At 39.1% G+C, this 140816-nt stretch overlaps 3 protein-coding genes and 3 non-coding genes across 11 annotated transcripts; 3 read left to right on the forward strand and 3 right to left on the reverse strand.

The window, feature by feature from the left end:
• The first annotated feature begins 6469 nt into the window (after positions 1–6469).
• Positions 6470–27041, forward strand: LOC129721348 (uncharacterized). Of its 3 annotated transcripts, none has more exons than XM_055673804.1 (4): positions 6470–6618; positions 13580–13900; positions 21224–21324; positions 25767–27041. In XM_055673804.1, the coding sequence occupies exons 2-4, from the start codon at positions 13711–13713 to the stop codon at positions 25899–25901; spliced, it is 426 nt and encodes a 141-aa protein (XP_055529779.1). In that variant the 5' UTR covers positions 6470–6618; positions 13580–13710; the 3' UTR covers positions 25902–27041. The 3 variants fall into 3 exon arrangements, with proteins under 3 accessions (XP_055529779.1, XP_055529780.1, XP_055529782.1); XM_055673805.1 differs by having other exon boundaries at positions 6494–6516; XM_055673807.1 differs by lacking the exon at positions 6470–6618 and adding an exon at positions 6762–6893.
• On the forward strand, positions 7171–7242 carry Trnap-ugg (transfer RNA proline (anticodon UGG)). The gene has a single exon. It is a non-coding gene; the product is annotated as a tRNA-Pro (tRNA).
• Trnak-cuu (transfer RNA lysine (anticodon CUU)) lies at positions 12885–12957 on the forward strand. Its single transcript has one exon. It is a non-coding gene; the product is annotated as a tRNA-Lys (tRNA).
• Positions 13269–13341, reverse strand: Trnaa-agc (transfer RNA alanine (anticodon AGC)). The gene has a single exon. It is a non-coding gene; the product is annotated as a tRNA-Ala (tRNA).
• A 10248-nt stretch (positions 27042–37289) lies between the features above and the next one.
• On the reverse strand, positions 37290–103641 carry LOC129721349 (PAN2-PAN3 deadenylation complex subunit PAN3). 3 transcript variants are annotated; one of them, XM_055673808.1, is made up of 17 exons: positions 103527–103641; positions 94373–95047; positions 70575–70651; positions 58528–58620; positions 58052–58454; positions 57656–57756; positions 57226–57364; positions 57021–57167; positions 56802–56945; positions 56613–56729; positions 56386–56509; positions 56207–56329; positions 56012–56141; positions 55789–55925; positions 55519–55710; positions 40228–40390; positions 37290–40164 (listed from the first exon to the last, which is right to left on the reverse strand). In XM_055673808.1, exons 3-17 carry the CDS (start codon positions 70638–70640, stop codon positions 40054–40056), a joined length of 2190 nt encoding a protein of 729 aa, XP_055529783.1. In that variant the 5' UTR covers positions 70641–70651; positions 94373–95047; positions 103527–103641; the 3' UTR covers positions 37290–40053. The 3 variants fall into 3 exon arrangements, with proteins under 3 accessions (XP_055529783.1, XP_055529784.1, XP_055529785.1); XM_055673809.1 differs by having other exon boundaries at positions 94373–95042; positions 103527–103631; XM_055673810.1 differs by lacking the exon at positions 103527–103641 and adding an exon at positions 103462–103483.
• A 5771-nt stretch (positions 103642–109412) lies between these two features.
• LOC129721350 (G-protein coupled receptor 52) lies at positions 109413–138416 on the reverse strand. 2 transcript variants are annotated; one of them, XM_055673812.1, is made up of 5 exons: positions 137705–138416; positions 119763–119943; positions 119533–119673; positions 119105–119363; positions 109413–115115 (listed from the first exon to the last, which is right to left on the reverse strand). In XM_055673812.1, the coding sequence occupies exons 2-5, from the start codon at positions 119767–119769 to the stop codon at positions 114539–114541; spliced, it is 984 nt and encodes a 327-aa protein (XP_055529787.1). In that variant the 5' UTR covers positions 119770–119943; positions 137705–138416; the 3' UTR covers positions 109413–114538. The 2 variants fall into 2 exon arrangements, with proteins under 2 accessions (XP_055529787.1, XP_055529786.1); XM_055673811.1 differs by having other exon boundaries at positions 119533–119943.
• Positions 138417–140816: the final 2400 nt, after the last annotated feature.

The raw sequence follows: 140816 nt of genomic DNA on the forward strand, positions 1-140816 counted from the left end.
ATTCAGTTTTTCTGTTTTGGGTGCCCGGACACTGCGGAGTCGAGGGTAATGAACACGCTGACTACCTAGCAAGACAAGGATCAGCTCAGCGGTTCATTGGCCCCGAGCCGTTTCTGAGTACGTCCATTTCCGCTATCAAAAGCGAACTACTAACTTGGGAAGGGCTAGAAATAGTATCCCAATGGCAACAGGCACAGGGTTGTAGACAAGCTAAACAGTTTATCTATCCGAACCCTGGAACCGCCAGAAAGCTACTTAGTCTAAATCGTAGTGACCTACGGATAATCACGGGACTTCTCACCGGATACTGTCCCGCTTTTCATCATTTAAAGAAAATCGGCGTAGTGTTGAACGACACCTGCCGATTCTGCAAATCTGAACCAGAGAGTTCAGAGCATTTGCTTTGCTCTTGCGAAGCTCTTGCTTCCTCTAGGTACAACTCCTTAGGAAGCTACCTTCCAATCCCAAACAGGTAATTAGTTTCATCAACTATGTTGTACCTAATTGGGGTACAGGTTTACAACAAAACAGTTCTACTCCATCAATGAGTACGAGCAATCCGTAACCTGTGCACAGCAATCGGGGCCCGCCACAAAAGACAATCAGCAAGAATGTCGCAGTGGCATTTCAGTATTGTGAGTTTCACTGAAACTTATTCGCCGCGCTATTAACTGAAACTCTGAAACCAAATGCCCTTCTTGGTTGCCGAATCGATTATTTTTTCCTCGGGACACTGTAAGCAACAGCCAGAATTAAATCTACCTGTCTTGGCAACCCTTTCCAAAATCAAAACAAACTTCGATTCTGGCAGCACACTGAAGGCGACGTCAGGGGTGCCAGGTTTACGGATTACTCTAATATAGATTGATATCATAATGCTTAAAACAGAAACCACGAAGTGAGTACATGATTCAATAGATTTTCCTCTGGTGATTAATAATCCTTTTTAGTCTCCACTGTCCCCAGCAGTGATTTCTTCAAAGATTTTCCTGATTCTTTAACAATGAAGGTTGATGCAAATAAGAACAGCATAAATCTGGCAACTCAGCGCGGCCTTTGATTCAAGCGCGGTGTTTGGATTAGACCGCGTTCAGTTTTGGGCAAATCTCTTAATACCCAGTGCCCTTCAGGCATACAGAGAGAAAAAAAAATAGGTTTGAATAGTTCAAACTTAAAAAACTTATTACTAAAAATGCTTCGTTCATCTGGTTCAAATTGACAGCTCATTCTGGTTCATTCTGACACTCCTACACTGAACCTAGTAATCATGTAAAAGTTATTGGAAAACATATATAGTTTTTTTTTCCATGTAGGTTTTCCAATAGCATTTATGTGCATGTCACTTAGAAACTCACATTACGGTTTTAGTTATATTCATTGGAATAATCACATGTCTTGTATGTATTTTACTACGATAAGAATTATTGGTTTCATTTGATACACTTCATGTGCTTGTACATGTAATGTTCGATCTGGTAGTTTGAAGTGTTGCATTTTTCCGAAATTAAAAGATTAAATGTAAGAGATTGGATTTGTCCATTTATTTCAATACCTCAAAGTATATTTCAAATGATAAATAAACATAATTGTAAATAAAACTTACATTACAAATAAAACTTTATTTCATTCAACGTAACTTTGCTCCAAACTGTTCTTGAAGTTGTCCAACGAAAACGTCAGGAGTTCATACAGCTGAATTCCACACTATAAAAAAAAGTTTTAATTTTTTTTTCTAATCTACATTATTTTAATAAACTTATGTAGTAAAACTTCCAAGGAATCCTTGGCAAACCCAAATCTTCCAGCAAACTATCTGCAACATTCGCCATCTTGAATACACGGACGAAAAACAATTTTTTCACATCTGAAATTCTCATAACTGTTATCTGTCCACGCACATGAAGCGTATTCACATAAAAGCCATCAGTTTCTATCCCTGCGTTCTAACAAATTTCATCTGATTTTCACATGAAGTTTATCGTGTACACATAACATGAATTAGATTATGAAATTAGTAAAGTTATGTGACGTTTCCAATAACAAATAAGTGAATACTTGGTTCAGTGTACAGCTTTGTATTCTCCCAAGTGAATATCGTTCAGAGAGGTGAATATAGGTGGGTGAGAAGAAAGAAGAGTGCAAAGGCTGCAATAATTTATCGTAATTATTGTGAAGGCATTCAAAAACTAAACAGAATTAAACTTGATCTTATACTCGAAAAACGAACTCTGTTGTTTGGCCACTTCACTCTGATAATATATATTTAAGAATGCTAACAATGCCTCAAATTTCGGTTGAAGAAAAGTTGGCAGTGTTAATAGAACGAAAGTTTTACAACACAACATAGAAAAATAGGGGTATGGTACGACGCAAAAACCTGTATAAAGAAAACTCCGAAAGCACGGTTGGCGATGAAATTAAATTTGAAGCACAGGTAGAAACAAACCCTAATCCACCTAGCAGCTTTCTCGGATATCATTCAGTCATTCTAAAGTCTAGTTTATCAATGGGGCATACAGATTAGTTTAATTTTCCTAACGGCCTCTATGTATCCTGCGTAAGCATTGAAAGTTTGACGTTTTTTCTCAGATGGAGGAGTAAAAAGAATTATGCTAATGTTTACACAGGTAACGTTGTACACTAAGTATTGTTTTCTTAGTGTTTGAAGCATTTGACGTTTCCAAGAATTAGCAGAGTTCGTACATGAAGAGGTTTCATAACCAGCGGCTATCCTCGAAAGCGTCACACCCACACCGACGAATCCAAAAGGCTGCTGAACTCCGTCGTCCGACAACAGTTGCTTCGGAAGGCTACAAAAAAGCACTTAACGTCAACAGTTCCCCCGGTGAACATAAGCTCGAACCGTTTGCAAATGGTGTGGTTATTTTTCGGTTTACGGTTAGACGCGAGACATTCATTGAAATCGTGCCCCATCAGACTACGGGTGGGTTGAGGTACAACAACAGCAACGTTGCTCCCAGACCGCCCGGTTCGGATACAATCCCTGATTAAAAGATAGCTGTAGTAAGCAAGGGGTGAGCAAAATGCAGAGCTCTTGTTCCGTCTGAGTTAAAGGTGGTGTGGCATCTCTTGAGTTTTCAAGAGTTGTGGTGCCTGGCAGCTGCCGACTGTTGGGAACAATTATTCAAACTGTGCAGACTCTGAATCTGATTACTCGCCGGTAGTAGCGAAGTCGGGAGAGCGTAGCTAAGTGGGTTCATCGCACATACCAGTACATTTTATGTCATCTACTGATAGTATATTTAGCTCACAGGGTATTCTATGCGGCGCTAACAGCAAGCAAGTACGTTACGGTTTATAAAAAAAATAGTTAGTTCACCTGACAGCTAGTGGGAGAGATGAAACTTTTTTAAAATGCCTTTTGTGACTCTAAAAAAATAGTAGATGTAACAAATTAAACTTGTATTGTTAATTCAGGGCCAAAAGATCAAAACTTTGATAAAAACTAGCGTTAACACCAAGGTTAACACTGATCTACCCTTTAGACTTTTTGGTCACTTTGGTCGGTTTTAAAAATAATGCAAAAAAAGGGATATCCATTCTATTCCAGGAACCAATCCAGTAATTCATACGACCACCTAATTACAGCTGGACATCGTCTTGGCATTGTTTCGGCTAGCTTAGCTATCTAACTATGGCGATTTTGTCCTATTCAGTTGCAATTACTTGTCATGATTGCACTATTGGAGGTAACACATACAGGAAGACTTAATTGAGAACTGACGAAACTACCCATCCAGTATCAATCATAGTGATCCATGAGTCAGCAGAAAAAATTGACAGCTCTATCAGTCAAACCCTAACCGTGATGGCGAAAACAGTGATGCTACTCCGTTCAGAAGTGTGCGCGCTCAAAGAACGTTACCTCGCAGTGTCGAAAAAGTATATCGTACGCAAATCGGATGCCGGATACGCTTGTTCCGGTATCTAAAATACCTTCGTACTATTGAACAATAATCAGAGCATCAAAAGAACGCCCAGTTGCGGACGGCCGACGCAGCGGCAGCGGCTGAATAAGATGGTCAAGTCGATTTTTCGACGAATAGCGACATGGTGGTGTAAAATGAAAGGACGACGAGACCTATTTTACTTCCCCCACGTCTTTCGTGGGCTCCGAGCTGAAATTCATTTCACACATCAAGTTCCCCAATAAGGTGCTATTGTGGCTGGCAATCAGCGAGAAAGGGATGTCAAAGCAACTCTTCTGCGCATTCGTACTGGCAGTGAATGGAGAAATTCATAGTACGAAGTGCCCGCCGAAAGTTGCGTCGTTCATCAGGTAGTACCATAAGAACGAAGACACGGTATTCTGGCTGGATCTGGCATCGGGGCACTCGGAACGATCGTTGGAGGTGATGGAGCGGCTGAATGTCGATGTGGTACCCGAGTCGACGAACCCGCCCAACGTCTCCCAGCTGCGTCCAATCAAGAATTTCTGGACAGACCCGAAGCGTAAGATCTACTCCCATAACTTTGTCGTGAAAACCGAGGAGAAATTGATACATAAAACGAAGAAAAAACTCAAATACATGCCTACACGCATGTTTTCGTCCGCCATGGCGCCGCTCGCAAGGGCGTAGAATATTTTTGCAAGTAAGTTGATGTCCTAGTTTTTTTTATCACCATCCCAGAAAAGTAAACGTTATAACGAGAATGTAACTGAAATAAAAGCATCAATATTCAAAGTTTTTAGAAATTTCAGAATAAGTGAAATTAGAATAAATCTGTATATGTAATTTCGTTCAAACGTTCCAAAAAGTTTGAGATTTTTTGTTTACACAAACGATAAGGACGTAGCGGAAACACTTTCATTATCCAGGTTTCAAATTAAATCCAAAAGTGCGCTCATTTCGTACAATACTGATATGGTTTCACACCATCCAACTTTTAATTGTGGGTTTCGGAAATCCAGTATTTGATGATTTTTAATGAATTCAGTTTCTGAACTTCTGATGTATGTAATAACTCGACAACTGTTTAAATATGTAAGTTTGCTAAACCAAATTTACAGATTTCTCAAGTATATTTATGCAAATAAACCCATGTTTCAATGCTCCTTTTTTCCAAAATAAGTTGTTTAAAAAACCGACATATCAGAAAAGTTCAGATCGGGGGTGGGATGCTAGAGATAATTACCCATTAGTCTCCTGTTTTTTCCAGTTTTTATACGAATGAATTTATTTCATTTCATTTAAGATGCTCTAAATAATCTTTTCATTCGAGAATAGAGTTGTTTTGAGAAATGGTAGATGCTGTATGGTCGGATTCCTGGAATCAAGAATCATTACTAGCCCCATTCCGAATATGGAAACTATATGAACAACGCTCTCGCAGCGCAGGTGATCTCTTTCCCAACATGGACAGTCAACCAGCTTCAAGTAGCAAACGCCTTTGGTTATTCTATATGCACAGCAGTGTTTATAACTCACCACTAAACTCATCATCCGTTCCACCAGTATAGTGACCACCACTACCACATGCAAACGGATTCTTTCATTTTTAATTGTCCCGGCTCTGGCACCGCCCAAACTTATCAATTACAGCGCAACAGAATGAACAGGACAATCGGTACGACTCGGGCAAAAATTGCTAAAAGGTCTCATCATTAGAGCTTACCCCCACCTGTCTTTTTACGTTCATTAGCACTAATGATGGTTTCTATTAACCAGTTTGTTGAACGCATGCATTTGTTTTGGATTTGGTGCGTATGAAGTTGTAGTTGCATAAATCATCAAAAACTGAGAAATAAGTCAACTTTTATACAGTTAAAACATTAAAATTGTAGCCGCTTGAGCAGGAAAAATTGATTAGCGAGTGGGTTAGTTTTCCAACCACCAGCGATTCATGATAAAAGTTTGAATTGATCCTAACGTAAGCTAACAACACAGGAACTCAAAACATAAACAGGTATGTCAGACTAACGTACCCCCAAATTTTTCTTTGTCAGTCCGAAAAAGTTTCTTAAGGTGGAATGAGTCGATTCTTAAATATTGTCCAATTGAATTATATCGTCATCACGCGTGCGACGCGCAGAATTCGAAGAAAAAACATTCGTAGCTCCGAGGAACCACCTTTTCCCATTCCCTTTTGCGCTTTTTTGCATCATGTTTACATTTATTTCATTTAGCGAACCTATACATTAGAGAAATGACAAGACACTCACCGTTAAGGCAACTGTCAACATCAAAACGGGCGAGCTGTATAAATTTGCATTGCCGTTATCCGTTTTGATGTTGACAGTTGCCTGAACGGTGAGTGTCTTGTCATTTCTCTAATGTATAGGCTTGCTAATTTCATTAGACGATGGTAGGTGCCCGAGCAGGCATTGTCTGTCCATTTTCCGACCGTGCCCAACGCACACCACATTTCTTTGTTCGTACAGGTTGATGTAGGTGCATGCCGTCCGTTGTTAAGGCGACGACTAGTGTTGGTAGTCATGCACACAAATTGAAAGTGCGTTTCAATCGCCGCAACCAGAGATCTCTCATTGATGGGGTGAGTCAATTCAGTATGTTAACGTTGGTCGCGTAGCGTCTCATTTTTCAACTCTTTCCTATTGTCTGGAGTGATTTAGGCATTTGTTTGTCTTTCTAACGGGTAAGTTAAGCTCAGTTTTCGAACCGCAATCAAGTGATAGTTATTGTGAAGCAGAATTGTGCGTGATTTACTAAACACTAAGAAAAATGAATGATCGTGTATAATTTTGTGCTTCAGATGAACACCACACCCATATTTGAAAATTGAAACAGCGTTAGTGAGATCAAGCCAAAACATGATCGGTTTTGTTTTCTGGAAACATCAATAGCAGCAGTTCAAAAATAACGAAATCTACTTACCACGAAGAAAAACCTAGTTTATAACATTCAATGCAAGTAGGTTACCTGTTTGATAACATGCAAAGGGCGGACACTCCCTTCAGATTTTAAGTGACCTGAACTGTGTGTATGTGTGTGCTCAAGAGCTTGCGTACGTTTCAAAATAAACGAAGTCACCATCAACACCGATATCATACGTACGATCATAAGTTAGCTCAAAGGTAGAGCCCAAAAATGTTTCACGAATCAGTTTCCGGTAGATCCAGTTTGATCCAGTGTGTTAATGTCATACTTTTTGCTACAAATAGTTGAGGTTGCGTCGGTCAGTGTAAGCGGCTCAATGGTCTAGGGGTATGATTCTCGCTTTGGGTGCGAGAGGTCCCGGGTTCAAATCCCGGTTGAGCCCGTATTTTTTTTTCGTTAAAGTTTGTTGACATCCAACTTGAAGTGCATTTTCATCAACGAAAATATTTCTTCCGATTATCATTTTATGGCTTATTGATTTTCTAATGGCTCGAAGTAATTGTGTTGCTTGTAGAGGTGATTGCTTTTTCAAAGAAAACTTTTCTGGTACCGTTTCGGAAGAGACCCGAAATTTTCGGACGTGACCGTAATCCAAAGTAGAGATGTTGGAAATAACAATCATTCGATTTCATCCCACCTAGTTGCTGCTGCGTTGAACAGTTTTGAGAAAACCACAAAAAAATTGCTGCTTCGCATGCATGAGCCACTCGAACGATGGAGAAACAAAAAAGTAGGAGGGTGGTATTCAAGACACGACCGCATGACGTTGACTACCGTATTTTCTTATATTCCATCAAAACAAATAGTAGAGGGAATTGCAACTCCAGTATTTGTTGCAATTTTATCTAACAGTGCATTTCTGAATGCTGAATACTAGAAGAATGGATCTCTCTTATTTAATCGCTGTCATTTCATACATACCGCATGACGTAGGACTCTATATTTTTCATCTAACAGTGCTTTCTTATTTGCTGACATTAGAGCGCTTTGAACAATAATTAATAAATAAAACAGAAAATTCAATTAGCCGCTTCTGTACCAAAATTTCGAGGCACCAAAAGGTGCCAGTTGCCGATTATAGTTTCCGGTTAGTCCGTCCAGAATTCCAGCCATTTAAGTGTTTTGCAGTAGCCATTTACTACTAAAGCCACCAGCATTACGGGTGAAACCGGCACGAGATGACCGGTACTATTTTGTATTTCCTCCTTTCAGCTGCTATCACCTAGCGTCCGCATGTCACTGGTGCGGTTTTGGAATCAGAATGATGGGGCGCCGGCCGCTGTCGTAAAATTAACACCAACAAAAAGATGCATATTTGCAAGGTTTTTTCCGCTAGCAGCAGCATTTTGTAATAAAACAGAAAATTCAATTAGCCGCTTCTGTAACAAAATTTCGAGGCACCAAAAGGGGCCAGGTGCCGAATATATCCATGTTTTTGGTCAGTCCGTTTAGAATTCTTTCAAGATAGCGTCCGTATGTAGCCGGTACGGTTTAGTAATGAAACTGATGGGGTGAAATGTTCGAACGGTACGTTTTATACCAAGGCTTCGTCAGATAAATTAAAAGAGGGATGGGCTACGCAAATTATGGAATGGAAGAGACAAATGTTTCTTGAAAGCTGCGCCGGCCGCTGTCATAATATTAACACCAACACAAACATGCATTTTTGCAAGGTTTTTTCCGCTAGCAGCATCATTTGGTAAAACAGAAAATTCAATTTGCCGCTTCTGTAACAAAATTTAGAGGCACCAAAAGGTGCCAGTTGCCGATTATAGTTTCCTGGTTAGTCCGTCCAGAATTCCAGCCATTTAAGTGTTTTGCAGTAGCCATTTACTACTAAAGCCACCAGCATTACGGGTGAAACCGGCACGGAATGACCGGTACTATATTGTATTTCCTCCTTTCAGCTGCTATCACCTAGCGTCCGCATGTCACTGGTGCGGTTTTGGAATCAGAATGATGGGGCGCCGGCCGCTGTCGTAAAATTAACACCAACAAAAAGATGCATATTTGCAAGGTTTTTTCCGCTAGCAGCAGCATTTTGTAATAAAACAGAAAATTCAATTAGCCGCTTCTGTAACAAAATTTCGAGGCACCAAAAGGGGCCAGGTGCCGAATATATCCATGTTTTTGGTCAGTCCGTTTAGAATTCTTTCAAGATAGCGTCCGTATGTAGCCGGTACGGTTTAGTAATGAAACTGATGGGGTGAAATGTTCGAACGGTACGTTTTATACCAAGGCTTCGTCAGATAAATTAAAAGAGGGATGGGCTACGCAAATTATGGAATGGAAGAGACAAATGTTTCTTGAAAGCTGCGCCGGCCGCTGTCATAATATTAACACCAACACAAACATGCATTTTTGCAAGGTTTTTCCGCTAGCAGCATCATTTGGTAAAACAGAAAATTCAATTAGCCGCTTCTGTACCAAAATTTCGAGGCACCAAAAGGTGCCAGTTGTCGATTATAGTTTCCTGGTTAGTCCGTCCAGAATTCCAGCCATTTAAGTGTTTTGCAGTAGCCATTTACTACTAAAGCCACCAGCATTACGGGTGAAACCGGCACGAGATGACCGGTACTATTTTGTATTTCCTCCTTTCAGCTGCTATCACCTAGCGTCCGCATGTCACTGGTGCGGTTTTGGAATCAGAATGATGGGGCGCCGGCCGCTGTCGTAAAATTAACACCAACAAAAAGATGCATATTTGCAAGGTTTTTTCCGCTAGCAGCAGCATTTTGTAATAAAACAGAAAATTCAATTAGCCGCTTCTGTAACAAAATTTCGAGGCACCAAAAGGGGCCAGGTGCCGAATATATCCATGTTTTTGGTCAGTCCGTTTAGAATTCTTTCAAGATAGCGTCCGTATGTAGCCGGTACGGTTTAGTAATGAAACTGATGGGGTGAAATGTTCGAACGGTACGTTTTATACCAAGGCTTCGTCAGATAAATTAAAAGAGGGATGGGCTACGCAAATTATGGAATGGAAGAGACAAATGTTTCTTGAAAGCTGCGCCGGCCGCTGTCATAATATTAACACCAACACAAACATGCATTTTTGCAAGGTTTTTTCCGCTAGCAGCATCATTTGGTAAAACAGAAAATTCAATTAGCCGCTTCTGTACCAAAATTTCGAGGCACCAAAAGGTGCCAGTTGCCGATTATAGTTTCCTGGTTAGTCCGTCCAGAATTCCAGCCATTTAAGTGTTTTGCAGTAGCCATTTACTACTAAAGCCACCAGCATTACGGGTGAAACCGGCACGAGATGACCGGTACTATTTTGTATTTCCTCCTTTCAGCTGCTATCACCTAGCGTCCGCATGTCACTGGTGCGGTTTTGGAATCAGAATGATGGGGCGCCGGCCGCTGTCGTAAAATTAACACCAACAAAAAGATGCATATTTGCAAGGTTTTTTCCGCTAGCAGCAGCATTTTGTAATAAAACAGAAAATTCAATTAGCCGCTTCTGTAACAAAATTTCGAGGCACCAAAAGGGGCCAGGTGCCGAATATATCCATGTTTTTGGTCAGTCCGTTTAGAATTCTTTCAAGATAGCGTCCGTATGTAGCCGGTACGGTTTAGTAATGAAACTGATGGGGTGAAATGTTCGAACGGTACGTTTTATACCAAGGCTTCGTCAGATAAATTAAAAGAGGGATGGGCTACGCAAATTATGGAATGGAAGAGACAAATGTTTCTTGAAAGCTGCGCCGGCCGCTGTCATAATATTAACACCAACACAAACATGCATTTTTGCAAGGTTTTTTCCGCTAGCAGCATCATTTGGTAAAACAGAAAATTCAATTAGCCGCTTCTGTACCAAAATTTCGAGGCACCAAAAGGTGCCAGTTGCCGATTATAGTTTCCTGGTTAGTCCGTCCAGAATTCCAGCCATTTAAGTGTTTTGCAGTAGCCATTTACTACTAAAGCCACCAGCATTACGGGTGAAACCGGCACGAGATGACCGGTACTATTTTGTATTTCCTCCTTTCAGCTGCTATCACCTAGCGTCCGCATGTCACTGGTGCGGTTTTGGAATCAGAATGATGGGGCGCCGGCCGCTGTCGTAAAATTAACACCAACAAAAAGATGCATATTTGCAAGGTTTTTTCCGCTAGCAGCAGCATTTTGTAATAAAACAGAAAATTCAATTAGCCGCTTCTGTAACAAAATTTCGAGGCACCAAAAGGGGCCAGGTGCCGAATATATCCATGTTTTTGGTCAGTCCGTTTAGAATTCTTTCAAGATAGCGTCCGTATGTAGCCGGTACGGTTTAGTAATGAAACTGATGGGGTGAAATGTTCGAACGGTACGTTTTATACCAAGGCTTCGTCAGATAAATTAAAAGAGGGATGGGCTACGCAAATTATGGAATGGAAGAGACAAATGTTTCTTGAAAGCTGCGCCGGCCGCTGTCATAATATTAACACCAACACAAACATGCATTTTTGCAAGGTTTTTTCCGCTAGCAGCATCATTTGGTAAAACAGAAAATTCAATTTGCCGCTTCTGTAACAAAATTTAGAGGCACCAAAAGGTGCCAGTTGCCGATTATAGTTTCCTGGTTAGTCCGTCCAGAATTCCAGCCATTTAAGTGTTTTGCAGTAGCCATTTACTACTAAAGCCACCAGCATTACGGGTGAAACCGGCACGGAATGACCGGTACTATATTGTATTTCCTCCTTTCAGCTGCTATCACCTAGCGTCCGCATGTCACTGGTGCGGTTTCGGAATCAGAATGATGGGGCGCCGGCCGCTGTCGTAAAATTAACACCAACAAAAAGATGCATATTTGCAAGGTTTTTTCCGCTAGCAGCAGCATTTTGTAATAAAACAGAAAATTCAATTAGCCGCTTCTGTAACAAAATTTCGAGGCACCAAAAGGGGCCAGGTGCCGAATATATCCATGTTTTTGGTCAGTCCGTTTAGAATTCTTTCAAGATAGCGTCCGTATGTAGCCGGTACGGTTTAGTAATGAAACTGATGGGGTGAAATGTTCGAACGGTACGTTTTATACCAAGGCTTCGTCAGATAAATTAAAAGAGGGATGGGCTACGCAAATTATGGAATGGAAGAGACAAATGTTTCTTGAAAGCTGCGCCGGCCGCTGTCATAATATTAACACCAACACAAACATGCATTTTTGCAAGGTTTTTTCCGCTAGCAGCATCATTTGGTAAAACAGAAAATTCAATTTGCCGCTTCTGTAACAAAATTTCGAGGCACCAAAAGGTGCCAGTTGCCGATTATAGTTTCCTGGTTAGTCCGTCCAGAATTCCAGCCATTTAAGTGTTTTGCAGTAGCCATTTACTACTAAAGCCACCAGCATTACGGGTGAAACCGGCACGAGATGACCGGTACTATTTTGTGTTTCCTCCTTTCAGCTGCTATCACCTAGCGTCCGCATGTCACTGGCGCGGTTTTGGAATAAGAATGATGGGGCGCCGGCCGCTGTCGTAAAATTAACACCAACAAAAAGATGCATATTTGCAAGGTTTTTTCCGCTAGCAGCAGCATAAACATCGGAAACAGAAAGTGACAACAACAATAACAACAAAGTCAGATCGATTGTATCCGTTAGTGTCGACTGTGCTTGGGAAGAGAGGTAGTGATTGGCTGCGCGGTATGATTTAGACAATCGATATTAATTACCAATTTTTCAATAGTGTATCTCAAACAATAGTTTGTTTTTGTTACATAAATTTAACCGTAAAAGAATTTCTGATCGATTGATGCCAAAACCTCGAAAACCTGATTATAGATGACTGCAAAATAAGCGCTCAAAACCTGACCACTTTTCTCTGGTTTTCCCTGGTTGAATTACTAGATTTTTAAATTCAGGGGCCTAACTTCGATATAGACGTTAGTCAACGTCAATATAAAATATATTCTTCTTGACACATTGCTGCCGGATTAACTATGCTTGCCATTTGTATGAATATGCAAGTAGATGACTGGGGCATGATAAGGAAGAACATGGTTTGTGGTTGTTGAGTGTCGTGGGGATTTACGGCATTAATTTCCGTCACCCGGCTAGCTCAGTCGGTAGAGCATGAGACTCTTAATCTCAGGGTCGTGGGTTCGAGCCCCACGTTGGGCGAATAAATTTTTTTTTCTTTATACTAATATATTCCTCAGTGTGTACGTTTAATTTATGTAAATTGAAGTGTTTTATATGTCTCTAAATTTTGAAAGACCAGAATAAAATATAAGAAAAAAAAATAACGTACATCTACACCTACAAACAACAAGGACAACACTATTTTTTTTTGCTTTGCCTAGTGTGATTATGATTTTCCTCATTTCACCGTGTTTCAATTTCTATTAGGTACTTATTTTCCTACATTAAAGATTGTGGTGATGAAACAATAGACGTTAGGGGGGCGGCTACGTAATAATAAATATATTTGTTGGAGATGCGGGGCATCGATCCCCGTACCTCTCACATGCTAAGCGAGCGCTCTACCATCTGAGCTACATCCCCGTTATAAATTTCAAAACAATTATGCAGCAATAATTTAATTTTGAATTATGGAAAATTTTATCAAATATATCAGTATCTTTCTTCCTCACGCACGATTATCAGTTATTTAGATTATCTCACTGATTAGAGTTCAATCAAAACTTGATTATAAATCACTGTTATCACTTTATCTAAAATTTGCACAAGTTATATCCTAATTAAATGACTGCATGTTTAATCCGACTTCTATCTCTTCCAGATCAAACCGCTCGCATAACGTTTAGGAACGGTAAATGCACGACCCGTTCACCGGAGTCCTGCTAAAGGTGATTAAACTGGCCAGGATCGGCTGCTAACCGTGCACGGGAAGGGTGCTCCAAATGGTGTACCATGTCAACGATAGACGAACGTGTCGCCTATTTAGATAATCCATACTTCAAAGGTCACATCTACGGTAATTTCAATCCGTTCTACGTAACTATCGCGATCTGTACCGTGCTGGCTGTGTTCATCTTCGTGCTGAACATCGTTTGTGGCTGCTGTTCCAAGCATAAACACTACTGGCAGGACCGTCACACAGGTAGGTGTAAGAGACGGGGGGAGATGATTTGTGGAAATTTACCGCAAATGTAACGAACCACCGGTTTTGTTATATGCATATGTAAAACTGTATGCACTACTCTAATGTAGTACGAGTTGGAAAATGCTATTCCATTTTCGGATAAACTAAAGGATCTCTTTTGGAATACGAATGATGTCTCTGATGTTTTGTTTTATTCGTATACCTAATGTGTCGTTTAGAGACGGCGTGATTTTATTCTGTCAAGTTGTAAAAAATCTGATAATTAAGATGTTACGTTGTTTTATTCGGTGAGAAAAAAATATAATTTGTCGACATTCTGAATGACAAATCCAAAACTACACCTAGCTTTCTATAAATCGATATTCCAATTCTTAACTTTTGTAGAATAAAATTCTTCGCCGCAGTATATTTATTTCCGTGCTTGTGTGTGAGGTTTTACCGTTCCGTTTCCAGCTTCCTGCACTACTACATTGAGCCTTTTTTATCCTATTTCTCTGACCAGATTTGTTCTAAGAGAAATTTATTTTATCAAGAGAAAGTAGACTCATCGAAATCTCGTTTCTCTAACCAATCGCGCCATAATTACAATTCCACTGCTATAGTTTGTCAAGAGACAGGAGTTTCACAAAAACCTCGTTTTTATTAGGGTGATTCATTTACTTTTTAACTAGGGTTGTTCCAAAAACAATCAAAATTAAATTTATTGTTATTGAATATGAAGTAGCAATCATAGTACGAAACTAATGTCATTAACATTGTGTGACTCGCACCATGACTATCAATATTTTTGAAACTACATAGTTTTGTACAAAATATACAAGTGCGTGTATCGGAGGATTAAAAGGTTAGATTTCTCTTTTCCTTTAAATATAAAATTTCATGGTTTTCGTAGTTTCCACCACCCTTACGGAAACTAGTTGGTCAGAAATCCTCAGAGGAACCTGGAACATGAGCCATTTTTGTGGTAAGAAAGCAAAACTTCAAAAGTTTTCCACTTAAACAATGTTCGAATTATTAAAATCGAACAATATTCGCGAAATTACAGCGTTTCAAAATTGAGCAAAGTTTTGCCTATCCTACTTATTTTGACTATCGCCTGTATGTCTCTACCTTTATTCAAGTCCCCTTCTTCTCATCGATCGGCTTATTAACAGTCTGCGAGTACTCTCCAGCTAACGTATGAGGAAAAAAAAATCCGAACAAACTTTCAACTCCAAATTATATTCTTGCGCAACTGATTTTTCTATAGGAACTTGTTTGTTTATTGAAGTAATGTAACTCTTTAACAAACCTCATAGGAAAAACTCAGCTCCACATCGCGCTGATTTCCTGTTCCTCTGGGGTACTTGCTTTATAGCTTCCTGAATTCCGGATGTTTCAATTGTTTTAAGCTCCTTCTTGATTTTTCTATCAAACAATCGACGTTTTTTTCTCTGTAACCTTTATGGTAGACCATTCGCTTCAAATTTGCTCAGGAAGTTTCAATAGACTGCACTGCCGTTCCACGCATAACTGTCCCATGTTCCAAAACGGACAGCTGAGAAAAATGCGATTGAAGATTTGAAAAGTGTTTGTCATCTGAGGCGAAATGGCATATCAAAAAACAATTTTGTGATTGAAATTGCCTCAAAGACCAACATATCCAAAAAAAGGTCCTCCTCGGGCATTGTCTCCGTTTCATGCCCGTAGAGAACAACCGGTCTTATGAGCGTTTTGCACAAGCGACACTTCGTACGGGGCTCAGTCTGTTCGACCGCAATTGCTTGTGGAGCTCATAATTGGCACGACTTCCGCTGATAATACGCCTCCGGATCTCTCGGCTGGTATCATTGTCCTCAGTAACCAGTGAGCCAAGGTAGACAAACTCATCGACTACCTCGAACTCATCTCCGTCGATCGTAAAGCTACTGCCTAGGCGTTGTCGGTCGGCTTCGGTTCCGCCGGCTAGCATATACTTCGTTTTAGGCGTTTTTATCTGCAACCCAATCCTCGCTGCTTCGCGTTTTAGTCTGGTGTACTGTTCTGCCACCGCCGCAGTTCTGCCGACAATGTCCATGTCATCAGCAAAGCCAACGAATTGACTGGATTTGTTGAAAATCGTACCCCGCGTGTTGATGTTTGCTCGATTCATTACACCCTGTTGCGCAATATTGAATAGCAGGCAGGAAAGACCATCACCCTGTCGAAGCCCCCGGCGGGATTCAAATGTACCCGACAATTCACCCGAAATCCGCACGTAGCACTGCGTCCCATCCACCGTAGCCCTTATCAGTCTAATCAGCTTCCCCGGAAAGCCGTTTTCGTCCATGACCTTCCATAGCTCTTTTCGGTTGATAGTGTCATACGCGGCTTTAAAGTTGATGAATAGGTGGTGTGTGGGGGTTCTGTATTCACGGCATTTCTGGAGGATCTGCCGTATGGTGAAGATTTGGTCCGTCGTAGACCGTCCTTCCACGAACCGGTCTGATAACTTCCCACAAATCTGTTGGCTGGGGGTGAGAGGCGGCGGAAAATGATTTGGAAAAGCACTTTGTAGGCGGCATTTAGGACGGCGATCGCACGATAGTTTCCACAGTCCAATTTGTCGCCTTTTTATAGATAGGGCAGATAACCCCATCCTTCCATTCCTCCGGTAGTTGTTCCCAAATTCTTGCAAAAGCCGTTGCAAACAGGTGGACAGCTTCCCCGGGCCCATCCTAATAAGCTCCGCACCGAGGCCATCCTTCCTAGCTGATTTATGGATTTTCAGCTGCTTGATGGCATCCTTAACTTCGCCTATCGTTGGGGCTGGCACGTCTTCTACATTTGTCCCACCGGCGGGATCGCTTTCTCCGCCGCCATGGTCTCCTGCCTGGCCGCCATGGCTCCTGCCTGGGCGCGTCGAAGTGCTGCCTTCACCTTTCGGTCACCTCACGATCGTCCGTCAGAATACTACTCGCAGCAGAAAGCCTTTGCGGGATGCGTGGAGTTTCTGATAGAACTATCGCGTTTCTGAGAAAGATGCAGCTGTTCCAGCTCTGCAAACTCCTCCTCCTCCAGGCGGCGCTTTTTCTCCCGGAAAATTTGGGTTCGCTGCATCTTCTTCTGTCGGTGTCTTTCCACATTCTGACGAGTGGCACTGCGCATCTTAGCCGCCCGCGCAGTATTCTCCTCATCCATCACCCTCCTACATTCGTCGTCGAACCACTCCTTCCGTTGGGTTCGTCCCACATGCCCGATGACGTTCTCCAGCGTAGCGGAGCTGGTGGCTGTTTTAATTGTGTTCCAACAGTCCTCGAGAGGACCTTCCTCAAGCTGGTATTCTTCCGGCAGCGCAGCTTCGAGCGAATGCGCGTAGTTTTCGGCAACGTTAGGTTGCTTCAGTCGCGCGAGATTTAACCGGAGCGGGCGTCGGTACCGAATGTTGTTAACAACGGAGAGTTTTGGGCGCATCTTAACCATCACCAAGTAGTGGACCGAGTCGACGTTAGCGCTTCTATAGGATCTGACGTGGTCGTTTTGTGTTTCCGTCTGATTTGGTGACCTCCAGGTGTACTTGTGTGAGAGGTTGTGTCCGCTGGTGTGCGCTGAACCCTGCAATCACCGGTTTGTACTCTTCCTCCTGGCCGACCTGAGCGTTGAAATCCCCGATAACGATCTTGATATTATATTTTGGACAGTGGTCGTACTCACGCTCCAACTGCGCGTAAGATTCATCCTTGTCGTCTTCGAGGGCTGATTGGCCACCACCCAATCACCCGTTTCCGCATCTCGCCCATCACTATGAAGCTGTCCCCAGCTCATGTGTGTGTGCAGGTCTGGTAGATGGCATGACCATCCCGGAACGTACGTACCATTGAGCCCTTCCAGCACACCTCCTGCAGCGCTACGACGTCGAACTTGCGGGATTTCAATACTTCGGAGAGCACTCGAGTGCTCCCTTGGAAATTGAGATCGGCAGTTTCACGTCCCGAGTTTCCAATCGTTAGTCCCGTTTTCGTCGCATGGGTCTGTGCCGATTGTTTCAGTCCGAATTTCTTTGTTCCTCGTTCATTACTTGTGAGTGTTTTACGGTGGCGGCTTGTAAGGCCTGGGCACCAACCCCCTGTTTCGCCGGAGGACCGTCGTGCACAACATTGTTTAGAGTCCTACGTTGGCACAAGGACGGTAATCGGCCGCCCCTAATCTGGAGTACAGACGCCGTTTTGAGCCGCTCCTAACATGGAGGACAGACACTCGGAAACTCTAAAGAGCCCTCCTTTTCTGTCAGCATACGACCAAGTTCCCACCGGGGTTGGTTACCTGATCTTCCCTTGGTTGCTCGTATCCCAGCTGGCACTTAACCGACCCAACTAAAACCCCTCACAGTCTCTAGCTCTTAGTTCTCCGAAACGATGGTTAAGTATTAGGTCAAAAAGTGACTTTGTGCCTCATGCACATGCACCCCCTTTACTCTTATATCTCATAACTAACCTTCTGGAGACTGGCAGTCAGCTACCACTGGCGTGTTGGTGGTTAACCCGTCACACACGTTGCAGCTCCAGGACTATCTGAGAGGCTGCTGCACAAACCGCACTCCAGATGTCCGGGTCTTCGCACATCTTCCGAACTAAGAGTAGTGTCTGGTCCGCTTACTACCATCATGTCGCTCCTCGCACGCGCAAAATGGGGGCTAGTCCACATCTACGCACTCGGAACACATGGGAGACCCCGCGTGCCCGAATTTGTGGAAATACTGCCTGAAGCCTGAAGAATCTGTGTCAGATAGAAATATACTTCTACATGACGCCGGATATCTCCGGGATAAGTCGGTGCGTCCATCTACCCTTCGCGGAGTTGGACCATTTCCGCTGCTTTGGACCACGCTTGCCCACCATACCTAAGTATGGTAAGAAAACACCCTGGCAAAAAGTTTCCGCTCCGATCGACTCACCGTAGACCTCCAGCGTTATGTCGTCCGCAAAACCGACGATCACAACCCCTACAGGGAACTTAAGCTTCAACAGTCCGTCGTACATGACATTCTTGCGGGGATTGGGATGCACTCCTGACTCTCCTTCGTGTCGTAAACTAGTACTCGATTCGGGAAGTAATTTTTCAAAATCTTGTTCAACGACGCCGGAGCGTGGATGCTTTTGAGCGCGAGTGCCAAGGAGTCTTAGCTGGCGCTTTTCTTTTGTGCTGGACTGCCATGGTGACGGAGAGAACAGCATCCAGCGTGGGCTTGTCCTTCCGGAAGTTGAGCTAGTTACTTTCCAGACCGTTTCCACCCTCTGTGTACTGTGGATAATACTCTCAAGCACATTGCCGGCGGTGTCTAGCAGACAGATGAGTCTGTATGCCGATGAGTCTCCTGGCGGTTTCTCAGCCTTTGGCAACAGGACCGGTGTCTATCGCTTGCACCTTTCCGGAAAGAGGCAGTCATCCAGGCACTTCTGCATGAAACAGTCACAGTCCCGGTGTTTTGCTTACTTTTAAGAGTTGGCGATCACACAGAGTTCCTCATTCGTAACACCTGCCTTTTCCTCAATATCCGGCAGGTTGGTCAACCATCTCTAGTCTGTGTCTGAGATACTGGAACGTTGGACATGAGACTGGACCGCTGGAAGCTAAGAACTCGGCTCGTAGCGTGGAAAAAATTCCTCGATGATACGCTCCAGCATCGCTGGTGATCGCTCTGCAGGCGCAATTATGCGTTTGGTTTTGGTCATTACAATTCTTTAGGCGTTACCACACGCATTAGTAGTGGCACTCGCATATAGCCTATCAAACAAGCCTTTAGTACCGATCTTACAGACCCGTATGCTGCACGGTTCCTAGGCTACTCTAGGTTCCTAGGCTCGCGCGCGTTGCATCCTCCGTCTTGCACAGAGGCACCCGTTGCGGAGGTACAATATCCTGTCCAAACAAATGGTTTCCATTCCTAGGATAGCAGGTCCCAGGTATGGTGGCGTCACACGCCCATCATGGTGCGGCCAGGTCCAGATTGAGCTATATCATAGCTTCCAACAAGATCTGACCCTTCTGGTTGGTACAGCAATTCCCCCATTAAACAGCCTAAGCTTTGAAATCACCCGTCAACACCATGGTTACGAGGTCGATCATCTGAGCGAACCTTACGATAGACCAACGTGGCGGTGTGTAGTAACTGCAGTAGAACACTCCGTTCACCTTGACAATAGTGAATCCTTCGTTTAAGGTTGATAAAATCTGCTCGTCGTACATATGGCCGCCATACTGGACTTATCCGCGACTCAGTTACCGTTTCCGGGAGGTATACGGTAGGGGTGGATGACTATGTCCGACAACGATTGCGTGATATAGCAGCAGGCTGGTTTCTGCATATTGTTTTAGCGCACTTTCCAGATGATCTTCTGGCTTGGAATTTTCTGTCTATATTCGTAGTTGATTCGGTATCTTGTTTCTTTTTCTACTTGAAACTTATAAGCCAGGTGGAAGCATTCGCAGCTTCCATGAATTACAGTGTGGTGCAGCTGCTGCTTTCTTCGGGTTGCTTGAGCCTCATGTTCTGCAATGGTTTGATCGAGGTGCACGTGCACGCCGTGCACTGCACGGAACATCAGTCTCGTCGTCCTTCTCGTCCTCACTTGTACTGCGCCATACTGGCCATACTGTTTCAAATAATTTAAGGTCACGTTTTTTTCACCACCAAACACGATATAATTCTTAAAATATGCACATTAGACAAATTGCACACGGGTTTGTTATGTTTCTTTGTGTTTATAATTGAAAAACTGGCTACTGCGTTAAAAATGCTTGACGAATGGAATTTGGCTGCAAATTTTTCTGTTTGAACTCAACGGCAAGATTCTAGCATATATGAGGGGTGATACCTATACATTACAAAAGTTATCTTGAACGTTCAAAACTTGTACCGACAAAAACATTCAAAATGCTTTTTCCTCGATTTCATATCTATGGCATATTAGACCATTATTCAGTTATGGGCAGTGAAGCTGTTTTAAGGGTTGCCCACCAAAACGTATATTCGAATGTTCGGTTTTAAAATATATAGGTTTAATACCCTTTTGTAGTATGGTCTCTTGCAACTGTTAAAAAGGTAATTCATAGTTTTATTATAGCCATTAAAATTTATCCTACTTAGAGGTAGATTTAATATAACAGACATTACAATAATGTCGGGAGTGCCTCCCAATGTTATTTAAGATTGGCATTTTTTGATCGGTGTGAAAAGCGAAACTTTGACCGCATTGAGCCTTTATTTATCGATAAGTTTGATTAAGCTCAAATTTTTCATCGTTTCTTACATTTCTATCAAAGCTATACCTCATGATATCATTTTGACTTTTTCTGTTCCAGGAAATCGTTGGTTAGTGTCAATCTGGTCGGCTACACCTCACAAGCAACCACCTCTGGATCTGACTGAATTGAAAGACGTACGCTCCTTCCAGCCGGTTAATGTAAGTAATTTTGCATACACATGACAAACATTAGATTTAAAAAACGTGTAGTGCGACCGTGCTGTTATCGTTAAACTTTCTCAATCTAATATAATTTTTGAAGGATAAAATCCCATTCTCGCTTAAAAAACCTAAATTCAACCTAGGAACTTTAGAGTTATTGAAGTAGCAAAACAGTTGCTCCTTATATAAATATTGCCTCGGGGCACTAAATACCAGTTTGTCTGGCGCATAGCATAATTGATTGCCTTTAACAAATATATGTATGCTGCTGTGTACACCCGTGGGACCAGAGAAAACAGTTTCCTCAACTATGCAGCAATATATATTATTATGGCCTGTATTGTGTCTGGTTTTACCTGTCACAAACTATGAGCGTGTATCTCTAATGTTTAATATTGCGGATCACCCGCAGTGCCATCTATTGAAGATGATAATGATAGCAATTGTGATGTTTACAATACAGCAGCTGATTACTGGGAAACATAGCAGTTAGGTAACGAATATTTTATATTTTAATTGACCTCGTTCGAATCGGATATAATTTTCCAACCATCTCCGGGTGTTTAATTTTCCATGCTGTAATATGTGTATACACCAGTATTTCAAAATGTCACCAGTAAAACTCGGTTAGAAGCACTGCGTGCAAAATGTGCTGCTGTAGAAATTTTACCACAAATAGAAGTGTAGTAATTCCACGGGACAGTGGAAAACGTACAAAGTAAATCCCTGGGGAAATCAAATTTGTTTTCCACAGGCTGAGCATTTCCACTCGATTGGTGGTGAAGTTTACTTCGGCGGAAATTGGAAATTGGTCAATACTTCGTGTCATTGATGGGTGGTTCAAGTGTAATGAGTTTTTGTTTTTAATGACCACTTACCGTACATGCGTAAGTCGGAAAATGGGGTTGTTTTCCATTTAGTCCTGTGCGCCGCCGCCGCCGATGATTTGGACTCGGCGCGCCGCCGAGGAAATTTTTACCGCGCCGATAGTGATTGTGTATGCTGGATTTTTTCCTGATTATAGAAATACCGCAAATCACAGCCGATAAGGGAACACTCGTATATTAAGTAACGCGGAATTTGGCAATTCTTTATACCCCTTCACTCCGACGTAACGCAATTTTTGCATGGTGGCCTCACGCAGTGTGCTGGGCATACAGACGCGAGGCTTAATGGATGTGAGGCATACTGCCATATGGCATAACGGACGCAAGGCCGAATGGACGCGAGGCTGAATACGATATTGTATGATCGCATGAGATTCAATTATCATGATCATGTGTTCCGGATTTGCAACATACATTCCGCAGCAGAGTCTATTGAAAAATATGTTTCACCCTCGATAATTGACAAAAAGCGTCATTCAATGAATTCTATATTTAACTCAGATATTTTCTACTCTATGTATGTAGTTTAAGCGTAAATATATTCCTAAAGAGTTTAGGTTGGGCATAATATTTTTTCAAATCATGCGGCGCAGACGCATAATCGAGGGCAAGGAAACGTGGCGGCACTAAGCTGCCGTGGTTTCCACAGTCCGTGCCGGCCGTCGACCCGCCGTCGGAAGCGGCGGCCTCTTGCACAAAAACGACTGATCTAAAGATTTGCTAGGTCTACTCTAACAGAGTTTCTTTCCCTTAGTTAAGTCCGAACGAGCGGTAGTGAGTAAGGACATCATTCGCTCGAACAGCGAGTCGGCCGAAGGCCGCGAGTGTATTGTTTTCTAAATGACACCCTGAAGCAAAATACATTTTATTGAAAGAGGGCTGTGATGATGACGATAATACCGTATTCCGCCTCACTTCCCATCGGCCTTGTGTCTATTCAGACTTGCGTCCATTCGACCTCGCGTCCCTTCGGCTTCGCGTCCATTCGGCCTCGCGTCCATTCGGCCTCGCGCCCATTCGGCCTCGCGTCCATTCGGCCTCGCGTCCATTCGGCCTCGCGTCCATTCGGTCTCGCGTCCATATGCCTCGTGCCCGTATGCCTGCCATCCATTATGCCTAGCGTTCTATGCCCTGCGTCCGTATGCCTTCCGTCTGTATGCTTGACGGGTTGTTATCATTTACGAATGTTCCCTAAGTGTAAATTATTTTAACTTGTGGAAATTTGATATAATATTTGACATTAAATATTTAGACTTTAGTCTTTTTTATCGAAAGATATAAAAAATTTCGAAGTCATTATCAATAATTTGCACGGGGCCAGTTTGCTTCGAGAATATTGTTTCAGTTATTATAACATAAGTTTATATGTTTATTTTTATTTTTAATTCTTATGTAAACGTATGAGCAATCCCGGAATGTTAAAAAAAATTAAGAAAAAATGATAAGTGGTTTTTCATCTATTTTTTGGTAAAGATTTTAGTTTTCTCTAGAATACTAAGTTTTTTAGATCAATATGCGAGAATTCACTGAAAATCGACTATGTTTTTGCGGAATTCTCCTTACTTTGTTGCTTGACGTTAAGGCATCGATCTTTCGCTATTTTCCATTACCATGGTGATATTTGCGGATTTTTCGGTCAGAATGGATCGTTTTCGACCCATCATATTTAAGGGTGATTTTCATAATAATGACATCACATAGTTCATGTGATTTTGTTGCTTTTTTCAACGCTATTTCGAGCAAACAAAAATTTTCCAGATGGCAATGAAGAATCTGTAGAGTTTAACGATGAATTCTATTTGAATGAAAAGAGTATCCCTTTTTTCAGTTTTTCCATATAAATACATGAAAGTTGAAAACGATCCACTAACGTAAGATCTATCTAATTTTCCCAAAGTCGGTCTACGGTTAATCAAAATGCGAGACTCATCGAGACTCATCGAACTCATCGACAAACTATCTATCTTTTTTTTTTTTTAAACTGAATGTCTTTAGAAATAGCAGTGTTCCTTGCATTTTTTTTGGGATTTACACTTGTTTTACTTTCTCTGCTTGGTTTATTATTTTTTACTGGTTGCTCAATTGTTTGTTTACTTGATTTCTTACCATTTTTATTTCTAGTTTTGACATCATGTCAACCCTGACGCAATAATTTTTTTATTAACGTTGAATTAACAAAAAACCGAAAATGAGAGTTCAAAGCACACATTATGCGCAATTATAAGTGGTAATTAGTGTCACGCCGATACACGCCGCCGCCGCCGCCGATATAAGCCAACGGCGTCACGCCGGCGCGCCGGTCGCCGCCGAGGTAAAATGTTTTCTACGCCGCCGCCGCCGATGATATGGTCGGCGCACATGTCTATTTCCATTCTCTTTTATGGAAAATATCGTAAAAGCTTCGACAGTTGAATAATTGAATTTTGTGAAATGCAAAGTTTAAAATATAAAGGTAGAAAAAATGTTTTCCTCCGAATTCCAATTTTAATACTGTTTAATACATTCTTGCATATCCACGACAAGCCGCAGTTAATTCCATACATTGCAGCAATAGTCGTTTGCCTTTCCCCTGAACTGGGAGTAACAGCTCCTGACACATGCACAAGCATGTGTAATCAACATGAATATTCAAACCACACTACAAAGACTCATTGCAGGCTAATCTGTGCTGTACGATACTGTAGCGCGTCATTTGACCTACCGCTCGCGGATGATAGCAAAATGCCCAGGGATCGCAATTGTCCCTCAGGTGCATCTACCTGCAGGTGCCTCGAGCGAAATGAATCAATAACAAAACATCGTATTCGCTTGAGGTCTAGTTAGATTATAATAGACAAGAGACGTCCTATACTTTTTGCAATTAAAAATCAGTTAGATGCATATTCTATTCAAACAATGTTAACTAGGTACAAAGTTTGTTAAATTTTGAACACGAGCTGGCAAAACATCGTTTTGCGGTAAATGTTTCGTCGTGACAATCTGTCAGAGTTTGTTTAAACTTTGTTGTTGGAAAGTTTCCTTAGTGTGTGAAATTTCGCAAAACGCTGCATTACTGTCACAGCGAACAAAATGTAAACTTCCATCAAATATTCGTTCGTCACGAGTCGTCCTTAATTCTACCTCAACGATCCAATATCCTGTGAGCAAAGCATAAATGTGTATTGCATTACATTTCTGCAATTTGATTGCATTTCTTCCGGTTCTTGTTAAAACTATATTTTTCGAGTTGTTAAAGTTGATTAAGTATCACCTTATATTTCTTGTGTCAATGTTTAATATTTTTTTAAAAAACAAAATGACAAATTTTATTCATACTAATTTTATTTTCTGATTACCTATTGATGATATAAGATTATCCGTATATCTCTTTTGTTCATACCTAAGCACTGTTGTAGAGTTGTGAAAAATATTCTGCAGCCAAAAATTTATCCAACATGACGTCTATACTATAATCAACAATAAATGTAGTTCGAAAATATCATTAGATGGTAACGACTAACTTGTCTCATGAAATCTAAAATAATCTAAAATATTTCCCTATCTCACTTGCAGCCGGATATCGAGCGCCCGGTTGAGTACACCGTTTCCCATCACCGTCCTCAACACCAGGTGCCACCGCAGCATTTCGGTCGCAGCGGCTACCCGGAGGAGTACGTGGAGTTGCACAAACGCGAGAGCGACATTTAAAGCAGGTACAAAATGGCCTTCATTGTTGTCTATCCGGCCGTGGCCATGCTGGCTATGTTCATTGTATTAGTCATCATTTTGATCCTACGATGTGGCGGGCGTCTAGGGCTACGTCACCACGCCTTGCCGGATCGGAACGACTTGGAGGAGCATACATACGCCCAGAAGGTTAGTTATGCCTGACGGATTGTGTTCATTGTCCGGAGCCGACGCGGTGTTTGTACGGAGAAGGACGTCAGAAAGCAACCAAATGAATCCAAGTGTAGCTTCCTAGTTTATAGCCACTTTATTCTTACTAATTTGAACCCTCGACAGCTTTCGTACAGCTATCACTAACAGTAATCAGTAGCAAAGGCATCGGTGTCAGATCAGACAGCTAGAAGAATCTCAAACTGATTCACTTTTATGAGAATCTATTTTGATGCCTCTCCAATAAGATTTTCAAACTTTACTCTTCAATGTTACTTTAAACCATACAGACTCTTATTTGCAAAAAATTCCATCCAGTTTTGACTATTTTTTTCAGGTATTACTCTACATTTTAATATTTTCTTTAAATTAAAGTAGATAAGCAATATACTATGACATTCCGTTAACTTTAATTAAAGCTAAAATTGACCATGTCGAGAACATTCGCACATCGTAGCGCAGCAGTATGCAGCGCATAATTTCGCTGCACAACAAACATTAAAGATAACTTTTATTATAATTATCTCATGTGGCATAAATAAACAGCCATTCAAGCAACCCCTAATGAACATACAGGACGTTCCCGAAGAGGGCCATTGTTTTGTTTGTTTACATTCGTCATTGCCATTTTAAGCAACAGCAAAAAAAGCCTCTGGGAATGAGCAATTAAAATTAAATAAAGCGAATACAATGCAAGTATGCAAAAAGTGGGCCTCTACCACACCATTCCACGTCCGATAGCAGAGTAAACGAAATCCGAATACATTACCAATCAGGTTGCCCCGATTTGCGGGCTGTTTAATTAGTGCAAAAAGTTATGTTTAATCTGCATTTTTTGCGTGACTACGACGATCACATTTACACTCGTATATTTTGCTTTAAATATGAAAAAAGAACTGCGCAAAGCCGTGAACTGTTCTGAATAATTAACGTGTATCTATAGATTTTATAGCATGTTTGTTTTATTTGGTCGAAAAAAATCCGAAAGTACAACTTCCTTTTATTGGCCGGGCGATCCGCATTATCACAATACAATGGACAGTAATTGAATGGTTCTGATAACAATATGGAGTGCGAAAATTTGGTCGATGATTTTTGGTCGCTGCTCTTACTACCGGACATGGATATCTCGCTCGAAGCAGACGAGGTGGGGTTGCTAACATGTAACATAAAGAAAAGCACAAAACTGTTCCACAATATTGCTATAGTAATTTACTTAAGCCTCTCGCTACCATAAAACTCTAGAGCACCACGGGTTTGGATGCAAAAAACCTTACGAAATATTTACCAATCATACTCAAAATGAATAAAAATATTCTTGAACAGTCAGTATATTGTTCAAGAATATATTTATTAGGGTGGGGAATCGTCATATGTAAAAATCGAAACTTGATGGCAGAAAGCCGGAACCAATTTTTTTTGTTCTATTTGGAGCCCCAAACAATCCAAAATTTATCGGAAATCGATTGGTTTAGTCTCCGCTTGGAGTATTGCATTTCAAATTTATATTGAGATTTGTATGGAAAACCCAACTTTTTGACGTAGAACTACGTTTTTCTTTAGCCTACCACATAGGGTAAATAGGAAAACTATTAACGGAAAGGGGACGAAATATGTCCCTTTTTAAATGCTTATAAATCGGTTTGTTTTCAACCGATTTCCTTCATTTTTGCAGTAATTGTTTGGAAAATTATACACGCATCCACCCAAATGTAGAAAATTGTTGATTGATTATGCAAACTATTGTACTATTGATAATTGTCAAGCCTTGTTTAAACGAAAATTACGTCCTCTGATTGGTCGTTATATGATTGCTTCCCGAGCACGGTCGACAGAATCATATACCTTGCAATTGAAAACATGCTGTTTGGCCTATATAAGAGCCTGTTTCAGCCGAAGCCGCTCATAATAGTTCTGGACAGCGACAAGTTGTCAACAGCAGTCGTCCTTCCTTAGCAGCAGCACTAGCCTTGTGGTTGGTCACCACGTCTCAGGAGCAGCGCGGTTCTTCTCAGCGTGTGCCGCCAGACTGCCATTATTCCCCCGTGTTAGGGCAGCTTGAAGATCGTCATCACCAAATCCAGTTTTGAACAGCAAAATGTCTTTTTTCAAGGCAAATAAACAAGTCATTGAAAGTTAATAATTTTCGACAACGTAAGCAAGCATTCTGTGCGGATTCCAGCAGTTACATCTGTCGCGGCCGTCTAATTTACAGAAGGTGAAATAGCTTCCACAGTGCATGTTGTTCGTGTATCTTAACTCCCCCACTGTTGGGGCACAAAGGTTGCGATCAGCAACCGATTTTGAACAGCAAAATGCCTTTTTTCAAGGCAAATAAACAAGTAATTAAAGGGTGAAAATTTCCTAGCATCAACACAAGCAAACATTCTTCGCGGGATCCTAGCAATCAAATTCTGTTGTAGTTTATTTAGTTAATATTCCCACTGTTGGGACAGCACAAAGGCTGCGACCAACATAACCGATTTTGAATAACAAACTGCCCTGTTAGAACGCATTCACAAAGGCAGTTAATTCGAATATGCAGTACTGTTATAAAGTCGATTCTATCAATCAGCATGAACAGAAGCGTCGTCTCTCAACTGCTCAGTTACAACATGATGCAACACGCGACAGCGACAAACGAAATCGCTTGCTTGATATTACAAGACGTAATACGATAGGGGTAATATCGTTGCGTGTGCGAGAGCACCATCGGTGTTTACTAGCTGGATACAAAAATCAAACGCGAATTGTGGAATAATTCGTCTAGAGAATATTCGAGAATTAGACAACTGAACTGAAAGGCGTGGCCTACTACGTAGCACCCTTCGGCTATAAAAGAGTGTTTCTGAGAAAACTAGCTACATTCATTATTCGGAAGGCGAGCTGGATGGACCGTCCACAACGTTGACAGTAGTAGAAGCAGATACAGCAGTCAGAAGTAACAGCGAGTTGCGCCTGTGTTTGCCTTCAAATTAAATAAATCACTTGCGTTGTGGTTGGTCATCACGTCTCAGTAGCAGCGCGGTGCTTCTCAGCGTGCCTCGCCAGACTGCCATTATTCCCCCACTGTTGGGGCAGCATAAAGATCGTCATCACCAAATCCAATTTTGAACAGCAAAATGCCTTTTTCCAAGGCAAATAAACAAGTCATTGAAAGTTAATAATTTTTGACAACGTAAGCAAGCATTCTGTGCGGATTCTAGCAGTTACATCTGTCGCGGCCGTCTAATTTACAGAAAATGAAATAGCTTCCACAGTGCATGTTGTCCGTGTATCTTAACTCCCCCACTGTTGGGGCAGCACAAAGGTTGCGATCAGCAACCGATTTTGAACAACAAAATGCCTTTCTGGCGTAGAACTATGTTTTACTTTAGCATACCACACAGGGATGCAAACTGAAAAACTGGGACGAAATTTGTCCCTTTTCAAATACTTATAGCTCGGTTGGTTTTCAACCGATTTTCTTCATTCTTGCAGCAATCGATTGGAAAATTATACACGCATCTGCCCAAATGCAGGAAAATGTTGTCTGAATCTACGAACTACTGCACTATTAAAAATTGTCAAGCCTTGTTGAAATAAAAATAACGTCCTCTGATTGGTCGCTTGCTTGCTGTGTGTATATGATATGGTATCATGCGTGTATGTTTGTATGTGTGTATGATATGGTATGATGTGTGTATGGTATAATGATATGGTATGATGTGTGTGTGTCTATGATATGGTATGATTTGTGTGTGTGTGCTGTGTATGGTTTTTAACTCGGCACGATCTGCTAACTGCTGAAACCGGTTCACGAAATTCACAACCCTTCATTAATAGACATTATAACTCATTACCCAACTAAAAATATTGGTTTTATCAAAGTTTTATAGCGCTCAATACAGCCAAAAATGCGCTATAAAACTTTGATAAAAACAGTTGTGTTTCTAGGGTAATGAAACACTCAATGCATTTGTTAATAGTGTACGTAGTTCTACGTCATTTATGCGGTCGTGTCTTGGATACAACCTCCTACTTTTTGCATTTTCCTTTCTAAAGAGCACACAGTGGCTCAAACCATGACTTCGAATGGTAGGTTTTTGATGCCTAACAACTTGGCCGAAGACATCAAAGAGCTAGGGTGTCCCAAAAAAATACTGGAGTTGTTTAAAGTTGAGTATGTCGAAATTTATGTTGTAAATCATTTTTTCTACTAACACTGCCAGTGTATCGGCGTTAGTCAGATTTCCATCAGAAGTAACCTCTGAAACACGTTGTAGATTCTACCTACGCCTAGAATATTGACCTGAATTTGATTGTTTGATCCAGCTGAGTGTGTAAACTCGTTACGACAGGTTATTTCTGATGGGAATCCTACTGGCGCCGGTACATTGGTAATGTTGGCAGAAAACACGATTTTCTGCATTTAAATCGATATACTCAACTTTGAACAGCTATAGCTCTTCTTAGGGACATCCTAGCTCTTCAGTGCCTTCTGCAAAGTTGTTAGGGATTTAAAATACTATACTTTTACATAATGTAGTGCATTATTAGATCATTATTGAACTCTCTAGAAAGGTAAATGCAAAAAGTAGGTTTCCCATATAAATTTTCATACAAATTTGAAATGCAATGCGTCAAGCGGAGACAAAACCAGTCGACTTCCGGTAAGTTTAGGGTTGTTTGGGGCCCTAAAAGGAACCAAAAAATACTTGATTCTGGAAAACCGATCACTTTTCCCCTCCCTGATATTTATGCATTTTGAGTAGCATTGGTAAATATTTCAAAAAGCTTTTCGCATCCAAACCTGTGTTGCCCTAGAGTAACCATGGTAGAGGGTTAACTCATTTCAGCAATTCTCAACATAGAAACTTTGAGTTTTAGTGACCACTTTTTCAATCGTTTTATGTCTTTAAAATCAATTCTTCCGATGTTTTTTAGTAAAAATTCAGACAATATCCTAAATACCATTATTTTCTCTAACTCTTATTATTCAGTCGGTTTTCAAAAATAACAGAAGATATACTTAACATTTGTTTTTTTTTTCTAGATCGAAGTTTTTTAGCTCTAACGTTTCGGGTTTTTTTCATTGTGCCAGATTCTCAGTTTGATCCGCCGCAGTTTCTATTTCTTATGTGCTGTTTGTTATTTATACAATAAACGGCACGGCACGTCCTAGAACGGATAATTCGTTGCTCATTTTGAAATTTGAAGTATTGCTAATCAAACAGGTACCTTTACAGTTACAACGCTTCACACGCTGGTAACAGAAATTGAAAGATCTCTTCTAGTAGAAGAAATTGCACTATGCTCTTTCTTGGATATCGAAGGTGCTTTCGATAACACGACCTACCGTTCTATGGCGAATGCGATGAAGAAGAGGATGTTTAACCCTCTAGTGCCCAAATTAATTTCTAAACGGACTTCGATAAAATCACTATAAACCATTATAAACACTTTTTAAGTATTTATTGAAGCTTTTCGGAACTTCGACTGAAGCCCGCCAAATGGCGGCATTGGGCACTAGAGGGTTAATACATGCATAGTCAACTGGATTCATACCATGCTTGCACAAGGATAATCTCTTCGGAGTTGGGGGGATCATCCATAATGGAAGAGCTACGAAAGGATGCCCTCAAGGCGGAGTACTTCCACCACTACTGTGGTCTTCAGTTGTGGATGACTTTCTCATAAGCTTAAAAGATAAAGGTTTTGAAGTTGTAGGTTTTGCAGACGACATTATCATTATAATAAGAGGATATGCTTGTCTTTTCTCCTCAGTAAACCTCTAGAGTGCAGGAGAACATCTTGCACTGCGGAGACAACTACCGTCACACTAAAGAGAAAATCAATACGCTCATGCTAGAAGAGAGCGACAAACGATTTTTTCTGTTGAGCTACCTGAACGCACTGCGGTGAAATCTGAAATCTCTCTCTTGCGAGACAATGAACTATGGTGTACTTTCTCACACGTGTGGACTTCACGCACGATAATAACACTGCAGAGCTATCTGCGGTGCGTTTCACAGTTGGTTTCTTGAGCATGGCAGAAGAGGAAAAGAGATTGGGAGAAAAAAAATAGACTGCGTTGCTCGTGCCGGTCGAATTTACTCTGGTGGAATTCGTTCGTAGCTTCACGAGGACTACATTTTTCCCGGTAGGTTTTTTTCACCTTCCGGACTACTCGCCAGAGAACACTGTTGTGCACTTCTGCGTTTTCTCTGTAGAGTGATTCACCCCTCTTGTTTCTATCAGATGTGGGGTGAGCTGGAAGTGTGTTTGTCTCTCTGTGAGCTGGTTGAGACACTTTGGAGTGAGAAAAAAGCAGTGTGGTGGAAGCATTTGCTACACGCAGGCACATACTGGAAGGGAAGTGCGCGGTGACTTTTTTCTCCTCTCCTTTCACATACTGAGGAGAATGACAAGCATGAAGAGGAAAGTTTGAAAATGTAGTCTTGGAAAGAGAGCAACTCGCTTTAAACATAACTCATCTTTGGTGTAAAAATGGGTGTTGTCATGCCTTTCACTTCTCCCGCTGTTTCGCTGACCGCATCATGGATGTGCTTCCACTGCTCGTTCAGGTTCACTCTAGCTGGTTTACCGATCCGTCTATCAACTTTCCGAGTATACTCTGCAGCAACTCCTTCCGCTGATAACCTCTGGATGTCCAGATGTATCTTCCTCGCCGATCTCGATTTAAATACATTGGACAACCGGGCGCGAATCTTGCCTACCACGAGATAGTGATCCGAGTCGATGTTTGGCCCTCGAAAGGACCGCACATCTATGACGTCTGAAAAGTGCCGGCCGTCGATCAGCATGTGGTCGATCTGGGAGCAGGCCTTTCCATTGGGGTGTCTCCAGGTATGCTTCCGAATGTTCAGACGTGCAAAATGGGTACTACAGATGGCCATTCCCCTGGTCGCGGCGAAGTTCACTCACCTCAAGCCATTGTCGTTGGTGGTAGAGTGAAGGCTTTCCCTACCAATAACGGGACGAAAGAACTCCTCTCGTCCGACTTGTGCGTTTGTATCTCCCATGATGTTCTTTATATCGTGTTGTGGGCACTCCCCAGCAAACCAGAAGTCGTATAAGGATGTTAATTCTAAATCACTCAAATGTGCATGTCAAGTTTGAAATTGCATAAGATAACATTAAATTTGTTTATATCGTATAAAATTTAAATCCTATAAATCACAATATTAGGTTATATATGAAGCCATTTAACAAGTCATATACGATTGTAAAATGCGTCATTCATCTGAGTCGTATACAATGCAATTCAAAGTTTAAAATAAGGCAATTTAAGATAGCCTGCGAAGTTATATAAAATCGTTTTTTTACAATGTACGTATATGGCCTCCAGATTTGTACACATAGTCGCATTTTATGCATCCTATATAGTAATTTTTTACTAAATATGGGTTCACTGAACAGAGTTGAGCGCGAGTTATATGAACCAATTAGTTTTCTGGGTCGTTTTCTATACGTTTTCTTACGATACGTTTTCTCCTTTACGTCATCGGTTTTATCGTTTGTCGGCGCGTACACGTCGATAAGGCTGTAATTGAAGAATCTGCACTTGATCCTCAATACGCAGCCTAGCCGGCCATTAACAGGCCTCCACCTAATGACAAGCTTCATCTGGTTTTCGAGTAGCACGAAACCGACGCCCCGTTCCACTCTGTCGCCGCCACTGTAGTAGATGTGAGACTTGAAGGAAGTACCCGCGGTCGGATCAACCGCCCGGAATTCACGTTCTTCGGTTTTAGGCCAACGCACCTCTTGTATGGCCGCTACCTCCACTTCTGCCTCCCGTAGCTCTCTGGCTAAGATGCCCGCGCGTGCCGGTTCGAGCAGAGTCCTAACATTCCAAGTGCCAAGTTTCCAATCGTTGTCCTTTTTCGTTTGCTTAGGTCTATACCGATAACGGCATTGTCAGAGCCGTTATTTTCGAAGGTTATGAAAAAACTTCAAGATGATACATGTCATGATACATGTATGTGGCATGGAAAAAGAAGACTCAGAATATCTGTTATTTCGATGTCCGGCATGTTTTATCAACAGATATAAGTTCTTCGAGAGATGGCTACTGGAACCCTCTGAAATCCGGAGAACAAATCCCAGTACGGTTGTGCGCTTCATACGAGGTGTAATACCGCCCTGAACTAATGCTATTGGTCAGATTATAACGACCACTTCCAATAGTGATACGTTATCCTGACTTAGCAAGATTGAAAAGAGGGGATTAAGTCACGAAATATAAAAAAATTGGTCACGGTGACGAAAATACTCAACACGGAAAAAAATCTTACGGCTACGTGGCTCTTCCGACGCACTTGCTTGAAAAGAGCAACGATTCGTGTGTATCTGAAGAGCATGCTAGAAAGTAAAATGTTACAGCTGACACATAAACGCATTATTGACGTAGGACAACGAGGAGCTATTTTTCATTAAGCTGAAACGGTCCTGAAGCCACAATTTGAATTTTCTCAAGCACAAGACGCGGAAATAGTTAATTCTTCACCCGTGAAAACGCTATTTTATGTTTGCTGTGATGTGAGTCGTTCTTAGTACCCACAGTGCAACAATCAGCCATTGAAGTATTGGCTAGTATTTTTTAGGGTTTGCAGAGCCGAATATTTATCGACTATTTTGAATATGGTGAAAAAGTCAATATTCATATATACTGATTGACAATATTGGATCGATTGGACGTTAAAATCATGGCGAAACGGCCGTATCTGGCTAAGAAAAACTGCTCTTTCTCCAAGACAACGCTCTCGCTCATGCTGTTCGCAACATGACCGATAAGTTGAAGGAATTGCACTACGGACTAGTTTTCCACTTTCCGTATTTGTCATATTTTATCTCCGGCGAAGGTTTCCCGCTTTCATGGTTGAAAATATTGCTCTCTGGCAAGCGATACCAATTGAACCAAGAGGTTGAGTTTGAAACAAACGCTCATTCAAGCACGTTGTTAGCTTATTTTCCAAACTCTTGTGTGAAAAAATTGTAACCTTCGCCCATGAAACTAGCGCCATCGCATCAAACTTTTTCAATTTATTTGAATCCAGAGTAGAAGCCTTGTGTGTGTGTGTGTTTACAATTGACCTCCCACTGGCCGGCAGTGCTTTTATGGAAAAAACCTATCTGCGGATGCAAATATTTTTAGCCCTGGAGATGAAAGGTGACAGCTCTAGTGTTCATCCAACGACCCATTTTAAGAATGCCTGGTAATACACGTACATTTCGAGATCGCCTTCATAAACACTAAGCTCCGCATGAATACGTTGTTATATCTATTGGACATAACATTTTACAGTCAAACCTGTTTTTGTGCGACTCTTTTTTGTGCGACTTACGATTATTTTTTTTGTGCGGTATATAAAAAGGACCACTTCCGACAACATTTTTAGCCATTTAATTTTTCCGACATTACAGAAGCGTTGCGTCCAAAAATTACTATTTGAGTCAGTTTTACGCAAGAAAAGTCACGAATTGCTTGCCTACGAAGGAAAGCGGTTGAAAGGATTAGTATGTTTAAAAAAGTTTCGTTTATCAATCCGATGTTTTAAAATTGTTCTCATAGGTATTCTAAATCAGAATCAACAACTTTCGAGTTGTTTTTAACTAAGAAATTTTTTATGCGTTCCCTATCCATCGCATAAAAAGTTAATAATAATGGCTTGAATAACAATGCTTTGGAAATATTGTTTTGTAGCTGAACGTGAAGTTTCAAATGATTTTTTTATGTGATTTATTTTGTGTGGTCCCTATCCCTCGCACAAAAACAGGTTTGACTGTATTCACACTTCCAAACTAATTTGCATAAATGACCCTTATTTATTATTACTTGATTCTATGAGCTTTGATGTCTCTAATATAATTTAGAACGATCTTACCAACTTCTTCTTATCCCCTCCTCCTGTTAGGCATCCAAACATCTGAATATGGAATAAAGAAATTTTTTGCTATTAGTGTACAGAACTGCCCAACTTTTCCATGGCAACTAATCCGTTTATCCGCCAGCGAACAAAACGAAAACACACCACATGCCTTGATCATCCTCCAGTCCGCGTCCCTCAACACGCCTTCTAAGTGGGCGAGTAAATCCCTAAATTGGCCTCGAAGATGTTCCGAAGCCGATGCTAAATGCTTCGCTTTCAGTATAGCAGAGCCCGGGTTCGAAAGTCTACACCTGATACACAATAACTATAACGATATTCAATGACGTCCAGTAGCAATCACTAGATTTCAACTTCTCTTCATTATTTTATAAGTTCTCTTTTGCACAAATAACATTTTAACCGAGAAAATGCACTAAATTGACTCAATTACATTTCATTCCGATTACGTATACTCCTCAAAATCGTATATTCTGTTTCGAAATATCTCGCGAGTGAAAATATTTCACGTCCGGCCTCAGTCGTGGCTTGCAGCGATCTCTTGAATCCAGAGTAGAACCCTTTTTATTAAATTATTAAATTTAGTATTTCGGAGGCCTGTTAACTGTTCGTTATTAAACCGTAATTCAAACATCACAAACAAGGTTGTTAATCGATAATTTATCGTAAACGCCGATAACGATACCGTCTGTTATCGTTATCGACGATGACGCTTACGTCTTCAGACATTATCGTCATTGTCAATGACGATAGCTACTGGACGGTATCGAATCAATAACGTTTGTTTATTACCATCCACTGCAATACCATCTTTTGCTTTATTAGATATATCATTTAGATGCATTTTAAATGCAAACATGACAATGCTACCTACCTTACTATTCCAATTTGTGCTTTAAAAAGCGCCTCATAAGCTAAAACAATCAAAACTGATAAATTTATTTCCCTGATGAGAAGCGAAACATAAACAAATAAGGAAAAGTTTCTTCCTGTTGCCTAGTGATGTTACGTCTCCAATCCTCCGAAGTGAAAAAACGTTTCCTCATCCCGTGCCTGCTTTTCGATCAAGTCGTACACCATTCGCTACCACAGCAGACAAAACTGGCATAAGGCGTTAGTGAGCTGATAACGTCTAGTGACTATCGTTATCGCCGATATCGTTAATGTTTGAAGACGGTATCGTCATCGTCAATAACGATACCATACGTTATCGGTAACGGCGATGACGATTATCGACGATAATCTATTGTATTAACAACCTTGATCACAAACAACCTGGTTCGGATTACAAAAGCTACGCGTTACATTTTATGAAACATATTTTTTTCTTTTATTGTTTTTTGTTTAAGCGCAATAAAGTGCTCTCAATTTTATATTTTTATTATTTTTTTCTCGCATGATTTTTTTGTCTTTATTTTTTACTCAATTATATCTCGATCATCCACTTCTGCTGTTTTGTTGATTTGTGTTTTTTTTGCCTGGTATGATATAAATAAAAGGAAACCGATTTTGGTCTGCAGACGGAAGATTTTATTGATAATAATTGATGAGATCAGATAATGTGTTTATTTCACACGAATTGTAGATTTACCGGTGAGGAAACAGATTCAGTAATTTAGGAAATAAAGCCAATTGCGCTTCGTGAGAGAAAAATGGTTATTCTAACTGTTAAATTGAACGAGGAATGGGTCCAACAGAACGCAAACCAACAAAACATAGTGCAACCTCTGTTGACTCGGATGTTACTTTCGTTTCTTTTTTTGTGCTTTTGTTTTCTGTTTTATTACAAATATATTTCCATTCTATGTAATTTGCTGTTTATCTGTATTTTCTGTTTACTTTAGTTTCTCCTTTGTTACTCTTTTTATTTAAATATTATTTGTCACAGTAAAAAGTCTTTCACTATAATTCTCAATTTTATGCTTACTCTCTCTCTCGCTCTTTTTTCTGTTTTTTCGCTGCTTCTCAGTTGCTCCAGGAAGAATATGAATTTGTTTTCTGTTAGCTTTTCGAGACGAATCATATCTCGGCTTTATGTATTTTTTCTTCTTTGACTTGTATAGAAAGATAAACCAGTTGCCTCCCTGTGTCTCATTATGCATCAATATCAATATCAGCTAATATCTATTGGTTTCAGTTTTGTTCTAGTTGTGAAGTTAAATTCTCTTTCTCTTTTTCTTTTCAATCCAAAAATCTCATAGCCTATGCTGTCTCTACCTGTTTTATTTTTTACGATTAAAAACAACTATCGTGTCTCGATACTCTGTCGCTATGAATAAAAACGCTTTCGTTATTTAGGTGTTTAGCTCAAGAACCGAAAAAAAAAATTAAACCAAGTGGATGCCGCTGGTCTATCGGTTGGAAAGAATAATAGTACGGAAATTTTTATTTGATTTGATGATTCTAAAAAAAAGCGAAACAGTTATTTCCTGGATAATGTTGAGCGCGAAAGAGAGAACAAACCATACTTTTTGTTTTGTTTAAGATAAATCGAGGTAAGTTCTTTTCTTCGTTTTGTCACACATTCTGTATCGCTTTTTTGTTACTTTTTAAATTGAGAACGTAAATAGTACACTAGCAAAAACAATAGTAATAATTATTTTATGTGTAATTAGGAAATAAAGACGCACAAAAAGGACTCTAAAAATAAATGTATAGTAATAAAAAATAACATCACAAACGTTTTGCTCAGTTTAAATTAATTAGAGAAAATATAGAACGATATTCTTTCGGTTTCGTTTCACAATCCAACTCACTCACTCGCTGTCACATACAAGTTTGTATCGTATCCTAAAGTAATAAGAACTCTAAACTCCATTTGCCAGTGTTTGAATTTAAACAAAAAAAAAACCGTCACCAGCAGACGGGCGATCGTTGGCTGTATCGATATCACGGAAACGCATAACATATGCTGCAGCTGCCTTGGTGAGAGTACAGCAAGAAAACAGGGGTCATTAGTTACGTTTACCATACTATAATGCTATTAATAATTAGCGCAATTGCGAGCGCTCAGGTGGAACAGAGTTAATAAATGGATTTTTACATCCAGCGGTAATCTGATTTCACTGTACCGAAGAGCTGAGCAGTTTAGATTAGTGTAACAGAAATAAGTTTATAGCCATCGCTAGAAAAACGTCAAGAAAGGTGACGTTAGCTGCAAAACAAACAACAAAGAAAGCAATGTTCTGAAATGTTCAATACATACTCTCAAACGTCCGCTGAATACAATTTGTAACTCGAAAGTAATGCTTCCAAGTAATGTTCCATAACGAAAGTTGTATTTTCTCCACACATTTTCGCTTGGCTTATCACCAGCAACTTTTGCAACCTCTTGACGCTTATTCTGCAATGTCTGTCCATTAAAACGAGACATTTTCTTTCGTATCGATAAACATTGCCATTGTTGGTATTAAAAAAGAACCCTAAAAACATTGAACTTAACTTTCACTTTACACTTTGCACCTGCACGATCGTTCTCAGTTTAGCTGCTCGCAATCTGTGGTTTGTGGCGCTACATAGTTGAGTAATTTCACCCGCGCACTCGCTCACGCACGTACCCATACTGTGCTCTCTAATCTCGGTCAACGATTATTTCTTGCTTTGTATTGTGTAAATATTTATGTTTAAGATGATGTCTCTCTTTCTATCTTTGTAGTTTTTTCTCTGCACCCTTCGCTACAATGATTTTCTTTTAGGGTTGTGTGTTTGTGTATGTGTATAAAAAATAAGATCATGATCATATCTTTACAAATTGCATTCTTTCACTTTCTCTCTCCACTTTTAACCTGCTGTATTTATGCATGCTTGTGTGTATGTGTATGTATGAGTGTTTATCTCTGTGTACTTTTACTCCTTCCTATTAACACCTCAATGCTGCTGCCGCCGACAGTTGTCTGCACTATAACCTCTAATTAGAAAATATTACACCTCTCGAGCCTCATTAAAGCTCTGCCTTGAAATAGTAACAGACACTCAAAGTGTGAGTGTGTGTGTGCATGTATGTATATACGCAATTGATACGCGGCTACTACTGCTATCACTTTTTAGTACTTTTGCTGCTGCTTTCGTTATTACACGGTGGCCGCGGTTACCAGTTCGGAAAAAGCTTGCTCTAAACAGTGTTTCAGTTCAGCATAAGTTACTACTAATACTGATTGTTCGTCACGTGACATCAGCTGCACCTGTTGGGGATGGAGAAATTAGGCGGTGTTAAGCGGATGTAACACAAAAGAAGGGGTACTAACCTTTTCCATGGTACCAGCATCCAGCTTGTTAAGACACTGCACAATGTGCGACTGGTTGAGCCATGGACGGCCGTCCTCAGTGACGGTGTGAAAGAGGTAGTCACGGAACAGTTTCAGCATATAGCGGTCGCCCGTTTCCGACCACGTCACGTCTAAGTTAAGTCTATCGAGGAAAGAAAGGACAACAACGTGATTAGTGCGGTAGCCATCACCATCATCTTTGCGTAATTGCGTCGCCTCGTAGCTGCCTACTGCTGCATCAGACGATTTGGTTTTCGAGTTCTGTGCGTTCCGGTGGATGTACGCTTCAACATAAAACAGGAAAGGTGATGTATACTTCTTGTCTCTTGTGCTGCTGCACTAGTTTTAGCGCGATAGATCTAGATCCCTCACCTCCCGCACCTTCATTTCAATCCTTTCAACCCTGTAATAGCAAGGTGACTGAAATTTTAAAGGTCAGACCAAACAAGCCTTGTCTCGTGGTCAATGACCTGAATCAGGCCAACGATATAGCTTGTTCTGAGTTCTTCACTCGAAAATATCGCGTATACGTTCGCGCGAGACGCGGAAATCAGTGTTGTGACCGATCCGAGCCTGTCCATCCAAGGTTAAAATACTGGACTGCAAGCAATTGAGTTCAGTATCACTCGTAAGAGGGAGGAACCTGATAGACTCGCAAGGAGTCATATTCACCGCATCTGCATTGCTTACATACGCCTCGTTCGCCTGTGCGCCTATACATGTACCCCCTGTACAGAATTGCACCCATTGCAAGTCGTTAGGCCACATAGCCGCTAAATGATAGTACAACTGAAAAGAAAACGGCTGCGGAGAAATGGAAGCAAACTCCTCCATGCACATTCAAAGTCTCAGAAGGAGTACCCAGCACAAATTGTCAAACTTTGTCAAAACGCAAAATTCGACCTCTGATTGGAAGTTATATGATTGCTTCCCAAGCACGGTCGACAGAATTACAGACCTAGTAATTTAAAAAGCGCTATTTGGCCTAGATAAGAGCCAGTTTCAGCCGAAACCGCTCATATTAGTTCTAGACAGCGACAACAGCAGTCCTCCCTTAGCAGCACACAGTGGTTCGCCCATAGAACAAAATAATTTTTTTTTGCGTTTCCTGGTTATTATCGATTTAATGCATTGATAATTAATCCGAGCATGCAGAAAAACTGTTTTGTTAGCCTATTTTGTGAATAGTTTACATTTAAGCACGAGATAAGTGAAGGTGTTTGACACTTGCATAATCAGCTTGAGCAGTGCGTGTTTTTTTACATTGTGTATATATCCGCTGTAGAACAAATCTAATTGCTTTATTTGCTTATTTTCATCATGAACCTTCAGAAAACAGGTATGTTTTGCTCTTACGGTAGTGTTTAGATAGGTTTGTGCTAAACTGTAATCACATTTAGTCGTAGGAGTGAACATAGTTTAAAAGCCAAAGTGCGCCACTCATACTAAAGTTCATGTAAACATTTAAATGTGTTCCGCGCAAGATACCATCACGCAACTACCACCAAACGATAGATTCAGGTCTTAACAAAGATTTGTTGAAGGTTTCAGCTGCATGTTTTTGCACCTAAGTTGGTGGCAAGCGATTAAAGATACCTAGTTATTCTTTAGTTTGAAAAATATGCCTTTTACATAGTTTCATAGAAGAGTTCTGGAATTTTCAGGTCCAACACACACATTTGTTTTCAAAAGTTTATCAATATTGCAAATATGATCTTCCAAAGCTGGAAGTGCAATGGAGAAGAGGTGCCACGTGTTTGAGTCCTGCAAAGCAGTTATTGCACAAGCTGAACATAACCTGAAATTTAAGACGGATGTTTTGAAGACACGCATTGATTATATCTGTAACAAATTATCTGTTCTTTGGAAAAAGTCTCATAGATGTCGGCGAGAAGTTGTTGCCAAAAACGAGTGTTGGTTAAACAAAGAAGATCAGGTGGAACTTGAAGTATCTGTAACATGTTCCAAAGTATCGTGCCGCGAGGGCGGCCTAGGAAAGAATACATCACGTGTAGCCCGCGTTCAAAACGCCGGAGAATTGCCGAATTGTCTGCAACAAACTCTTCTGCTTGTCGATTTTCGCGTCATGCTTCTCATTCGAGTAAATCGATCGGTTCAGTAAATATTAACCCTGATGAAGCAGTTTCTTTGATAGTTGAAACAAAATTGACGAAGCATCAATACTTGACGATAAAACAATTTGTAAACAATAAATTTGCGATGTTTTACCGTCTTATTATAGCGTGTTAAAAGCAAAAAAAGATGCTATCCTGAAAAACGTGCAGTCTCTGAGACAGTTTCAGAGCCTGTCGGATCATCACGAATTTTTCGATCGATACCAAAATATTTCAACGAAAGTGTCTTCAGATAAAAAGATAGGAGCCATTTTAATCGGAAAATGGGGTTTTGATGGGTCAAGTGGACAGAGCGAATATAAACAATCTTTTTCTGATCCCACTTCTGAAGATAGCAATCTCTTTGTTACTTCGTATGTCCCGCTTCGTCTTTTGGTGGATGATAAAATGATATGGAAAAATGCTACTCCTTCAAGTAGGGGTAAGCGGGGTAAGACCGCCCCCTTAAGCAATTCTGTTTATAGAAAAAAAAGTTGCGGCTGCAATTTCATTTTTTCTTCGCTAAGAGATTCTTCTATTCAATACCCGCATTTAAAAAATAAGAACTGAAATATTTTTGTTTATTTTCCAGCTTTTTTTAATTTTTAGAAATTCATTGAAAATGTGCAGATCTTTTTCATGCGGGGTAAGCCCGCCCACCAGCGGGGTAAGATCGCCCACCATTTTTTGAGGATAAACAATATTTTTAGGGCCGAAACGGTTGATTTTATCGGTATAGTGTCTCTGACAAAGTTGTAGATGGTATTTTTTTTCTTTTTAAATAAAATATACACTGTGAAAAATCTGAAAAATTTTTTTTTTTTCGGAAGTAAAAAACTACTATTTTCAATTCTTCCGGAGACGTCATACGAATCAAACAAACCGTCCTGGCTCTAAAATTATTTTGGCTCATTAACACCATTTTCACACAGGTTAACTTTTTTCAAAAGTAAGTCTTGCTAAAATATATTACTAGAAAAGCTTCAACCAAATCGAAAATGGTCGATTAACATCGATGTCTTATGTGGCTTGAAGTTGCTTCATTGATCCTGTAAATATTCCCTTTGTAGTGTCGAGACATTTGGGTCTTGAAGTAAAACAACAAGCAGTTGGATATGTGGCGGTTTTACCCCTTGTATAGTGGGCGACTTTACCCCCAGTGGAACATTTTCATATTCGACCGAAAAAGTAGTCAAAATTACAAGATTACTCACGGCCTTCGATATTTACGAAAGAAGATAGATTCAGGCAAGCGATTAAACGTATATTCACGAACAAAACAATAGATTTTTAGACTGAAAAACCTTAAGTCCCGTTGCCGCAAAACAATAGCGCATTGACTGGTTGCCAGCTGAAAGGTTGTTTTTGATTTTTTCTGCGACCGTTCGCGCACTATCAAAACAGAAAAACGTGCAAAATGTTATGTAGTTATACTGTAATAGACACGTTAAAGAAATTTTTCAATTATTTTATAACTTGGTAGTAAAACTACAGTGGGCGGTCTTACCCCGCAGGGCGGTCTTACCCTGTTTACCCCTACCTACCAGATTCTGCCGTCCTATTCGATTAGAATTTGCGAAAGAGACTAAGGAGCTAACAATTCAAGAAAAACGATATATCCAGAACCAAATTGAAACTCTGATTCCATCAACAGTGGCGTATTCCAAATTGAACATAAACTACAGTTAACGATGGTTGACGGAAAATGTTGCAGTGCGCTTTGCGAGAGTTCCTCATGCAGGTACTCTTCATTAATTTCTGATCATCATTTCAAGAAGTAACCATGTATGTATATGTTTATTAGATGCTATCTATGTGGAGTGAAGCCAACGGAAATGAATAACATCGAAGAGAGCTTGCAAAAACCTGTAAACAACATAGGCTTCGAGTTTGGTTTATCACCACTTCATTCCTGGATCAGAAGTTTCAGAAAAAGCAGCAGAATCAAATAAGAAAAATAATAAAAATTTCGGCTTGAATCACACTCGTAAAATATCGCGAATAACCACTAACACAGACCTACTGCAAAGATTATTGTTTAATTCAGATCCCTTTATTTCAAGCTTGAGACAATCATCGAAATCCAACAAACCAAAGCTGCCACATGAAGTTTTGAGCTTGTTAAGTGTTTAAAAACGATAATTTGTTTACCTAATTTGTTTGAAAAAGATAAAAAGCGGCCACAGCTATGGCATGGCAACGGATAGCGCAGCAGTTGCAGCGGGTCTCTGTTTCAGCATCGATAGTAGCAGGGCCAGTAGATGCAGGGGCAGGGATGCAGGGGCAGGGATGCAGCGGCAGCAGATAGCGGCCGCAGCTGTGACAACGGATAGCGCAGCAGTTGCTGCGGGTACATCATCGATAGTAGTAGGGCCAGCTGATGCAGATTCCTTTAGTGAAATGCTGTCTGTGCGATAGCGGGCAGTAGTGAATGCATCCAATAAAAAGTTCCTTCATTTTGATAACATACCAACGTTCTGGGAAGCTGGCGTTAGAAATACATGAGCCGTCTAGTTTTGGGTGAAACAGCTTTTCACTGTGTTATCTATCACAAGGAATACCTTATTCGCACTGTCAGTGATAACGCGAAGAAGTGATCGCCATCTTATCCGATATTGAATTAAACAGCAAATTGTCCTTTTCACAGTGGCGTCGGGTCCACCTGTGCAACATGTGCACTGCACAGGTACCCTATTTCCTAATATTCGAGCATATGCAATTATCGAAATATTATAACCTATAAAAACAAGTAACGAACCCCTTCAATTTAAAGCATCAAACACTTTGGTATGATTTTCTTATTTTATTGAAGGAAAATAAACTTGAATAAATGCTTGGTGCACATGTGACAAAATCAGCCACGCGACGCCACTGCCTTTTCAGGATAAAATAAATACCAAATTGAAGAGTTAATGTTTTCTCTTCAATTAATTTACACCTTCACCTTCGCCTGCGGACTGCGTTCTTGTAGAATTTACATGTTTCCAGAAAACGAGAGTCGTCTTCGTTTTCAGCCATTACGTCGATTCGCCTCGACGAACCCAATAGCAAAATCCGCTGCGCTGTTAATGGTTGCTTCAACATTAATTCAGCGGTCCTCTAGATCAGCTTCGATGAGCTCTACTTCATACAGCAAGTACAGTTTTGTACAGTTTTGAGCCGCACCATCTTGGTGAGCAGACGCTTGGGTTGACGAAGCATTACCTCTACCGCCGAAATATGTTTTCGTTTTCCTGTTGGGGGGTTTTTGGACCACTGCGTCCATTTATTTGAACTATTGTGGTATGCCCCGGTTTGCTGTACTGCGCTTCAGGCTTGTCTACCACTTATTTATCCCATTTCTTCAGCTCAACCTTCAGGACACAGTCTGAGATACCACAAAACGGTTCTGGACCAATGAAAGTTGATTGGGAACCAAATCTGGCGAGTTTATCTGCAACTTCATTGCCCTCTTTTCCGCAGTGACCAGGAATCCAGTGAAGATGTACAGAATTTAACTGGCTTATCTGTTGTAGAAGGCAAATGCAGTCACAGAATATTGTAGACATGCACTTGTAGGTTTTCAGGGCCTTGAGTGCCGCTTGACTGTCCGAAAAAATGCAGATGTTGGCGTGTCTATACTCCCTTTTCAGGCAGATATTTGCACATTCTATAATGGCGGCTATTTCAGCCTGAAAGACAGTTGGCCAGTTTCCCATAGCTACTGATATTTTTGTTCTAGGCAGGGGCGACTCGTCCATAGGTGCAACCTGTGCAATGCACATGGGGACGTCAGGTAAAAAATGAATCTTAAATCCAAATTCATGCTCTTATTTTCTTATTTTTTAGTTTTATTTTTGAATAGTAACAAAGGGAATTACTTGCATTTATTCGCGGTTAAAATTGTAATTACTTCCCCAAACTCTGATTTTCAGAAATTCTAGTTGAACAGGTAGGTTCAACAGCCACGAGTCGCCCCTCTAGGACCGTACCCTCCCGCTCCTGTTACGATCCCCATTTTTAAACCGTCAGTATAGAACTTGATCTATCCATTACGAATGCTAGGTCCTCCCGTTATTGTTCAGCAGGTAGGAGATTCAAGATCTTCAAGTGACCTATCTTATCCCCGTCTAGTATCATCTTTTGTCGTTTCAGCTAATATGCACTTTTCTTGGCCTCTAGTTGAACGTTCGGATTCAAAGAAAGTAGATGGAGGATAGCTTGCTTTTTTTTTTTTTTTTTTTTAAGGGGGGATTTGTTAGTAGCTTAAGTATTTATGATAAATATTAGTAAATAATGAGTATGTGTGTCCAATCACAAATGGTGACTTCTCAACACTGTTAGAAATTTGTAATTTTAATTGTTAGGATTTGTTTGCTTTCGCAATTAGGACTTATCATTCGTAGGGATTTAAACCTACTTGTCAGAAAAGGGGAAGTAAACTTACAACTAACTTAATTGCTAACTTATTGGCTATAAAGAGAGCTTATCGTAGCAATTGAGGATTGCAACGATTTTTGTCGAAAATTGTTAATAATTTTATTTGACATAGCTTCTAATGGTTCAACACCAGTAAGTCTATGTAATTCGAGTGTACCAAACCAAGGAGGACGCTTCAAAATCATTTTAAGAATTTTATTCTGAATCCTTTGGAGCATTTTCTTCCTTGTTGAACAGCAACTTGACCAGATCGGTACAGCATAAAGCATTGCTGGTCTAAAAATTTGTTTGTAAATCAAAAGTTTGTTCTTTAAACAAAGTTTAGAATTCCTGTTAATGAGAGGATATAAACATCTCGTATATTTGATGCACTTGGCTTGTATACTCTCAATGTGCTCTTTGAAAATAAGTTTTTTATCATAAATTAGTCCCAAGTACTTAACCTTGTCGGACCAACTTAAAATAACCCCATTCATCTTGACAACGTGATTATTGTTTGGCTTGAGGAAAGAAGCCCTAGGCTTATGCGGAAAAATTATCATTTGAGTTTTAGAAGCATTGGGAGAGATTTTCCACTTTTGCAAGTAGGAAGAAAAAATATCTAAACTTTTCTGCAATCGACTGCATATGACACGAAGACTTTTTCCTTTTACGGAAATGCTTGTGTCATCGCAGAACAATGACTTTGTGCATCCTGGAGGCAAATCAGGAAGATCTGAAGTGAATATGTTGTACAGGACTGGACCCAAGACTGAACCTTGAGGCACACCTGCTCTGACAGGAAATCTATCAGATTTTGAATTCTGATAGACAACCTGCAGAGTTCGATCAGTAAGATAATTTTTTAAAATTTTGATTAGGAAAATTGGAAAATTAAAAGTTTGCAATTTCGCAATCAAACCTTTATGCCAAACACTGTCGAATGCTTTTTCTATGTCTAAAAGAGCAGCTCCAGTGGAATAACCTTCAGATTTGTTAGCTCGTATCATATTAGTAACTCTGAGCAATTGATGAGTTGTGGAATGCCCATGGCGAAATCCAAACTGTTCATCTGCAAAAATTGAACTTTCGTTGATGTGTGACATCATTCTGTTAAGAATAACTCTCTCAAACAGTTTACTTATTGAAGAAAGCAAACTGATTGGTCGATAACTTGAAACTTCAGCTGGGTTCTTATCCGGTTTTAAAATGGGAGTAATTTTTGCATTTTTCCATAATTTGGGAAAATATGCAATTTTGAAGCAGCAATTGAAAATTTTCACTAAAAAATCCATTGTGCTCTCAGGGAGATGTTTGATTAGTATATTAAAGATTCCATCGTCACCAGGTGCTTTCATATTTTTGAAATTTTTAATAATTGATTTAATCTCATTCAAGTTAGTTTCAATTATTTCTGCAGGTAAAAAATTCTGGGAAGAAATTAAATCAAATTGACGTGTGACTTCATTTCCAATGGACTCACAAAATTCAAATTTGAGTTATGAACACTCTCAAACTGCTGAGCAAGTCTTTGAGCCTTTTGTTCATTGGATACAAGAAAACGTTCACCATCTTTTAAAACTGGAATAGGCTTTGAAGGTTTCTTAAGAATCTTCGACAGCTTCCAAAATGGTTTTGAATATGGTTTCAATTTTTCAACTTTAGTCTCAAAATTTTGATTTCTCAGAAGAGTAAATCTATGTTTAATCTCTTTCTGTAAATCTTTATAAATAGTTTTAAAAACAGGGTCACGAGAACGTTGATATTGACGTCTGCGGACATTTTTCAAACGAATTAGAAGTTGAAGATTTTCGTCAATTATTGGTGAATCAAATTTCACTTGAGCCTTTGGAACAGAATAATTCCTGGCATCAACAATTGCACATTTTAATGCTTCCAAAGCGGAATCAATATTCACTTCGTTTTGCAAATCAAGCTCATTATTGAAATTTCTCTCAATATAATTTTTGTATCTTTCCCAATTAGCTTTGTTATAATTAAAAACAGAGCTCATAGGGTTTAAAACTGATTCATGTGATAAAGAAAAAGTTATTGGAAGATGGTCAGAATCAAAGTCAGCATGTGTGATCAAATCACTACATACATGACTTTGATCTGTCAGCACCAAATCAATTGTTGAAGGGTTTCTTACAGAAGAAAAGCATGTAGGACTATTCGGAGACAAAATAGAATAGTATCCTGAAGAACAATCATTGAATAAAATTTTGCCATTGGAATTACTTTGAGAATTATTCCATGAACGATGTTTAGCGTTAAAATCGCCGATTATGAAAAATTTCGAACGATTTCTGGTGAGTTTTTGTAAATCACCTTTAAAATAATTTTTGAGCTCGCGTGTGCATTGAAATGGTAAATATGCTGCGGCAATAAATAAAATCCCAAGTTCAGTTTGAACTTCAATTCCCAAAGTTTCAATAACTTTCGTCTCAAGATGGGGAAAAGCACGATGTTTGATTCGGCGATGAATAACAATTGCAACTCCACCGCCGGAACCCTGAATCCTATCATATCTATGAACCACGTAATTGGGATCATATTTTAATTTTATGTTAGGTTTCAAAAATGTTTCAGTAATAATTGCAATATGCACATTATTTACTGTTAAAAAATTAAAAAGCTCATTCTCATTGGCCTTCAATGAGCGAGCATTCCAATTTAATATTTTAATTGTTTTATTTAAAATCATTGCTAAATTTTAAATTAGAAACAATTTTAATAGTAAAATTTGTGCCTATTTGAATGGCTTCAAACATTGATTTTGCCTGCAACATGGCGTTCATAAGATCGAACATTGCCTGTTGCAAAAAAGAAAGTTTACCTGCCGTAATAGGCCCCAGGCAGTTGACATTGGAAAAAATATTTTCGGCAGCAATATTAGCTGGAGTAATAGGTGTACAATTATTTTCTAGCGTGTTTTGCTTACCCATATTAACGGTCATTTTCGAACTACCAACACTAGGCGGTATAATGTTCGAACTACCTGTAACCTGTGCATAAGTTAAGCGGGTATGCAAAGGAGTAGGTAAACTATGCGTCACTGGTACGCTTGGAGAATTTTGTTTTGAAGTTGGTTTTAATTGAGAAATTGAATTTTGTTTACCTTGCCTTGCCTTAACAATTGCTAAACGGACTGGGCATTGATGAAAATTTGACATATGGTTGCCGTTACAATTCGCACAGCGAAAATTTTTACTCTCTTTCACAGGACATGTGTCCTTTTTGTGAGAAGAGTCTCCACAATTAAGACATTTTTGGTCCATGTTACAGAATTTGGAACCATGGCCATAACGTTGGCAAGTACGGCATTGGGTGATATGCTTTTCACCTCCGCCATACTTCCTATAAGTTTCCCACTTTACACGCACATTATACAAAGCATGTGCTTTTTCAAAAAATTTTAAGTTATTAACCTCATTGCGGTTAAAATGAATTAAATAATTAACAAGGGAAATTCCAGTTCTCTGACTGTTTTCGCCTCGTGATTTTTGTTTCATTAGAATTACTTGGGTAGGGGCTATGCCAAGTAATTCTGTTAAAGTAAGTTTGATCTCATCAACGGTTTGATCGTTGGTGAGACCTTTCAAGACAACCTTGAACGGCTTGGCGTTCTTGGTGTCATATGTAAAAAATTTGTACATCTTGTCAGTTAAATACTGAACAAGACGATCACGACCCTTTACTGAGTCGGCTAATAAGCGGCATTCACCTCTACGGCCAATTTGATAGGTAACTTTAACGTCAGAAACAAACGTTGAAAGTTCCTTTTTGAATATATTAAATTCAGAAGAAATAGTTACCACAATAGGTGGAACTTTCTCCTTTTTTAAAGATTTTATATTTTGTATAGTTTCATTATTGGTAACTTCCATTTCACCAGCTTCTTGCTCAGGCAAAATATCAAAAGGATTGTCACTACAAACACTCGATGTGTCAGAAAGAGATGCCTCTCTTTTCCTCCCCGCAGCGATGCGAGGTTTCTTTTTCCGTCCAGCCATTTCAGGTGATACGAAAAAAGTTAAAACAAATGTTAAATTCAAAAGTAGGTAGTCTTGAGAAAGACTGATGGGAAATAACTTTCAGGTAGTCTTTAAAAGACACACTGACAAAACACAAACTTTGAAGCTATAGGCAGTCAAAGACCAGTCCACAAGCAACCGAAAAAACGTCTGATCTGTAGGACAGTTCAAGACGCACTCGAGGATAGCTTGCTTTAGAATGCTTTAGAAGGTGTATTCCGCATTGCTCCAGTAGTGGCAATACCAGTTAGCCGCTGAAGTTTATCTAGCTTCCTCGTTGTCGGGATATATGGTTAACGCGTTAATGATCGCATCGCACCCTCTCGCTTATCTGTTGCCGAATTGACAACATTGCTTAGACTACACCAAGTAACGCAACTCAACACGAGTAACGTGACCAAGAAATCTCTTTGTTAAAGAGGAAAAAGAAATTGATGTATTTTCATTAATATTCATTTTTGCAAGAATAAGGATAAAATTACCGGACTTCTTTGCAACCGACTGCATATGACACAAAACAAAAGCAAATTCTTTGAACAGTTTGCTTATAGAACCCTTGATGCTCCAGCTTGACCCTTATATGCTTCAAACTTTGAAGTAACTTAAGGCCTAATACAATGGATACGTTGCGGCTGCGTTTGCGGCAATTTGATAGTAAGCCCATACATTTTCTTTCAAATTAACGTCAACGCAAGCCAACCGTATCCATTGTGTTTGGGCCTTTAGGCATATTTTAGTTTCTGTTGAAAATTTTCACCAAAATATTCAACGAGCCTTCAGGAAGTCTTTTAATGAGGATGCAGAAAATCACATCTTTCTCTAGTTTTTGAAAACAGATCGCACTTCCTTCCAATTTATTTCTAATATCAATTTAGGAACATTTCTGCGTGTCGTAGTGATTCTCACAGGGTTCAATGTGGGTGTCGTAGTGATCCTCACAGGCCTCAACACGCTTCTCACATCTTCTTCTAACGGCTCCTAAAAGGCGAGTCGACGTCTCCATAAACGTCTTAGCCTAAAAACCCGGTGCGTTTGTTCTCCAGGAGGAGCGGCTCAAACTGCGTCTGTACTCCAGAGGAGCGCCTGAAGTAAGAAATGCGGTGTCTCGTCAGCTACACTCAAGACTGTAGCCTCGTCACGAGACTAGCCATCGTCATTCTAGTAAGGTGACAGCAAAAAACACTTTACTACGAAGATTCAAGAAGAAGAAACGGATTGCAATAATCGGCAACGACCTAGGCAACGAATAGAGAACACCGATTGGGAGCTCGGAACATGGAACTGTAGAACGCTAAACATCCCGGGTGGCGACAGGATCCTACTGAATCAGTTGGAGTACCGTCACTTCGGCATCGCCGCGCTGCAGGAACTATGCTGGAAGGGAGAAAATATACGGAGAATGTGTGGGTGCAGAGCGGGGACCCGGCTTTATCGTGTTGGGCAAGATACAAAGTCGTGTGATCAAGTAGCAGGCGATCAGCGACAGGATCCGTGTATTGAGAATTACAGGCCGGTTCTACAATTACTCCATCATCAATGTGCACTAGGAGCGGGGGCCTAGTGTGGTTGGTAACGTCTCCGCCAACCACGCTCGACGCCTGGGTTCGAATCCCACCGCCGACATTGGTGTCGGTGGTTGTTGAGGTGGCGTGATCCACTCACAACCAACCCAACTGGTCTAGATTCAATCCTAGCCGACACCGGGAGATTTTCTGAGGCGAAAAAATCTCTGGGATCACGCCTTCCATCGCATGAGGAAGTAAAAGCCGTTGGCGCCGGTCCGTTAATAAACGGGTCGTGAGTTAGGGTCCTGGGTGTGGAGTCGCCTCCCTGGGCGTCGGTGATTGGCCACAACAGTGGCGGAACTAGACCGACGGAAAATCAGCGAGAATAAAAAAAAAAAAATCAATGTGCACTGCCCACATGAAGGGAGACCTGATGTTGAAAAGGAAGCCTTCTACCTAGCCCCTTAATGGGGGACATGATCGCTCAAATTAGAAGAGAAGACCTGTATAAACCGGTGATCGGACGCGAAAGTTTGCACACCGAGACGAACAATAACGGCCAAAGATGCGTGAACTTCGCAGTTTCTCGAGGATTGGTCCGAAGAAGTCCGAAGTACATTCTTCCCCCGCAAGGACATCCACAAAACCACTTGAAAATCACTTTACCAACGAACAACAAACCAAATTGACCATGTGCTTATCGAAGGACGGGTTTTCTCGAACATCACCAACATACGCACCCACCGAGGTACGGATATTGACTCGGACCACTACTTAGTGGTGGTTTGTATGCGCTAAAAACTGTCGACTGTCTATCAGTTACGACAGAGCCGATGACCGCGACTCAACATCAAGCAGCTACGGAACCCGTAATCTGCCGAAGTCTACTCGCAACAGCTGAAAGCGGCACTACCCACGGTAGAGGAGTTCGGTGCAGCTTCACACGATCCTGAGACGTAATAAGCGCCAGCAGAAGGATCGTAACCATGAAGAGCTAGAAGAGCAAGAATGTGGAAGGTCACCGAAACACTTTTTCACTGACACTGACCGATGCCTTGACAATCTTCGTTAACTGATAAGCTGATTTGTACATGTCAAAAAGATCTATCTACTTTCATCGATTTTCTTGATTGACTTTTCATTTGTTTAATGGTTCAGCTAAAGTAACTATTCCCAACGTGGTTTTTATTTAAAATCTAATCACATAGCTATCAAATGTAGGACATATCAGGACGTGTTTAATAAGCCGTGGCGGTTGAAAAAACCGATCGATCAAAAAATCGATCAAAGCAAATAGATCCTTTTGACATGATGCTCTACATTTTGTTGTCTTGCTTCCATCGCATGGAATATAATGAGGTGTTTTGATAGTTCGCTTCCATGCAAAAAGCGGGAAGGGAGAACTCTGAAAGGATTGTTAAAAAAATACCGTTTATGGATGCTTTCTTTCGCTTTCACTCAAGAGTGTCAACAAATCTCAACCCTGCCTAAGAGTGCCAGCAGTGGATGACCGGATATCAACCTCCACCTCCATTAAATTCAGCGGGAGATTGGGAGGCTGAAGACAACCAAAGCTGAAGCTGTACAAAACAGTTAGACCGGTGCACAGTGGCAGGTCTTTATACAAAAGTCGGAAAAAAACCTAAAAGTCTTTTTTTTATATGATTGGAAATTACATATTATTACAATTTTGGAGTGGTGAACTCATTTCTGATGTCAGAAAATGTCGAAAATAGCAATTTATGCATCTAAAGTGCCGTTAGACCTTTCTCATGATCAGGTTTTTGCTTTTGCTTCAATCTTGCTTAAAATTTTGATAGGGGAACTGCTCTTATATTCATCTCAACACCTATATTCGTCTCATTGCTATTATTTGTTCAATTTACTGTAAAATTGTTGTTTTTTAAAGTAAAAGTAGTTTTATTTCACCTCTTAATTATGTCGAGTAGTCGGAACTTAAGAGCGATGAGAAGAGCGAAATAAAAGCGGCGGGAAGAATATAGGTGCTAAGATGAATATTAGGGTGGTTCCCACACTTGTTCTTCATCGAGAAATTTTAGAATCGCATTTTTTTTGTTCTTAGGGTACTCCTTTCTGAATTATGGTGGTGCAAGAATCATCATAATTCAATTTATTTTATTTTGAAAATTTTTTAGCTTTTAAGCCGTTTGACCAATTCAAGATCTTTCTGCGACATGTTAGAGGTCTTTAAAGGAAAATTATGAGATGGTATCGCAGTTTATTTCAACGTCATTGAAAATATAAAAGACGATATGTTTTTTTTCTCATCAATTCAACTTATTCTCTCTTTATACATCTTGCAGTACTGAAAGCGGTTTACAAGTTTATATAAAAATGCTTGAAACTACTGGAAAAAACTTCATGTATACTTCCCAGATAATCATGTTGTTTAAATATACGAAATTGAATATTTTACAACTGACCACCATAGTTTTATTTTCAAAATATCTCCCTATGAGCAACGATGTGCAAAACGGGACCCAAAAATCTGAAAAGTACACTAAATTTACCATAGAATGTTGGTTATCCGATCGTTCCGAACTGTTTCGCAAGATTGTACGGTAGAAATGAAATTAGAAATACATGATTTTTTCGCTCCCCTGCCATATATTTTACCTCGATTGAGAAATTGGTTGTGTTTTTGGCAAATCTTGAAAATCATCCAAAAAGTACATAAATTTTCCTTCAAAATGAAACTTGTTGAATCAAAATCGGATCAAAACTGAGAAAGTTTCAGGTGTTTGAAGTTAAGCTGAAAATTGTGATTTCAAACATGAAAATCATAGAAATTGCCTGATATAGCAACATTCAAAGTGCGATTAAAAATTGATTTCTCAACCGATTGTCATGAAACTTTGGGAAAAGGTCATTTACACTTTGAGAATCTTCGGAAAAATGCAAAACATCAAAAATATTGACATGAAAAATCGAGGTTTTTTCCGGCTTTCGACCACTGTGCAACATTGCAATCACAGGACCTCAGCACCCTTGAAATTTTCGAGCGGAAGACAACCACCTCATTGGTTACCATGTGTGTTCTTTCCAGCGAAATCTATGTTGTAGTATTAAAGGATTTTTCACGAGTTCTGGAACCAATTTTTAACCTGTTCGTGAAAAACAAAATCGAGCCGTCTAGAATCAACTATAGAATCTTTGTTTCAAAATGAGAAAAAGGAGATTATGGACCCAACTTACTCTGGTCTTTCATTGACGGTGCCGAGTTTAACCAGCAGCCGATAGAGGCGACCATTCTCCATCTCTTTTGCCAGTTCGTCCTCCTGGATATCACATTGGGCTTGTAATGCATCGAGTTGTACATAGAAGCGGGCGCCGATCATCGGCATTATTTCCGTCACCGAGCGTCGGTTACTCGACGAGAGAAGGTATCTGAAAAAGAGGTTAAGTTATCATTGAATGGCCGACTAGGCGATGCGACGATAAAACAAAAGGGGACAAGCTTCTCACAGAATTATATTCCGTAAATCCGACGAGTAGTGACGTGATATTAGCTCAATACTGTTTTGAATCTGATCCCTTTGTACGGATTGTAAACTTCGACAGGCGAGAGCTAGAACCAGCTTTCCTAGGGCCGTTAGATCATCCTAAAAGTAAACCATGAAACAAGATTACATGATAGTTAGATTTCTAGTACAAAGGTATTCAATTAAAATAAAAAAATAACGAAAACCTGTTGATGGTGGCTCACGACGGACAGTGGATTTGGCTGGTTGGGGTCGTATGTTGCAATATCCGATATCGCAACGCAGCTGAATCGTATCCGTTTACCGGTGATAATGATTTTGGTTGGGTCCAGTGTTCTGATGGACGAAAAGGGGTTTTGCAATAATTTCATTCCGTCAGGAGCGTATGAGTGAAAACCTACCGACAGGCCAAGCCAGTTTGGTGGATCGCTCGCAGTCCGGCAGTAAGCTGTATGATAATTGACCAGATTTCGTTTTCCGGCAGCAGCGCTGCGGCAGCCGTTCGATGAAGGGAACTTTTGTGACTACGGAGCATAATGAGATTGATTTTCGTCGCTACATAGCTTTTTATTAAATGTACCTGAAGGGTCGTGCTTCGCCGGAAAATGGATCTGAATATCCGTTCGTTGTTTCCGTGCTCGGGGTAAAATATTTCGAGAGTAACGTCTGCGAACCGGGATGATAGTCGTACACTATCACCAGAGCTGGGGGAAAAAGAGCAAAAACAGACAACGATGGTTACTATTATTCCAGAAACAAAAAGAGGACAAAAACTGTTTACAAATACATTTTTTTTTGTTTACTCACAGTTATCACCAAAGGACTTGGCTGTGAATACTTCTCGCAGTTGTACTACGTTGGTGTGCTGCAACTTCTTCCACATATCGACAAACTGCATGCATTTGGTCGATTGGAGTCGGAAACCTTGAGATAAATTAGCGGCATTTATGAAAATCGTCTCGGACATCGGGTATTACAGGCTAAAGCGAGACTCACCATGAAGGCGCCTTAGGCAGTACTTAACGCCAGTGAGATTGTGTGTTGCTTTGTAGGTAGACGACGGAAGCGGTAGCTTAGGATGTACTGGCAAAGATTCCAGCAGACACAGCGAATGGTAGTTTTCCACTTCTAGAGGCAAATCTGCAATAAAAAAATAAATATTTACAACCGATTAGACCGAGAAGCGTTCTGTAAGTTTATGAATTAGATGGGCACCTTGACACTCAGTTTCGACACTATTCACCGTTTCGTTTCTTGTTAAAATATCGTTTCTCAGTTCGTCCTGCAGAAAGTACGCCATCGATACTTGCGACTTCGCTTGCATGTTGACAACGTGCGACGCAGGTCCCGGGTAGACATGTCCTGTGAAAAGGATCGCAATAACCGGTCGGTTCTCTAGGAGAGAAATTGTGTTACTCACCTGGATGCGAATAACTTAGATTAATTTGTGAGCTTGTTACATGGACAAATGTGTTTTCAGTCGTGTTAACTGTACTACTCGGTGTTAATTGATGGTTGGCTGCAGTAGGATAGAAGTACGTCGTACCACCGACATTTTCCTGTTTCGTAGAAGGGTTGGAAAAGAGAATGTTTCGAAAAAAAAAGCAAGATGTGAGTGTGATTTACTTCGTAGTGTCCCATTCTATCACGTTTCTGTTCAACCAAAGTTATCCTGTTTATATCCAACACAATCAAATTTCAAATTGATTGAAACCATCAAACTCTCAAAAGATAGCAAACCAAAAGCATTAAAGTTATTTTTCGATAAAATGATGGAACAGACTAACATAGAGAGAATGGGATTTTTCCTACGCAAAAAGGAATGCTTTCACTTGAATTTGACAAATTACTTGATGAATATTGGTAGTAATTGGCGGTGGTGATGGTTGAGGCGTAATTCGAGGAGACGTATTAGTACTCTGTGGTGAATCGTTACGAAGTAAACTTCGCCCTTTAAGCAGCGCAGAAGAGGAAGAAAGAAAAGAGAAAAAACACAAAAGCTCAATCAGTTTCCGCATTCGTCGTGTGTTTATGGAGGGGTTGTTGAGCGAAACGCACAAAGAAGAAAACACAAATAACTTGTGTAATGTACAGCTTCCACGCTGAAAAACTGAAACAAACCAAGCTCAAAGTGCTAATTAGGTCTTCGCGGCAGACAGACAGGGTATCCGTTCGTTCCGGTAGCCAGCGGGAAGCTCTCATATGTAGATTGTGGATTTTTCGCATTCTAGACGATGGCAACTTACCCTTAATAGGGGTAACGGCGTAGGTAGAACTGTTGCTAAGTGAGCTGCCCAGTATGCTGCTACCGTAGCTGCTTGCTTGGGATTTGCCGCCGGAACTGCCAGTACCCCCTCCACCTCCTCCTCCCCCTCCACCTACGCCGGTGGGTACGATCGCCGTCGCCACCGATGAAAGTTGTGCTGACTGAGCTTGAACGACGACGGCAGATCCTGATCCGACGTTCCCCGCCACAACCACCGTCGTGCCATTGCTGGATCCTATCACACTGTTGCTGCCAACGCCAGCGATGCCACCAGTTCCAGTCGAACCGTTACTACCGAGTATCGAGTAAGATGAGTAGAAGTTTGGTGATGACGACGTGTTGAGGCGATTGTTTGGAATGAATTCTGGCGACTGAGGAGTCACCTGGGGATAGAAGAGGAAAAATCGTTAGTATAGTCCAGCTCAAATCAAATATTTGCAGTTGTATAGCGCTTACCTGTGATTTCTTGATAGATATGGGAGAGTCTAGGTTCAATTTGCTGAGGCCCGAGGATAACCCGTATGTTGGCGTCGAAACATTTTGACGACTCTGGAAAGTAGAAATAAAGGAAATAAATAAATGTCTAATGTAGCCAATTTATAATAAAAAGTTTATTTGTCAGGTGATGTGCGTAAGCATGATTCAGGCAAATGATTAAGAGGTTTTTTTCGCGTTTTCTAGCATACTTCTTCGCGATTTTTATGTTTCCGATTGTTTGAATCAACTATCGATCCCAATATAATTTTACTTCTGCCCTATTCAATCTATTTTCGCAATTTTAGTTTCTGAAAACATTTCACGCTTATTTACGTTGATTGACGACGTAGTTGAATGGAAGTTAGACTTACACACTTAGTAAAGGGTTATTTTACGACCTTTATGCAGAAGTTTATTATCAAAATCCGTGTTCTGTGAAAAATATGTTCCGCCTTGTACGGCCATTTTATGGCCGTCATAATCGACCTAGCGAAACACGAATTAGAGGTGTTATTACCAAATTTACTTTGTTGGACATTGAACCAGTGATTCGCATGCGTAAAGTGCGTATCGTAGAGAATACCGCCATACCAGTGTTAATGAAGATCAGGAAATGTCCATTCGCCGTCGATCTCAGGAGTTGGAAATGTATTACTCCACCATGATTCATGGTCCGTGACTTTTTATTGCCTGAATTGGAAAATCTGAACTTGCTTGACATGTTTTTCAACACGACGGCATCATATGCGCAGTAGGGTGGGACAAAAAATAAATGTTAGATCACATGCACTTTTCGTGTTCCTTATGGGTCCCATAACAACTGTCTAACTTTTCAGATTGATCGGTGAAACGCCCGATTTGCGCCCGATTTTTGAAGTTTCCATACGATTTTATATGGGAAAATCCACTTTTTCAATACTTATTCTCTAGAGATGTCAAGTTGGCTCTTAAAAAAAATATAAGGCGCTACGATGCTTGTAGAAACAGCTTTTCACCCCAAAGTGATTGAATGTCTGACGGACGGCTCACCATTGGAATTTTCCAGCAACACTGCTACAGCATGCTGCTATTGCAAACTTGCTCAAGTATGAGAAATAATTTCGCGTGGAATTAATTTTCAAAGTGTGATTTTTGCTCATAGTATCTTCGGGGAAGCCTCCAAGATAAACATAAGCGATATCATTTCTCATCACATGGTTGAATTTGCAACAGCAGCATGCTGCAGCAGTATTGCTAGTAAAACTCAATGGTGAGTCGTTCGTCAGATATTCAATCAATGTGGGGTGAATATCTTTTTTCACGAGCAAGGTAGCGCCTTGCGGTCTTCAGAAAGTTTTTCCCACGAAAATTTCCTATAAATATCTTGTATTGATATATTTTTAGGAGCCAACTGGACATTTATATAGAAAAAGTTTTGAAAAAGTGGTTTTTCCTATATAAAATCGTATAGAAGCTTTAAAAATCGGGCGTTCCACTGATCGATCTGGAAAGTTACACAGTTGTTATAGGACCCATAAGGAACACGAAAAGTGCATGGGAGCGAAAAAATAACACCATCGCTTTTTTCCCATATAACCGTCGTCGTCTAACATGCAAAATATCATTACTAACGCATTTCAAGTACTACACAATGCAACAGAAAATAACTTTTTCTTCTGTCTCGGGTTCTATGTATGATTTTTTGGTGTATTTTGATGCAAAAATAAATATTCCCGAGTTTAAACCCATTTCACCTTAACCCTCTAGTGCCCAATGCCGCCATTTGGCGGGCTTCAGTCGAAGTTCCGAAAAGCTTTAATAAATACTTAAGAAGTGTTTATAATGGTTTATAATGATTTTATCGAAGTCCGTTTAGAAATTAATTTGGGCACTAGAGGGTTAAGAGACAACAAGAAAAATCGAAAATTTTCAACGTTTTTTTGACGCCATTTTATTTTAAAGCCAAATATAAAAATTCTGTGATTTGTCAGCTTTGAGACAGAACCATAGCGTCTTCGACGAAGTTTATTTCATTTAAAATTAAAATGCTATCATGTGGGCAAACCGGGCTTTTAACAAAAGCAAATGGCACCAAATTTGACATGTGGAGGTTTTAGAGAGCAAGAAATATATCTATGTTGGTTTTACACCTCTGTCTACTCTGGAAGGGGGAAAGGTCCCATACGGATGAAACAAATAGACCGACTCGTTTTTCTGAAAAAAAAAGATTAAAACGATCGGGATGATACACAAAAGCTAAAAATCGACTCCAAACGTCATTTCAAACCCGAGAAGGCGAGGCTGATATATATGTATTTCCTTAATCGGGGTGATGCACAGAGGTTTAGAATTGGCGACTTCCAGTTTCTGGAAAATAGTCAGAAATGGCTGAAAACCACTCAACATCGGTATTTCCGGAATTTCAGAGGCCAGAAATAAACTCCACAGGCTGTTTTGAAACCTAAGATGACGACTCCCGGTTTCTGGAAAACAGCCTAAGATTACCAAACACTACCCAAAATGGGTATTTCTACAATTGAGATGACGTATAGAAGCTAAAAGTTGACCCAAGATGCAATTTGGGATATATTCAGAGTCACCATGTTATTTTTTGAGAGTTTTTTCATCAGTTTTAGATAAAAGTTATAAACATATTGATACAAAATATCGATACATCAATCGTATCATATCGTATTATCGTATAGTTTGTGTCCTTGAAGAATTATTGAGGAGAAGTTTGTTTCGAAGTTTCAAATTCACACTTAATTTACGATCACTCTCGAATGCAACAATGTATTTGATGTAAAAAAGTCTTATGTAATTCTACGTCAATCTTGCTGTCGTGGCTTTACACTCAACCTTCCTGATTTTGAACTTATAAATAACAAGAATCGCTTTAATTTACACTTTTAAACTACTCCATTCAATCACTTCCACTTATCACTATTACGATATGCAAATACGTATTTCGACGCTGACTCACATGGACCGTGAAATGAATAGTGAAACCCGTAAACTCTAAAATCTAAGAAGTTTAATGAAAGGGACAAATTATAAGCCAGGGAATTAGAGATGCTCGGATTTCGGGTTTACCCGACCATCTCTACAGAGACCGTAAGCAACTTGAATTAGGTAGGAGAATGTGCGGCCTGGTGATCCATGCCTTGTCGGGGAACTTCAGGTAGACATTTTAAAAACCATGAGGAGGACCTTGATCTCTGTTAAGGAGGGAAGCTTGGTTTCGTTTGAAGATTTCTAAATTTTCTGCGACATCTAGTTTCCAAGGGGATGTTACGAATCTTCATGAAAAATATGTTCGGCTTTTTAAAATCTGAAATGGTGAGTTATTGCTTTTTCAGAGTCTTTTTTAGCCTTTATAAGATCTCAAGTATGTTCCATACACCGGATGTCTAAATTTCTTGTTGCTAGGCCATTATAAACCTTATCACAATGTGGACAAGCAATTTTATAAACACCTGCTCTATGTAATTTGTCAATTGTATCTTTAGGAGAACCCAATCTTGTTTGAATTTGGTTGTATCTACTACTGTAGATAAAAACCATACCAAATTTCCGGAATTTTTCAAAAAGTTGACTTTAAAATTAATATCGTGTTCAATGACTACTCTTTTCCGAACTTCTGTTAGCAGTGTGAGTGTTGAGTAAGATTTCCTGTGTTGGTTTCGTTTCTTTCTATAACAAATAGCTTGGAGAGTTCTTCCATTATTTCATTTCCGTTTTCTTTCCTTCATTACTGCGAGGCAAAGATTCCATACGGTGGATCATGTATGGGTGGATTTTCTAAAGACTGGAGTTTTTAACAACGATTACATCCGAAAAAAGGGAGCCAACTGTTTTGTTCCATTTTCAAAATTAACCGGATGATTTTATTAATACTATTCTGATAAGCTTTCTAAGTGCCACTGTTTTAAAATGCTAAAAATATCATCCACATACCTCCTCCTCCAACGACCTGGTTAGGACTTTTTTTTATTTTTGAAATGTGCCATAAAAAGTTCACATAGATGATAATCTTGAATGCAAAGTCGGGTTAACTTTAAGTAACTACGTACATAGGTTTTCCAAGGGTTGTCACATCGTTGAAAGAGAAGCCAAAAGATTTATAGCTTCTTTCACTGGTAGGGGAGAACCGTACAAGACGCACCAGTTGGGTAAGTTGGCCCATGCTATTAATTCCCCAAAATACTTACACATGTGGCTTTTTATGACGAAATTCTACGCTTTTCTCATAAAAACCCAGCTCTACAGTTCTCATATAAAAAAGTGTGCCATAATGACTAAAATACTCAAGAAACTGTGCAATTGGCTGTGGCTATGTCCAACATGTAATTATTCATGAATTTTATTTAAGCTTTTATGATTAACTGACTTGTAAATAATACAAAGAGTAAAGTAAATTTATTTCGTCAATCAATGTAGACTACAATTCTAATGTATACGTTAATCTTAAGCTATCGAGTTCTAGCACGTAATGCGCTTTTTAATGCGTTCCGGGACATGGTAACGTCTATAATCTCGCAGTGTTTGTTGTATGCGTTCATGATGCTGTTAATTGGTCCATGTTTGGCGTACAGTGACCGGTAATTATTGTTAGTAAAAATATTGCGCGTTCTTAAAGGACGAGAAGGAGCATAAAAGTTAAGAGTTTCCAGCAGATTTGGTGAATTAACACGTTGTGAGATCATATCGTTTACAAAGGTAATCATGGTTGTTTCTCGTCGTTTCTTCAGAGTTTCGATATTAATAAGCATGCAGCGAGATTCGTAAGAAGGGAGAGGATATGATGCCCAATTGAGTTTTCTTAATGCAAAAACCAGAAATTGTTTTTGAACTGATTCAATACGATTGATATGAACTTCTTGATATGGGGACCAAACTTTACTGCAGTACTCTAATATTGATCGAACATAGCTCACAAAAAGAGTTTTTATTGTGTATGGGTCCTTGAAATGATAACTGAAACGTTTAATAAAACCAAGCATACTGTTGGCTTTGTTGATTATTGTGTTATAATGATTCACGAAAGTGAGTTTCGAATCGAGGATCACTCCTAAGTCTCTCATTTTGGTACATCTCTCTACAAGTTGTTGGCCTATGTAATAGTTCATAGTTTGCATTGAAAGTTTTCTTGTATATGATATGACATTACATTTCTTAATATTTATATCAAGTAAGCTTTTCAGACACCAAGTATAGAAGGTATTGATCTGCAACTGAAACAATTCGAGGTCAGACTGGTTTTTAATCTCCATATACAATTTCATATCGTCGGCATAGATTAAAATTTTGATCTGGTTAAGTAAAAGGGTTACATCATTAACGAACAAAATGAATAGTAAGGGTCCTAAATGTGATCCTTGCGGAACTCCAGATGTTACCTTCACTGGATCAGAGAGATGGCCTTTGAAACGGACAAATTGTGTTCTGTTCGTCAAATGAGATTCAATCCATTTCACGAGTTGGTTATCTAGTCCAATGCGTTTTAGTTTGAAAATCAGTAATGTTATATCGACTCTATCGAAAGCTTTACTATAATCGGTATATAATGTTTCAACGTAGTTACCTCTATCCATTGCAGCGAGTGTCAAATTAACGAATTCTAATAGCTGTGGACCTTCCTTTGAAAAAACCATGTTGGTTGATTGTAATACTATTTTTCACCTGTTCGAAAATTCGTTTATTAACGATTGATTCAAATAGTTTCGGAATACAAGAGATGATTGCTATGCCGCGATAATTTTTTATATCAGAGCGTTTACCTGACTTAAAGATCGGGATGAGAAATGATTTTTTCCACATGGAAGGAAATTCACCTGTTTTGATTGAGAGATTGAAAAGCCAAAACAGTGGTTTTACAAAAGAAGAAGCAAATGTTTTCAGCATAGATGGTGGAGTTCCATCTGGCCCAGCACCCTTAGTTGCATCTAGGGATTCTAATGATGTTAATATTTCTTGAACAGTTATATTTTGAACTGATACACTATTGGTACATTCAGGTAAATGCGTGAAGTAGTTAAAATCTCTATTTTCATCCGGGTTTTTGTAAACGGTCTGGAAAAATTTCGCAAATTGGTTGCAAATAAGCTGAGACTCGGTACTTTCGTTACCTTCATCAAAATGCATGCGTGATGGAAAATTATTAGTTTTCATTTTTTCCTTTGCAAAACGGTAAAACTGCTTTGGATCAGATTTGATGTTACTTTCTACCCTTGAGTTATAATTCTCATAAGCTAATGAGATTTCTGCATCTAGTTCGCTGCATATGTTCTTGTATCGTTCCAGATTGGTCTCACATTTATGGTGTTTGTACATTTTATGGGCTTTCTGTTTTTTGTTTTTCAAGTTTTTGATCTGTTGCGTGTACCATACGGGATCTTTGAAACAAAAGTTAGTGCGTTTTTTCGTCCTAGGAACTGTATCATTTATAATTTCGTATAATAGAGAGAGAAACGTATTCGCGGCTTTTTCAATATCCTCTTTGCCTCGCAAAAGTGATTGCCAGTCGACTACACTGAGTTTACGGTCGATTTCTGTTATATTAGCTTTTTTAAAGTCATACACATACTCAAATTCACTATCATTGGGACGTGATCTAGTGCTATCTATGTTCAATGAATACTCAATGGCTGTATGAAATTTCTCATTTTTCGATAGAGGATCAACGGCTTTATCTACGCTAAAATCTTCAGTGCAGTTTGTGAACAAGAGATCTAAAAAACAGTTCAGTTCATTTCGTATTGCGTTTACTTGATATAATCCTAACTGACTGGTCGTGTCGAAAATTTGCTGTAGTGCCTCGTTATCTCCTACTATAGGAAGCAACAGTGATTCGTTATCGCAGTCCTTGATGAAGTCTGCATCTTTTTGATTGAAATCGCCGTATATATGTATTTTAATTTCCGGGTCAGAGTTACAAATTACTGAGTTGGCGGTTTCTAAAAATAATTCATAATATTGTTTTTTTGCAAATTGTGGAGGGAAGTATACTGATGCAAAAATGTGGCATTGACCGTTTAATACAGTTTTGACCCAAACATCGTCAAATTCTTTATACTTCATCGTTGGGACCAGCTCTGCGTCGAACTTTGTCTTGACGGCTACTAGTACACCGCCACCAGATTTTTTATCAGTTAACAAAAGATCACGATCGCTTCTGAATACTTGATAACTGTTTCCAAAAACCTCCTCACTCTTTATACTTTCAGACCAACTTGTTTCCGTTCCTATAATGATTGAATACATACAACCATTAATCTTTTTACTAAGAATATCAATTTTTTTTGAACTACTCATTCTGTTAAAATTCTGGCAATATATTACAAACTCTTCAGAGCCACGTCTTGAATTACTCTCTTTCTCATCGAAAGGAGTCATTATTTCCGAAAAATCGGTCTATAAAATTTGTCGGCACTTTCCCTTGCGCGTTGCAGGGATTGAATCCTCTGGTTGTTCAAGTGTCTACTATAAGAATTAAGGTCTTCGGAAGCCGCTTGTTTCGGTACGCCGAATTCTTCATGTACCTCGAAGAAAAATTTCCTGAGCTCCTCCGCAGCTACTGGTAGTCCCTCTGATGCCAAAGTAATTTGTATGCTGGTTTTCGTCATACCGTCGTAGCAAACCGTTGGGTCTTTGTCATGCATGTACGCAAGGTAAAGACGTACAAGGTGCATAATTTTTGGATCTCGTAAACGCGCCTTCAGAAAACGCCCGTCTCCAACAGCTGATTGTTGTGTTAGGTTGACAGCAGGAGGCCGCATGGGATCGAGCGACCACGATGTTGGGTGCGATTCTAATGTTGCTTTCGAAGTAGTGTTCTCATTTGGTGGCGATTCAATATTATGTTGGTTCTGGTTGTCTGAACGGTAAGGGTTTATGGTTTCACCCTTCCGGAAATTGATGAAATTTGGAACTGCGAGGCCTGCTATAGGGTGGTCAATAGTTGATGGTGGTCTGGCAAATTTAACTTTGGCGGTTGCCAGTAATTGTTTATCCGATCCATTGACACGGATCTGGTCGTTTTGGTAAGTGTGTGTGAACTTGTGGTTGTTGTTGATATAGTTACTATTCGTTGTCTTGTTACTGTTGCTGTTGATGTTGGTGGTATGGTTTCGATTGTTGTAGAAGTTTTTCGATTCAATATATTGTCGCCTCCTACGTTTCCTGTTTCGTCTAGATTTTTCGGCAGCCTTTTCTTGGAGCCTACGAGTCCGTTGTCTAGCATCATAATCCGACCAGTCTGGCATCCAGCGCCATTTATTGCCCAAAAATCGCCATCCTGGCGAAGAATGGTCCGTTATGGGCTTCGTAGCTTTATTGTTAGCTGCCAAAGTTTGATTTAATTCTTCATGCAGTGACTTGTGTTGTTGTGATGCGCTAGTTTGATTAATTTGGAGACTGGTAATAGCTCCAGAGACAAATTTTACCTCGTCGAGAATTTCACGAAGAGCAGAATCAGCATTAGACTGCGCTGAACCGGTTTCAATTGTAGCGAGTAGTTTGTTTATTGACCCTGTCGTTGAGTTTGTAGCTGCTGCTGCTGCTGCTGTCGCTGCTGACTTAGCCATCGCTTCAACAGCTGCTGAGGTGTCCGAATGTGTATCAAGAAGTGTTGACATTTTGTTTTTTATTTCTGCGGCACTGGCTTTGTTGCTGCTCGCGGCGTTGGTGATGGTAAGTTTAATTTTATTCAGGCTTTTTTCAATATGCTCCAGCAAGTTATCATGAGTCGCGCTGAGATTTTTATAATTTGAAAGCAGCTTATGGTTTACTTCAAGCGTCTTTCCGATATTTTCTGAGATGTTTCTGAGATGAGATGTCAGAGCCTTAAGATTTAGGTCGGTCACGAACTTTTCCTGGCAGTCCTGACAAAGCGGCAGCATAAAAGTCCGCAGGATTTCCTCGTGATTTCTTTGTGCACCTATGCACGCAGCATGAAATGTTCGGTTACAGATTCCGTGACAACGCCAGAGGTAGCGATTGTCACCTTGCGCACAGTTTACGATACCGCACTTCATTGCACTCGCGACGTGAACAAATGACCGTATCAAGTAAAAACAAATAAACTACTTTTGAATGCTTGCGCGCGTTCCACACGTCGTCGGTTGGAAAAAAAATATGTTGAGGTACAAAAAAAAGTTAAGTAGTAAAAAAAAAATGTATATATATACTATAGTGCAGCACGCGCGTCCGAACTCGACGACGGTCCGTAAGAGATTTTGTGCAATTGGCTAGAACTATGGTTCCCTTAACCTTTACACTTTTGGAGTTTTTAATATTATAAGTATTTCAAATTATTTCACTAACTTTAGTTAACTTTTACCTAAAAACAATAAAAATTAAAATTGGGGCAGAATGCACTATGAAGAGCTTGCAGGAGATTGCTTGACAACTTAGAGCATATTCCATTATTTTTTATTTTACTTTCGAGACTTCAAACGCTTCTCATTTCGCGTGCTGATTTCTCCTAGGGGCATATTAGCCTAGGGATGGGCGAAACGGCTCTTTTGCAAGAGCGGCTCTGAACCGCTCACTCACCGTTCCGAACCGACTCATATGAACGGTTCATGGTTCACAATGTTTAACGAGTGTTGTGTTTACAGTTCGTGTTTTCTCGGTAAACTTCAGGTTCGCGCGAACCCATCAGTTTTGGTGCGCTCAAAGAACCGTGGCTCTTTTTTGTGAGCCGTTCGTTCTTTCGCTCTTTTCTAAGAACCGGTTCATATGAACGGCTCATGAGGAGCATACTGACCTTTGTTGTGGTGCGTTTTGATCACGAGCTTGTTTGGCGGCAATGGTAATTTCAACCAAAAAAGACATTGAAATCGAGTATTTTATAATAAACTTCGTCATAAACATACAATAAATAGATCCTACAATCATCCTACACGTTCAATGTCGCTTTAAAATGATTAGAAGCGCTGTAAATCGCGCGAATGCTTAACTGGTGCGTTTTGTACAATCCTCCCCTACACTCGGGAAGAGTGCTATGAAATCAAAAGAAATCATTATCTCGCAGTACTGATACCTCCGAGGATTTTAGGGTGGAAGTGCGTCGAAGCCATAAATGTCCGACTGAAAGCACCACGTGGTCAACTTAGAATTTTCAAATGCTTACCACTCGGTAATAGTTGATGCATCACTTGTGAAAACATATCATCATGTTTGTTATGGCCATAAAAACATATAATACCGTCTGCCGGGGTGAGATTAAGCCACGGGGGTGAGATTGAGCCAAAACGGAAATTGTTTGTATGTTAAATAACTTGAGATTTCTAGAACCTAATATCTCAAATTCAATACTTTATGAAACGTGACATATTCATTCACAACTTCGAATAAAATATAGATAATATCAGTGAACTGTTTCACTTAAATAATGTTTCAAAGTACAGGGTGAAAAACATGCGCAAATAACGTTATCCAAAAATGTCCTAGGCAAACCATCCCGTTCAAGAAATCTCATCAACTTACTGCTCAGTTGGTACGTTAGGATGTCGTCTTGAATGTGTTGAGGAAATATTACGCATTAAACCTGTGTTGGCTCAGAAAATAATATTTTTCCAAACTGTACACTTTTCTAGCCCTTTTGGGGTGAGATTGTGCCAAGCTGTGATGAACGGTACAATGTACGGAATTCATGTTTACGACAAAATTATATCAGTAAACACCAAAACACTTGCATTGTTTACATAGGGTGTGTTGTCTAGTCAAGGTATTATTTGAAATAATGACTAAAAGCTTGAGAACAGTAAGCTAACAACTGTTAGATGGAAATTTACACTGATTGATATTACTTATGGAATGTAACAAAATTTTGTACACCGATTCTATATTAACTGATGACTTTTCCAGCAAGTAAGGAGGGTTGTGGGTACGTTTCCAGCGGTTTTGAGATCTCCAATGGAATATACAGTGGTCAATGACATATAATAATTGAAACGAAAAGTCTAACGAAAAAGCTACCTAGAGACGCCACTATGCGTATAGAGACTGTCCAAAAGCCACGTTCTCATAATTGGTTACTCCAGATATCGATTTGATCCAGTCATACATTTTTCTACAATTCATATGAAACGTAGTTTCTGATCAACCCCCTACAGCCCCTTAACAGTCCACGTTGTTTATGGTCGACCCTATACTTACTGTTTTATCATGTTATTCATGTGAATTATTCGTAGATACACTACTGTTCATTTTTCAGGTGTTGAAGTCAACTTTTTGTTTTTGGCACAATCTCACCTCATAGAAGGGGTGAGATTAGGCCAACGTTCATTTTATTTTGGCAAAATTATAGTTTATTGTAACTTAACCATATTTGCGGCAGTCGTTATTTAAACATTTAAGTGTGCGTTGACGTGATTTGGATCAAACTCATTGCCTAAATGTGTACATTACAAGCTAAGGAACAAAAATGTATCCTTTTTTTGCATGCCATTTTACAATCCAATATGACGTCTTCAGGTTTGTGGAAAACAGCCTAAAGTGACAAAATACCAATATAGGTATTTCCGTAATCGTGATAATGCACAGAAGCCAACAATCGAAATCAGATACCACTTTGAATTCTACGATGGCGACCTCCGGTTTTTGCAAAACAGCCGAAAATCCGAATTTGATCATTTCCAGTATTTTCGTAATCGGGATGAAGCCAAGAATCGATTACGAACCCCATTTTGAATTTAAAAATGGCAACAGCTCAAAATGACTGAGTACCACCCAATATGAATAATTCCATTTTGAGAAAATACCCGGAATACGACACAATATGGGCAGCGTGATGTACGGAAGTCGAAAGGCGAGGATGTTATCGTTCCGAATATACCAACCATTTTAAACGATTCGTCTTTTGAGTTTGAACGTATCCAATAATTGATTTGTCATGCATTTGCTGACTATAACCAAATCGCGCGGTTAATCTCTAGATGCATGTAGATTCAATCAAAATTATTAAACTAAAGAAAAATGGGCGGGAAGAAGTTTGCCGGGCCAGCTATAGTTAAATATAAGCATGAATGATGGAAACTTACCATATAAGTGGCCAGTTTACTTTCCGACGGAACTCCATTTGGCGGGGAGAAGAATATTGGATCCATAGCCCGGTGGCCTAGAAAACATTTGGGAGAAAGAAATTTATCATATTATTTGCCATTCACGTCGTAGATCTTTCAGAATTTAGAAGTAGTTTACTTGTGGTATCTCTTATAGTGAAATGCAATTTAATAAATCGTTACTAGAAATAAAGGTAAACAAATTTATCGTTTTCTGTAAAATTAGATTCTCAACTGGAAGGATATCGGAGTCACGGTTTTTTTTTTTCAATGGCTGAATATTTAAGCTAAAATACCAAAGCTGACATGTAATCGTGTGTATAAATGTAGGAACATATAATTTATACATGTAAACCTAGAGAAGAAAATACAAATGACAAAGTTCACAATTTTAAGTTGATTCGCATGTCGGCAAACTTAAATATTCCCTTCTAACAAAAGGAAATAAAACAAACCCAAAGGCTGGTTAATGTGTATTTCAGTGATGCTTAGCACAATGTTGTTTTCCAAATCGCCGCACAATCCGAGCCTCCGACGTATCTACTGAGTGGGCGACGGAGAAAAAAAAAGGATCAACTCAAGGTCGAACGTTTTAGTTGGCCGGAGTGCCTCGTCGTGGAGTTTCCACCCACTGTCGAAAATAACTTATACTTTTTTGTTCCGCGATGTACCGAACCAAAGCGCAAAAACGGTGGTGCGTTGGCGGTAGGTAGTGTTAGCGGCAAAAGAAAAAGCCTCCCACTTTTGGGGACCGAAAGGAATTAAATGGGCGAATTATTTACACACAATTTCCATTATGACACCGATTTCCTTCACAAACAGCGATTCAACGGGGCAGCATTAAAACTGAGTTGTCACGATGGAAGCGATATGCTTGTTGTTCGCCCTACAGGCTAGAAAATTTTTGAACCATTGATTGATGCTGTACTATGTCGAAGCAGAAATTTTGCGCACTGTCATTCGCTTTGTCAACCTCGTCTCGGCGTCATTTCCGAAAAATTGGAACTGAGTAAAAAAGCTTTTCTTGTGCCTAAAGTAAAGGTTGAAAAAACCTAAAGATAATCGATAAAACCATGATAGAATCATCGTATAAAAAATAATATTATTGTGCCAGTAAATGAATTGGACTATGATGTTAAACATCTACTACGAAGAAGGGTTTACCAACACAATTAAAGCATGTAGTTTATCCACTCTACTAGTAAAGAACCGGAAGAGCGACAAAGCGAAAAACTTGTTGCCTATGCAAGGTAAAATGAATAAAGAGAAAAATGAGGAAAGCAGACCTTAAGCAACAAAACGGAGAAACATCAACCAACAACAGCTGATGTTGAATGGAGAAACGCTACGTTGACGCTGACGCTGCTTGCTTTCGGTTGGTGGGCGCCCTGCCGGTGACGACCTAGATGAAGGTGTTTGAATAGCAGTAAATGTTGACCGAGCTCGAAGGCCTTGTAAACAGTGTACGTACGGTAAGCGAAACGAGAAGGGGTTTCGCCCTAAATTCGTCGTATGATGTGTATCTTCAGGTGAAATACTGTTCAAGCGCACCTTTGTTCTGCCATCGGTAAGATTGTTGAAAGTTGAGCTTAGAAGAAAAGTAATGGCTAGATTCTATCCCGCACTCGGATGATTAACCGAGATTATTTTTTCACGTATAGAGAAAGCACGAAAATTTAACGAGTAACAAGAGAGAATGATGTTGTGTGTGGTGTTCTCTGGAATTACATTCTTCAACCAAAACGTTTTTTCAACTGGCAATGGAAGTAAACTATCAAAATAAGGTAATAATTGAACCGTCAGCTCCTTGCTAATACTGACTCATTCCGATAGTTTAATTTATTATACAGGCAATATAATTATACTTAAAAATGAAAACATTAAACTTTATAAAACAGCAATAAAAAATGTTTTGTTCTTTATTGTGATTCCAAAATAAAAACGAGCACTTCGAACGGGGGAAAACAGTATACCAGTCATAGCGGCAAACTAGGAACAACGCAAGCTGGCCCGGTCATTAAAACGAAATTAAACTATCAACCGGCCAAGCAGCTTCAGGCTGCAATCGATTTGATCAAGCAGTAACCTCAGCCAGTAGTCGATCGATTTTACTAGGATGATCGATTTTACTAGGACCCAATTAATATAACCCCCCTCTTGTCGTATGCACTAACCAGGTGGAAACTACCAACAATAACGCGGCCAATTGTATAAGTATGAGAATTATTAGTTTTCTGAAAGCTGAAAACTTCCACATAGGAACGGGTTAATAGTAGATGAGGTGTGAACAACGCACGGTGCAAAAATTCACAGGCAGTGCGATTTCGTGGTGTCGGAACCAAACATGGTACGAAACGCGCTGGTGAAACCGGGTTGAATTTTTTATATTTCCACCACCTGCAGACCGCCGCACTGTACCGCCATTTCCGATCGTAAAACTACGCGTCCAAAACCGCTCTTAAACCGTATTAAGGTAGCAACTACAACAATAGCGATATATATCTACTATCTACGGCGGGCGGGTGTCTTTCGGCACACGTTCATGCAAGCTAGCTCGAGAAGGGCAACTGAAACCGAACCGTAATAATTCCGTGGATTGCAAAAAGACGGTCTACTTTACTCGGCTAGATCGTATTTGCACCTATTTTGAGGGATATTTTAGGAGTGTGAAAAGCTGAACACACAAACCTGTCATCGTATTGGCTAAAAGCACAACCAGGAAGTGTCATCATAAGCAGAGTACCTTCATCAAATGAGTAAGGGATGCAGATTACAACAATGAAATTTGTGTTTTAATGCTCAGTTGCTAACATGAAAATTGCCACAGACCATGAGATTTTTGTATACAATGCGATTCGACTGGACTTTTTAACAGACAAAAAATAGGATTATACATACTAAAACCAAACTACACTCTCTTTCGCTTTGTCAATGGCTCCAAACATTTGGGTTCGCAAGGAAGTACTAAGTCAGCAGAACAAATAGTTCATAGCATGAACATTCGACCCGCTGCGAAACAGAGTGGTCTATGTGCCATCAAACAAATTTTTCAGAAGAAGCAATTTTCGAAAAATCTCTGAATAAAATTCCGTTCAACGGGTTCCTTCGAACGAAATGTTGTTATATGAATGGCCATTCTGATTCGGACGAAATTTCAGGTTTCAGCTCTAAAGTTCGATTTATCGAAATTTTCTTAATTTTCCAACTTCAGTTTCTTGAGTAGATGCGGCTTATGCAAAAAAACTCATTTTCGAAAAAAATGGTCTTCAGACCACTCTGTTCCGCAACGGCTCGTTTAGTGCCCATTCGTTTCTCATTAAATGCCATGCCATTTCAAACCAGGTTTTCATAATTTTATTGAGTTTTTGCATATGTTTTAAAATATTACTATACAGGCATAGCTCCGATTTTTTATAAATGTTTTAAAACGATCAGAAACCGTTGATTGCAATTGGATGTCAAATAATGCTTTCATACGTAGGTAGTTATAATAAATTAGGTGCATTTTCCATATTTAGTTTTTTTTTTAATATAGGTCTGCTAGCTTAAGAAAATGCTAGCAGGGCAATGGTCGATAACAGCATTTTCAACGCACAAACTGCTGTAGAATAATCGAAATAGTTTAATGCTCATTAAATGTTCTTGAAAAAAGTCTGGTTTCCATGACAATTCTACCGATTTTTTTTTTTTTTTTACAAAAGTATAATTATACATACTTAGCCTAGTGTTTTTTAAATATTTGCCTGTGAGAACAACCAGAAATTTTTCTATACAATCAGATGTCAATATGATGCTTCCATACGCAGGAGATACTTTGTACTTCCATCTTTGGGAACGTGTGCCAGCTCCAATGGTGAAGTAAATAAAAATAGAAAAAAGTTATTTACCCTACAAATTATGCTATATTCGCCCAACAAAAACAAACGATGTTATAAATTCAGATCTAAATATTTTTTTTACACTCTAATCTCTAGAGGACTTCATCTCAAACCTTCAAAAGTAAAGCAAAGTAAATCCAGGGGCTACATTCCGGTGTCACAAAAATTTTCAAAATACTGGACGCCGAAGTTGCATGGAAGTACGCGCAGCAGCTGGATGCAGCATTACCAATGGAAGAGCAGTATGGTGCAGCTACTCTTGAAGATGGCTGAAGGGACATTCGGTCAGCCATAGGTAGTATTGCTGTAGGGGCACTTGGTACTTTGGCTCCGAACAGGAGAAACGACTGGTTTGGCGACGAGTGCAAACAGTTAGTGGAAGAGAAGAATGCAGCACGAGCGAAAATGCTACAACACCAAACAAGGGCGAACGTGGAGCGCTAACGACGCGCGCGGAACAGACAAAACTCGGTCTAACGGAAGAAGAAGCGCCAGGAGGAAGATGGAGATCGCGAGGCGATGGAGGAACTATACCGTGCGAATGACATACGAAAGCTGTTCCCGCAAAAGCTATGTGCCACAAGCCAACATGTGCAGGGACCTGGCCGGCAACCTTCTCACGAACAAGTGGGAGGTGATTAAAAGGTGGCGATATAGCAGAGGACGACGACGGAGTGGTAGTAGATCTCGGTGTATGCGCAGATGACGATAGAATTCCAGCCCCTGACCTCCAGGAGGTTAGAGAGGAGATCGGCCGGCTGAAAAACAATGAAGCCGCTTGAGCTGACCAACTCTCCAGCGAGCTGTTGAAATACGGTGGAGAATCACTGGCTAAGGCGCTACACTGGGTTAATGCCAAGATTTGGGAGGAGGAGGTAGTACCGGAGTAGTGGATGGAGGGTACAGTGTGCCCCATCTGCAGAAAAGGCGACAAGTTGGATTGCTGCAACTACCGCGCAATCACGTTGCTGAACGCCGCCTACAAGGTACTCTCTCAAATTCTGCGCCGTCGATTATCACCGTTTGCAAGGGAGTTCGTGGGGCATTACCAAGCAGAATTTATGGGTGCCTGCGCCACCACGGACCAAATTTTCGCGATACGGCAGGTCCTACAGAAGTGCAGTGAGTATAACGTGCCCACACATCATTTGTTCATCGATTTTAAATCGGCATACGACACAATCGATCGAGAACAGCTATGGCAGATTATGCACGATTCCGGTTTCCCGGATAAACTAACACGGTTGGTCAAGTCGACGATGGATCGGGTGATGTGCGTAGTTTGAGTTTCGGGGACACTCCCGAATCCCTTCGAATCTCGAAAAGGGTTACGGCAAGGTGATGGATTATCGTGCTTGCTATTAAACAACGCTTTGGAAGGTGTGATACGTAGGGCTGGTATCGACACGAGTGGCACGATTTTTAGAAGATCTGTTCAGTTCTTTGGCTTCACCGATGACATTGATGTTGTAGCACAAACCCTTGAGAAGAAAACGGAGACGTACATCAGGCTGAAGGCTGAAGCCGGACGGATTGGACTGGCCATAAACACATCGAAAACTAAGTACATGAGAGGAAGAGGTTCCAGAGAAGACAGTATAAACCTCCCGCCTCGAATTCATGTTAGCGGTGATGAAATCGAGGTGATAGACGAATTCGTGTACCTGGGCTCACTGGTGACTGCTGACAACGACACCAGCAGAGAAATTCGTCGACGCCTTATGGCTGGAAATCGTGCCTACTTTGGACTCCGGAGGACGCTCCGCTCGAATAAAATCCGCCGCCGCACAAAGTTAACCATCTACAAAACACTGATCAGACCGGTAGTCCTCTACGGCCATGAAACCTGGAACATGCTCGTGGAGGACACCCGTGGGGTTTTTGAACAGAAGGTGCTTCGTACTTTCTGTGGTGAAGTGCAAATGGAAGATGGATCTTGGCAGAAGCGGATGAACCACGAGTTGCAACAGCTGCTGGGAGAACCAACGGGGAGAAACGGCGAAAATCGGGAGACTACGGTGGGCTGAGCATGTCGTTAGAATGTCGGACAACAACCCGGTAGAAATGGTTCTTAATAACGACCCGACTGGAACGAGGCGAGAGGGCGCACAGCGATCAAGGTGGCTCGATCAAGTGGAAGACGATCTACGGGGTCTCCGCAGACGATATGGCTGGCGAGCTGCGGCCATGGACCGAATTGAATGGAGACGAGTTCTTCGAACAGCAAGGGACACTTCGGCCTGGAGCTGACTGGTAAGGTAAGGTAAGGATTCGATCTTTTCCCATGTAAGGGAAACGTGCCGTTATAAGCCATGTCATTATCTCGGAAATCTAACCAGTTAAAAAAGTTATCATCTCTAGTAAAGATGTTTAAAAAAACAGGAGGGTTGTGTGCAAAGCCACGACCGCAAGGTTGAAGTAGAATACTTTTACGTGTCAGTCATTTTTTCTTGTAAATAAACGTTGACTAATCAGATCAATCGAATTTCGCGAAAGATAATTCAGTACGTTTTGAGACACGGAGATTAAGTAAAATTTATAACTTTTACAAATATAAAAATGTGAATTAACTTATTAGAAAATATTAACTCTTCAATTAAGTTTTTATTTCATCCTGAAAAGGACAATTTGTTGTTCATTTTAGTATCACTGACAGTGTGAATAAAATATTCCTTGTGATAAAATAAATAGTGGAAAGCTGATTTAACACTCAAAACTAGACGGCTCACGCGTTGTCAAAATGAGTCAATTTTTCATTGAATGCATTTAATAGTGCCCGCTATCGCCCAGAGACTGCATTTCACTAAAGTGCCTCACTGCATCAGCCGCTATCGATGTTGAGATCCGCTGCAACTAGTTCGCTATACATAGCCATGCCACGGTTGTGGCCGCTATACGCTGCCATTGGTATCCGCTGTCCCTGCATCAGATGGCCCAGCTGCTATAGTTGCTGGGATCCGCTGCAAATAGTGCGCTATCCATTGCTACGCCACAGCTGTAGCCGCTTTCCGCCATCGCTGTTATCCACTGCACTGTTAGTGCTGCTGCTAAGGGAGGACGACTGCTGTTGTCGCTGTCTAGAACTATTATGGGCGGTTTCGGGGCTGAAACAGACTCTTATATATGCCAAATATCATGTTTTAAATGGCAAGGTATCTGATTCTGTGGACCGTGCTTGGGAAGCAATCATATAACGACCAATCAGAGGTCGAATTTTTCGTTTTGACAAGGCTTGACTATTTTCAATAGTACAACAGTTTGAATAATAAAATTACAATTATCTTCTTTTGGGAAGAATCTTAGAAGATTTTCCAATCTATTACTGCAAGAACGAAGGAAATCCATCGAATAATAACCGATATATTAGCATTTGAAATTGGACATATTTTTCACTTTTTTCGGTTTTAGATTTTCATTTCACATCCCTATGTAGCCCAACTTCCTGAGAGAAGTATCCTACTTCAAAATGAAGGGCTCCTGGTTGGTTAACAGTTAGTTCTGAATTCTGCCACAACGTGATACTAGTGTGCAGGATGTGTTTAGTATGTGCTACTTCAAACGCCATTTCGAAATTCTTGGTGACTTCTGATGCCTAAAAACAGCCTAGCTTCACCACATACCACCCAATAGGGGTATTTCCGTAATCAGAGGCGACATTGTGCAGCTCGAGTCGAACGATTTTGACGTAGAATACGTCTTACGGCAACAATTACAGGGACCCAATTTCAATACAGGGATCCAATTTCAAAACCGAAAACATCGAGAGCGTCACAAAAATTGTCCAATTTCAAGCGTTTTAAACCCAGTCAGTTTCCAACCGATTTCTGTCATTTTTGCAGCAATCGATTGGAAAATCATTTAAGCACCCGTCCGAATGCAGAAAATTGTAATCTGATTGTTCAAACTATTGTAATATTGAAAATTTTTGAACAATGTCGAAACGCAAATGTCGATTTTTGATTGGTCGCTTGCTGCCTTTCCCTAAATAGGACGACAGAATGGAGTACCTAGTTAGCCGGGAATGCACTCTTTGGGCTATATAAGAGACTGTTTCTCCTCAAGCAAAACAATTTACTAGCAGCAGGCAACAACAGCGAACATCAACACCGATGGCAGTAGGCGAAGTGGATCAGAAGCGGGCAACAGCAGCGGTGGTAGTGGTTAGCTGCAGTTCTTACCTCTTTCAGTTCGGCTCCCCTTCGATCTGAGTTGGACCCCACCAGCGGTAATCCGATTCAGATATCGTAGGGCAAATACAACCCGAAACTGGAAGAGACTCGCACCGCCAGGTGGTTTGAGAAGCCACCATCATCCAGCGTATGTATATATATAGGGTGTGTGCACATAACGTGTGTGAATATTTGTAGCGTGTGTCCCTAATATATAAGGTGTGTGGCTAGCGTGTGTGGCTTGCGTGCGTGGTTTGCTATATAGCGTGTGAATGTCTAGCGTGTCTGTGCATGTCTACAGAGCGTGTGGCTAGAGTGCGTGGCTTGCTATATAGCGTGCGTGGCTAGCAGTTTAGCGGTTGAAATTTTCATATTTACACTACCCGTTATAAGTTTGGAATCGCTTGACTGAGTATTGCAACACCCAGTTTGAATATTGCAACACCCCGAAAAGTTTAGCATCACTCAAAATGGGCAAATTTCTGTAACTGTAACTGTTAAATTGCTTGACCAGAACTGGTGGCACAAGCCGAACACCGCAACTTTGTGGGTAGTAATGATCATGCGATAAGTTGAAGTCTAAATATGAAAAAACTGCATGCACCCTAGCGCCGCATAGCGGGGTAATTCAGTATTAAATTGTCTACCATGTAGAAGCCTTTAGCCTTCTGAACAAGTTTGCTGAACACCGCAACTTTCTGGCAGGTCGGAATCGTGAGATTAGTTAAGTTCAAAAAACAACTCATTGTGTGCCCACTAGCACCACATAGCGGTAAAATTTCACACTGAATTGGCCACCATACAGTAGCCTTTGACCTTCGAAACAAGTTTGCTGAAAACCGCAACTTTCTAGGTTGTCAAAAACACGAGATATCCGCCTATTCCAGGTGATGCTGAACTTTTCGGGAAGCGTTGCAGCGTTCAAACTGGGTGTTGCAATACTCAGTAAAGCGATTCCAAACTTATGACGGGTAGTGTAATTGCTAACAAATCACCTCATGTAGAATTTGATTATCACTGTGAATCATTCAAAACTAAATAAAAAAATTTGCCATGTTGAAAAAATATTCACTTGTCAATAAATGGCACAATTAACCTCAAAGTTTATCTGGAGATTTAACCTCAATTCAGTGTATTCCCAAACCTATTCCAAGAAATACATTGGCATAAGACAGGCTGTCGTATTCTACGTTACCTCTGCGGTCGTGTCTTATAAACAACCTCTTCAACTTTTTGCTATTTCCGAGCATAGTCATTTATCCTTTGGCTCATTTGGAATTCATTTGGAATTCGGAGGTGGCAACTTCCAGTTTCCGGAAAACAACCTAAAATGGCAGAATACTACCCAATATGAGTATTTCCGTAATCGGGATGATGCCTACACCAGGGTGGCCACTCATTTTACATTTTCGAATTCCCGCATTTTTCCCGCATGATTGCAAGAAATTCCCGATTTGAATCAAAATGCTGAAAAAGTTGTGAATTCACTTCTAAAAAGTTTTCAGAATCTATGTAACGCGTGATAAACGAAATACAGTTAAATCGCAGTATTTTTCCTGAACGTAAAATAACATTATCTTTAATTTAAAAAAAAAAAAACGCAAATCCACAAGTCACAAGTTTTGTTCTCCAAATAATCAATTCGAACAAAATATTTTTTACTCTTAGGTTTAGTAGTTTTATGTTTACCCTTAGCTTCCCATGACTTTTTTCGATGATTTGAGCAAAGGAAAAAAAATTTTGTACGAAAAGTGCTGTTTTGTTTGTTGTTGTTCCCCTCATAGGTTGTTAGTCCATCTAGTCCATCAAAGTTGCATCTCTCTGGTCATCTGCCAACATATTCTACTTGTTTGCATCCAGCGCTCAAAATGGCTAAACTGATAAAAAATGATATTGGGGACCAACATTTCAAAATAAGTAGTTTCGAAACTTGAAAAAATAATTTCTTTTAAACTTCTCGAAAATAAAAAATATTTCCTAAAATTTTCCCAAATCCTTTTTATTAGGATATTTTCTAAAGAATTTTTGGTTTTTATTTCTCCATGGTCATCAATGTACAGTTTACATTATGCAGTTTTTAAAAAATACATTAATATTTTTCAAAAATCAGCTCTTTGGAATGTTCAATTTAGAATATTTTAAATACTCAACTACTGTAAACAACTTTGGCGAAAACATCGCACCAATCAAACAAATCGTTCTGGTTTCGAGAAAAAAATCAGATATTTTAACCTCTTCCGTGTTCAAATAATCAACGTTGTAACATTTGGCAACTTAGAATTCAAAAAATAAGCTTTTTGAGATATTCAATCAATTTTTTTTAACAGAACTACTATCTACAGCTTCGCCGGTAACATCACATCAATCAAGCTAATTATTTTGGCTTTTGAAATATTTAAAGTATTTTTGTTTATTGGCCACAGATTTAGTAGCCAACTGTTGAGTGCACAGGGCGATTGCAGGGCTAGCGCTACGACCCTGCAGACACTAACAGTCTCTCTTGAGCCAAGACACGAACCTACGACGACTGACTAGTTAGCACCGATGGAAAAAAATCGCTTCTAGCGACTAATGAATACGTATAAACCAAGCCTATGATGCGTTGACATCGTCGTCAGTGTGCGAGTTATTCTTATTCTTCGCACATTTGCAAACAGACCTCCATGGTAGGTGAATAACGAAGATCACAAAAGAGCACCATATAAAAAAAATCGTTACTGGTGCACTCTCTCCGCCTTCCTTCTTACGATGTACTTTTCATCGTGGGAGCACGCAATATATGTTATTCTCTATGTGTACAGCTGAGAATATAAAGTTAGTCGCGTTATGAACATGTAATGAATAAGGCTACTGACATACTGAGGCGTCAAATGAAGCGAAGCGTTGAGCGTTTGAGAAGCGGAATAAACAGAAGCGTTGGGTGAAGCTTCCTATGACATAGTGGAGCGAGCGTCGCAAATGCGTTGTGTTGTCATATTCCTAGATTCCAATAGCGGTTTTGTTTAAAGGAAATATAAATTCGTCCAATGGAGATTTTTTTGCTTCTTCAAGCACGGTAAATTACGTTTTTAGTAAACAGAGATTTTTTTATGAAATAAAATAATATTACTGAAGTGAGTTGCGCTACAGACGTAGTAAAAAAAATAAGAAATTATCCTAAATTTTAAACCCGTTGACCCCGAGCAACGTTCAACTAGTTTATAATATCTGTTAGGATTTGAATCACCAATGAGAGCACAGCTAGTTACTCAGCGGCTTGCATTTTCGCGACCAAAGAAGTTTAGCATGCTAGATTTCTGGCCATTCAAATCAAAACTCAACAATATCAAATAATAATACCAGTGCTATTTTCCCGGCGACCTGAAAATTTTTCCCGATAGTATTTTCTATCCTACTTTTTTTCTTTTTTAAGATTTAAGACCAAAATAAAGCAAATATTAAGTACCTGGCGATATCAGGTTTAGTCTGAACATGGATTTACTGCACAACCCTCTTCTAAACATTTTAACATTTTCTAAACGAAAATGTATTTATTTGCTTTTTCCAATTACCAAACCAAAACAAAGCAAATATAAAGCACCTGGCGATAAAAGATTTAGTCTGAATATGGTATTACCGCGTACATATACGCGCGTCAAAACACTACTCGTTCTGTTTCGCCGCCTCTATCGACGCGTCTTTGCCGCTCCAGTATGACCGGTTCGAGCGTTTCATATAGACGTTCGAAGAAGTAGCTCTGACGCTTTTGCGACGCTTTTTGCTTCGCTTCATTTGACGCCTCAGTATGTCATTAGCCTAAGAGAAATTGGATCGTAAATATTTACTCAATGATGGGGATTTTTTTTTCAAGAAAGAGAGTTCGTGTTTTCCTACTCTCACTCAACTCAACGGGGTTTTTTTTGGTGGTAGCTGTTAGGTGCAAGCGCAAGTGCAAATTGCTAGTTGGTTAGAAGCTTTTGTCGGTATAAGGCGTCAAGATGGACAAAGGGCTAAGAAAAAATAATGTATCCGAAAAAGTTCGGCAAATGTTTGTGGCGGAGAATGGCAATTTCAGATGCACGGCGGTGGAAAATTGTAGCTATCGGCCAAAAGTCATTAACGTTACGAACTGCCATCGTAACTTTTTCTCTCTCAGTTTGCCATGATCAGACAACAAATATTTAGCAAACCGTTTATAGTGTTTTCATAACAAAAAATGAGATTTCGGAAATATTAACTTAAACAACTTTTTTAACAATTTTAAATTTTGTGTATTGATAATGTAAAGCAATGCCTTGGTGCTACATTCCGTCTTGAAATTTGAACTTCTGTTTATTATACACAGACTTCGCAGCCAACTGTTGAGTGTACAGGACAATTGCGGGGCTAGAGCTACGATCCTTCTGACACTATTAGTTTTCCCCGAGCTGGAGAGAGAGAGAGAGAGACTTTTTTATTTCAAATAAAGTTGTTCCTTGATCATTGACAAAATTGATTTTTTTGACGTAGAATACGTCTTACGGCAACATATATAGGGGTTCAACTTCAATACAGGGATCCAATTTCGAAAACCGAAAACATGGAAAGCGTCACGAAAATTGTCCAATTTCAAACGTTCTAAACTCAGTCAGTTTTCAACCGATTTCCGTCATTTTTGCAGCAATCGATTGGAAAATCATTTAAGCAACCGTCCAAATGCAGAAAATTAAAATCTGACTGTTCGAACTATTGTACTATTGAAAATTGTTGAACCTTGTCGAAACGTAAATGTCGACCTTTGATTGGTTGCTTGCTGCCTTTCCCTAAAAAGGACGACAGAATGGAGTACCTAGTTAGCCAGGAATGCACTCGTTGGGCTATATAAGAGACTGCTTCTCCTCAAGCAATCTCAGTTTACTAGCAGCAGGCAGCAGCGGCGGACAGTAGCAGCGATGGCAGTGGGCAAACGCGGCGCGGAGCAGCAGCGGGCAACAGCGGCGGCGGTAGTGGTTAGTTGCAGAACCTAACTTTTTCAGTTCGGCTTCCTTTTGATCTGAGTTGGACCCCACCAGTGGTAATTCAATTCAGATATCGTTGGGTGAATACAGCCAGAAATTAAATGAGACTCGCACCGCCAGGTGGTTTGAGAAGCCATCATCTTCCAGGGTGTATATATATATAGGGTGTGTGCACATATATCACGTGTGTGAATATTTATAGCGTATGTCGCTAGCGTGCGTGGCTAGCTGTATAGCGCGTGCATATCTATAGCGTGCGTGGCTTGCGTGTGCATGGTTATATAGTTTCTGTGCTTGTCTATAGCGTGTCTGTGCATGTCTATAGCATGTCTGTGCATGTTTATAGCGTGCGTGGCTAGCTATATAGCGTGTGTGCATATCTACAGCGTGCGTGGCTAGCTATATAGCGTGCATAGCAGTATGGCGATAAAAATTATCACAGATAGTTTCAAATAAATCATCTCATGTTGATTTTACACAGTACATCATTCAGAACTAAATCAAAAATTTGCCATGTCAAAAAACAATATTCAGTTGTCAATAAATGGCATTGACAAACATTATTAACCTCTTTTGACTTCAGCTAAGCCTCAAAGTTTACTGAGTGTATTTTAACATTTATTTGAAGAATGTTTGCGCCAGTGAACCTGAATCACATAATTTTTCGCTCAAGTCCTACTATTTGCAGCGATCAGTTTTAAAATTATCTACGCTACTGGAAACTGCAGAAAATTGTTCGTATTAAACCTAGGTTACCGGGAATGCACTATTGGCCCTCATCATAGCCACTGCCTAAATTAAGCTTTCTCAGTGCAACTTGATACAAAAGACAGCCACAAAACAATACAATTTCATTCTTGTTTTGGATATGGCGTCAAGTGAAACTGATTAGCTGCACATAGCTTCTGCTGTTGTTCTTTGTCGTTACCGGTGCCTTCTGTAGAGGTAAACGTCACCTGGAACAGAGAGACCATTAAATTGATTAACCCCATTGAGTGTATTCCCAAACCTATTGCAAGAAATACATTGACTTAAGACAGGCTGTCGTATTCTAGGTTAACTCTGCGGTCGTGTCTAATAAACAACCTCTTCAACTTTTTCACGATGGGTAATTCCTTACGTATAATTAGTTGGTGTTAAGTCAGATAAACATTTTAATATAAGCAAATTCTAGATTTACTACTCTTTGAATTTCGGAGTTTTCAAGCTTTTGTGCAATTTTGATGTTACGGGCCCGTTTGATTTATCACTAACAGCATGTTTCTCCTACTTGACCCATTATGGCCAAACAACATCTGTCGTTACAAACCCAACCAACTTTTCAGAAACAAATCCCCTGTGGTCAATGAAAGCAAATAAATATGTTACCAAAATCGAACCATCGACGCACTGTGTCAACAGGGTGTGTTACAACTGATTCAATTGTGACGTACGGAGAACTTACAAAACAAATTTCTTCTTAATATGTATTAAGAATTTTTTCCTTACTGTTACAAGTGTATACAAATTTTAATAACAGTTCGAATATTTACAAAACAAATAAAAACAAAGGTTCAAACTGTAACTGTTATCAGTACAGAGCATATAGCTCTGAAACTAACCTTATAATCGTTGTGGCAATGCTTTTCGGTCGGGGGGCTGTGGAATGAGCGCGAAGCCTTTTAAGACCACTATTGTTGGCCCTAACTAGTGTTTCTTGAACTGGTATTCCGCGAACATTCGACTAATTGAAATCAGACCAATCAGGAAAAAAGCTTCGATGAGCTTTTTATCATACCAATTGTTTCTCCTCTATGTTTTTCGAACGTTTGTGAAGGATAGAAAAAGTTTTAATGATTTGCAAAATATTGCAGATTTTATCAGGTATTAATCAGGCATTAGACGTAACAAACACTTGCCATATTTTGTTTGGATTTAAGTTGCATAACATTTTTACTAGGGTAAATATGTTTGTTAAATTAGCCGTTACAAATTTGATCTGTAAATACTTTATGTCATTTGTACTCAGAAATATAGAAAATTGAAAAGGAAGGGAAAAAAAGATCTGAGTTGTTATGCTTATATTCCAAGTTCCTTGTTGAATTTAGTATGAATAAACAAGTCCAGTGATAATAAAAATGTCGTTGCCAGCATATGTTTAAAAAGAATGATAATTCTACAAACCTCTACAAATTTTTGCTAAAAATTTTGCTAAAGAAGCCTTATTTTACCTCTCGGTGTTATTTCTGTACTTCTGTACAAATATATTCGGTTCATCACAATTGGCATACAGCACTTAAACCTGAAAATCGCAGCACTGAAACGTGAAAATGCAGTATCAAAATCTGCAATAATGCATCCAAAACCAGTTCAAAAGCGAGTCAAGCATTATTCAAAGATTTTCAAAACTCCATCCCCGCTCACTCTTCCATAACGTTACTACCCAAATTAGTATGAAGAAAATATTCCATTCACTAATCATAACAAAAACTAGTGAGTAATGTCATTGACGAAATCGCAACGCAATACAACAAACGTATGATTTCTCGGTAACAAACATAGCACATTTTGGTATCTGTTTGGCTGCTATAGAAAACCTGCTGAAAAAAATACCATCCGAACTACTTACTCTCCCTCCCATCATCACCGCACCGCATCATCGCTGCTGCGTCACTGCGATGCGAGATGCAATCCAACCAACATTTATGGGACTCTCAATTATTCTTTTGCTTGTTGCTATCGTTTTTTTCCTACGATGCGCCACGTACGAAGAGAGAATTACAACGGAGCAACGCGCATCACTCTATTCTCAGAGTTGTATGTAGTCAACTGTTGTATTTGTCATCTCCGAGTGACCAAGGCACCAACATTTTATTACGTATTGAGAGGATACAATTTTAGTCATGAACTGTGCACTTCATGATGTGCACAACTCAAGATGAAAAAACAATCAGCTCAAAATCATTTCATTTCCTTCACTGCAGTTAGGCCAGCATCGTAAGACCAGTTACAAAACAACAAGCACCTCCGTAAAACATTGATTTGTATTGTGCCGTGTCAAATAAATGTTATGTGAACAAAAAAAAACATGTAAAAAGTCGTATGCAGAAACAAATAAAATGAATAAAATGTTTTCTTAAAAAACCTCGCAAACGATTATGCTGTTTTTTTTTCTTCACAAATAACGATTATGCTGTTTTCTAGGAGCATTTCTGATTGTATTTACATCAAAAATAGTTTTTTAACAGTCAAATTGTATAAATACGAATTTGAAATATGTAAAAAATTCCAAAATAATGTTTGCTCTATTTTGTGGCAAGTTTTTAATGTTTTTTCAATTAACTGCTCCGCATAGCAAGTTCATCCCAAACCCAAATTTTCACCAGCATTGAGTTTCTAAGCGGAAATGGTAGCTAGTTTCGCTGGAGTTCGCCAAATATTTCTTCTAAAAGACTAGCTGAAATAAAAATCTTTGAAAAACTGGAGAATCAGAACTGTGTACCACTTATTTTATCTTAAATTTGTTTATTCAAATAACTACTAATAACTAGTAATGTTAGTAAGATTGTACAGTAAAACTTATTTTCCATTGCTACTAGAAATTGAAACAGTTTCTATTATACATATGAGAATTTATGATTGATTCTTTCGCTAAAAACGTTTTCTCGGCAAACTGGCAACTTCCATTACCAGACTCCGGACCAGTTTTCGACCCCGGTTTTAATTCGCTTTACCATCTTGAGAAGTCCCACAGAGTCCATTCATTTTTTTTTAGATAACACCAGATTTCGACTTTTTAGGCTATTCTAAGACATTTGGTGTCAACATGTATTTCATTTGAAAAGCAGGCCTGATAAAAGTAGTCAGCTGGTCAGCGGATCAAAAAAAGCAAGTTTAGTGACTTTTTTGTTAAAAAATTGACTGCTGAAGAAAAATGTAACTTTTAATGGATCAACTTGCAGTTCTGCAAACGCAACGCAAATTTAAATGGGAGCTTCGTAGCCGCAAGGTTACAGAGTCTACTTTGATAAGCGGGCGGTCGTGGGTTTGAACCTTAGTAGAAACCGGCCATTTCGTTGACAAAAGACTTTTAACATGGGTTTATTCCCAGGCTCTCCATCACATACCCTTCTTCAAACTGAGTTCCATAGTACCCCTGCTGACACTCATCCTAACAAAAACAAGTCCCTCTTATAATAAAACTGGTCTGAGTACGGTAAAATAGTTCTCTTCAGGGAATTGTAATTATGGCGCGGTCTTGGCTTGAGGAAGGAGATTTCGGTAAGACTCCTTTCTCTCGACAAAATACAAGTCTTACTTATAATAAAACTGACCAGAAGTGAAGCACTAGGTGCCTCTTCAGAGAATAGTGATTGTGACGCGGTGTTTGTAGAAGGGACGAGGTTTCGATTAGACTCCTAACTCTTGACATAATAAGTCCCTCTTAGAATAAGAGAGGAATGTTGGGTGTAGTCTCACTCCAGGGAATTGTAATTTGGTGATATTGGCAGGATAGAAGGAGGCTCGGTATAGTAGAACAGTAAGCTCCAAACAAAACGAAAGGGTAAACTCGTACACACAAGCACGGATATAAATGAAAAGCGTATAATTTACATCAATAGTGATACTGCCAATAATATGAAGTGCGGAGTACAGAAAACACTTGAGCAATATCACAATAGATCGAAATGTCTCTGATCGCAGTGATGAGTCCACACAGAAAAAAAAAAGATATTGCACATAATTTTTGAACAAAATCGTAGTTTACGACAGAAACAACTGAAGAAAATGAGAAAATATTTTACGTGGCTTGTAATATTAGGAGTTTTATACTGTGTAGAGGCCTGAATTCAACTAAACCCTCTAGTGCCCAATGCCGCTATTTGGCGGGCTTCAGTCAAATCTTTAAAAAGCTTCAATAAATACTTAAAAAGTGTTTATAATGATTCATAGTGATTTTACCGAAGCCCGTCTAGAAATTAACTTGGGCACTAGAGGGTTAAGACGCAAATTTGAGTTTCAAGATGGCGGCTTCCGGTTTCTGTAAAACAGCAAAAATAGCCGAATACCACTGAGGAAGAATATTTTCAAAACCAGAATGATACCCAGAGAAATCAAGACGACATTTTAAATCCAATATTGCGTCTCCCAGTTCGCACTTAGATGTTGCGATCTGCAGCAAAGTTGTTTGGTCAAGGACTATCTTTTGAAATAATTTATTTTAGAATTTGGCCGTAACACGGCGCTAGTGTGCATGTAGGTTAGAGTATTTTCAATGTATAGCTTTAAACGACCCATTTCGATCCAATATTGGTATTTTTGTAGTCAGGATAATGCACAGAGCAGGGTAGCGAAAAATTTCCAAAATTAAATCCATCAAAATTAAATCCTTGATAGCATTACCCTTCATGCTGAAAGAAAACTTGTCAGCGGTCTTTAAAATTGATTGTATCTTAAAGTTTTTTCTCTTTAATGTTTTGCTCGTTTTGCTTGTTTTGTTGATATTGCTCGAATTTTTTTATTGAAAAATAAATATCCTGACATTCCCTGATTGTCTCCAGATTTTTCCAGGTTTTCGCAACCCTGGCAGAGGCTAAAGCCGACAGGGCGACATTCTTGCCGTAGGTAAATAAACAGCCGCAAGTAGAGCTGGAGTCTGGAGTACTTCGTGATAAGGTCGTATGTCTGACGCAGTACGCAGGGACGACTTGTCCGTAGGGGCAGGGGCATTGCACAGGGGACGCCAGGCACTGCGACCAGAATCGAAAATCTATTGTGAGATATGCTCGGATGTCTGCTGTATCCCTCATTTCTATTATTAGCAATACCGCTATTGAGAAGTGGCATGTTTATTATAATTGTTTATCAGTGCTTGTGTGTAATGTGATACTCTTCCTTTTACACGCTTAGGCTCTTGCCTTGCCGAGTCGCGGCGCGAACTGCTTTTTTTCTCACGGTGAGGAATAAGTTCAGCAATTGAAACTCATGCGCGTCAAAACAGATCCCGAACTATTTCGCCGCAGTTCGCGCAGCGCCGCACTCGGCATGACAGAGGCCTTACTTACTGTTCTACTGTACCGATGTTCGTTCGTCTTGCCAAATATCACCAACTATACTTATGTTTTTGTTAAGAGGAAGTCACGCAAAGGTGTTATAGATTTCAGCGTAAAGGAAGCCTGAGAATGAACCCATACTTAAAAAGTCCAGTTTTGACCATCAAATGGCTTACTAAGATTCGAACCCACGACCATTCGCTTGACAAAGCGTACTCTGCAACCTTGCGGCTACACAGCTCCCCAAACTCCCCAAGCCACCGGCTTTACTTTCTCATGCGATGGGAGACATGATTCTAAAGATTTTTCGCCTCTGATTATCTCTCGGTATCGGCAAGAATTGATTCTAGACCAGTTTCGGTTGGTTATTAGTATTCATTAGTCCACAACCAACGACACCTGCAGGAGGAAGATGATTATTGAGACAGGCAAAATTATTTCAATTTTCAAATGACCAGAACTTCACTAAAAATGAATCAATTTTGACGAAACCGGTTTTATTTTACTGAAAAATTATTCTAGTTTTCTAAAATTTCATATGAACTTGGCGTAACCAACCTGCACCGGAAATGTTTCGGATTTAAGGAGTGTATGTCAGAGACTACTTTGGTTCCTTTATCAATGAACTCGGAATGGATTCTAGTTTATTGGCAACATAACATATGAACCTAAAAGAAACAAGATGTCAGAAAAAGTTCTACACGTTGCAGAAATGTACATTTTGACACATACTCATGAAATCCGAAATATTTCCGGTGTAGGTTGATTACGTTAAGTTCTCAAGTGATACTAGGAAACTAGGATAGTTTTCCAGTAAAATGAAACCTGTTCAATAAAAACTGATTCATTTTTCGTTAAGTCCAGGCTATTTGAAATTGAAAAAGTTTTACCTGTCTCAACCATTTTATCTGCCCCCTGTATGTAGGCGTTAGGATTCGAACCCAGAACCCAACGTGGTTGGCTACGACTACGCTAGGCCGACGCCATTTACAATTTTAGATTTTAGATATTTTCTACATAGTTTAGTTTTGTTCCATTCTAAGATCAAAATATAAAACCTGATTAGCATCATTCTTGGCTTTTCTGGCTTTCAACACATTTTTAGCGATTTGAGTCTTAATTTTCCTTTGGCTTTGCTAATTTTTGTTAGTAATTTGTAAACTAAGTCATTAATAAATTTGCTCGAGTTCGATGCTAATTGGCTAACATTCCTAGCCAATAATCGTATGTGTTATTTGTACACTTTAATGATGTCTGCGTTAGGTAAATGAGCAATTCGTGTGAAACATGTATGGTGATATTCAACCTCGATTTTCGACTTTCGTTTGTACACTCTGAGCCTCGTTCCTCCTGCCAATATTAATTATCACCCATTATGATTCCCTAGAGAGTAGAATTCAACGCAGAGAAAGGGTTAGTCGGGAGCCTGAGAATAAACCAATGCTCAAATTCGTTAACATCGAATGGCCTGGATTCTATTAATATTTGAATCCTCGACCACCCGTTTGGCAAAGCAGATTACACACACCTCGAGAACCCGACGTGGGATATCGTAAAAAATAAGTAATAATGCTAATATTAATATTCTGTCCGGAAGATCTACACACCAGCAGGATAGCGCGCTCTTTGTGTCTGTAAGCAACGGAATGGGGCGCTTAAGCAAAAGCTAGAAGCTAAAACAAGCGTTTGAAAGTTGTACAAGGTTCCGACGAAGTACAAAGGATGCTATTGATTATATCACAAAGGATATTAACAAACTCAGTTGCCCCCAATCGAAAAATACTGCAAAATAATCTAGAGGAAAAAGGAGAAGATGCACAGAAGGTGAGAAATTGAAACTATCTAGCCGCTGTGGCGAATCAGGTATTTGTGCAAAAAATATGACACGAAATCCAAAGAAAGTTCGAGCTTTCATCCGACGACGACTAATATTATAAAAAAACTTCATTTTGACTTAACATGTCTCCTAAGTCAAGCCAACTCCGAGATAGAGCTAATTTAGTTGTTCCGGATTCTCAAGAGTGTCCCAGATCAAATTGCGTCACGGAAAAAAGCTGTAGAAAATTATCCTTTGGATATTTTCTCTTGAAAAATTGGGTAGAAGTAGTTTAGAATGTATTGTAAAATACAGTATTTTTATCGCTGTCAGGTTTCCGAAAAAGTCGACATCAAAAATCCTTAATTCGGGAAATCAGAAAACAATCATGCAGTCAACGGTAAGTCGTGTGATGAAACGTTACTACGAAACTCTGAGCATCGAACGGAAGGAGAAAGGCGGTTCGAATGGATGTTCTGTGGAAGCGTTTAAGTGGAATCTCAATACTTCGAACAGGGAAGTGGTAAAAAATTGAATCTTTCCAAGTCTTTCACTCAGTAAGCCAAGGACCGGGAGGGACTGGATACGTATAAAGTGCAGAAGGCTCCAAATCGTGACAAACGGCAAAATACGGTGGAAACTGTACACCCAGATGCTGACGAAGCTTTATTGTCTCATCATGGATGATGAGACTTACGTTAAGGTGAACTTCCAGCAGCTTCCTGGGCTATTGTTCTCTACTGCCCAGCACAAGTTTGATATTGCGGAGGAGGTAAGGAAGCAAACACTTTCAAAAATATATATGATTTGACAAGCGCTGCTCATAGTTGCAAACAAAGTGCGCCGTTCGTGACTACCAAGATCTACCTCAATGAGTGTTTACAGAAACGTTTGTTTCCTCTGTTGAAGCAATACGAGGGCCCTACAATCTTCTGGTCGGATCTAGCTTGGTGACACTATTCAATGTATGTCCTGGATTGAAACGAAGGCAGCGAGGTCACTTTCGTACCCAAGGACATGAACTCCTCTAACGCACCGGAACTACGGTCCATCGAAAAATACTGGGCTGTTATGAAGCAGACACTATGAAAACACCTAAAAGAGGTCAAATCTGAGGAGGACATGAAGAAAAAGTGGGTTTCCGTACAAAAAGAGCTGAAGCCAGATGTTGTACAAAACTTAATGTGCGGAGTTAAGCGTAAAGTGCGAGCGTATGGTTATGGCATTGAAGTTGAATGAAATAAATATGCCAAAATCTTACTAATGGGTTATATTTTACTGTCTGAAAGTTAGGGAAGGGTCGGTCAACTAGGTAATTTTTCACAGCTTCTTTTTCCGTGATGCAATTTGATGTGGGAAACCCTTTATAATAGTTCTCTTCAGGGAATTGTTATTATGACACGATGAACCTATCGATAAGACGTTGTCCTCTGGACCAAATAGTTCTCTCCTATAATACACCTGGCAGAAAAACGTTTATAAAAGTAATTTACTCTCTTAACTGCCAATAATATGAAATTCGAGGTACAAGCAACGCCTGAGCAATGTCACGATAGATCAAATATTTCTGGTCGGAGTGATGAGTACAAAGAAAATGAGGGGAAAAAGTTGCCCTATCACAAGGTTATCACAGGTTATGTTGGACACCGTTCAACTGTGTATGTCATTGCCATGATCCCGTCGGAAAAGTTGTTTTAGAAATGATGTACGTCTTCGGTAGATATTCTATTTTCGTCTCGTTCACCTATAAATTCTCAATTTCGCGTATCTGTGTCAAAGAATTCTTCTTTGATATAAAGAGGAACAAAAATTAGCTGTCGGATTTATTGATTGACAATAAGGTTTTTTGTTTTGTAATATTTATGGTCAACAGTAGAAGTGCGATACATTGTGATCAAAGTTTAATTGCAAAGTCAATTACTATTTACTAGGTAATTTTGACATATATTTAACCACTTCCATTTTTTTAAAATACATATCTAATCTAGAGATTTATTTCAGTTTGGTGAATTACTAGCAGTACTCTAATAACGATTAGGCAATGAATTATGATTACTACAATCATGATTCATCACAGTGAAATGTTCTGTCTGTAGTCATAACTTCTCTCACCTCGCACCCGAGGAGCACCACATGACCAACAAAAATGATTATCTGTGCCGCCTCTCGTGCATTGCCTCATCGGGGGCAAACAATTGAATGTATCGAAATCGCCACTGCATGGAACAGCCGTAAATTGAAGGCATGCGTGTGCTTAAAATTTATGCCAAGAGCTACAAAAGTTTAGTAATGACTTGATCATCACGAATGGTGCGGGTTTCTTCTCTTATTTTTCTTTCGTTAGGTCGATTCCACCACAGGTTTAACGGTTTGCCAAAACAAGAACTTTTACACTGCGCTCGGTTTGAGCATTGGCGGCTCAATTCATGACCCAATTATTGCAACTACAGCAAAATAAGCACTGAAACATAATACGTGCAGCCAGGAAACTAATCTTGCATTGTAAATTAGTTGCTAGCTGCGAATCACGCGTGTAGTGGAATCGTACCATTTATCGTTTCGGTCAAGGGTAGAAAGTAAGGGCGAGTGGGTTTTCTCGAGCGAGTAATAAGGTCATCATCCCATCGTTCGCTGGTTGGAGGCAATGCCACTGTCGTACGGGATCCGCGGTCGAAGTCTATATTACGTGGTTAGCTTCAGTGCTCAACTCAACAACTCTTCTAAGAACAATTACTGTTAGTTTAATTAGATTCATAGCTAGCTTGAGTACAGCTGCTTACGAGCTAATACCAAACGAACTCTGACTAGATAATTTTTCGAACTACTGTAAGCTCTATTATACGACAAAAATTCAAGCGTTCATGTTGGTGTTGAGTGGGAATAAAATAAGGTCAATGTATACATACCTGAATTTCTTTTTCCTCGTGTACACGCGTTATGGGATCAAATACTGAACGAGCAGCAACAGTGACTGCAATGGCTCCGTTTCGCCCGTTTGCCGGGTTACTGTTCCAGTTCGGCAGTTTATGGCGATAGTGTAATGCCTGCGCCCCCTCCGAAAACACCGGATCGAGCCGGTACGCTCCGTCGCCAGGTTGATCTGCGTTTCGTTTTTCTCTGCACACTCGATTACTTTGTGATCACGATCGTTTTTTTTTCGTTTCCTTTGGAGGGATCACTTTTCACTTTAACCTTCTTTGCCAGCGAACGGAACAGAGCTGAACTAGCTTTGATCGACCAATCAAATCTAATCGGTAATTTCGCGCACCAAACGTGATCTCGACTTTTGTTTCTTCACTGTATCGATCCACTTTTTATCCTGCCCTCATTGGCAACATTATTATCACTGCTACCGCCACCAACATTATCTCCGATGAAACGAGATGAATATCAAGTACATGGTAATCACTTGCAAGTTAAGATGAAAGAAATCATCTGATCGTTGTTTTGTCTCCTCTTCTTGGCGTGTTCTTGCGGCAGCTTTTTGGTACACTGCACGCTAGACGCTTTACTTTTCTTGCACTCTTCTGCCACCCCGAGTAGTTTTGTATTATTATTACCTCTTTCTCTTTTTACCTTCACTTCGAACAGAAAAGAATAAAAACAAATTTGAGCTGCTTTACACAACCATCGACAGCATAATACCAGCAGAACACATACACTATCGAAATAGCACACGTCTGTAGATGATGTTATGAATTGATACATCAACATCACACAACATAGCCGCGAGCTTGCCGAAGTTGTCTGTGTGTGTGAATCATTCAGCTTACAGTGCTATATGTGGAATATTATAACGGAGGCTAACGATTATGTGAAACACAGAAGAAATTGGCACTCTGCTGACGAGCCTTCAGATTCAGCTGTGGGAGCAGGGCTGGTTGCAGATGGTGATGCTGCGTCGTGACCTTATAGATCACATAAACCGATCATCGAACGGACGTACCTTGTGGGGAGGATGATGTTGCTATACCGGATCGAAGATCGAGCGGATGCTGCGATTCGATCGGGCATAAAGACAAAGAGAATAGTACTGCTGACTGAATAGCAAACGAGACCAGAAAACTATTGATAATCTGCTTTAGAATCTGTCGTATTGTTTGATTTCAATTTGATTCGAATATGAGATTCCAAACTGTTGGTGTAGACAAAATCTTTTTTTTTTGTTTTCAAATTTCTCTACACTATCAAAACTTTCAGCCTATTTTCTATACTAAATCGAGAATATTTTTTTTGTGATTAGTTATATGCGATTATTTCCTCGAATCCGTTTTAGACATAGAAAGAGCATTCGACAGTAGTTGTCATAAAGGTTTGATTGCGAAATTGCAAACTTTTAATGTTACAATTTTTCGAATCAAAATCTGATCGAACTCTGCAGGTTGTCTATCAAAATTCAACCTGTCAGAATTCCTGTCAGAACAGGTGAGCTTCAAGGTTCAGTCTTGAGTCCAGTCCTGTACAACATATTTATTACTTCCGATCTTCCTGATTTACTACCAGGATGCACGAAGTCATTATTCTGCGATGACACAAGCATTTCCATAAAAGGAAAAAGTCTTCGTGTCATGAAAGGTCGTTTACAGAAAAGTTTATATATTTTCTCTTCCTACTGACAAGAGTGGAAAATCTCTCCCAATGCTTCTAAAACTCAATTGATAATATTTCCTCATAAATCAGGGGCTTCTTTCCTCAAGCCAAACAATAATCATGTTGTCAAGATGAATGGGGTTATTTTAAGTTGGTCTGACAAGTTTAAGTACTTGGGACTAATTTACGATAAAAAAATTATTTTCAAAGAGCACATTGCGAGTATACAAGCAAAGTGCATCAAATATACGAGATGTTTATATCCTCTCATTAACAGGAATTTTGAAATTTGTTTAAAGAATGAACTTTTGATTTACAAACAAATTTTTAGACCAGTAATGCTTTATGCCGTACCGATCTGGTCTAGTTGTTGTTTAACAAGAAAGAAAACGCATCAAAAGGTTCAGAATAAAATTCTGAAATTGTTTTTGAACGTTCTCCTTGGTTTGGTACACTCGAATTACATAGACTTACTGGTGTTGAAACATTAGAAGCTATGTCAAATAAAATTATCAACAATTTCCGACAAAAATCGTTGCAATCCTCAATTGCTACGATGAGCTCTTTTTATAGTCAATTAGTGAGCAATTAAGTTAGTTGTAAGTTTACTCCCCTTGTTTGACAAGTAGGTTTAAATTCCTACGAATGATAAGTCCTAATTGCTAAAGGAAACAAATCCTAATAATTACAATAACAAATTTTTAACAGTGTCGAGAAGTCACTATTTGTGATTGGCCACACAAACTCATCATTTACTAATATTTATCATAAATACTTAAGCTACTAACAAACCACCAATGTATGTAGTTCCGCGGGAATGCGAAGATGAACGGGAATAGAAGGTGTGACTAGAATTAGAAAAAAATTTCCCTCGTCCAGACGGGACGTTCACCTTCGCATTCCCGCGGAACTACATACATTGCCCGCTTTACTAAACTTAAAATGTAAGTCAATATGACAAAAAATGAAATTAGTTCGTAAAGTAAAATTAGCACAACGGAGCTCTTCCGTGATACGCCTTCCATGGGAGTTGGCCACCAACTGACGTGTCTCATCGCTTGCGCCGCTGTAGATATAATAAGTCATTATACATAGTGTGCGTAAAGAGACCACTCTCTCAGTTGACAGAAATAAACTTCCACAGGCAGTGTGTGCAGTTTCATCGCGGCGTGATGAGATGCGGGAACACAATAGTAGAGGGTGATTCATCATTGGTCTTAGGAAGAGTTACCCTTACCCAGTAGTTTAATTGGCCAAAACACCTTGCCGGAGACAACGGAGATTGCGGGTTCGTGTCCCGTCTGGACGAGGGAAAAATTTTTCTAATTCTAGTCACACCTTCTATTCCCGTTCATCTTCGCATTCCCGCGGAACTACATACATTGCCCGCTTTACTAAACTTAAAATGTAAGTCAATATGACAAAAAATGAAATTAGTTCGTAAAACAAACCACCATTTTATCCTCGAATCCGTGTTTTACCGAGTTGCTGTTGATAAATATGTCTTATTGTACTTTGAAGTAGTTAAAAATAACGAAAACGATTCAATTGTGATGAAACTTTGAACTATTCATCATATTTTGGACATATCGCCAGTGAGTTCATTCCACCATCTTTCTTGCTTGTAAATTTTGGAAACCATAGTCTTGTTTGTCATGAAATCGAAAACCTGTGGTTATCTGCAGTTGCAAATACCTTGCCGAGTTATAAGATTTTGTTTTGAATTTATCGGTAGAGACAAATCTGAGCTCGTTAGCAACATCACCGTGACCAGTGGCTTTATAGAATTTTTGTCCGGAAAGCTGTTCATAATCCATCTTTACGTACAGTATCGTCCATGAGGATGCATCCTTCGTGCTTCGTATGAACCTGATCTTCCATTGTACCACGTTTTTGGGCACTACATTCTAGTTGCTTACTGGTCCAAAAAGATAGATATCTGCGCTTTGGCTGGTATTGAACTTCTTGATTTTAAAACATATGAGAAAAAAATCAATTTTCACATGCTTATTAATGCCTTGCAAAAATAGTGTTACAAAGCTATGAAAAACATTTTTCATTCATCGTTTTTAGCTGATCATCGACGTTAGCAAGTACCTTCATAGTGATCTGCTGCATAAATTTCACCCTCTTTATCTCCAAATCGTTGACTATCGCCTTTTCGCGCTTTCTTGCTTTCTTCTGCTTCTTTCTCTGTCAAGCTACTCTCGAGCTTCCAGTGATTCTGTATCAGGATGCCAATAAAATGCATGGGATAAATTTAAGAGCTAGGGCATTGAGGTTTTGTCTTTTCGAAAAATGTCCTCAGTCAAATTTTCAAGCGGACTTCGGGAAGAAGAGCCTCAGAGTGACCAATGAAAAAATGCACAAAGCACTGTCAAGATGCATCTTGCAAAATGCATGAAACGTTGAGATCTGTTCTTTCAAAACAAATTTTTTTTTCGAAAAACTTCGATCCTGGGACTTACAAAATTTTCGAGCTTGGGCCAATGGAATGTATAAGAAATGTTATCATGGTCCGTAAAATGGAACAGACACTCTGAATAAACAATTTGAAAAAAATATTATTAGCTACTGTTTGTTTTTGATATAGAAAAAATCTTTAACAAATAGCTCCTCAAGGTGACGTCTATCCCCAACAAAATCCAGTAGTCAAAAGGTCGAACACAGAATAAAAAAAAACTTTTTTTTTCTGCGAAACACTTAATGTGGAGAATGTTGAAAATAACAGCCTTGATTGTTTATATTATTAACGAACTTCCAGCAGATATTGACCTAGTTTCCGCATCATCATATCAAACATCGAGAAGTACAAACTGGGTAGATCCGTTCCGGTCCGGTTCGTGATAAAATCGAGACTCGAAGTTTCCGGTCCTATCTGACTTTTAACCGGATTCTACCCGAGGCGATGTCGAACACTATTCACAAGAAGTTTCAATACGCCTCCCACGACGCTGATTACATTTTGACTTCTCTAAAAATCTGACAATATATGTTACGGAGCAGTAAATTTATCCACCTGACCAAGCCTGAATCTATTTGACGCAGATCTGGTTGCGAAGCCACTGTCGACTTTGGCTGAAACCATCAACCAGCTTTCCCCTAGCCGGCAGAATCATGCCAGTTAGGTCATCGTGTGAAAAAACAGGTTTTCATGTTGACATTTCCTCAGAAACTGTTGAAGAAAAAAAAACGGCGAACATGAAGGAAAATGATTTTCCCGGCGTGAAGCCTAATTTCCCGGTTTTCCCGTATTTTTTTCCCGGTGATTTGAAATTCCCGGCTTTTTCCCGTTTTTCCCGGTAGAATGGCCACCCTGTAACAGCCTCTGGGTCAGAAGTTCTGACTCTTAGTTTTCCTTTGACGCTTACTATTATCATTGAATTCATTCTTTCGGAATTATATACGGTAAGGTCTTTTTTACACGAGGGATGCGTTCCAAATTTGTATGGGATCGCGTAAAAAAAGACTTTTTTGAGTTGCGAATATAACGAAGAAAACCGTTTTAAAATGTTCGAAACTCGTTTAAATATGATAGTGGTTAATCTAGAGACCAAAGTTCAATATTGAAAATTTCCAGTATTTACGCCAAAAATTGAATGTTTTTGAAAACTGATATATGGTACCTAGGGACCTGAAGCGGAAAACGTGATTGAAATGAAGACGATATCTTGTACCGTTTTTGAGTAATTAAGAATAGCAACTCGCGTAAAAAAAACGTGTAAAAAAGACCTTACTGTATTTTCGTGGAAAACTTTCGTTTCTGTATGGATCCAACTGTGACTAGTAATTTTGATCTTCGTGGCATTGTCCTGTTCGCGATTCTGGTTTTATCGCTTTTTTGCAGTACTAAGTACTAAAATTCGAACCTGTCACCACCCGCTTGTCAAAGCGGACTCTGTAACCACAGAATGGTTCAGGATCCATAAGTTTAATGGCTAATCCAATTTTTGCTAATGCATCCGCTTTTTCATTTCCTTCGATGCCACATTGTCCAGGACCCTGTAAAAGTTTACCTTGTTTCGTGTAGCTAGTTGCTGAAGCATTTTAACACATTCCCAAGCTAAAGTGGAAGTGTAAGAAAAAGATTTCAAAACATTCAAGGCTGCTTGACTAACAGAAAAATGCACATGCTAGCATTTTGATATTTCCTTTTAAACAAATCGAAGTAGAGAAGAACCGTACAAAACGCACCAGTTGGGTAAGATCAGATGTCCCATGCTATTGATACTCTTAAAATACTTATACATGTGGCTTAATGACGAATTTTTCGTTTTTCTCATATAAACCCAGCTTTTCTACGTAGCTTAAAAATGATTAGAAGCGCTGTAAATTTCGTAAATGCTTAACTGGTGCGTTTTGTACAATTCTTTCCTACATACTTGAATGGCATAGATTTTAGCTTGGAAAACCGTGGGCCATTTTCCCATCGCCACTGAAACACTCACTCCAGGGCCTGATATGCCAGCCCCTACGCGATTTCCCATTTTCGAACCGTTAGTGTATAAAATTATTAAGTCTGAACTATAAATAAATTGTTGAAATCAATTTTTTTTATATCTTCATTTTTCAGTATTAGAGGATTTATATAAAACTCCTTTAAAGCGTGTAGGCGGCCATTCAGGTCTACTTCAAAGAGATCATATGCACGACAGAGTCTAATTGCACTTTTAACCACATTTAGTCGAATATTCTGAGAAAAGGGGAAAGAAGTAAGAGCATCCAAGGTTTTGAAAGGGGTGGTCCATGTAAAGGCAGTCTTTGTAGTTTTTCGAGCTTGAGTTGAGTCGCATTTTCTTTGGTTATATATTATTCTGGGTTTTCTATAGCCGAGTAGATCCAATATATCATTCTATGCTTAAGCATTCATTCTTCCCAAAAGCCCTTTTGCAAGCCCAAAAAGCGCATGACTTGTGTGACATGTGCATTCCAGAGAAGCATACTGTTTAGGAATACTCCAAGATATTAAACTCCCATGACGAATATCAACGGAACTCTGTTTAAATAAAGAAAGAATTTTAAGATTAGTTGTTCTTCTTTTTGTAAATGGTACAAATGTAATCTTGGAGGGATTAAAAGTTAGTCCTTCTCTTCTACACCACGAGAGAGTATAGTTTAAAGCTGACTGCATTCGTTCTGAGATGTCATCGAATTTACCACGAACAATAATAACCACGTCATCCGCAAAACCGATCACTTCAAACCCCAGTGACTCTAAGATCGTTCACTACTAAGGACCACAGTAGTGGAGAAAAAACTCCCCCTTGTGGACAGCCTTTGACAGCTATTAAAATTAACCATCCATTTTCCAATAAATACCTATTAGTTTCTTTCCGGCGATTAATTGGGATCTTAAATGATGAACTTTGACATCTTTATCAAAACCATAATGCTATTTTTTTATTAATTAGCAAAATGTGTAGAAAATTTTCTACAGAATTATAATGTCAATTATGCAGGTCGAAATCGATCATATATAGATTCGATTATATATAATTCGATTTTTCACAATTTTAGACGAACGAAAAAAAATTATTTTCCAAATTTCAAATATCTTAAGCTGATAATTCCCAAAGAAACATCTATAAAATACGAAACGCTTGATTGTCTGCAGAGCGTTGCAACCAATCCGAAAATTTTAGAGACCAATGAAAAATCTAAAAATGTTTTTAATTATTTTTGTGCGTAATTAATGGACGTTCTTTAAAACCTTGAAAAAAAATTATTTAGAAACAAAAAAATTAAAATTAAAATTTCAAAATATATTATAACATAATTTAAAGGTAAAAAAATTAAAAAAATAGAATTTAAAAACATATATATAAAAATAAGTTGACAAATTAATACACTGATCATTTTTTTTCCATTAGACTGCAATTAGGCCGTTACAAATTTAATTTTCATTTTTTGTCACCCCCCCCCCCCCCCCCCCTTCAAAAATCTTGAATGTTGGAAGGGGAAGAAAAAAAAGCTCATACCGTTTTATTCATTTTATTTGTTTTCCGACAGCATTATTGCTTAATTTAGCAATGAACAAGTCCAGTGACAGAGAGAGTGTCGTCAAAAGGCAAGCGAAATTTATAATAATAATAATAAAGTGTTATTTTTCAACATTTATTCGAGTGCAAGTTACAAACGTCATAACTTGCACACAAACTTTTATCAAAGATATTTTTTTTTTCGTCTCCGTGTTATTTATTTTTTGCCACCCCTTTTGCTAAGTTTGATAACCTTGGACATAAAAAGATTTCGAAATTTGCATCAGCCTTACCTTAAAAATAAATACAAAATATATTTTATGTATCACAACTTTCCAATTTATTTTCCAGTTCAACAAAAGAGCATTAATAATTTTTGTGATGATATTTCACGATGTAGGTGATACATTATTTAAACCCATTTGCTCTACACGAAAAGAATTCATCTGGTCAACTCCAGAGAATTTGCATATCTCAATTTCGCATGTACTGAACTTCACTGAAACACAATTTTTTCCCACATATTTTTTATAAATATATCGAAAGCCATTGAGAATCAATTTGAAATGATTATCACTTGAACGATTTTTTTCCTAATAAATGCAAAATGTAATTTTCTCCAGTGCCTAAATGAAGTGTTCCCCCGCTCGGAAACAATGGTCGGTCAATGGCTGTGTGACCACTAGATCGTTGAACCATAAAGACAGTGTTGTTCTGCGTAACAATGCGACACCACTACAGAGGCAAACAGTAAACACATCCAGCGAAACAGGAAAACGCTTAACCGTAAATAACATGAGTAGGTAACATAAATAAGATCATCTTCGGTGCAAAAGTGTGGGTTTATATCGAAACATCATTAGCATCTTTTAACGTTTTGTTCGTTTCCACTTGTCTCATCCTTTCACTTTATTCGCTGTTTACACTACAGTTTTCACACTTTTCCGCATTTTTGGCACTTTTCACTGCAAAGTATACATCGTCACCATCACAAACACCACCAAACCTTGACACCGTTCATTGGAAACCGAGATCAAATCCTTTTGACCCCACGGCACAGTAGGTTCCGCGCATGAGAAATGTTTTTTTTTCTTCACTTTTGGGGAACCAGATTTTTTTCAAATGAACTTTCTGCTCCGTACAAACAATAAGAACTTCAGTTTATTATAACAAATTAAACACTTTTAACTTCGAGCAGCACACAATGAAAACAGGGCCACACGAAGACACAACACCTCTAAAGAGTTGACTTTCCTTTCGCAAACTACGCGTTTTCTGCGTTATCCAACCTTGCGAAGGTCTGCTTTCGCTTGTCCTTGGACGCACTTTTCCTGCGAAATTCACCCGCCAGGGTAATCCAAACGCGTAGGTTGCAGAGTTATTTTGTACGGGAAACTTTCACTAGCGGCTAGTGATACTCTAATAACCTGCTTAACGTAATCCACTACGGAAAATTTGGTGTCTATTTTTTCGATGGGAACTTTTTAGTTACCTTTTCCCGAGACGAAGCAACCCAACTAGCTCACGCTCACGACCGACCGACAGCACACGACTACGACGACATCACGGGCTGGCAGCCTGGTTTGCTTGATTCCGCTAGCTTACCGTACCAACACAAAGCCAGCGAAACATCAACACCCAGAGGAAAGCGCAGCGAACATGCAGAGTCAATGGTATATAGAGTCGCGCGAAGAGAAAATCTATCGTTTCGGCAACACAGTTTTTGTGCCGTTTGTTGCCAAGAACTATACAGTTCTGTTTTTCACCATGCATAAGCGAATATCATTTTTTGAAATTCTTCACAAGGTACACAGTTTTGAAAGATTACACCGGTGATGTTTTGTTAAATTTAAGTGAACCAGTGTACAGGTTTAATGTTGGATTAAAATGTGTAAGTAAAACTTCGGAAAAACACATATTCTTTATTACGCTCAATTACAACACTTTTCATCCACTCCTAACATTATCACCTTGTTTATTTACATTGCTCGATTGGTACCCTCGTTTGACACTGATTTGGTTCCTTTAGTTTCATCTTTGCGGGACTCTTAAACATAGACTCTGCGAACATGCATATAGAAACACCATCTTGTCAAATTGGTACGAGGGAGCGGACAGCGTGTTTTGTTTCAGGACATGCGCGAATTACGTACTAGATAGTTAAAATGCTCATACTGTAGGCATGAACAGACGTTTATTAAAAGAAATGTTTGATGAGTGCTGAAGGAGTGTTATTTTACAATGAAAGGCCACTAATAATGTCAGTGAGAAGATCCAAATTGAAAAATAAGAAAGAACGTTTTGCTAATGCATCCCCAGGATAATCGGCATGCCAAATTCTTTGAGTAAACTTCATAAAATTATAACTGCTTTATTTCTCGTATCTACTTTTCATCCGTTAAGTTTCACTTGGAGATGGCAGTTGGGATCAGAGGGGATTCACTGCTGTCAAATTTCATATATGTGTGCGTTATCGCAGATCAGCTCTGGTCCATGACGTTTGTTGGTCCGTGACGTTTGTAACTATGAACGATAATGAGGAAAAAATCACTACACAACATATTCATAAAAGTTTTCCGCGGTTTCTCGAGTTTTGATAAAAAAAACGTTCCAATTCTATAATATTTCACATCGATCAATTTCATAACCAAAAAGAACAAAAACCAAAACAAACACCATGTTGCCGAATATGTTGGTTACACGATGTTTGACAGATAGATCCCCCTTGGTTGGGATATAATCATATTTCTAAACGTGCACCATTCAATAAAAGCGGCTGCCCTGCCTAGCAGAGAATGAATGAAATATTTCACAGGATACGTTTACATATTAGGAACCATTCAAATATTACATAACGCGGAATTTGGCAATTTTCAATACCCACCCACCCCCACGTAACGCAATTTCACATGTTTGCCTCACGCAATGTAACGCTTCGCTGAATACCCCCCCACCCCTGAGCGCGTTATGTATTATTTGAATGAGCCCTTACGCAACTATGTAGTGAAACGAACATATTTCATTTTCGTTCGAGTAAGGAAACGAATACGTTACGTTTTTATTCAGTGGTTATTCGTCCTCTGGCAGAAAAGATGCAGAACACAACATTCTGTGTTCAAAAGTAAAATTCTTGAAAACAGCGAAGAAGAATGCGAATAGATACTGTACATTTTCAGTGCGTTCAGAGTTAATATTTGAAAACCACCTCAATAAGATCTATGACCCCCATAACACGGCGACTGTTTCGCCGCCGATGATGATGGCGCTAGTGTCGAAAATGTGGTTTTAATGTGAAACGGGACGGAACCCAAGCATGAGAGGACCGATGGCTTCCTCCTGCATACTACCGCATTTTGGGAATCATTGATTTTTCAACTAACCTGCAATTATGCTGAACCAGCATAAGAGCACCTAATATAATCAGTTTGATTTCACCGCGAGCCTTTAAAACGGTTCAATCTTGCTTGTTTTTCACATCACATTTTTTTCTCTCTCGCTGTTGTTTATATTTTTGCACCGGTAGTGACTAGAACATTTTCCACAAATACCGGCACGAAAGAATCGCGTAACCACTCAAACTTAGCATACTTTTTTTCTTTGAACAATTATTAGTGTATTACAGTGCAATCGCAACTAATTTCCTCGAAAAATCGGCCGAAATGGGTTGAAATGGGTCTCGCAAAATTTCGGTTTTTACTTGTTTCTAGTTTGAAGTCAAATTTTGTCAAATGTGTCAAATTTTGCGCCCGTGTTGTCAGCACTGCTCCGCTAGCACATAGAAATGTTCAAACATGTTTTGATTCTGTTGATTTTATGGCATAAACATAATAAAAAAAATTGGTAACCATGTACTGTTAACAATCATTAAATCCTAAGACAAGACGCGACAGCTGGTCACCGTTACATTCAACCAATTTGAACCGGCTGCTGATTGGCTGAATCCGATAACGCAATCGTCACGTAGAAAATACAACGAGGTTACTTTTCACTGTGAAGCAGTGATGCTGGAGAGTCATAATTTAGCTATTATAATTGTTCATAAATAATGATGCAAAAGTATGCAAGGTACATGATATTACCGAGTAATGTATTTCACTGTTATAACTTTAAAAATGCATTGATTTATCGTTTTTCACTTTTTCGGTTGAAGTCTAAGAAACTTAGGAAGAAAAAATTTGGGTACCAAGAAACTTAGGAAGAATAAATTTGATAGTAGAAGTATGCTTTATTAAACATAAAATAAAAATTGAGTATTATTCGCCTATATATTGCAATTTTAATTTGTTTTATTTTCATTGACCTGCAGAAGATGTTAAAAATAATCATTCTGGCATCAACGGTATGGAACGTTCAAAAAAATTTCGACGGGGATGACGGCCGTTACGAAAAGAAAAATAAGAAGCCAGCTGTCGCGTCTTGTCTTAGATTAAATCGAGCTATTGACATTCCTATACCGTATCACAGAGAATGACAATCAACCCATGTCCTAGCAGATGGCGGATATAAGATTTAATTCTTGAGCCATAAACGTCGTACCTGAAAAAAAAAACTCATGTCCTGGGCTCAAATTCATTTGTGCCCGCTGTCATCTATTGAATAAATGTGTATGAAAAGGGGCAATGATACGCGATGTTAGCCCTTGAAACATGACACGATGCCATAGGGGTGGATTAAATATTGCTTGGATTCCGTCCTGTTTCACCTTATACCCCGTTCACACTACACCGCATATCACCTGATATCAGGCGATTCGTGCTATCGAGGCCATATCAACATCCATATTACCTGATATCCCATACAATCGAGCTGTAAACGGATATCACCTCGGCTACATGCTATCGCGGATATCATGTTCGAAAACCAATAATAACTACAATTCAAGCAGTTGGCAACACGGCCAACAGACATTTGACGCAACCCTACAAATTTCGAACTTCGCGTTGCATGCGAGAAAAAAGGAAGGAAATATTTTTGCTATTTTCATCCCGCACATGTTGACAATTGCATATAAGAGTTCGCGTTGGTGCGAGCCAACTCGCTGACATCTCTATCCTAATCCCAATGCTATTGTTGTCTTGTTTTAGCTTTGACCTGTGTTTGTTTTCTTCTCTTTTCAATTACCAAAGCAAATGTTAAATCATATCAGCTCATTCTAATGTGAACGCTCGAGGTGATATCCGATATCATCTGGCGATATCAGGTGATATCCGGCGTAGTCTGAACAAGGCATTAAGCTCTGTTCATTGTGCCGTACACAGGGTGTTCAGTAGGTTTAAATACACTTTTAAAATGTGTTTAAAAATTGAAAATTCAAGATATTCTTTTCTGAGTTAACTTTTTTATGCAATATTTATTGAGGAGCTTTACGATATATTAGCGGGGAGCTAGGATAGGATGAAACCAAAAATCACCCAAAGTTTTGTCTAAGTGAAAGCCTTCTCTGATTAGTCAATTTTATTTAGCACACTGTTAAATTTTATTATTTGTCACGGTTGGCTGTGCAACGAAATTGAAATTTTTTGAAACTTCGTATGATGAGCAATTGCAGATCTATTTCATGAGAAGCAAGATCCATGATGTATAAAGACATGGTGTAACGATATGTCAAAAGCAGAATCAGCCATATTGAAAAAAAATTGCCAGTTTGTAAATAACTAGGGCATAAAAATTATCGCATCTCATAATATATCATTTGGATGCATTCAAATTATAAATGTGGCAATGCTACATACCTTGCTACCAATATTCATTAACTTAAGAAACAATTTCCAATCTAAAACACCTGAATTTGCGGTATTCAATTACCTAGTTAGTGAGGATATATCGACAAACACGAAAAAGTTATTCGCTGTTGCATAGTGATGCTTCGTCTCCAACCCTCCAAAGTGAAAAAACGCTTCCTCACCCCGCGCCTACTTTTTTGTCAAATCGTTACACCATGTTCTACTCATCATGGCAGGTAGAGTGCCTATAGACCATTTTACGAACTGACAGATGTCACGGATCCTGCTGATATTGATGCTGCTTTTACGTGCGTTATGTCACCGGTTCCGAGCGTTATGCCAAATTTCATTCATTAATTGAGTTCAGAAACGTCTCGTAAACTGGTCTATATATAACTAGAGTGGCGCCGTGTCATCAAAAGTAACGCTGGTAACACTGGTAACACTGAACATCCTTTCTCTTTTCCCCACACGTGTTTAATAGGTTGTTTGCTCAATTGGAATTACACTGACAGATAATTTTTATTCCAATTTTGACAGTGTCGCCACTCTATATATTTACAGGCACTCTAATGGCAGGATCCAAGCAGTACTTTCGTCGTATACAGTCAGTGATGCCAGATTAGAAGAAATGTCTTTAGTTTGAAGACATTTAAACAGCGGTGAAGACTAGAGATGCTCAGAGAGAGAGAGAGAGAGAGAGAGAGAGAGAGAGAGAGAGAGAGAGAGATAAGCGATGAAAAAACGCTAATTTGCCAACTGGGTTTCACATGTCAGAGGTGCCAGATCTTTTCTCGAAGCGCTATATTGACTAACATTTTCATGCTACTCGTATAACTGATGGTGACGGTGGAAGCCCTGGGGAATAATAAAGTGCATCACAAAAACCGTGAAGGTGTTATATTTTATGTTTATGTTTAATTTTATATACTTTCACCATAATAAGTCATTATTTTGTTGACCATACATAAGGTTTGTGAACCACCAGTTGAAAATCACTGTGATAAATCAATTTTGGAGGATTCTCAATTCATTGTTGAGCAATAAAACATAAGAAACGTGTGAAAATAAATATATTCTTTATTGTACCTGATTGCAATACCTTTCAATGTGTTACCGTTCTTGTTCGTTTGGCTCGGATTTTGACATGTTCGTTTGGCTCACAACATTCTCTTCGCATATCTCTCCCTCTGAGTATTGCTAGTGAAGACGTCTTTCTCCGCGAAGACAAAGTGAAGACATTGCAAAATATGCGAAGACAATCACAATCTGCTGAGGTAGCGACTTTTTCTTTGCTCGACATTTTTCGATTCGCCGGTTCTTATTCCAGCCTTCAGCCGGTTTTCATCTGCCTTTTCGGGTGGGTTGACATGTGAAGGCATTTTTTCGAGGAGCGTCAAGCCATTTGAAAAAAAAAATCCTAGTAACAGGGATACTACAGTAAGGGCCAAAAAGATCTCATTTATCTTGCAATTGAGACACTCTTTTTAAAGCTTCAACTCCTGTCTGGCTGATGCTGGGGCTCCTGTCTGGGTTGCACACTAAACAACAATTGGCTTTGCGCCGATTGACGACAGTCGATTAGTAACTAAGTCAAGCTTGCGACTTAGAAAACAATCCTGTTTATTTCGTAAAGCTAATTAAAACCACCAAACTAATAATGTATTTTCAATTTATTATATCATAAATAAAACTGGGCTTCAGTGTTTTTTTTTGTTACATTTTACTTGCTTATCGGTCCGTAAAGTATCTTTGTTTACATTTGTTTTCCTTTGTCTGCCATTGTGTGGTGTTCAGACCCCACACTCCGTGCGATTACATTCAGTGTCACGCTGCTCCTATCCTGCAAATATTTGCTTTAATTGAAAATTCGGAAGCTTCTACAAATTGCGAACGACTTGCTTGTTTTTGTCTTTTTTATGTTAGCACTCTACCAACTCCTAATTTGCCTAAGTTTGTTGCTTTGTTTTCTGCTCGCCCTTACCTTTTTATTTTTCTATAATAAACATAACATACCATACCTGCTTTGCTTTTACTCTATTTGTGTTTGCTTATGTTGTTGTTACATTATCAATCTGTTTTCTAAATAATTCGTAATGACCATAACGCTAACCTGATTTGCGCAATATAATCAGTGTGTTTGCTATTTACGTGGGGTGAAACTTAAGTTTTAACATGTATTATTCAACAAATTAACTAAAACAACTGTCAATCGCGGTACGCGATGACATGTGTTTGTTTATCCATTTAGCTTTCCTCTTATACGATTCGACTCTCTGTCAGAGATCATTGCGTTCGCATTGACTACTAGTAATAATTATAATGGATCTGCTGATTTATCAATTATTATTTATTATTTTTAAACAGCCACACAACCTAGTCTGCACAGCCTACTACGAATACAAAAGGTTTCTTTGTTTACTCTGAATATTCTACGCTGTTGTTGGAACTGAAAAGTATGTCATCTATTTACTCGCTCAAAAATACATGGTTTCATGGCTCAAAACCTTAGAACAGTGATTGAATTAGTCACAACTTGCTCTGCTTTGGTATTATCGTTAAATGTTCTTCTGCTTGGTGAGTCATTTGGTTTAGTTTCAATCATTCACTCGTTGATTATGCTACTTAAAAGCTCTGTTTTGTCATCAAGTGCAAACAACTGGTTTTTGAATAGAGTGATCAATGATTTTAATATGGTGGTAAAATGTACCAAATTTACGATAAGCCAAATGCTTCTTTCTATATTACTCCAATTAGGTTGGCTGCGGTTCTTTGGCGTCCACTACAAGCATAGTATTGTTCAGTGTATTGTGGTTCAAATTTGACCTGAATAAAAGTTTAAATATTTTTCAATTTCTTTCTGATTAATTTTTAAGTTATTATCTGAATACATCGAAGAATTCACCTTTAGATCTGTATCTACAATATTTTGTTTGCTAAATAGATGCTTACTTTCTCAATAAAAATTTACTTTTGAGTTGTTTACTTTGTTTAAGTGACATTTTCTCTGAGAACGAGTTTTTTTTTACATACACATTGTTTTTTTTTTAAACTTTCCTCATATTATTACGCTTGGGGTTCGGAGTACACATTACAATTTACTATCATAGTTTTGAATCGGAACGAGACTACAATGCCTCAATGTCTAAACTGGAGTTTCGGAGTGGGTGACGGAAGGTTTCTTTCAGAGTAGGGCCCATATTCACTGGCGCAAGAAATTGATTGCCCACATTAGCGTTCAGCTGAATATGGGTCCTAACTGAAGAAGCACTCCCGGGGGGTGTTGTTGCTGTATTTTTGTGTATGCTGTAACATGTGTGACAATAAAGAGCCATTTCTTGTGGGTAAGAAGTTCGTTTTAGCGGTAAATTATGTGTTTTAGCATGATTTTCTATGTAGGCCATGTGGAAACGTATGTGCCAAAATATGACAGTAAACATTAGTATCATTAGATAAGGGTTTGATAACTGGAGTGGATGAAGGTGGAATATCACGGTTCTCGGTTACGTTCTTTAAGATTAAACTAAAAACATTGTAACGGAATGGTTGTAATTTTGGCGTTTTAACTCGATTATTATTATGGCATTGAATCATTATTAAATGAACCCTTCGAATTCGTTGTTTACATTATCATATGAATCAAAAGATTATTGATATAATAAACAAGTAAGAAGATTGTCGAGTGACACCAACTGTTGATATTCTTTTTTTTGTTTCATTTCGTGTATTGATTTGATATTTCTTACAAAGCAGTGCAGATTTCGAAGAAAGTTAGACAAATTATTCGGCAATGATGACATCAATAAATTTTATCGTTTTACTTGTTTTGAATTTATAACAGTGGAATTTTGACCAATCCAAAATGTCAGATTTGTTCAATGATGCGTTACTTTTCACCATTTCGAAAATTTAGGTGATAATAAATTAAAATCCAATAGAAAAAAAGTATTAAAAGATGGGAGTTTAAGACTGATCACCCTGCAATTTAATGCTAATGTTTTAGGTTTTTGAGAAAATTATACTATTTGGGTCAGAATTCATGAAACGGATCACTAAAAATCGCGATGTCTAATTTTTTCAAATAAATATTAAAAACTTCAAGAGTTTCGCTCGGGAAATTCATTTTCCAATTTTTACTGAATTTCAGTAAGTTTGCAAGTTGTTATTGTCATTTGAAATTTGGGTCAATATTTGTTTTAAATAAACATATCTTTAAGAATATTGCATCGATTTTAATGAAATTTTCACAGCAGATGCATCCTAAGTTGTAGTTTCTGAAAATATTTTTTTTGGACAAAAAAATATTTTTTCAATAGTAACTATTTAAAACAATATGTTGAAAAACTATGTTCTGGGGCATTGAAAAATCTGAAAAAAATCACAAGTATTTTTGACGAAATTCCGAAACTGTCCTGAAAATTTCGAGTTGGTGATATTTTTTGTTCAAAAGATATGGGGTTTCAAAGTTGGTGCCGCAACGCATTTTCAAGCGAGAAACGCCCATAAACCCAGCTTTCTTCAGTTCTCATATCAAAAAGCGCTTCATAATGACTAAAAGTAAAAGCGTGAGCAATCTTAACCCACTGGTGCGTTCTGTACGGTTGTCCCCTAACTAAATTTTATATTGTTTGTTAGTAAAGTGTGTAGGTAGACTTGTGAGTTGTTTGGGGCATAAAGTTTAATGTCTTCGTCATTAAATCGGGTAACAGACTAAGCATATTCTGATCGTTCTGCGGCTAAAAATCATTTCTATCAAACTTAGTTTGCAAGCCTTACAGAGTTTTTACACATAACTGGACTGGGATTGTCAATAGTAATACCGCTTGCTAGCTTCTCGTTTGAAAATGGGTTGCGCCACCAACTTTGAAACCCCATATCTTTTGAACAAAAAATATCACCAACTCGAAATTTTTAGGACAATTTCGAAATATCGTCAAAAATACTTGTGATTTTTTTCAGATTTTTCAGTGCCCCAGAACATAGTTTTTCTACATATTGTTTTAAATAGTTACTATTGAAAAAATATTTTTTCGTTCAGAAAAAATATTTTCAGAAACTACAACTAAGGGTACATCTGCTGTGAAAATTTCATTAAAATCGATGCAATATTCTTAAAGATATGTTTACTTAAAAAAAAAATTATCTAAATTTCAAATGACAATAACAACTTGAAAACTTACTCAAATTCAGTAAAAATTGGAAAATCAACTTCCCGAGTGAAACTCTTGAAGTTTTTAATATTTATTTGAAAAAATTAAACATCGCGATTTTTAGTGATCCGTTTCACGAATTCTGACCCATTTGATAGTTTAGGTTAAACATATTTCAAACAATCTTTGTAAGGTGATTAAATCAACGTATTACTTTCCTAACTTCGAAAATTAGCGGTCATATTTACTCTGCTCACTTATCTTTATCATTACAAAAATAGTCTTGATTGTGCTAAGATTAGTGGTATCGTTTTGCTACTGTGAATGTCCGTCTTAACCTTGTGCATTATTTAATAAGTTCAAATCAACGTTTTTTACTCAATTCATTTTTACAGTACTAAGAAAATTGTTGTATTGTTTTGTCATTTTTATTCGCTGCGAACGAAATGTTTGCTACTGCTGCTGAACAAATCTCGGTTAAGGATTTCACACACTTAACTGTTTCAGTGAAATATTTACATGACTTTGAGAAGGTTACCTCTCCGATATGCTTCTGAAGCAAACCGAATCAATATGTCATACTGTGATCGACAGTTCAGAATCGCCTGTCAATGTTTCGTTTGCAGGAATTTTACCTTGCTCTAATTTCGCGTTGCCTTTCCGGTTCAAGAGAAGCGAGCTTCTGATCGTATTGTTATTGTATCAATAGCTTTTCTCTTATTACCTTTTATTGCAGCTTGCGGAAAGATTAATCGGTTTGTTCAGTTTTATCTTATTTGTTTCGATTTGATCTCACTCTTTAGAATTGCATAGAAAAGTCATTTTCGTGGTTGCTCACTAGTGTTTTTTAATGCTTTCAGCTTATTTTCTCCGTTGTTATGTGCATGCATGTGCAATCATCTTTAATCAAAGCCCTGAAGTTTGTTTTTGATGTTATTGGATTTTTCGTTTTTACTTTACAGTATTTTATTTGTAGCTTCCTAATGAAAACTGATTTGAATGCTTGATCACGCATTGTAAATTATAATCTACAGTGTTGCCAAGCGGATCGGAAAACTGCTTGAAATTCAGCAAGGAAAGTTTTACTTACATGAGTGAGTACATCAGTTTTTGTGTCTACAATTTATACTTTGACATGTATATGGATAAAAGATGCTTTTTCATGCAGTTTCCTTTCCCAATGAGTAATATCTGTACTATTTTCTCTTACCGCTTTAAGCTCGTCCATCCTATCCCCTGTCGAAATGCGTGGCTTAGAGATAGATTTATCGAGAAATAACGTTTCTTGATGTTCCAAGAGATTGATTGTTCTGAGATTTGCTGTTGGCGTTCAAAATCCGCCCTATTAGACTTTACATGTCTGTAGCTTGTAGCTTAGTAAGTTACTGCTTCCTAACAGTAAGTTGAGTATATGTTTAAAAATTACAACACGTTAATTGAGTTTCTCTTCTGCATTACTATATTACTTCCAAACGTACCTAGTTTCTATTACAGTTACTGTAGGATATAGTGAAATTGAATCGTTTGATACCATGTTCAGCTAAAACCGTTTCTCTTCTCGGAAGATGAAGTACTAAACACTGTCTGAGCGGCGGCGGTGGAGTTTTGGTTTGCATGTCGTCGTGGTTTGCTTAATCGTCCGGGTCAAGCCCGATCAGTTCGGCTTGCAGCCGGCCTTTGGTTTTGCAGCAGATGGTGAGGAAGAGTAACCGCACCAGCAAGCGGAACTGCTGCGACATGCTGGTCATGATGATGATTTTCCAGAACGAGTTGAGAATCCCCAGCCAGACGGCACCGAACTGGATCAGCGAGTTGTCGTACCGTTCCTCCATCACCAGCTCATAGATCCGCAGCCCGATGTACGGTCCCCACGAGACCCAGAAGGAGAACACCAATGCGAATGACATACAGTGGCTCGGGTTGGCCAGATTCTCGGCCAGTGCCGTGGCGTACTCCTTATCATGGATCGGTGCTCCCGATCGCACTTTACGCATCATCGTGAAGATATAGCCATAGTTGTAGACGATCGAGATTACACTCGGCCCCAGGACCAGGATTGCCAGCGTTGCACTATAGGCAGCCATGTTGCCCCACTCGAGCATGCAGATGTGGGTCTCTGGATTGTAGAAGGCTTTGTTGAAGCCGAGCAATGGTGGACAGCACAGCATCGCTGCCGAGATCCACGTGAAGGCCATCCAGCATTGGCATCTGTCGGTGTAATTGTGTGCGTGTGTTGTTTTTTACAATTTTCCATTGTTCGTGTGGGTGGCACGTGGGGCGACACGGTACATTGAAGGGCGACACGGGTTACGGCGATGAGCGTAGGGCGAGTACAGCACCGCGCAAGCAAGAAAAGGAAAATACGAGGTGTTAGTAAAATGCAATAGTGTACGGAACTTTTTTTAGCGTTTATGCGCTTGTAGTATGCTATAGGCAAAGGTGATCTGAAATTGAGGACCGCATGACATTTGTAGTTTGTTGTAGTTTGTGATTCTTTTATTAAATTGTGAAGAATGTTTAATTCAATTGGCGAAACTATTCAACCGGTTTCTTCGCTTTGATTCGTTTTGATAAAAATTAAAAAAATGTGGGTACAAACAAAAGACAAAATATTTTACCCCGCATTTACGAACAAAACGAAAAAAACCAAATTTTTCTATGCTTACGAAAACTACTTCCAAAAGTCGAATAACCTTAACATTTTTTATTGTAATGGGTCAGAACGGAATGTTACAAAATCCAAAATAGATCATTGCATGACGATGTCGGAGGAGTTCCTTTCGGCTTCGCAGTCTTCAAAATGTAAAAAGAAAACGATATTTTTCTCTTACACCGACGTTTCAAATAATATATATTCTTTATCACGGCTCTACAAGTAAATTATGACCAAAAACGATTTTTAGAAACAAATACATAAATTATGCACATAATATCATTACCGAGAGGCAGGCTTCGAAATGGTCACGGTAGAACCACTTTTCACTGCGATAGTCGTCTTCTTCTTCCTCTGACGCTACCAAGGTTCGCTGTCTGAATACATTCTTGAACAAACATGTCAAATGAGTATCGCCATCACGACGTTATTTTCTTCAAACGTATTTTGACATTTTTTCTAGAAATGAGAATTACGCACGTTGAGCGCGTGAATTCTGCAAATTATTTATATCATTGATCTTGTAATAATATTTCTCAACATAAATAAACGATGTAGACAGAAATAGGCCGAAATAACATCGCTTAACGATTGACAGTGTGCATCTTTTTGATACGCGAGTGTCGTTTGACTATCCCTTTCTTTCTGTGAGCTGAGCGGCGATGGCTTAGTTATTTTACATTTACGAGCGAAAGCCGACTGTGACGCACGCTAATGAAGCGAGATCAAATAAAAATGGTGACCGTTTACAAGCCTGCCGAGAGGACCACTTTCCTGTGAAGTGGTTCTTTGGCTAGAGGATTAATTGTCAAAACAGATGATAATCAACCTAACAGAACATCCAAAAATAAATTATATAGCTAAACATGATATCACATACAATTTATGCTTCTTACATTATGAAAATTAAAAAATTAAAAACAAGACACTTTAACGAAGCGGAACTCGTAGCACTCTTAATCATACTAAACCATTTTTTCAGTAACCAGCAACCTTGCATGCAAACTCTATTGCGCACAAGTTATGCTGTGTGACACTCGGTGGAAGCTGTTAGCGACCGTTGACGTTTGCTGTTGTTTATTTCTGTACTCCGCTTGACCTTCGCACTGACAAAACTACCCATGCAGCTGAAGAGGAAGACCGAGGAAAAAGTGGCTACATCACTGCATGCGCTTGGCCGGGGAATAGGTGCATGCAACCGACCAAACAGTGAAGAAGTACCTGGCGAACATGGACATACAAATCAAGAAGTGACAGTCCGTCCACTAGTATCGAATAAAATGGTCAAGACGATTTTCCAACGAATCGCGACGTGGTGGTGGTCATGGACGTCGAGATCTCAATTACCCTGGATGGCAACGACTGGCAGGGCACTTCGTATTTTACTTCCTCTACGAAAAAAAGTGAGCTACGAGGTAGAACTCATTCCACACCCCAAGTTCCCGCCGGAAGTTGAGTCGTTCATAAAGAACTATCATAAGGAAAAGAAGACGCGGTGTTCAGACCGGATCTGGCGTCGGCCGACTTCTCGAAGCGATCGTTGCAGGAGATGAAGCGGCTGAATATCAATGTGGTACCCAAGTCGGCAAACTCGCCCGACGTCCCATAGCTGTGTCCCATCGAGAATTTCTTGGTAAACCTGAAGCGTAAGATCTACTCCGATAATTTTGCTGCAAAAACTGCGGAGAAATTGAAGAATAAAACGAAGAAAGAATTCAAAAAACGCCTACACGCATGTTTTCGTCCGCCATGATAAATGTTCCGGTTAACTGCTGGAAGGCCGCTCGTAAGGGCGTAGCAATTTTTGCAAGTAAGTTAATTACCTTTTATGAGAATTTTCTAAAACTGTATCTAACAAATAATCGACCGTAAACTATTTTTTGCAAATTTACGTTGAGCAAATTAAGGAATATCGTATTATATTTTTAAAGAATCTGTTTCCTAATTTCCATCACTATTTTTTTTTAAGTCTGCATAAGCACTAAGCAGCAGTATTCATGTAATTTCTCGGATTGATATTTTTCAATTGAAAAATGTGTAATTTTTTATGTGACATGTTAGGTTTTTTTCAATTTTTATTTAGTTATAGGTTGTAGTTTTAATTTTGTTGATTTTTGTGCTATTTAATTCTAGGTAGTTCAAAATTTTACAAAATATTCATTAATTAATATCTTTCATGATTATATAAACATCATGCGGTCCGTAATGAGCAACAACTTCAGACTCCTTAGAGCAAGTGCAAAAATTATTGTTAAGGGAAAAAGAAGGTGCAAGAAACGGGAAGTATCAGAGCTACGTTTCTATGTAATGTGTAAGAGTGTAGTCTATCTAGAGGAGAGCTACGTTACGACTATCTATTGAAAATCTATTATATTTTTCGGAACAAAAAAATTATATGAGGTAGAAAACGAAAATAATTCATTATTTTATAAGGTATAAAATTCAGAAAAAAGGAGTGTGAGATACATAAATTTTACATTAAATTACTATATAGCATTACGCTACTATCACTATTAGCAGATAGAAAAAAAATGCACGCAATTGTTTTTACTTTAATCAGGACTAAAAGAATATTGTTCGTATGTATTAACTTCCGAGCGTTTCTAGCGAATCTCAAAATGTTAGTAAAAATAAACAAATTGACTGTTCTATTATATGAAATAAGGGTCTAAAACAAAAAAGTGTTTATAAAAATAAGCAATCGTCTCTAAACTTAAAACTCGGTAAAGTTAAACTCAATATCAAACCTTCCATTCCTAGAATTTCATATCGACAACAGAGTAATTAGCACACGTCAGAAACAAAACATTGATTAATGTTGGATAGTGTGATAGAAGTGTATTGGGAGGAAGAAAAACATATTCTCTCTTCTTCTCTCACTCTCTCCCTATCAAACTGTTCCTTATTGCGACTCATCAAATTATCCAAGTTTGACAGAGAGAAATGTAGAGAACAAACTTAGGGATGCTCATTTCAGAGAGTTTGAGTAGAAAATTAGGTAGGTAATAAAGCTACATGCAAAATATGAGTCTTCTTCAAGTATAACTGGACAATTGAATTAAAAGTGTAATGAACACAAGTGCCGGGGAATGGTTTACTATCCATTTTGGCAGAAGTCTTCACCCTTCACTCGAGTACTGTCTAGTTCTATGGTTGCTGGTTAAAAACACAACAAATCACACGGAAAGGATCAAAGTTCATGTTTTGCATGCATGTTTTGGATTAGCTTAACACATATAGCTCTACATTTTTGTACACATCTAAAAAGAACGTACATTTATGTGGAGTGCGCTAACACCGAAAGTAACCTAGTTTTGAGTATATTTGATTGATACTGTAATTATTTGGAAATACACACACAGGGGAACAAAGGGAATGTTTGGAAACGGCCCTTGATTGCAGGATAAATGTGGCGATTCGTTAGAATTGATAATCCCATAAATCGCGATTGTTAGTAGTTAAGGATTCTGGGGACCTCCGGTGGGCTGAGAAAGGATCCCACCTTTGACGCAAACTAAGACTTTTCCCTCCGAGGCTCATTTACCTGGTTTTGGTCTGTATCGTTTCATAGCGCAACGGTTTCCTGACTGCTAAATACCGATCGACTGATATCCACATGAAGGTGTATACCGAGATGGACCAGAGGGTGACCTCCAGGTACCCAAGCATCATACACACCACATTCCCGTACACCCAGTCGCCATAGTAGGTCGGATACACGTACAGAGGCACTATCAGCAGACCACATAGCAAATCGGCAACGGCCAGTGATAGCAGGTAGTAGTTTATGACCTCATGCGGACCTGTTTGGACGTGAAATATTTCGAAACAAAATACGATTTTTTACATGATTTGATAAGGTTGAAAAAACGGAAGCCAATGAAGTTTGTCACTCGTGTTGCAAACAGTCCTTGTCATCATATCCATTCCCACAGTCCCAGCCACAGTCCCGCTCCGAACGATAGAACTTACCCTTAAAATTAAGGTATGTGGCAACTACGATGAGGTTCGCTACGATGATGGCGACCGCTAAGATGAGTATGATAGTTGCCTGCGTGAGCGCCTCCAGGGTTGAGCCGGAATGCAGGTGACTCAGCCCGTGCATCGTAACTCCTGAAACAGAGACGGGCGAGATAAGCATCGTAGACGGCCGGGGGCATCACTAACTACTGGGGCTGGCCGGGGTCCACCTTACAGTTTACCTCGCATCCGGTCATGACGTTTTGGCACCGGAGCAGCGAATATTGACCGGCGACGGTGTACAGTTTCTAGTGTGTGCGTTGATAGAATCTGTTTGCGGAAGCTTCACGCAACTGGTAGTTCTACACATCTAGTGGCGACCGAACATTTGACGCAGGATCGTTAATTCGTGCGAAAACTAACCTGAAATTGAAAATAGAAATAAACCAGTAAGTTCACTGCAACGCATTTCTCGAGTGAAATTTCATATCTGTAATTGTACTATTATTCATCACTTGGGATTCCGATGACAGGCAGCTTGGTTCGATTATTTTTCAAACAGCGCAAATTCAATTTTCACATTTCCCATCTCTTAACGCTTTAGTTTTTGGGGAAAAGCAAGCAGTAGCAGGTTGGGTCATTGAGGAACGAAACCCCCCTCTGGGGAACACAGCAGTTGGGCAGAGGCCATAATGAGATTGAAATGATAAACTGTACTCTATGGATAGAGATATACAATGTTCCCTGCTTGCGAATGTTTGTCATCAGCGCACTAGCTGCAGAAATAAGGTCGTGAATAGGAAGAATGAATGCCACCTTTCGGCAGCAAAATAATAGCTAAATGGCCATTAAATCCCTAAGCGAATATTGAGCGCGTGTTCGAAACTGTGCCTGTGAGTTATGGATTAGCCTTTCGACAAAGGTGTGCTCTCGAAGATTAACGATTGCAATAAAAACTAAATGACGGTGGCTGCTGCTGATTATTTCCGAGTTCGTGAGAACGTTTTTTTTTGGCAATCACTTCTACTAATGGGCTGGGCAATCGATGATTAACGGCAAATGTGATAATTGAATAAGGTTTGACGACTGATAAGGAAATGATATGGCCACCCAATTATAACTAAACTTACACCAGGAGAGTTCGAATGTGAGATTGTGAGGGTGAGAATGTGAAGTGTGAGGTGAATTGCATTGAAAAGATTTCTAATTGCACCCAAATCCGCGCAATTGAGCTTATTTTGACTTAAAGCCGGATATGAATCTAGCTGAGGTTTCAAGTTATCGACCAATCAGTTTGCTTTCTTCAATAACTAAACTGTTTGAGAAAATTATTCTTAACAGGATGATGTTACACATCAACGAAAATTCAATTTTTGCAGATGAACAGTTTGAATTTCGCCATGGGCATTCCACTACTTATCAATTGCTCAGAGTTACCAACATGATACGAGCTAACAAATCTGAAGATTATTCCACTGGAGCTGCTCTTTTAGACAAAGAAAAAGCTTTCGACAGTGTTTGGTATGAAGGTTTGATTGCGAAATTGCAAACTTTTAATTTTCCAATTTTTCTAATCAGAATTTTTAAAAAATCGAACTCTGCAGGTTGTCTATCAGAATTCAAAATCTGATAGATTTCCTGACAGAGCAGATGTGCCTCAAGGTTCAGTCTTGGGTCCAGTTCACTTCAGATCTTCTTGATTTGCCCCCCGGATTAACAAAGTCATTGTTCTGCGATGACGCAAGCATTTCCGTAAAAGGAAAAAGTCTTCGTGTCATATGCAGTTGCAGAAAAGTTTATATATTTTTTGTTCTTACTTGCAAAAGTGGAAAATCTCTCCCAAAGTTTCTGAAACTCAAATGATAATTTTCCTCCATAAGACTAGGGCTTCTTTCCCCAAACCAAACAATAATCACGTTGTCAAGATGACTGAGGTTATTTTGAGTTGGTCTGCGAAGGATAAGTACTTGGGATTAATTCACAATAGAAAACTTATTTTCAAAGAGCACATTAAGAGTATACAAGCAAAAGGCATCAAATATACGAGATGTTTATATCATCTCATTATTCGAAGTTCTAAACTTTTTTTAAAGAATAAACTTTTGATTTACAGTCTAATTTTTAGACCAGCAATGCTTTATGCTGTACCGATCTGGTCAAGTTGTTGTTTAACAAGGACGAAAACGCTTCAAAGGATTCAGAATCAAATTTACACTCGAATTACATAGACTTACTGGTGTTGAAATTATTACCAATTTTCGACAAAAATCGTTGCAATCCTCAACTGCTACTAAGTTTACTTCCCTTTTTAGACAAGTAGGTTTAAATCCCTACGAATGATAAGTCCTACCTGCGGAGGCGAACAAATCTTAACAATCAAAATTAAAATTTTTCTAACAGTGTTGAGAAGTCACCATTTGTGATTGGACACACATACTCATTATATACTAATATTTAAAAAAAGAGATTATTTTGACGCCACACAATCGTGTAAACTTAAAAACCCGTGGTTGTTTTGCATTTGGCTGTGAAAAATTGATTTTATGTGTGTGCTACCATAAAACAAGGCTTTAAAAATGTAATCTACCATTTTTGATTTGAATGAAGCTTTGCATACCCGTTTGGCTTAGCAGACTGAGTATTTTTTGTAAAAGGAGTAATTTTTTAGAGTATTTTATTTCATAAGAGGTCTAATTATGGGATGCAGTAGTCTGGTTCCTCAAAAAAAAAAAAAATCTTAAAGAAGTTTAAAAATTTCGGTTTCATAAAAAACTATCCGGGAACTTGTTGTTGGGAAATAATAAGCCGTAAATCGTTGAAAATTCAACAATCAGAAATTAGAAAAAAAATCTAACAAAGAGCATAAACCTAAATAATAAAAAAAATATAATAATTTACCGAATGCCAAACACCAGGATACCAGGAGTCATTGAAAATAATTGGAGTTCAAGACTTAGTAAAACAAAGAGCAAAAAATGCTACGAACGGTAGTTTTGATATAGGACGACTTTAAACTTTAAGCGTTACGTTGCATTCCTGCCTTATCATTCAGAGTTTGGATCTTACCAAAATAGACTTATATTTTATGGTTTGAAACCACTCGACTCGTGTGTTTTATAAGATTTGTATGACATTAATAACAGGATATTGACTCTCAAATGAGCCGTAATATCGTGAAGGAGTAGATACTATAGACACTATATAGGAGTAGATATTATAGACACTATATATAGCACTGGAATCGCTGGGTTTTTATATTCTTGTTATTTGTTTGATACAAATTTTTCGTTATGTTCATTTTGGATGAACTAAAATATTACAACATTTCGTCAACAGGAGATATAAATAAAAGAATTGATACAATTTTGTATTTTCCCATATGCTTTTGATAACGAAATTGAATCTGAATGAGTTATAATAGCAAATCCTGAAATGAAATTTTTTTTGAAACAAAATTTTTCGTCTCTATCAAAACCTGTTCTTTTTAACAATGGGTGTTATTCTACTGTTCTAACGTTTGCAATCAAAAAAAGGAAGAAAATTACCGATTTACCTTCGTTTGGGTTTACCTTCGCACGCACTGATGAAACTACCCATGCAGCATCTATCATAGCAATCCATGAGTCAGCAGAAAAAAAAATGACAGTTCTATCCATCGAACTCTAACCGTGCTGGCAAAAACAGTGAAGCTACTCCATTTGAAAGTGTGCGCAGTCAAAGAACGGTACCCCACCGCGTCGAAAACGGATATCGTGCGGCACATTATTGACGCCGTATACGTCCGTTCCGGCATCTACAACATCTTGGCACTATTGGACAACAATCAGAAGCAAAAAAAGCCCGATTCCGATTGGCCGACGACCCTAAACGACAAGAAGTTCAAAGGATGCTGAAGAGGAAGATCGAGGGGAAAGTGACTAAATCGCTGCGTGTGCTTGGCCGGGAAACGCGTGCAACCGGTTAAACAGTGAAAAAATACCTGACGAATATGAACATTCATGTCAGGAAGCGATAGTCCTGTCCACTGGGCTCGGAGCTGCCGGTAATGACGTAGCGGCAGCGGCTGAATAAGATGATCAGGTCGTTTTTTTCCGGCGGATCGCGACGGGGTGGTGGTGATGGACTACGAGACCTACCTCAACCTAGACGGGAACAACTGGCAGGGCACTACGTATTTCAATTCCCCCAAGAACGAAGCGAGCTCCGAGGTGAAATTGCGTTCACACACCACGTTTCCCAAGAAGGTGCTGTGGCTGACAATCAGCGAGAAGGGGATGTCAAAACCGCGCCGGATTGGCCGTGAACGGGAAATTTATAGTGCGAAGTGCCTGCCGGAAGTTGCGTCGTCCATCTAGAAATACCATAAATTATATGTATTAATGTATTCAGAACTACAAAGGTGCGGATGTTTGTTTGGTTTATACATGAGAATAAGAAAGAAGTGAATATTGCTGCTTTAGTCATCACGCACACTCTGACAATTACATATGTGAGTTCGTGTAAGTGCGAACAGCCTTTGAAATCTCTTTAAGATTTGTGGTCGGGAATTGGATGACCGTACCACAACAAACAATAAAACACAACATAAAAAGCATAGACGCTAGGTAACGGACAACACGAACTGCACGAATGTACTAGAAGAGTTTTCTAGGTAACCATGTTGGTCGAAAGTTTGGGCGGAGTATTGTTATCCAATAGAATTCGCATGCGTACACGACAAAAATCCAACAGCGTAATCTACAATAGTATTCAAAAAGACGTGCAATAAATGGTAAAAAGAAAATTTCTCACGCGAACCAATAAAACAATTTTTCGGTGACACTATGAACGATAGCTACAACAATAGGGACTTTCTACTTTAAACATAGACAATAATATGAAAACAAAACGCAGAACTAATTTAAGTAACGGCAAAATTCTAATCTCAAGTCTAAACCACACCTTTATACGTACACTATATTACGGACTATTTAATGAACACAATATAAATTGTCAAAATGTTGGGGAAAAGAAGTGATACATTTGTTTTTCTAATGCTTGCAGAAGGATGATCCAAAAATCCCTAATATATTGTAATAAAACTAGATAAAACAAGTATAGTTTCACAAGCTTATCCTATTCAGAGTAAAAAATTATTAGGGTTGTGTACAAGCCACGACCGCTACGTTGACGTGAAACTACTCAACGCTGCTTGTTACAATACTTGTATTGTTACATTCGAGAGTGACCGCAAGTGATAAGTTTGAAGCAAATTTCTCCTTTACAATAATTCTTTAAATGACAGACGCTAAGATTACGATAGACCATTTTATATCATTGTTAATCATTTTCATCCAACCTTTATAAAAAACTCGCTGAAAATAAAATAGTGGCCCTAAAAATATTCAAAGTAGCAAATAGGGTCGATTTATGGGCTATGAATATCATCACGAATCCGGAAACATTCCTACAAGGTGATGTTTGGACATTACTAATCTTTAATTTCAAATTGGCCGAAAATCGATTTCGGATGCCATTTTGAATAATTCCAGTGTCACCATATTATTCACAGACTCATTTTTTGTAGTGTTGGATAAGCCTTTTTCTTAAATCATAGGCTTTTAATCTCTGAAAATCCTGTTCTACAGTCACTCAGTCGCTATCTGCTTCGCTTCTGTTATTTTTGAACAAATTATGGTACACAGACAAATCTCATTTGATCTGGAAGAATTTTTTATCGAAAAAACTTGTTAAAAAACTTTATTTTTTTTTTGTACGACAGGGAAAAACTCAATGCGGCGCAAACAAGTTTTCCCCTGTCATATGCATGCAGATTAAAATAATATTCTACTTTTAATTCTAGTGCAAAACGAGAAAATAAAATGTCTTCGATCATTTATTTCCTTTGCTTTTAAAGGACAACTGTTGTAAAGTTTTAAAATAGAATATAGTGTTGATCGCAACTCTTTCCTACCCCCACAGTGGGGATTAAGGCACTCCGACAACACAGGGGAAAGCTGTTTTCACACTGAAAGTTAGACGGCCGGCAGATTTCGTTTGCCAGAATCCAGAAAGCTTGTGTTGTTGCCAAAACAAGTCAAAGCTTTACCGGATGAAGTGGCCGTATGTGTCCCACCATCTTCTAGTATGATAATTTGTTCATGACGAAAGAAGACTCGGTAAGTCCGCTGCTACCCACTGATGTTACCAGCTGTTGCTAAGTTGGGACCGTCCTTCCCACCATCCACTAGTTAAATGATTGGTTAGAGCAGAAGCTGGCTCTAATAAAACCCAAGCAGTGCCTTCCCGGTTGACTGGGTATAAAATTCTATCGACCGTGTTAGGAGTAGCAAGCAATAAGTGACCAATGAGAGGTGGATATCTGCGTTTCAACAATGCTTGACAATTATTAATAGTATAATAGTTCGAATAATCAAATTACAATTCTCTGCATTTAGGCCAATACGTAGATGATTTTCCAGTCGATTGCTGCAAGAACGAAGGAAGTCCGTTGAAAACTAACCAACTTATTAGCATTTGAAATTGGACATATTTTTCCTTTGTTCCGTTTTTAGGTTTTCATTCTACACCCGTATGTAACGGAAGTCCCTGTAAGACGTAGCTCTACGTCAAAACATGGGTCGATTTTTTTTGCAAGTTCATATGTTTGTTTATTGCATAGAAATTATTCCAAGTAACCAAATTCGATATGTTAGGAGCAGAAGACACCCTAAGGCGGCATCCATAAATTACGTAACGCTCATAGGGGGGAGGGGGGGTATCCTTAAGCGTTACGATTTGTTACACAGGGGAGGAGGGAGGTGAGTTCAGCGTTACGTAACGAAAAATCTCTGAAGAGACTCTCCAAAACCGACCATTTTTATCAAGGAAATCCTTTTGTAGCGTTACGTAATTTTTATGGGGGGATAGGTATTGGGGTTACGTTTCGTTACATATGAGGGGGTGGGGATCCAAAAAATGAGTTTTTTGCGTTACGTAATTTATGGATGTCGCCTAAGCCATTGCTCGATTTTCTCTACAATCTACCAATTTTCTCAACTAATGGTTTATACTTACTATCATTCTTTTTTCCGTGCATGTGTTTTGTCGCGTTTAGTTTGAATTTAGGAGCATGCTCCATAACACTGCTAGTTTGTTACTGATTTCTTTTTTCATCATAGCATGCCTGCCGTTACAATTTAGCAACTGAAGGCCCAGTTACACACACGGCGTAATGACGCCTTCTCCATACAAAATAGAAGGCGTTCTGTCTATTCTAGAGAAACATTTCAAAAGGTCCTATCTGCTTTGATCGATTTTTTGATCGATCACTTTCATTCAATCACCACAACTGATCAAACACCTTTCATGACACGTTATTTGCACAAGTTGATAGCGGAGGGATCACTCTAGTCTTCTGAACGAAAACTACGCTTGGGAGAGCTACTAAAGTTGAACCGTTACCAAAATAAAAAGACGCTTCGGAAAAACGATGAAAGCAGATGCAAATGAAATGATGAAATGTTTTTCTAGTATTGTGTATGGAGAAGGCGTCATTGCGCCCTGTGTGTAACTGGGCCTTAAGTATTCGAATTTGAAATCTAAATCTAATGCAATTTAATTTTGCAAATGCAAAAGCAACATATCTGGCAACACTACGGCTTAATATAAATTTATTTCATTAAGTTGACTAATTTTCTTCATACAAAATGTATCATTACGTATTTGTAGCCATAATCAAAAGAAAATAAGGGTTTTTGACGGAAAACACATTACCAAAACAAGAGAGAGTCCAGAGGAGCGAGGAGTTCAATCGTTACCAGTTTTGGGAGTTTTACATAGTGCCCTTATATGAAAAATTCTCTGAAGTTTGTGTTGAAGCTTAGAAGGTTATTGACATGAGGTGTGCACACTTGATACTATCCAAAACCGATGGAAAAATACTAAATAACAACTTTAATAATCCATCGGTACATCTCTATATTCCAGATATGTTTTAATCGAGCAAAACATTCTGCTCACAAGTTGTGAGTCCTCACATGTTGTTGTAAATATTGAAGATAAAACAGGGAGCCACACCGCTCCTTTTTTCCGGCATACATCTCACCTGGTACTTAACCTAGGCAAAGGTATCGAACGTATCGACATGTGTGGGAAAATGATATATTTATGTACGTTCCCTCCCCGCCCCAGGTACCATGTTCCGCTTTCGTCGGCGTACGACAAGAAGGTAACGAGAAACGGAAACCCACTTTGCCAGGAGATCACAGTAGAACAGCCTTGACCTACTATCACCGATGCAACAGAACCGGATGAAGTTGTCCGGGTAGGGAAAATGCAGATTAGATTTGCAGCTGTTGCAGAAGCGCTTGGCCAGTGTGGTTGACCTTGAGGTTTGAAAAGGTAGCAACTTTTTTGTACACATTGACGACAATCAGCCTGAGCACAGTAAGTTGGTTTTACCTTCGTACCAGTATCTCCATATCAGCAGTTGATGATTTTATTTAACCGCTTAATAAACCATTTATTATAATGTTAACACTTCCCATTTAGTGCGACTCATGTTGGTTTCACTTAAGCATCCGGAAAGATCTACGATTAAGTTTGCGACGTACATAACCATTTATTATACGGCAGAACGCCTGCGGGAAAACAAAAACACCTGCAATGCCGGCCGCTATAAAGTGTTGTAGTGGCGTGGCTTGATGCGGTTCAGGCATTCACCTTTTTCTGATCACGATGTGACTCAATTTTGTGATTACTGTTAAAGCCAGTAAATTAGTGTGTCACTTAGTTTTAATTCCTGGTGGAGGAAAATCTGCTGTTCATGACATGCGGCGTTAACTGTGAACGTAGGAAATGGTTTAACAATTATCCAATTTCCATCATTTGAAACACTGTGTTCAGCAGGTCTACCTGATGAATTCTTATATCAGCGAGTTTTTTCTCTCTCGTTCTCTCATTCTGTTAATGCTCACAGATTCTGAATTCGTTAGGGTGGGGCTATCAGCGTCAGGACTGAAATCACCCAGGAAATCGTGAGTAATATGTTGGTCACGATACAATCCTTTTTTCGTCCTGACACTCTACTTTAATGATCCGTGGCACGGAAGGTAGTCCTTTCTGTGAGGGATTTAACGCCAATTCACTCAAGCATTAGCAGTGAGTTGATTGACATCTGTAATTTAGACAACTTTTCAAAATTTAACATAAATTATATTCAGTTGTTTAGTAAACTAAAAATATAATAGCAAGTCAAAATTAACTATCAACATAATAGCAAGTCAAAATGAAATGTCAACTATCTTGAGAATTGGATCCTTTTTCAAAAAAGGTCTATATTTTTTGTAAAATTACCAATCTCTAACAGCACCGAAGAAGTTGCCGCCAACTCCATAGACGAGATTGCGTAAAATCTCTCCCGCAGTTTGAACGCGAAGTCTCTGGTTACTGCAAAACAACGCACCTGTGTTCAACTAAAGTATTTAATAAATGCCTCCGTTTCATATGCGATTGCTTAATTGCTAAATTATTCAAAACTGCAATATTGCTGGCAAAAACGGACGATGCAGGAAAGTCTTCAATCCGAACCGACTTATGAGTCGCCCTTCTGCTGTCTGGAAAATGTTCATTACCATACGGTATTTTGTCATGCTTCCTGCCGAGCAGGGAAACAATTGCCAGTGACCAGGCGTAGACATTTAATTAAAGGTGTCTCGTTCGGTCCTTCTCGTCGCGAGCAAGACAATTTTACTGTCGGACTAATTTGTCAATTGTTGCACATAGCGGTAAATCTTTATGTTCGAGCTTAGTAAAAAGGAGCTTTTTTCTTTCTCCTATGCAACGATGAGGGAAATCGAAAGGAGAAAGGAAAACTGTCACTTTAAATGGAAACGGTTTGTTGATTATAATTTAGGTTGTTACCTACCAGATGTTTAGTAAAAGTCCAGTTGCTTAAAACGTATTCTAGAATGAAGGCGGAACGCCAAGTAACATTGTGAGGTTTAATGCCTTGTTTTGATTAGAAAATTTATATCCATTTAGTAAGGAATCTATAAGCTCAAGTTACCTTAAGTTACCTTAACATATAAGGGGCCATCGACATTCCACGAGGACAGATTTTTAATGATTTTGACCCCTCTTCTCCTCCTTCGTGGACAACTGTCTATATAAATTCTAAAAATTTTGTATGGACCTTGGACATGACACAGACCCCTCCCCCTCCGAAAGCTGTCCACGTGGAATTATCATGGTCAACTTGTATAAGCTTAAATGTTCATCATATTCTAAAATAAAGATGTTTTTCCCAAATTAGATTACTTTATTGTTATTATCTCTTGATGTCGCAATATGTTTGGGACTTTTGGGGATAGATTCAGCTAATATAATTTCGATTTCGATCACTTTTTCCAGAAGTTTTCATTACTGAACATGGAATAATATATTTTTAGATAAATAGCATGCATTTAATTCATGGCACGGTTTTATAATCATAACTACTTTAGACTACTTTATTTTGGAAAGTCGAGATATAAGCGAGTTTTTTTTGGGCTACGACTATCGATTTTTTGCATACAAACTACTTAGAATTTTAATTCGTTTAGAATTTTGGTAGTTCAAGTCCAATTTAGTAGCTTTTGCGTACATTTCTTAAAACTCTTCTATGAAACAACTTGAACAAACACTGTTTAAACTGTTTTAAAAATAGATTTTCATTCAAAAATATAATTTTATAAAATGAACAGATTACAGAAACTCACGAATAACTCGTACAAACTTTACTTAATTTTCATAGAAGCATAACTAATAAATTAAAGCAACCATTATAAAAACATTTAAAAAAGTCATTTTTCTCAGGTGGTTTCTCCGAAGTTGATGTGATTTTTCAAGAAAATTAAACTTCCGAAAGTCCGATACACAATTAATATCCAGTCAAGTGACTCACTTTTGATTGTTCTTATACTCTACATGCGGTCCCATAAAGTTTAAAATTGAGTCTAGCTAGATTTGTTGTGTACTATTACTATCCACAATTAGTGCAGTCTGATTTTGTTTGATGGCAATAACTCGTATTCTGAAATTAAGCACGAATAGAGGATTTGCGGAAAGATTGAGAATACATTTTAAATATTTAGATGGCTTTAAATGTCCATGACCTGACAGAATCCCTCCAGTATTTTTGAAAAATCTTTTTGGCTTTTCACCATATAATCAGAATTCAAAACTTCCTGAAAGTTTGTTTCTAAGGTTTACCATATTCCCGGGAATGGATCTGTAGGCTGTCTGATCTGGTGAGCCTGCTTACCGTGTACAGCCTGCGATTATCAACTTGAGCAATGCACTTTTTAGAAATCAGACAGCTTGAAAGCTTATATTCCCTACCTTTTAGAAGAGGCTGTTTTGAGTGTTGCAGTGTTTAGTTATTCAAGTAATATTGTTATTCAAGTAGTTTTTGTCATGAAGTTTTTTTACTATCTGTTATTTATGTGTGATGCCTATTCTACTTCAAAGAGTTAACAATGTAACATTAAAGGACAGAAATCTTAGGTTACGAAATACAAGTAATAATTAATAAATAAATAAATAAATATACCTGAGAAGCTGTGAATAAAACCGTGCCATTTTTGATGGACGGAAATTTTATGACATAATGGAACCAAAACAAAATTAACCTCCTTGATGTTCGTGCTTCTTTGGCTCAAAATTCTGTCGTCACTCTGTCACACTGGATACTTTATTTTCCTCTCGCTTCCACTCGTTTGATTACAAATGGATGGCGGTATGGATAAGTGTTAGTGTTGCTATCAGAGCCTGACAAAATCGTTTTGAATTGACAACGCTGTCAAACGTCGTTTTCAATTGAAAAACATTTGTTCCATTTTTGAGTACTTTGTGAGTCACATAAAAACTTTTCGAATGAGGGGGACATCGTAGTCTCAAGGTTACAGAGTCCGCTTTGACAAGCGAATGGCCATGAGATTGAATCTCAGTAGAGTCAGACCGTTCGATGTCAGCGAAACTTTCACGCATGGGTTTATTCACAGGCTCTCTCCCATTTTTTCTTACCTCACACTAAACTCCAGAAAAAAATATTACTTACAGTTGAATAAGTACCTTTCCAGGCAGTTATAATTATGATACTTGGCAGAGTAACTAATGAGGCTCGGTAAAGAAGAACAGTGGATATCATATATGAGCGTGTAAAGCATAAGAAATCGTCACTTAACCCGATCAGAAGAGCATAACTAAAAAATTACAAAATTCTATCAACGCGAGATACAAATAACATATTTTGATATAATTTTGTATTTTTTCATATAATTTTGATAACAAAATTGAATCTGAATGTGTTCTAATAACAAAACCTGAAATGAAGTAGTTCTGAAACAAGTCTAACTAATTTTTCGTTTCTATCAAAACCTATCGTTTCTAACAATGTTTGTTATTATATTGTTCTGTATACTATCTTATTTTGTTAGAAAGCTGATACATTAGTAACAAATTTTGATATGTGTTTGATACTAGTAGAATCATTTCTGTTATAATGTCTGTTATTTTAACACCTAACGGGATCAAATTGGAAACACAGCCCGTAAGGTTTTTCCCGTAACAAACTAACAGCTTCTGTTACGTTTTTGTTTTTTCTTTCTGATCGGGTTACCACGACAGTAAAAGTAGTACCCTTCCTTTCCCTAAAGTCGTAAGAGATACCGCGGTAAACTCGGTCTCTAGGAATTGTACACTTCCGTTCTTCATTCCCTTACCGACCGTAAGTACGTAGCCGGCGCCGTTATTTTATACAAAGCGAAAGGTACTGAATTGTTTTATATTGAATATGGTAAATTACTCCCAAGTTAGCTATCTTCCGTGGTTCTTTGTGCAACTTCACTAGTTCAGATTCATCACGGAAAAGTAACTACGAAATGTGCGGTCTAAGTCTGTTCGAATGCTTTTGCATTGAGTTTAACAACTGAAGAGCTCAAAACAGGCATACCGAATGTGCACATTTTTTTCGACAAAATTTTTAGAATTCGTGTACTGACTTTTATTACTTTACAGATATTTGCTGGGTTTCTGCAGATATTTGTCTGAGTCTTTTTATATTTGCGAAATTTTTTTTTAAATAAGTGCAATTTTATAAGACGACGAAATGTGAACGTAAAGATGATGATTTCCGGTTTGCGGTAAACAATGAAAATTGACCAAATACAACCCCATATAAGTTATTTCGGTATCGGAATGTTGCCAAGAGACCAGAACACAATACTAGACGAACCGGAAGTCACCTTCTAGAATTTGAAAACGTCGTAAGTCGATTTCCGGTTTCAGGGCGTCATTTTAATTCCAGAAATACACATATTGGGGGGTACTTGACCATTTTGGGTTTCCGGAGAAAAAGGATGTCGACATCTTGGAACCCAAAATGGCGTCTGGGGTCATAACATGGTCTCAGAGCATCATCCCGATTCCGAAAAGACCCATACTACCAGGTATTTGGCCACATTTTGTCGTTTTCCAGAAACCGGAAGTCGCCTCTTGGAATCAAAAATGGTGTCTGGGGTCGTTGTCCAGTCTCTGGAGATCATATCGATTACGGAAATACACATATTGGGGGGTATTTGACCATCTTAGGTTGTTTTCTAGAAACCGGAAGTCGCCATCTTGAAATTCAAAATGGCGTCTGGGCCATTTCCAATCGGTGGGCATTATCCCGGTTGCAAAAATATATATTGGATGGTATTTGATCTTGTTGTTTTTTTCATTGTTTCTATGGCTTCTAGAAGCCTCAAACTATTCCGGAAGGACCATTTTGAAAGCATTTTAACAAAATCATTAAAATGGTTGTAAGATTCAATTAAAAAAATCATAAAACCATAATATTCCTCATTTTCGGAGCATATCCGCATATCACTAGTAATTCTCAAGTAATTTCTGTACAAAAACATCGTTGTTTAACACATTTGTTCATTACGGTTAATGGTACTTAGTGCGTACTTTTGCCCACAAAGAGTTTTTCAACTGGTTTGAGTTTTCTGACAAACATCAAAATATTTTCGGCAAAACAAATTCACCATACAAACCACAATTATACAAGGGTTTTTTAGAATCTGTTGTTTTCGAGTTTCTATAGTTTTCGAATAGGTCAATCATAGTTCCCAAAACTAAGAACCCTATTAGATCAAAACAGCTCAAAACATAACTTTCCTCATAGCTGCGCACCATTCAAACAGAATATTATGTGTTTATATGTGTAATTAGCCGACGTTATAATATTGCAAATTCATACCATGTTGCCAGTTTATTTTGCTCGTATGTTTTGAAAAGACCAATGCGTACCTTTACCCCGTGCGTATTTTTGCCCCTCACTACTTTGATCAGGCTTGTTATTATCTTCAATATTTGGAAAGAGCAGATTGAATATTCACCGTTCACTTCTTGTCTGCACAATGCGTAGCAATTCTCTGCAACATTCTTCTTTCTTCTGCCTTGTGTGTGTTTCTGCCGTTCGCAGGAAGATTGACACACTCGCTGCTTATATCACAGATGAACGAACCAAAAGTGGTGAATCACTCTAAAGAGTGTCCCATATTTAATTGCAACACGGGAAAAACGCTGTAAAAAGATACCTATTGGGTATTTTGTCTTAAAAATTTGGGCAGAAGTAGTTTGGAGTTTATTGTTTACACTGCAATTTTATCACTGTCAATTCCCCGAGAATTGAAGAAAAGTCCACTACTCGAAAAGCAACGTCGCGAATTGATCGTCGACGCTCTCATCGGGACATCGGAAAACAACTCGGAATCGTACAATCAACAGTGAGTCGTGTAACTAAACGTTACTACGAAAATCTGAGCATCGAACGGAAGGAAAAAAGCGGCCAGAAGGCATGTTCTATTAGTGATCAGGATCACAAGCGTGTCGTGAAAGCGTTTACGCGGAATCCCATTGCTTCGGGCAGGGAAGGGATTTGAATCTGTCCAAGTTTTTCGTTCAGAGAGTCAAGTCTCGGAGGGGACTGCATACGTACAAAGAGCAGAAGGCTCCAAATCGTGACGAACGGCAAAATATGCTAGAAAAGTCACGGACCCGGAAATTGCACACCCAGATGCTGACGAAGCCTCACTGTTTCATCATGAATGATGAGACTTACGTCAAGGGGGACTTCCGGCATCTTCCGGGGCTACTGTTTTTCACTGCCCAGCGCGAGTTTTATGTTCGGCAATAACTAAGGAAGCAGAAACTTTCAAAGTTTGCCAAGAAATACCTGATTTAGCGAGCAATCCGCTCGTGTGGCAAAAGGAGTGTGCCGTTCGTGACTACCGGGATTGTAAAAGGGAAGATCCACCTCAAGGAGTGTCTACAGAAGCATCTGTTTCCTTTGTTAAAGCAACACGAAGGACCTACAATCTTCTGGCCGGGCCTAGCTCCGTACCACTATTCAAATTATGTCCTGGAGTGGTACGAAACCAACAGAGTCACTTTCGTACCCTAGGACATGGACCCCCTCAACCAACCGAAACTAAGGCATATCGAAAAATACTGGACTATTATGATGCAAGCACTACGGAAGCAACCCAACGGGGTCAGATCTGAGAAGGACATGAAGAAAAAGTGGGTTTTTGTACAGAAAAAGCTGCAGCCAGAAAAAAAAAGTTCAAAACCTAATGAGTGGAGTTAAGCGTAAGGTGCGAGCGTACGGTTATTATATTGCTGAAATTATATACTTTATGATGGTTTGAAAAAGTCATATTATTTTTTAACTTGCGATTTCCACGAAATAAATAGCAATCGATAAAATTTGTCGTTTTTAACGTTAACGTTTTTAACGTTTTAACGTTTTTTTTAACAATCGTTTAACACAACAAAGTTTCATTAAGTTCTGCGAGGGAGCTGCCAGCACAAAACCGCTCTTTAAATAGATATCACAAACGAGACAATGACGATTAATTGGCATAAAATTACTGCAAGGTACATATTGCCAAAGTTCGTGGACATACCCTGATGACATTCACTTTTAAAAATCAGTGTGCTTCAAACAATAAATATATGTTCTGCTTACATGAGCATGCAATGGTAAAATGATTTGTAATGCGGCTGTGTGCAATTTCGATTCTATGTTTTTCGGCAACAGACAGGTCCTTGTTGGGCTTAAATGTTAAAGCGCTCGGCAAGGTTCGTCTGGTTTCGGCATTTGATAAAAAAATCACACACCACCGTTTGTACCAGCAGAGCACAAATGTTGTGGAAAAATCGATACGGTTTGTCAAATGAAAATAATAATAAAATACCATCCGACCTTGCCCCGGTCGGAGAGCCTTTGAAGTATAGAGGCCACAGAACCCATTGCTGGATGGCAAAGAAAATTGATATTTTAGTGGTGTTCCGCGCTATGGTATGAACTTTTTTATAGTTGGATAGATAAAGTGGTTGGGCGTATAATAGCGCAAAATAGAACATTAGAGCATTCTCTTCCTGTTCAAAGAGGATGAAAAATTAGTTTTCACATCGTTTCATCTACCACGCTTAAGGTCAATGCCCAATTGCGTATCAAATTCGAATCCTCAGTTTAAAGTCAATAAAATATTAATGTTGATTGTGAACAAAAAAATAAACACGAGAGCTTGCCAAGGAGCATCTCAGTCACGTTCCTTGCTTCGTGTTTTATTTCATATCCATGTAGGGTAAGGAACGGCTTGAGCAGTGGCGCCTATTTCAATCAGTCAAAATAAACGGGTCTCAATCTCCTGAATTTTGATCAATATCGACAATTTCAATGATGAGAACGAAAACTTTGATTAGTTAGCTGTCTTACGAATACATAAAATTCCGTTCAACACAAAAAAATTTTAAAAAAACATCAAACGAAAAAAGTTGCAACTTTTCCCTGCAAAACAGATACAAACAGCTTAAAAGGTTCGGGGTGATAGGAATAGTTTCCCTAGATGGGAAACTTCATTTGATTATTGTTAAAGTTTGCTATATCGGTTTCAGAATCCGAAAACAAGTGCTGACAGAGAAAAAGATAGCGAACAAATTGATATACTCTTTATGTGAAGAAAAAAAAAAAAATTGATATACTCATGTTTGTATTTCACCTTACAGATTTCAAGTATTTCGTCTCAATACACAGATGGCTCCTAAAGCTGCTTAGAATATGTTCCCTACCCTACATTGTTGAGAATAACCACGGTGTGATTGTGTAGACCGGGAGTGTATTCAGTAATTTTGTGGGTATTGTTTTGTCGTGTGCTTCGGAATATTTTAATCGGCGCTGCACGCTGGTACACAGTTTGTCATTGCCAAGCAAAAACAGTTCTCCCAAGCAGCGCCAAGCATGTAAATAATCTTGCCTCGGCTAAGGAAGCCCGGCCGGGAGGGTTTACTACACACTATTTCTCACCGTATCGTAGCTATATAGGTTATTTTGATAAACAGTGTGTAAGTTAAGTAAAGAAAACTCCACCATGGAGAAGTGAAGAAACGGGAAAAGTCGGCCCTGCTAATCAGGCAAGGCAGCCAAGCTCGCGATAGCCTAGATGTCTGTGGGAATCCCCTGCATAGGCGTTTAGCGTAATCAGTAGCGAAAGGAACTACTGAAAATAGAAAAATCGAGCAGGGAAGCCAGTACATAATTTTATCAAATTCTTTCATTAGGGCGAAACAGAAATAAATACGTTATGCAACTACAGCGAGAATCAGAAGTTCACACGAGGTGAAACTGAATTTAAACTTGTCTCTGTGTCGTCTTTAATTCCGGACCCAGCTAATGAATTTGGATCATTGTGAACAACATTTATTTGCCACGACGATGGCAACACAGTCACACCCACATTCACTTGTTTTCTTTCTATTCCCTGTTGCGAAGACCGTGACAGGGTTTTCGTCTTGCCGATCGAGCTTTTCTTTATTGGTTTTGGCATTAAACTAATCTAGCCCGAGCACACACCTGCTCAAGCCTTTCTAACGCTCCGTGTGAAATAGTTTCTTCTGCAAGATTTTTCAACCCGTTCCTATCCACGAGCGGGTAAATGTTCAATCCGAGCGGTTTTATTTTTGTTCCATAAATATTTACCAAGCTGGAACCTTTCGGCAGCGGAAATCCCCCACATGAATAATGGGCCATTAGGACGGTATAAATGCAGCATAAAATAAGTATCTGAAAATACACCACCGAATCCACCCCCACAATATAGCGTGTACTCACTGGCTGTGCAAATCCTTCCACACTCGCGTGAGCTGTATCCTTGGGCCCTTTCTGCTTTTCACCAACACTTAAACAACCTAACTTTGGCGTGACTGTTTTCCGAAATTTTACATCATTTTCACTTGCTGTAAGTCGATTTTTCCACCTCAATTTCGCTAATTTCCTACCAATCGGTGGAAAAACTCTCTCACTGATATCCTTTCCTGTTGGTCACCGCAGTTACTTGCGTTTACCACCACTGTACGTCCACTGTCTGATTGCCTGGGTGGCTTCAAAATCGACCAAAATGTTCCTTTCCCTTCGGTATCAGACCGCTGTTTCCCTGCCGCCAATGTAACTTTTTACTGCCACAGCTACTGTTCAGCCACCATGTTATTTACTGTCGTGCTGAGGAAGCAAAAAAATCTATCCGCCCTTTTGTGTCTCATTCTTACGTGCATTCCTCATTGTCTTTTTTGGGGAAAATTCTCACTTTTTGTCTTTAGCACATTCACACATAAACTCGCATGAACAGAGGTAACGACAATAAGCGCCACTAAACAACGATGTTAGATTTATTTTCCTTGCTTTAAAAGTTGCCAGCAGAAATTGAAAAGGGACCTCCTTTACACAATTGATCAGATAAACGCGAATTCGTACCTTCCGGGGGTCGACTTTTCTTCACCTTTTACTCACGGTGGATGCTCACGAAGGACTAACGTGGGAAAATTTTCACTCTGCCTTTGTAGTGGCAGGCAAGGATATGTGTAGCAGACACAGAGCGAAGGACATTCGCATCACTCGCTCTGGTGAAAGAGCGAAGAGCTCTAGTTCAATGAGAGGCGAAAGCGTTAGCGTGAGTGGGTTACCCACTGCTAACGGGAGCAAGTTGGAAAGGCGAAATCGGTTAGGAAAATACAACTATTACGTCACTGATAAGACCGAAAGCAGTGGTTGAACTTTGGAGTGGAAAAGTCGTGATGTATGCAATCGTAGTTAGGAGGTTGATATATTGAAGCAATGAAAAAATAATGTTCTGCATCTAGCCATTCGCATCAAGAGTAATGTATTTTCGTATTTAATTGCTTAAAAAAACTGTCGTAGCTTTTGACGTTGACTAACGTCTATATCGAAGTTAGGAACCTGAATTTGAAAATCTAGTAATTCAACCAGGGAAAACCAGGGAAAAGTGGTTAGGTTTTGAGCGCTTATTTTTCAGTCATTAAAAATCAGGTTTTCGAGGCTTTGGCATCAATCGATCAGAAATTCCTTTACGGTTAAATTTATGTAACAAAAACAAACTATTGTTTGAGATACCCGATCAGAAAGAAAAAACAAAAATGTAACAGAAGCTGTTAGTTTGTTACGGGAAAAACCTTACAGGCTGTGTTGTCAATTTGATCCCGTTAGGTGTTAAAATAACAGAAATTATAACAGAAATGATTTTACTAGTATCAAACACATATCAAAATTTGTTACTAATGTATCAGCTTTCTTACAAAATGAGATAGTATATAGAACAATATTGTAACAAACATTGTTAGAAACAACAGGTTTTGATAAAAACGAAAAACTAGTTAGACTTGTTTCAGAACTACTTCATTTCAGGTTTTGTTATTAAAACTCATTCAGATTCAATTTTGTTATCAAATTATATGGAAAAATACAAAACTGTATCAAAATATTAATTTGTATCTCGCGTTGATAGAATTTTGTAATTTTTTAGTTATGCTCTTCTGATCGGGTACACTATTGAAAAATTGGTAATTAATATCGATTGTCTAAATCATACCGCGCAGCCAATCACTACCTCTCTTCCCAAGCACAGTCGACACCAACGGTTACAATCGATCTGACTATGTTGTTATTGTTGTTGTCACTTTCTGTTTCCGATGTTTATTTACGTTCCTTGTCATTTCATTATCTACTTAGCCCCTCCTTCTTTCTAACTAACTTAGTTTCATTCCTAGCCGTACCGGTTACATACGGACGCTAGGTGTTAGCAGCTGAAAGGAGGAAAGACAAAATAGTACCGGTCATCTCGTGCCGGTTTCACCCGTAATACTGGTGGCTGTTTGTAGTACATGGCTACTGCAAAAAACTAAAATGGCTGGAATTCTGGACGAACTAACCAGTAAACAAGAATAATCGGCAACTGGTACCTTTTAATGCCTCGAAGTTTTGTAAAAGAAGCGTTGCAATTCCCTCTACTATTTGTTTTAATAGAATATAAGAATACGGTAGTCAACGTCATGCGGTCGTGTCTTGAATACCACCCTCCTACTATTTTCAAATTAGGCACCCCGCCTATTCGACTTGAGCCTTATATTTCAGAACTAGCACTCCAATAATAAGAACAACCTTTTGATTTCAAGTGTTCAACCAATTCAAGTCAATAGTTTCAACAATCTGAGTCTACCTTAACCCTCTAGTGCCCAAGTTAGTTTTTAGACGGACTTCGTAAAATCTCCATAAATCTTTATAAAGATTATTTAAGTAGGGGAGAGGGGGGTAGTTTCGGACACTTTTTCTATTTTGATTTTTATTATTTTTTTGTTAACTTAGAAAAAAACCAGAATTCATCCTGCTTGTTACTTGGACATCGAAGTATCATATAAGCGTGTTAGTAGCGTGCGTTGATGCGATTTTGATTGGTTTATTAGAATTTTTCAAAATTGCTTTTTTGTCCGAATGTGCCCCGTGTGTGTGAGGTAGTTTCGAACAGTCCTGGGGCACTTTCGAACAGTGAAGAAAATTTTTTTCTAGATTATTGAAAATTTTGTGTTTTGCAACTATTTCTTCCAATACAAGCAGAGACTGTGATCATATACATTACAAACTTTAAAACTTATCCTTTTATTTCAAATTTAACTCTTAAAATAAAAACAGAACGAACTGACAATGAGGGGGAAAGGATACAAGAACTATGCCATTTTCTCGGCAATATTTGAGTAACTTTTAATCAAATATTTCTCTAGCAATGTTTCTTTCTTCCACGTTCGTAAATACTTGTTAATTTGAGTATTTGGACGAGAAGCTCTCTGCTTTCCCGCTTTCCCGACAAATCTTAATTTAATCTAATAAATGAGATCTTTATTTTCCCGTTGTTATCACGTTTTCTCATTGCATATAA

Source organism: Wyeomyia smithii, chromosome 2 (assembly GCF_029784165.1).
Source record: "Wyeomyia smithii strain HCP4-BCI-WySm-NY-G18 chromosome 2, ASM2978416v1, whole genome shotgun sequence".
Taxonomy (NCBI): domain Eukaryota; kingdom Metazoa; phylum Arthropoda; class Insecta; order Diptera; family Culicidae; genus Wyeomyia; species Wyeomyia smithii.

Bases quoted from the DNA above. Each gene is read 5' to 3' on its own strand.
- LOC129721350 (XM_055673811.1), bottom strand. From the start codon at position 119,701: ATGCTTATCTCGCCCGTCTCTGTTTCAGGAGTTACGATGCACGGGCTG. The intron at 119,364-119,532 runs GTAAGTTCTATC...ACGTCCAAACAG, and splicing joins CACATACCTTAATTTTAAGG to GTCCGCATGAGGTCATAAAC. The intron at 115,116-119,104 runs GTAAATGAGCCT...TTACACCGACAG, and splicing joins ACGATACAGACCAAAACCAG to ATGCCAATGCTGGATGGCCT.
- LOC129721349 (XM_055673808.1), bottom strand. From the start codon at position 70,640: ATGGATCCAATATTCTTCTCCCCGCCAAATGGAGTTCCGTCGGAAAGT. The intron at 56,946-57,020 runs GTGCCCATCTAA...TTTTTATTGCAG, and splicing joins TGTCGAAACTGAGTGTCAAG to ATTTGCCTCTAGAAGTGGAA. The intron at 55,711-55,788 runs GTGAGAAGCTTG...CCTCTTTTTCAG, and splicing joins GATTTACGGAATATAATTCT to ATACCTTCTCTCGTCGAGTA.
- LOC129721348 (XM_055673804.1), top strand. From the start codon at position 13,711: ATGTCAACGATAGACGAACGTGTCGCCTATTTAGATAATCCATACTTC. The intron at 13,901-21,223 runs GTAGGTGTAAGA...TTTCTGTTCCAG, and splicing joins CTGGCAGGACCGTCACACAG to GAAATCGTTGGTTAGTGTCA. The intron at 21,325-25,766 runs GTAAGTAATTTT...TCTCACTTGCAG, and splicing joins GCTCCTTCCAGCCGGTTAAT to CCGGATATCGAGCGCCCGGT.